We start from the raw sequence: 125,703 nt of genomic DNA, 5'->3' as shown, positions 1-125,703 counted from the left end.
CGAAGAGGAGATGGAGAATGAAAAAACAACTGAGGCTATGATAGCAGAAATGATGGAAAACCTCAGAAACGAAATCAGAAAATAATTCCAGGAGTTTAGAGTGGAAGTCTTGAAGAACCTCCAGGAAGCCAAGAAAGAAATGGAAGCAAAAATGGATACAGTGCAAACCTCCGTTAAAGAAGACCTTCACATCCTGAGAAGTGAAATGCATGAAAAAATAGATTTAAAATACAACTCTTTTTTTTTTTTTTTGGCCAGTCCTGGGCCTTGAACTCAGGGCCTGAGCACTGTCCCTGGCTTCCTTTTGCTCAAGGCTAGCACTCTGCCACTTGAGCCACAGCACCACTTCTGGCCGTTTTCTGTATACGTGGTGCTGGGGAATTGAACCCAGGGCCTCATGTATACGAGGCAAGCTCTCTTGCCACTAGGCCATATCCCCAGCCCTAAAATACAACTCTTTAAAAGAAGAAATTTCCACGATCAGAGCTGATCTGGCAACCATAAATAGCTCTCTGACATCCATAAACTCCACACTTGAATCCACAGCACAAAGAATTAACCATATTGAATCCAGAATCTCTCTCTTGGACAATGATGCAGCCAAAAAGGACCAGAAAATTACCACACTCCAAGAAATGGTAAAGCTCCAGGGCAGACTAATCCAGGAGCTAGTGGACAAAGACAAGAGATATAATCTGCGCATAATTGGAATAGAAGAAGGAGCCGAATACCAGAGCAGAGGGCTTCAACATATTTTCAATAAAGTGATTGCAGAAAACTTCCCCAATCTCACGAGGGACCTCACCCAGGTAACTGAGGCCTATCGGACACCTGTCAGACCAGACCCTAGAAAATCCTCGCCCAGGCACATAATAATCAAGACTTCAGATCTCTCGGGCTGAAGATATGGCCTAGTGGCAAGAGTGCTTGCCTTATATACATGAAGCCCTGGGTTCAATTCCCCAGCACCACATATACAGAAAACAGCCAGAAGTGGCGCTGTGGCTCAAGTGACAGAGTGCTAGCCTTGAGCAAAAGAAGCCAGGGACAGTGCTCAGGTCTGGTAAATAAATAAATAAATAAATAAATAAAAAATATTAAAAAAGAAAAGACTTCAGATCTCAAGAATAAAGAGCAAATTTTGAATGCAGCCAAAGTGAAGAAATAAATTTATTACAATGGGAAGAGGATCCGAATAACAGCAGACCTCTCCACACAAACCTACCACGCACGAAGAGAATGGAAGAACACCATCCAAATCCTACAGGCCCACAACTGCCAACCTAGAATAAAATATCCAGTGAAGCTAGAGTTCATATTCGAGGGGAAAACCAAATCTTTCCATAGCAAAGAGGATCTAAAGGAGTATGTGAATAAAAAACCAGCCCTACAGCGAATTCTAAGAGGGGAACCCCACCCAACAGAAATTGTACAGGACACACAAACAGAAACAGAAAGAAACTCCAATAGCCAGAGCCCAACAGAAAGAGCACCTCACTAAAGACAAGAAAAAGAGAGAGAGAGAGAGAGAGAGAGAGAGAGAGAGAGAGAGAGAGAGAGAGAGAAAAACAGCCTAACAGGAAAATGGAAGGGGAAAAAACACTCTTATCCTTGATCTCTTTGAATATAAATGGTATAAACTCTCCGATAAAGAGGAGCAGACTGGCAGAATGGATCCGCAAACAAAAAGTTGCCATCTGTTGTCTACGAGACCCATCTTACAGCAAGGGATAAAAACAGGCTCAGAATGAAAGGATGGAGCAAGATCTTCCAAGCAAACGCACCTACCAAAACAGCAGGAGTAGCCATCCTGATCTCAGACAAGCTGGACTTCTCATGAAAATCAACTCAAAAAGACAAAGAAGGACACTACATTTTAATACAAGGAAAACTCCAGAATCCAGACATCATGGTGATAAATGTATACTCACCGAACAAAAGAGGCCCTACATATGTCAGGCAAATTCTCACAGAACTACAGAACAAGATAGACCCAAACACAATCATAGTGGGTGACTTTAATACCCCACTCTCTCCAAGAGACAGATCCAACACCCAGAGGATTAGCAAGGGAACTGAGGACCTAAGTAACACCATAGCCCAAATGGATCTGACCTATCTATACAGAACCTTCCACCCTACAGAGACCCAATACACCTTCTTCTCAGCAGCCCATGGATCATACTCCAAAATAGACCATGTCATAGCCCACACAAAGAACCTCAGCAAATACAAAAGTATTGACGTCATCCCATGTATTATATCTGACCACAGTGGAATAAAGGTAACCCTCAATAACAACGGTTGCCACAAAGGCTATACACATTCTTGGAGGCTAAACCCCACACTGTTATCCAACACTTGGGCCACAGACCAAATTAAAGATGAAATTAACGAATTCACAAGCCACAATGACAATGAAAATACATCACAAAGAAACCTAGGACACAGCTAAGGCAGTACTGAGGGGCAAGACCATCGCCCTCAGCACTCACATTAAAAGAATGGAAACAGAGGAGGTGAATAACCTCACAATGAAACTAAAGCAACTGGAGAAACAGGAAATGATAGAATCTAAAATGACTAGTAGGAGAGAGATCACAAAGATTAAAGAAGAGATAAATCTGATTGAAAATAGAAAGACCATTCAACAAAGAAATAAGACTAAAAGCTGGTTCTTTGAGAAAATAAAATCGACAGACCCCTCACAAGACTTACAAAAAAAAAAGAAGAGAAGAGATTCATATAAGTAAAATCAGGGACTCCACCGGAAAAATTACAACAAATACACACAACATTCAAACAATCATAAGGAATTATTTCCAGAACCTCTACTCACTAAAAAACAATAATTTTACAGAAATGGATCAATTCTTAGAGAAGTATAAACTGCCCAAAATGAACCAAGAAGAAATAAATCAACTAAATAAACCAATAACTTACAGTGAGATACAGGGGGTAATCAAGAACCTCCCAACAAAGAGAAGCCCAGGCCCAGATGGATTCACCAACGAATTCTATAAAACCTTTAGTGAGGAGCTAATACCAATACTCCTCAAACTCTTCCGCGAAATAGAAACAGAGGGAGAAATCCCAAACTCATTCTATGAAACTAATATTATACTCATCCCCAAACCAGGCAAAAGACCCAACAAAAAAAGAGAACTACTGACCAATATCACCAATGAACACAGACACAAAGCTCCTCAATAAAATATTAGCTAACAGGATCCAGAAACTAATCAAGAAAATTATACATCATGACCAAGTAGGCTTCATCCCACAGTCACAAGGATGGTTCAACATCCGTAAATCAATCAATGTAATTCACCACATAAACAGAACTAAAATCAAGAATCACAGTGTTATCTCAGTGGTTGCCCAAAAAGCCTTTGACAAAATACAACATCCATACTTATTAAAAGCTCTGGAGAAAACAGGAATAGAAGGAACATTACTCAAAACAATAAAAGCCATATACAACAGACCAACTGCTAACATCGTATTAAATGGGGAGAAACTAAAATCATTCCCCCTAAACTCAGGAACAAGACAAGGATGCCCACTCTCCCCACTTCTTTTCAGTATAGTGCTGGAATCCCTAGCCATAGCAATAAGACAAGAGGAGGACATCAAAGGGATCAACATCGGCAAGGAAGAAATCAAGTTATCCCTATTCGCAGACGACATGATCTTATATCTGAAGAACCCAAAAAACTCAGTCCCCAAACTCATACACCTAATAAACCATTTTGGCAAAGTAGCAGGATACAAAATCAATCCACAAAAGTCAGCAGCTTTTCTGTACACCAGCAATGCACAAATAGAAAAGGAAATTATTGGGCTGGGGATATAGCCTAGTGGCAAGAGTGCCTGCCTCGGATACACGAGGCCCTAGGTTCGATTCCCCAGCACCACATATACAGAAAATGGCCAGAAGTGGCGCTGTGGCTCAAGTGGCGGAGTGGTAGCCTTGAGCAGGAAGAAGCCAGGGACAGTGTTCAGGCCCTGAGTCCAAGGCCCAGGACTGGCCAAAAAAAAAAAAAAAAAGAAAAGGAAATTATGGAAATAATTCCTTTTACAGTGGCCAAAAAAAGAATAAAGTACCTAGAGATCAACCTAACCAAAGACGTGACGGACCTATTTAATGAGAACTATAAAAATCTAAAAAGGGAAATCAAAGAAGACACAAGGAGATGGAAAGACCTCCCATGCTTATGGGTAGGCAGAATCAATATAGTGAAAATGGCCATATTGCCCAAATTGTTATACAAATTCAATGCACTCCCCATCAAAATCCCAGCTACATTCTTCACTGAAATAGAGAAAGCAACCCATAAATTCATACAGAACAGCAAAAGACCTAGAATAGCCAAAGCAATTCTAGGCAAAAAAGCAATGCAGGAAGTATCACAATACCAGACTTCATGCTCTAGTATAGAGCCATTATAATAAAAACAGCCTGGCATTGGTATCAAAACAGACCTGAAGACCAATGGAATAGAATTGAAGACCCAGAAATAAAACCACACTCTTACAATCAGCTGATATTCGACAAAGGAGCTAAGGTCATACAATGGAATAAACAGAGCCTCTTCAACTACTGGTACTGGGAGAACTGGGCAGCCATATGCAGAAAACTCAAAGTAGACCCAAGCCTATCACCATGCACCAAGATCAACTCAAAATGGATCAAGGACCTCAACATCAGACCTGAATCCTTGAAACTACTGAAGGACAGAGAAGGAAAGATGCTAGAACTTACAGGCACAGGAAGGAACTTCCTGAATAGAGTCCCAGGGGCACAACAAATAGGGGAGAGACTCAACAAATGGGACTACTAAGAAATAAAAAGTTTCTACACAGCTAAGGACATAGCCATCAAACTAGAAAGACAGCTAACCATATGGGAAAGGATCTTTACCAGCACAGCAACAGACAAAGGCCTAATATCTGTCATCTGCAGAGAACTCAAAAAACTAAGCCTCTCCAAGCCCAGTAAACTAATTAGGAAATGGGCAAAAGAGCTAAAGAGAGACTTCACAAAAGAAAAGATAAAAATGGCAAAGAAACATATGAGGAAATGTTCAACATCCCTGGCAGTAAAGGAAATGCAAATAAAAACAACCCTGAGATACCACCTCACTCGTTAGAATGGCCTATACTCTGAACTCAGGCAACAACAAATGCTGGCGGGGATGCGGGAAAAGAGGAACCGTTCTCCATTGTTGGTGGGAGTGCAAATTAGTACAACCACTTTGGAGAACAGTATAGAGGTTCCTCAAAAAGCTCAACATAGACCTACCTATGACCCAGCCATACCACTCCTAGGCATCTATTCTGAACAACAGGTCCCAAGATATCAAAAAGACATTTGCACTTCCATGTTTATTGCTGCACAATTCACAATAGCCAAAATATGGAAACAACCCAGATGCCCCTCCACAGATGAATGGATCCAAAAATATGGTACCTATACACAATGGAATATTACATAGCAATTAGAAATGGTGAAATATTGGTATTGGCAGAGAAATGGTCAGAACTTGAACAAATAATGTTGAGCGAGACAAGCCTAGAACACAGAAAACAAAGGGGCATGATCTCCTTGATATATGACTGTTAAGGAGGGGGGAGGGGGAGACAGTAGAGACCAGGTCTGCGAAACCAAAAACTTCTTGTCAAATGGTATTTCCCACAGGTGTAGGTCAGCGACCCTACATTATGTATCCAAAACCAAACAACTACTCAACATATAAAGGTCAAAAATAGACCTCTCAGTGGATCACAATAGCTCAAAATCTATGTATGTACGTTCATATAAGACTACTGTTGACATATTGTCGACTGTCGACATTACATTTAAAGCCCTAGGCAAATTTCCTTTGGCGTAGGCCACATGGCTACTGTATATGTTTTTGGTACACTGTGTATTGTAAGTATGTCTACCTGACCTAGGGAAGGGAAAGAAAAACAGGTGTAAGATATCACAAGAAATGTACACACTGCCCTACTATGTAACTGTACCTCTGTGCACAACACCTTGTCAAAACTTTTTGTTTAATTAATAAATAAATTACAAAAATAAAAAGAAAATGGGAATTTTTGTGAAAGCAAATGCTTTCCTGTTACATGTGCACAGACGGATAATATTTTCTCCTGGTTTGATGTAGTTTTGAATACTCCCGTAAAAATTGATGCAAGAGATGGGGCTAGGAATGTGGCCTAATGGTAAAGTGCTCGCCTTGTATACATTAAGCCCTGGGTTTGATTCCTCAGCACCACATATATAGAAAAAGCCAGAGTGACACTGTGGCTCAAGTAGTAGAGTGCTAGCCTTGAGCAAAAAGAAGCCAGGGACAGTGCTCAAGCCCTGAGTTCAAGACCTACAACTGGCAAAAAATTAAATTTAAATTTAAAAATTCCAGTCCCTCAAAGCATGCTCGGGCAGGAAAGTCCATAAGACTCATCTCAATTAATCACCAGAAAATCAACTGGAAGTGGTACTGTGGCTCAAAGTGGTAGAGCACTAACATTGAGTGAAAGAGCTCAGGGACAGCACCCAGACCCTGAGTTCAAGCCCCACATCTGAGAAAAAAAAAATTGAACTGAAAATAGTTTCAAGGAACAATTTTCAATTTTTTCTCTAAAGTGGTATTTGGTAAATTTTTTGCAGTTGAGCCAGGCACCAGTGCTTCACGCCTGTAACCCTAGCTACTCAGGAATCTCAGATCTGAGGATCACCGTTCAAAGCCAGCCCAAGCAGCACCTTCTGAGAGACTATCTCCAATTAACTAGCAAGAAGTCAGTGGAGGTGTGGCTCAAATAGAATACCAGCCTTGAACAAAAAGCCTAGCAAGAATGTGTGGCCCTGAGTTCAAGTTCCAGAACTGTTGCGTGTGTGTGCGCACACACACAACACACACGGCTGTGAGCACACCAGCCTCTCTAGAGGGCTGGCAGGTGCTGAGCCTGAACTGTCTGGAAGGATTTTTACCTTCTCTAGGAAGAGATCTTTGTAGGCTCTTCCTGTGCCTCCCACTTTGTGAGAAAAGGCACAGCTGGGCACGGCGGTACATGGGGTAGCCGCAGAGACCACACGGCTTCCCTGAAGTCTACCTTGACCAAAAATACCCTTGGTTTCCTGCCTTGGTGCTATTGCATGATTGTCATTTGCTTCCTGAACTTCAAGATCACAGTTGACAAAAGCCTATCATAACCATTAGTCATCCTTCTGGTTTTCTTCTCTAAAAGTAATTTTTATTCATTTTCCACCCTTTATTTTATTCTGCCATCTGACAGCTACTTTTAACTGTAAAAGTCGCTTTGTTTCACCACCATTATTTGCTTTTCCCTTTATTTCTGTGTCGGAACCCATTCGTTCTAAATTCTTAATGAGAAGTAACTCAGGAAAGTTCCTGGGTCCTGTGGCGGGCAGGGTGGGGGCGCAGGGCACTGAGTTGCTTGGCAAGTGAAGTAATTCCACTGTGTCTGGATTTAGAACTCATCTTTTTGTTTCTCAGGCTAATTTGAGTCATCTTGGCATCCCCAGTGGTGTGCTGTTTTAAGATGCTTTCTGTGTCTCTTGGGTCTGTGGACAGCCGCATTTGGAGCCACTCCCAGCCCACCAGCTCACTTCTGGAGGGACTGTCATCGGGTAGGCTAGGCCCTGCTCCCGTCCCAGGGGGACTTCCCAGGGCGCTGGAACCCCAAGGCTTCCTGTGGGATTCCAAGGCGCTCCTTTGCATTTCCTGGAGACGTGACTCATCCCGGGCCTCTTGGAGGGAACAGTGAGTCAGTGAAGCTGTAAAGCTTTGCATCCTTTCCTCTGGGCACAGCCCACATGCTTGCCCCCCAGGGAAAAGTGGGGCCCAGAAAGTGGAAATCCCACTAGCAAGGCCTACCCAGTGCAGAGGGAACTGTAAAGTGTGCGTGGAAACCCCATCATTCTGGCTCCAGAAACCATGCTCCTTTCATGATCCCAGAAAAATCAGGGTCTGGAAAGTTATACTGCCAGGAAATGAGGAGAAAAGTTCGTTTTGTATGTCATACTAGTCTGGGGAGGAAGTGGGGGTTTAACAATGTACTGTTCTGAAAAACTAATTTTAAAAAGGAGTTAAAACTATTTAAATAAAACACCTAAGAGGCAAATCACAGACTTCTATTCTGTGCTTTAAAAGTATCTATAAGTTATTAAGCATAGGCTTAAAATTCTTTTTTTTTTTTTTTTTTTTTTTGGCCAGTCCTGGGGCTTGAACTCAGGGCCTCAGCACTGTCCTTGAGCTCTTTTTGCTCAAGGCTAGCACTCTACCACTTGAGCCACAGGGCCACCTCTGTCTTTTCCTGTTTATGTGGTACTGAACCCAGGGCTTCATGCATGCTACACAAGCACACTACCACCAAGCCATATTCCCAGCCCCAAATTTTTTTTTTTAATGGCATTGAAACAGCAGATACAATTTACACAGAAATCAGTGGCCTAGGGGCTGGGAATATGGCCTAGTGGCAAGGTGCTTGCCTCATATACATGAAGCCTGGGGTTTGATTCCCCAGCACCATATATATAGAAAAGGCCAGAAGTGGCGCTGTAGCTCAAGTTGGCAGAGTGCTAGCCTTGAGCAAAAAGAAGCCAGGGATAGTGCTTAGGCCCTGAGTTCAGCCTCGGGACTGGCCAAAAAAAAAAAAAAAAAAAAAGAGAGAGAGAGAGAAAAGATATCAGTGGCCTAAAAATGTCTTCATATAGCATCTGGAATCATCCTGTGGGAAACCTCTGTTCTGTATTTTCAGGAGCACTCAGAAAATAGCTGCTTAGGAATTAAAGGAATGCATAAACAAAGTGTGCCCTCCCTAGCAGCTCTTGCAACTGGCTCTAGAGGAGCTGGGCCTCCTTCAACCGGATAGTTCAATGGTCACAAACTGAATTATGCCCGTGTTATTCCATCTTACAGGGTTTGGAAACCTGCCCAAAGTTAGTGTGACTTACTAAGGTCCCTGGAATCCCTGGGTGAGATGAAAGCAGTGTATTACTCACCCCTCCTTAGCTGCCCCTCTCCGTCCAACAATCTCCACCTCAGAGCACAGTCCTGCCCACCCACACATTCCACAGACTGACAGAAAGCAGATGGGAGGAAAACCTTTTCTATTTTTAAAGGGGGTGTTTCCAAGTCTGTGTTTCTCTGTTGCAGGTGGCTCTGGCGTTGCTATGCCCACTGCAGAGTTCTCATGGGCTGGACAGAACACAGCACAGTTTTTGCCCAGAGAATTCGTTTCCAAGAAAATGTATGAGGTAAGCTGGGCACCAGTGGCTCACTCCTGTAATCCTAGCTACTCGGGAGGCTGAGATCTGAGGATGATGGTTTGAAGCCAACCTGAGTAAGAAAGCCTATAAGACTGTTAGCTCCAATTAACCACCAGAAAACTGGAAGTGGAGTTGTGGCTCAAAATGGTAGAACACTAGCCTTAAGAAAAAAGCTCAGGGATAGTGCCTAGGCACTGAGTTCAAGTCCCACAACCAACAAAAAGAGAGAAGAGAGAGAGGGAGGGAGGGAGGGAGGGAAGGAGGGAGGGAGGGAGGAAAGGAGGGAGGGAGGGAAAGAGGAAAGAAAAAGAAATATCTGAAGTTTGCAAAATATTTACACATCCTGGTGTCGCTGAATCAACAATAAAGAACAAACCAAACCACTGCTTTGTGAATGTGTAAAGTATCAACTGACATTTATTTAAAACCAATTGTATACTGAGATTTGCCAGAACAAGATGTGGCTTGAAAACAACAAATGTGAACAGAAAACGTCTATCACTGGCTTTGAAGAGGACCCTGTCTCTTCTGGGGCTTCCTGCAGTCCCCATGGAATGATGTGGTACCACAGGAGTGGGCTTTCCCCCACCCTCCAGGCCCAGTGGTCCTCTGTGAAAGGGTGGGGCTACGCACACTGACCAGAATCTACTGCTGGACTCACTCTGGGCCTAGCTCCTCTCATACAACCGCCCATAGAGAGCTGCGGTAACCAGGCCAGAGGAGAGGCCAGTCTTCCTAAGGAAGTAGTGCTCATTCTCCCAGCCCAGCTGGTCAGGGGTCTCGAGGGTCATCCCTGAGGTTAAAAACAAAGGGAAGATATAGGAAGTGCTGAAGTTCCCCCACAGGTGAAAATCGAAGAGCCCTGTGGCCTCTGTGATCTCCTGGCCGCATGTGTCGAAGCCATGCCCCCCACACTTGACCAGGGCACAGACCTGAATGAAGTAGGTGCCATGCACAGTGTGGAGGCCGCTGAAGACCCCCAGGGCATACAGCTCTTGGGACAGGCCTGGCCGCTCATAGAGTAAGTAGCAGCAGAGGCTGTTTGAACACACTCGGAGATGGCCTTCCTTTCCCCCCACAGGGACCAGCGTGAAATTGTCATACATCATCTGTGAGTGAAATGAGGGAGGCCCATTCACATTCCACTTGGCAGCTTCCTCACAACGGACTTCCTGGGCATCCTTCTCACAATACGGGTCACCTGACACCATCTTTAAAAATTTACTGTGGGATGGATCGATTTTCTCTTTTGCCTTCTCTCTCCCAATGAAACATGATGGTTTTTTGGCTAGCTGGGAAATTATAAGCTGACCTTTGGGGCTTACCATGTTGTGGTACCAAAAGGACTTCAGAGGGGTATGTATGCCACTTCCTGTCATCCCCAGAGATGGGTGATGGATGTTAGCTGCCAGAACGTTGACGCCAAAGGCCACGGCAAAACCCTTCTGAATTTCTATGGCTGCCAAGAGTGGGAGCTGATTCATCCAGGCAGTTGGGTACACAACATGCTTCACCTCCAAGTCTCTGATGAGTCTGACGGCAGGGTCAAAGAACAAGATGTCAAAGCAAGTAAAGACGCCAAACTTGCCTGCAAAGGGGGTATTGAAGGTGATGTGATCCACTTGAAGAGGGGTATCGAAAGCTGCCTCAAAGTAGAGGTTGTGTTTGCGATAACGGTCAATAAGGGTGCCATTACTGCTGAACACCACATTCGTGTTAAACTGGTAGTGCCCATCATGGGGGCACCCTGGGTCACTGCTGAGACAGGGCTGTTTTGTCCCCAGATTGGCCACCAAGAACATCTCTCCTTTGATGGCCATGCAACTCAAGCGCTGGAGGACCTAGAGTGAAAGGAAACAAAATGAGTGAAAAGGTGTAAATGAGTGTATTTTTAAATCATGAATTTTTAAAATCCTGTCTTCTGTCTCATATTTTTTTGCAGAAAAATTCCCCATACTATGACTTTAATATAGAAAGCTAGGGGCTGGGGACATGGCCTAGTGGCAAGAGTGCTTGCCTCCCATACATGAAGCCCTGAGTTCAATTCCCCAGCACTGCATATGCAGAAAACGGCCAGAAGTGGCACTGTGGCTCAAGTGGCAGAGTGCTACCTTTGAGCAAAAAGAAGCCAGGGGCAGTGCTCAGGCCCTGAGTTCAAGCCCCAGGACTGGCAAAAAAAATTAAAAAAATATATATATATATAAGCTATCATAGTTTAGGGGCTGGGAATATGGCTTAGTGGTAGAGTGCTTACCTCGTAGGAAGTTATACATTAATAAGGTAAAAAAAAACACTAAGAATGTGCAAAAGATATGAAGAGGTGGTTCACAGAAGAACAAATACAAACAGCCAGTGAACATCTGAAGATGCTCAGCCTCATTAGAAACACATAAAAGCAAATTTATGAGACATCTTCATTAGAATGGCAAAAATTCAAATGATTATCTTGGATTGACAAAGGGTAGGAAAACAGGTACTCAGACTAATTGGAGATATATGAAATCCTTTAATATAAAAGTTTGGTAACCTTTAAAAATAACAAAACTTAGCCAGGCACTGGCAGCTCACACCTATAACCTAGCTACTCAGGAGGCTGAAATCTGAGGATCAAGGTACGAAGCCAGCCCAGGAAAGAAAGTTTGAGCAACTCTTATCTCCAATTAAATGCCACCAAAATGCCAGAGGTGGATCTGTGGCTTGAGTGTTAGAGCACTAACCTTGAGGACAAAAGCTCAGGGACAGCACTCAAGCCTTGAGTTCAAGTCCCAGGATTGGTGTGCACGCGTGTGTGCACGTGCACACACACACACATTGCTTGTGATACCAAGAATTAATAAGAACCAAGCATGCTAAAAAGGATATCAATAATGAACACAAAGAGCACAGAAAATGATACCGTTGGATGTACAGCACATGAGTAAGGGAAGTTTCTCTAGGGAAAGAAGGAAGAGGAGGGATGGTCAAGTTGAACGTCTAGATTTTTTTTTCCTTCTGTTTGGTTTGTGCAGTTTCTGTTCATATATTTCTTTCATAATTAATCAGTAGAAGATCCACAGAGGAATGAATGAACATTCTTTAATGGAATGGAGGGGTTAGGCTGGATTTTCCTGATTCTATGACGGGCTTGTCTCCTTTGGATCTCTGCGTGCTGTGGATTTGGGTGTTTAACATGGCTCTCTGTACACCCTCGGCCTCCTGAGCAGGAAGGCTGAGATCTTCACATACCTCGGTGTCAGCAAAACGGTGGGGCTCCAGGCACGGGTTCCATCTGACCAGCTGGGGTGATGGCATGAAGTCCAAAAATGGGTAAATAGATGTTCTTGTAAAGTTGAACCCATGAATGCCATCTTCTGGAAACACTATAATCTGCACACCCTGTAAAGCCAAACACCAATGCACAGTCCGTTATCAGAAAGGGGAAGCACCAAGAAGCTACCTTGTACTGGGAGCCGGACTACAGGCTCAGCTCTCAACAACTTCCTGCAGAGGTTGTCTGGCTCAGTCCGATCCCCAGGACACAATGACAGAGGTTCTCTAGGAACACCATTCCTTGTGCTGGGGGCAAGTCAGGGAAGACCAGAGTGAGCAGATGGGCGATGGGCGATGGGTGAAAAGTTCGGAGGGTTTTGGGTTCTTGGTAGTGCACTGGGAGATGGTGTTGGTTAGGTCCTCTAGAGAACCTGGATATGGCACCCCTTCACAGAGGCGGCATCTCTACTGTTTCTTCATTCTAGAAGCTGCTGAGAACAACACGGATGCTGGAGCCTGCATGAAGTCTCATTCAACTGGCTCAAGGGGTGGCAGAAAGAGGTTTCCCAGGTAACCGGGTAACCGTTTAAAGGGCCCCCAGGTGATTCTAATCCCCAGCCCTGATGGGGACTCACTGGAGGAGGAGGTAAAAGGCAAGGATGTGGTTTCCGCATGGAAATGAGGACTCACTTGAGCTCTCAACCCCACACTTGGGAGCAGGAGGCCCCCTTCACCCCAAAAGCCTTTTTCACACACCTGGGAATATCCTGGGCCTCTGTGACATTGACAGCAACAACAAACAACAGACAGGACACTGCTCAATGCCAGAGCCTCATTCTCTCGTTGAGCTGTATGTGTGCAGATTCGATGGCAAGTCTAGAACACGGCCCCAATGTTCAGGGTGGAGAAGCAGCAAGCAGAGGGTGTGAGAATCAGGGTGGAGTACACTGAAAATTCTTCTTTTTTTTTTCTGCTTACAAAAGCTAAGTTTTAACTGTAGGAAGTTTGGAACATTAAAAAAAAATGAATTCACAATCCTAAAATACAACTGTCCTTCCTGAGATATTAGCAATATTTTTTTCTTTCTATGCATGTGTGTATATATTGAGATAATAATATACATATGGCATTGCCCCTTGACTTTTCTCATTAAGAACTTCCAAGGGGCTGGGAATATGGCCTAGTGGTAGAGTGCTCACCTTGTATACATGAAGCCCTGGGTTCGATTCCTCAGCACAACATATATAGAAAAAAGCTGGAAGTGGTGCTGTGGCTCAAGTGACAGAGTGCTAGCCTTGAACAAAAAGAAGCCAGGGACAGTGCTCAGGCCCTGAGTTCAGCCCCAGGACTGGCAAAAAAAAAAAAAAAAAAAAAAAGAACTTTCAAGGATGTAACTCGCGGTCTGGGGCTACTTGCTAGGCTGAGATCAGGAAGATCAAAGTTTCAAGCCAGTACAGGACAAAACAAAACCCTCAACCAGTAGCTGGGTATGGTAGCAAATGCCTGTCATCTAGCTGCTGTGGAAAGCATAAACAGGAGGCTCACTATCTAGTTCAGGTATATGTCTGTGCAATGACACCTCATCTCAAAATAACCAGAGGAAAAATGGGTGAGGAGAAGGGACTAGAGGCATGGCTTAGTGGCACACTGCCCCCCTAGTAAGTATGATGCCCTGAGTTCAACTGCCACCCCAAGAAAGTAGTAATAACCTGATTATATTTAAGAAGATACCATAGTGTCTCTTCTATTATTGGACATTTGAATTGTTTACAACTTTTACAACTTTCTTTTTGTAATAAGAAAACAAACTGTGGGGACCATGTCTATATATTTCCACTAGGAACATTTATTGCATGAGCACTGTTCATGAGGCTTTGAATCCCTCACTTTGAGACCTTAATGAGATTAAGAGCTGCTTCTGAGGAATGAAGGTCGCTAACTAGAGTGACTGTAGCCTAATCATCTTCCCACTGAGCCTCCTTTCCTCCTATGAGTGCCTCTACCTAAAGAGGAATCTCCAACTACTCCCTTTACAGCAAGTCTTAGCCAAAAGTTGGGCACTTGCTTGGCAAAATCTGCCACACATAACCCCTATAGGGACTGGAGTTATCAGAGCTCCCAAATCCATCTTCCAACAGCACCCTCCCTGCTCTGCCATGAAGGAACGGTGCCCTGCATATGGCCAGGTTTCCTTTGATTCCTTTGGGAGTAGAGCACCAAAACTGCAAGCAGAAGAGTCTACGGTTGCCAGGCCTGGTTCTTCATGGCACTTGCCATATGGATTTGGGCTGCTAAAAATGCAAAAGGAGGTGCAGCAGCTGGTGCTAGGGCCAGCATCTCTGGTAACCTGCTCTCACCTGGGCCGGAGGCTGAGGCTCCACTGAGATGGTTTTCACACTGACTTGAGCACGGACAGAAGCCAGGTGTGCACAAAATGTGTGTAAGGTGTTTAGAAAACAGATATGCACATGCATAAATAGCCCAGGAGGAAAGATGAAATCCAAAATGCATGTCATAAACGTGAAGTCTTCCTCTCAGGTTAAATCCAATAGCTCTGGAAGAGCGGGTGTGTGTGTGTGTGTGTGTGTGTGTGTGTGTGTGTGTGTGTGTGTGTGTGTAAAGGGAATAGGGATAAAGGTGTCAGATGACAGTGGGTGCCTCACAAGTCCACTGTGAGTTGTCACTGCCACTGCATTGGGCTAGCCTAGCCCACAGGTGGGCAGCAAAGCAAATCTTCCCAGGACCTGTGGAAGGGACTGAGGATAACCACCTAGAGGATGAATGCTAGGGGCCATGGCAGCTGTCCTCAAGTGTGCAGGAGGTGACATGCTATTGTGAGGGACTCAGTCTATTTTCTTTAGCTTAATGGCAGAACTAGGGGTGGCTGATTGCTGTCCAGTGAAAGAAAGACTTCCAGAAGTTGCCACCACCAGGATGAGGGCACCTATGAAACAGTGCTGGGCTATGGAAGGTGTTCATAGAGAAACTGCAATGGGACATAAGAGTGTCATCCGTAAGAAGTGCTGGACCAAGTCTTCAAGCTCCTTTATATCAGCATCAATAACATAATTGATAATATAATATACATATATAATTATACAGATAGTTTTATTTATATATGTGTATATGTTTGTATATATGTATATCTACATCTATACCTATATAGATATATGTATATTACACAAACATATGATTGTGTGTGTAGTCTAGCCTGTAATGTTAAAATATGCCAAGAGGCCAGGTGGTGCCAGTGGCTCACACCTGTAATCTTTACTACTCGAGGCTGACATCTGAGGATTACAGTTCAAAGCCAGCCCAGCCAAGTCTGAGACTCTTACCTCCAATTAACCACCAAAAAGCCAAATGTAGAGCTGTGGTACAAGTGGTTGAGCACTAGCCTTCAGCAAAAAAAGCTCCAGGTCAGTGCCTAGGACCTGAGTTCAAACCCCAGGACCAAACACACACACACACACACACACACACACACACACACACACACACACACACACATAAAAAATAAATGGTAACTATGTCTTTCCTGGCCATCCTGGGCACCCCACTCCAAGACACTGCAGCACAAATGGTTTGTGCACCAAGGTAGGCAGGGCTTCGTTGGCAGCTGGGCTCGGCTGCCCTCACTGGGGTTAAAGCCCAAACTGCCCTTCAGTGAAGGATTCCCCAACAGGGTATGAGCACTGCCCTTCTGCCCCCGTGGACACCTCACTTCCATCCCTCCCTTTGCTGGTAGCAAGGGAAACACAGCCGAAGTGCCCTTCCCTCTGTGGCTGGGGTGGGCCCTGTTGGGCTCAGGGCTGGCACAGACCCCAGACAGCAATCAGCAGTTCTCTGGACACATATTATTTTTGTGAAGCTCTAAATGTCACATCGAGCATGAGTTCATGCTCAGTGGCTTTCAAGTTTTTTCTGCATATCCAACTTTCCCTGGGGAGCTCAGACTCCTGCCCATCTGGGCCAATTACAGCAGACTCCTGGGGCCCCGGTACCAACTTGTTTACCACCTGTGCAGTGACTGACCCACAGCCACATGAAGAACTGGTGACTGTGACATAGCCAGAGGTTCTCATGCTTAAAGAACAACAGCATGGCTTGGAGGGGCAAGGGATGCTGCTAAAATGCAGATCTGGTCAGTGGGTCTGAGGTAGGACTGACATTCTCCTCCTGGGCTCCTGGGTGTTGCTGGCCTGGAGTAGCAATACTGACTAAGCCAAGGCAGGCTTCCTAGCTGGACTGATTTTCAGGGTTGGGGGGGGGTCTGTAAGAAGTGGGGGCTCCCACCCCCTGCTCACAAGTCAAAGAGCAATGTGCTCCATTCTAGGCGCTAAACTCAGGTCTTCGGAGGAGCAAATCTTGCCTTCTGGGCTGCAGTCAGCACTTGCTGTTCATAGATGTCCAGGTTCTGGTTCATCAGCTCCAGGGCCTGCTGGCGGCTGGTGAGCTCCAGAGGGTCTGGGCTCAGGACGGCCCGGTGCTCGTACACAGCAGCCACATAGTACTGCTGATCAGCCTCACAGTCCTCACCGGCCAGGACTTCCAGAGCGGTGGCAGCAGCGCAACAGCCAAGGAGGAAAAGAGCAAGCCTGCTGCTGGCGCCAGGCATCGTGCAGACCACAAATCTGGAATGTAACGGCCAAAGGAAAAACAGCTGAATACAGAATTCTGGCAAGAAAGGAACTTTTGCAGCTGTGATTTATTAGTCCCAGCAATTAAACTCACACACTGCAACTCAAAGTTTGTTTCATGTTCCTAATAAAAAGAGTATGTGTTTCTCTCCAAACATGTAACGAGCTACATTGAAAATGGCTCACTGTGTTAATCTGCTTTTTAGAACATGTCCAAAACAGATTCGACCTTTGCCATGACTTTTCTTACCCAGTGTTCAGCAAGTCTACTTCTCTAGATGGTCACAGAAGATGTAAGCAATAGTGTCTGATTGTCTCACGCAGTTCTGCAGTGTGCTTTCACACTTCCACTCCTGTGCTCTGCACACGCACTCCATCCACCAACCATACGGCTAACAGAGGCTGTGAGGAATCACGCAGCTCTGCTTTCCTGGCCATAAAAAACACCACACATTAAAATTCTTCCCTTGACTCCTTGGTTAGCAATGAATACAATGGCTGACTCTCCCTGGAATCAGCACAGGAGGCTTTAGTTAGGGCGGAGACTGCGCTGACTACACTAGCAGTCAAGCAGAGAGACTCCATCACAGCCCAGCTTTGTCCTCTGTGACGGACACTTGCCAGCTGCGTCATTGCTAAATCAGCCTTTGTCTTGCCACTCCAAATCTCTTGCATAAAAGCACACTTTTGGGGAAATAAAATTCCTTTTTTTTTTTTTTTTTTTTTTTTTTTTGCCAGTCCTGGGGCTTGGACTCAGGGTCTGAGCACTGTCCTTGGCTTCTTTTTTGCTCAAGGCTAGCACTCTGCCACTTGGGCTACAGCGCCACTTCTGGCCATTTTCTATATATGTGGTGCTGTGGAATTGAACCCAGGGCTTCATGTATATGAGGCAAACACTCTTGCCACTAAACCATATTTCCAGCCCCTCTAGAAAGAAAATTCTTTTTGGAGTGACTAAATGGAATTTTCTAGCAAGGACAATTGTGTGTCATGCTGCTCCCATGCCCCAAGGACAGAAATGTTTCCTTCCAGTCACAGTGTGTCACTAAGCTTTAGAGAGAATAGTCCAGGTCTGACGAAAGCCCTTGGCACACAGACTGACCAGGAGGTATGCTCCTGCAAGGCTACCAGCCCTGTGGACAGGCGCTGAGCCTACCAAATGCCCAGCAATGCCACTGAAAGAGGAGATACCAAGGACAAATTCAAGAATCCGAGGGCTGTGCTTTAAGGAGAAAAAGCCACACACTTCCCAATCACTTGGGACTCCTGTGTTTGCATTTCAAAACAAACTACCCAGGCTACAAGCTTTTTTTTTTTTTCCTAGAAAAAGTTCCAGAAATAAACCATAATTATTTCAGCCATGGGATAGGACTAACATTGCTTCTTTCAACCATGGAATAGTCCTGGCAATGCTCGTTCAGAATCTTCTCTCTCTTCTCTGCCCTCCTCCATCTCAATCTGTGACTTCTTTCCCCAGGGCATAAATGTACCATCCCAGCCCCATATCTCAGGGGCTGTGTTATTCATCTGGGACACTGTAAACAATGTTTTACTATGCGCACAAGCTGCCTTTCAGTGAGCAGTCATGAGTTTCAAGGTAGAAACAAACATGTAATTGATAAGCTTTCTTATCTGAATTCTGTCTCTGGAGATAGGCAGGGAATAATTTAAAATGTTTCAAAAATCTCTTTTCCATCCCAGTCGGGTTTTCCACCATGCTGACAATGGGCAGCAGCTGTGGAGAGAACTTCCGGCTTCCCAGTTCCAGTGACAGTATTATTTGCTTTGGTTTGGTTCAGTACCAGTCCTGGGGCTTGAACTCAGAACCTGAGTGCTGTGTCTTAGGTCCTCCCACCCAAGGCTGGTGTTCTTCTACTTGAGTCACAGCCCCACTTCCTGCTTTTTGATGGTTCACTGGAGATAAGAGTTGCCCAGATTTTCCTGGCTGGGCTGACTTTGAATCTGGATCCTCAGATCTCAGCCTCCCCAGTGGCTTGTATTACAGGTGTAAGCCACGGGCACTAGCTCTAGTGACAGTATTTTGAAAGTGAGGATGGGTAGGGACATGTGAGACACACAGTGGCAAGTTAGGAGATCTTGGCTTTCACAGTAACCAACTCAAACACAACTAAGAGCTCTGCCACAGATTGGGCTTCCATGCTGGGGACCTAACTCTGGGCTCCACACAGGCCAGGCAAGGGCTCTGCAACTGAGTGCATTCCCAGTCCTGGGACACACAACACTCGAAGTCTAAGAAACTAAAAAACCACAGGATCAGCAAGCTACCACATGCCTTTCTACTTTGAGAAAATAAAATTTATATTATTTACAGAAGGAGCCTGGCAGGGAGCTGGCAGTGGCAGCCATTTGTGTGTGAACAGAGAAGAAGGATAATTGAAGGTTATGCAGATTCAACCAGGTATTCAAGCTTGAAAGATGCAAGCTTAATGAGGTAGGACAGAATGAGTAATTAGAATAAAAATAGGAACCACAGTTTGCCCTTCTCTAAGAGTGGTGAAGTGGGAGGGGGGCCTCACAAAGCACAGAGTTGGCTTTCCTGCCACACTTGCATCACAAGGTCTCAAAACAAAGCCAACAGGGCTGAGGCAGTGCCTTTGGAGGGCTCAGCAGGCAAAGGAGGGGTGCTGGGTATACAGTGGCAGGACTGGAGGACCCAGAACATTCTAGATGCTTGCCAATAGGTTCCCAGGGGCAGGCTAAGTCCACACAGATGCCCAAGTGTGGGACTCGGGAGTGGAGGGGTTCCTGAAAAACCCAACAAGTGATCCATCTTTAGAGCCAGTCAGGATAGATGGTAGACATCAGAGGTTATGTGTGCCTAGCCCCATGGGAAGACATCTGACACAGAGCCTGACCTGCAGCAGGCCCAGTAGAAATGCAAACCGAGGTGACCAGGTGCCTGTCCCTCTCAGGCATACTAAACTGCCAGGGAACAGCAGGACCAAGACAGTGCTCACTTCAGACATGCTTGCCAGATTGTATGAGGCCTGGCGGAGATGTTGGGGAAGCAGTAGAGAACAGGAGGACAGATGGGGAGACGGCATGATCAGATTAATACCTGTAGGTCAGATGGAGGCCATATGCACAAAAGAGAAATAAAGGCAGGGACAAGCAGGGAAGGCTGGAGGAGGAAGCAGTTCTCAACAGTGCAGGCAGGGAAGGCGGAAGGTGAGGTCTCACGAAGACACGAAAAAGGCAAGATTGGAAGGTGTGTGGCTCTCTGGAGGGGGACTGTCCCAGGCAGAGGGCCTGAGGTAGGCTCATGCCTCACAGGGCTCAAGACTGCAAGAGCAGGCTTGGGACTATGGAGCCAGTGGGAGCCAATGGGACCACATGCAGAGAAAGGGCTGGGCCAACAGTGGGCTCCTAACACCTCTACCTTGCCCTGGTCCTTCTCCACTCTTGAACTTCCAGTGACTCCCACTTCATGCAGAGGAAAACCAAAGTCCTTGCAGTACACAAGGAAGAGTCCAGCAGACAGAAGTGATCAGAGTGGGCAGAGCTGTTGGAATGGCGTCTTTACTGAGCAACTGATTTCGGAAAGGTTCCAGGACTCTGCTTCTCTTTCCTAAAGAAAAGTGGCCCCAACACTAATCCTGATCAGAATTCTTTTTTTTTCTTTCAGAATTCTTTTTAACTAATGAAGAAAAGGAATCAAGCTGTAATTACACAGAAATTTATTTTGTGAAATTTGGTAACATGTCAATCACTAGGTATTTTTATACCTATTATAACCCACCCTGCTGTTTGATTCATCCTAATAAATGGCTACATTTCCTCCCCAGCCACACTATTACAATACTGTCTTTGCAATAAAACAGAACGATCACTCTTTTATTTTGGTGGCACTGCAATTTTGAAATTCAGAGCCTCACATATGCTCAGCTTGCTTGGCTCACAACTGGTGCTCTGCTACTTAAGCCATGCCTCTTGCCCTGCTTTTTGCTGGTTATTTTATTTGTTTTGCCAGTCCTGGGGCTTGAACTCAGGACCTGGGCACTGTCCCTGAGCTTCTTTTGTCCAAGGGTAGCACTCTACCACTTGAGCCACAGCACCACTTCTGGCCTTTTCTGTGTATGTGGTACTGAGGAATGGAACCCAGGGCTTCATGCATGCTAGGTAAGCACTCTACCACCAAGCTATATCCCCAGCCCTAACTTTATTTTATTAAGTAGTTATACAAAGAGGTTATGATAAGAATCTGCTTTGTTCTCATGACTCCGTGTTGTTCCCCTCTCAGCCCATTCTTCCTATGTATCCAAAGATGGACTCTGAAGGATTGATGCTTACCCTATTGCCCCAGGTGTACACAGACACCAGGCAAAATCTCAGGTATACTGGAACCTGCTTTGATATGCAGGCAGGGCAATTCACCTAGGCCCAGATGTAAACAGTCCTTTGTGTGCCCAATGGAAAAGCCCCCAACTTCCTAGACCTAGTGGCTCTTTCATTAACCTCTGCCTCCTTGCTCAGACCCCTGGTCCCAAATTTACCCCCTTGCACAACCTCCAAACCCATGGAAGGTCTGTGCAATAAACAGTCCTTGCCTGTTGAGATGGAGTCCCATATATTCCTTTTCCATTCTCTTCCATTTTCCTAACAGGTTATAGTTCTATAGGTCATGTTATGAGTACACAGCTTCTTGGGCAATGTTACCCCTTCCTTTGTTCTTCCTCATTTTCTCCCTCCTTACCCTCAAGTTACATAGTTCAGTTTTTACATAACAAACACTGAATATAATGAGTACATTTGCTTACCTTTCCTCCTCCCTCTGTCCTGTGCTCCTCATCTTGCTAACCTCCCAAAACATGTTTCCACTTCTTGAGGTTCATTTTGATAAAGAGCAGATTAGGTGTTCAGAGGAGTGACACCTTTGAACTCTTCCTCTAAATACACTATCTTTTAGTTTGTGTGTAAATGCATAGAGTCTGTATATGTTGTTATACTTAGTTGTATTTAAGATCTAGCTGCCACATAGGGAGAAAACAAGCATGGTTTGTCTTTCTGAGCTTGGCTAATTTCTCTTAACATGATTTTTTTTTCTAGGTCCATCCATTTTCCTGCAAACAACATATTATTCTTTCCAATGAATGGGTAAAACTCTATTGTATATAAATACTATGTTTTCATGATCCACTCATCCAGGCTCAGGGCCTGGGTGCTGTCCGAGCTCTTTTTTGCTCAAGGCGAGCACTTTACCACTTTAAAACATAGCTCCACTTCCAGTTTCTGGTGATTAATTGAAGATAAAAGACCCACAGACTTTCCTGCCAGGCCTGGCTTTGAACCACAATCCTCAGATCTCAGCCTCCTACTCATCTAGGGTTACAAGTGTGAGCCACCAGTACCTGGCTTTGTCTATTGTTTTGAGGAACCTCCAAACTGCCTTCCAGAGTGGTGGTACAAGCTTACATTCCCACTACAGTGTAACATGGTTCCATTTCCCCCACATCCCTAGAAGCACTTGTTGTTGCTCAAGTTCTGGATGTTGGTCAATCTTAGTGGGGTGAGATTCAATGTTGTTTTGATTTGCATCATTTTATGACCAGGGAAGTTGAACATTTCTTCATGTGTTTACTGGCTATTCTTACTTCTTCTGAGAAGTATCTCTTTGGTTAGCTCCTTTGCCCATTTATTGATCAGGTTATTAATTTTAGGAGGCTGTAGTAAAAAGTCTTCTTAATAATTTCAGAGGCAGATGAATATATTTAAAATATGTGTAGATTTACTGATGGTATACAAATTGAACTTAGGACCTTGCATATGCTGGGCAGGCACTGCACAACTTGAATAACACTTGTGATTTTCTCAGCTAGATTTTTTTAATAGGATGTAGAAATGATGTCCATCATCATGTTGTTTACATAATCTGGATATAAAGGATAAAGAGAACTTTTCTTTCCCAGAAGTCTAAGGGCCTGTTGTTCTGCCATTCCCGCATGGGAGAAAGCAAGTCACGAGTGGGCCCAGGAGCACCCCCTGCAACACAATGCTCCACAAAATTGTACTATGCACAGCATTGCTGAAGCCCACCCCTAGTGAGACCTTTGACATCTCAGTGGAAAGGTCAAGTGTTAACACTTCAGCCAGTCGACAACATCAAAATTCAAGGATGAACTCACACAGAACAGTAGATGACCAAGTCCTCTGAATGAAAGGGGTACATTGTCATTTCACTTAAAAAAATTACAGCCAATATCTTCAAAAAGGAGAATGACAGGGGCTGGGAATATGGCCTAGTGGCAAGAGTGCTTGCCTCGTATACATGAAGCCCTGGGTTCGATTCCCCAGCACCACAAATATAGAAAAGGCCAGAAGTGGTGCTGTGGTTCAATTGGTAGAGTGCTAGCCTTGAGCAGAAAGAAGCCAGGGACAGTGCTTAGGCCCTGAGTCCAAACCCCAGGACTGGCCAAGAAAAAGAGAGAGAGAGAGAATGATATATAGAACTAACTCAGCAATGTGTCTTGGGATGAAGATCAATTTCTGCACCCCTGATTAGAATAATTGGTCCTAAAGTAAATGATGAACCAAAGGAACTTGACATGCTAACCTAAATCTTCACAATTTAAATTAAATAAAACTTCTCTGGGGGGGCTGGGAATATGGCCTAGTGGCAAGAGTGCTTGCCTCGTATACATGAGGCCCTGGGTTCGATTCCTCAGCACCACATATACAGAAAATGGCCAGAAGTGGCGCTGTGGCTCAATTGACAGAGTGCTAGCCTTGAGCAAAAATGAAGCCAGGGACAGTGCTCAGGCCCTGAGTTCATGGCCTAGGACTGGCCAAAAATAAATAAATAAAATAAAATAAAATAAAATAAAATAAAACTTCTCTGGGCTGCACAGTAGTTCAGTGGTAGAGCATTTGCCTAGTGTGAGGCCCTGGGTTTAATCCCCAGCACAGCAAACATCTTCCTGAATTGCCTTAGAATCTAATGTAAGAAGTGCCCCTCCTCCCCCCAATGGTATTTGGATAGAAATCAAGTCTGTCTGTTTTTCTTTCTTTCTTCCCCCCCACCCCCCCACCCAGTCCTGCAGCTTGAACTCAAGGCCTGGGCTCTCTCCCTGGGCCTCTCTGTGCTCAAGGCCAGTGCTGCTCCACCACTTGAGCCACAGCACCACTTCTGGCTTTTTCTAAACAGATACTAAGGAATCAAACCCAGGGTTTCATGTCACTAAGCCATATTCCCAACCCCCAAAATCTTCACATCTTTCCATTTCATTTTATGCAGAAAGAAGCCAAACCTAATTTTATAAGTTCCTGACTGCCACCATGTGGACCAACTGAGTATCACTACCTCAAGTGTGTATTTCATCTCAAGAATCACAAAACTACAGTGACTCAATTAATGGTTAACTGATGGCTTTTTCTCCATTCCTTCTCCTTTTTGTGTCTGATACTTCATCTGTCTCTACTACAGTGAAAAAAACTAGAAATCATTTGATTCCCCAAGATTTGGGTTCCTTGAAATAAAAGTTAGAAACATCATCTTTGTTTCCCAGATGCCTCTCCAACAAGGCTGATAGAATGTAGGTTTCAGTGTTTCTACCTGTTTAGTGGAAATGAACAGAAAAGGAAGTACTTAAAGACTAAACTAGAGGGGAAATCTTCCTGTAACTTGTTCCAGGTCTGTGGCCAAAAATCACTAGGCATACTAAAAATTGAAAACCAGACTTTGAAGATATATAGTTAACATCAGACCCATCATCAGATATGGCAAGGACACTGAATCACCTAGCAATTTAAAATAACTAGAGTGCTTGCCTAGAATGCATGAAACCCTGAGTTCGATTCCTTGATACCACATAAACAGAAAAAGCAGGAAGTGGAGCTGTGGCTCATGTGGTAGAGTGCTAGCCTTGAGCAAAAAGAAGCTCAGGGACAGTGCCTAGGTCTTGAGTCCAAGTCTCAGGACTGGCAAAAAAAAATTAAATAAATAAAAAAATAACTAGATAAATATGCTAAAGGATCTACTGGGAAAGAAGAAACAGACAAGCAAGAACAGACCAGTAAGTAAGCAGAAAGAGGGCAATTCTAATAAAGTGTTTTTTTTTTTTAAAAGAAATGCTTGAGGCTAAAAGCACTAGCAAAATGAAGAGTTGCTATGACAGGCTAATTATTATACTGGATATGGCGGAGGAAAGAATCTCTGAGATAGGATATGTGAACAAAAACTTCTAATAAAAGCAGAAATGTGAGTTTAAGGCCATTCTAAGTTACATAGTGAGACTCTGACAAAGAAAGAAAGAAGGTCAGAAGGAGGGAAGGAAGGAAGGAAGGAAAAGCAAGGGAGAAGCAAAGAAACAAAGAGAAAAGACAGAAAGAGAAAGGAGAGAGGCTTCAAAGAAAGAAAACATTTTTAAAAATAGTTTAGAACATCCAAGAACTATGTGATGACTAAAAAAAGAAGCAAATACTCAATAGGAGAGGAAAGAACAGAAGCAGTATTTAAAAGTGATAATCTCAGAATTTCCCCAGATTAATATCAGACACTAAACTACAGATGCAGGAAACCTAGAAAACACCAAGAAACAGGGGGCTTTCTGGGAGAAGATGACAGATTAGACGTTTCTGCTACATGCCTCTGTAGTCAGAAGAGCCAGGGAAACCGGCCAGAAACTATGTTCTGAGGAGAGGCACTGTAACACTTGGCAGCAAGAATGGGCATGGGAAGGTAACATGGATGGGAAACCAGAAAGGCTCTGCAGACAAGTAGCCCTCATTCCCGCCTCCAAAGCCTATGCCAGGAACTCAGGGCCACAGGCACAAGGTGACCCTGGGAGTGTAGGCAGCCTGCTGACAGCAGGCTGGCAGTCCTGGCTGGAGGCGAGACCCTGACACCCAGTGCTGGGATTTGGTGTGACTCATGAATGTAGAGCAGCCCTGGAGAAAAAATCACCACCACATCACTCCCATTATCAGGGAGTGTCCAGAGCCAGGTGCCTTGAGAGGGGTCCTATTGTTTGAGGCAGAGCTATTCTGGGGATCTGAAGACAAGGAACTATTGCAGTCTGGGGGCCTGGAGACTGGCTGCATTGTCTGGTGGGAGAGAGCAATAAGAGACAGTGATGGGGGCTGGGAATATGGCCTAGTGGCAAGAGTGCTTGCCTCGCACACAGGAAGCCCTGGGTTCAATTCCCCAGCACCGCATATATAGAAAACGGCCAGAAATGGCGCTGTAGCTCAAGTGGCAGAGTGCTAGCTTTGAGCAAAAAGAAGCCAGGGACGGTGCTCAGGCCCTGAGTTCAAGGCCCAGGACTGGCAAGAGAGGGGGGGGGGGGAAAGAGAGAGAGAGAGAGAGAGAGAGTTGGGAAGGAGGACTGGATGTGGACTGGATGAGAAGCAGGGCAAGCCCAGGTAGGGGAGGACTGTAGCCAGAGGCCTTGACCTCTATGTGAGGAGCAAGCTCCCTGTCTGTGGATTATATCAGAGATGGACAGCTCTGAGCCAGCGTCAGGGGGATTGCTCAGCCCACAGAGCTGCCTGTCAACCATGTGTGAGTTGCTGCCTGGCAAGCCTGAGGCTCTAGGCCCAGCTTTAATGGACCTTGATTTCCGCAAGTCTCCTCCCTTCCCGTAGCAGGATTTGCTGCAGGGTAGGTCTGAAAATGCTGAGCCACCCACACACTGAGCGGCTCCCCAAGCCCTCCTCCTGTGTCAGTTCAGCATTTCCTTTACTCCTCCTGCTTTCCAATGCATTTGGAGCATTTGGAGCCTCTCAGCTTGGACATTTGCCACACTCCTGGGTGCACAGTCGGAGGAGGGAGCAAGGGCAAAGGGTCTCCATACACGAAGAAGGGCACAAAAGTACATTCAGAACTACTTTCCTGTCACAGGTCAAAGAACATTCTTTGTTTAAAAATGAAAAATCTTTGTTTCATACAAAGAAGGGAAGTCTGAGGAGTAAATGTGGCCCTGTGGCTGATCGCACACTGTGACTGGTCCAGTTCAGATCTAACTCCACCCAGAACCACCTGCTATGGTGGGAACAGAGAGAAACTGCAGCTGACCCCAGCTGTGACCCATGAGCCTTGCCACATATCCAGCCAACTCCCAAGTCAGTGGACCTAGGGAGAAGCTTCTTCAGTTCTTTGTCTTTTCTTTAGAATTTCTTTTATTCAAAAACGTTTTTATTTAAAAATTGTGGGCTGGAAGCCAGGTGCTGGTGGCTCACACCTGTAATCCTAGCTACTGAGGAAGCTGAGATCTGAGGATCCCAGTTCAAAGCCAGCTCAAGCAGAAAAGTCCATGAGACTCTAATGTTCAATAAACCACTCAGAAAACCAGAAGTGGCACTGTGGCTCAACAGGTAGAGTGCTAGCTTTGAGCTGAAGAGCTCAGGGACAGAGCCCAGGCCCAGAGTTCAAGCTCCATGACCGACAAAAAAGAAAAAAATTGTGGGCTGAGAATGTGGCTTAGTGGTAGAGCACTTGCCTAGCATGCATGAAGTTCTGGGATTAAATCCTCAGTACCACATAAACAGAAATAAGTCGTAAGTGGTGCTGTGGATCAAGCGGTAAAATGCTAGCCTTAAGCAAAAGAAGCTGAGGAATAGTGCCTAGGCCCTGAGTTCAAGCCCCAGGACTGGCAAAAAAGAATTGTCATACACTATTATTACAATAAATATATAAATTATTGCTAGTCCTGGGGCTTGAACTCAGGGCCTGAACACTGTCTCTGATTTCTTTCCCCCCTCAGGCTAGTACTCTACCACTTGAGCCACATCTCTACTTTCAGCTTTTTGGTGGTTAACTGAAGATGAGACTTTCATAGACTTTCCTGCCTGAGCTGGCTTTGAACTACAATCCTCAGATCTCAGCCTCCTGAGTAAAGCATCACAAGTGTAAGTCACTGGCACCCAGCTAAAAACAATTTAAATCTTTTGTTACTCTTCTTCTTTGATAAAGTTTCTGAAATTCAAAGATAAAGTAAGAATTGTTTGAGAATCCAAATTTTAAAAATCAAAAGCATTTTGAGGGCAAAATAATCAAGCTATTTTCAGATTTTATCACAGTAACAGTAATGCCAGCAAAAGCCTATAGACTCTTTTCAGAAAATAAAATATGAACTGGAGATTTTAGACTATATTGAGATAGAGCTGACATATAAAAGTAACAGGTAATAGGTTTGAAAATTCAAGAACTTAGGGACTCTTCGTCTATTGGCCTTTATTGAAAAAAAACCTGTGTCAAGGATAAACTTCTGCCAAGCAAGAATAGAAAAACTACAGAAAGAGACTTGAATATCTAATGAAAATGAGGACTACTATAACACAACACGATGGGAATGTTATAAACTTAGACAATGTAGAAATTATAAAACTACCCAAAGGTGACAAGAGTAAGGGAAAAATCAGTACAAGTGCTAAAGAAAGCAGAAGTCAGGAAATAAAATTAAAGTGCAAATTAAGTTAGCAAAAAAAGGGGGGGGGGGTAGAACTAAGTCCAAGAGGACATTAGTCAAGATACATTGTACTTATAAAGTGATTGGTTGAATTGAAATCCCTTGTACAACTGTTTGAAGATAATTTTTTGTATGTGCACTAGTCCTGGGAGCTTGAACTCAGGGCCTGGGCGCTGTCCTGAGTTTCTTCTTTTGCTCAAAGCTAGTGTTCTACCACTTGAGCCAAGCTCCACTTCCAGCTTTTTGGTGCTTGACTGAAGATAAAAATCTTAGGAACTTTCCTGCCTGGGTTGGCTTCCAACTTCAATCCTCAGATTTCAGCCTTTTGAGTCGCTAGAATTACAGGTATGAGCCACTGGTGCCCAGCTAAAGATAATTTCTAGAAATAAAAAAATGAACTGTATAGGAGGAAGTGATCCTCCTCCCCCTCACCTGACGGTCCTGGAAAGTGAGGACCACATACATGTTTAAGCTCTGCACTGTAGCGGGGAGTTGGAGGAGGGAGCCCAGAGTTTGCCCACCCCTTAAGAGAATGTTAATGTGAAGCTGTACAAATTAGTGTTCATCCCACAACTGAGACTTTGGTTGACTTTGGCTGGATGTATTTGAGAACATGTGAATGGGAGGGAAATGGGGGGAAATTTGGAATTCTTTAACAGCCATCTTTACCTTTCTTCATTTTAACTTTGGGTATGAGGTGAGAGTTGGTCCTATTTGAGAGACTTTGGTTATTTTTAACAGCAAACTTTTAATGAATTTTAAAAAATGAACTATATAGGGCTGGGGATATTGCCTAGTGGCAAGAGTGCTTGCCTTGTATACATGAGGCCCTGGGTTCGATTCCCCAGCACCACATATACAGAAAATGGCCAGAAGTGGCGCTGTGGCTCAAGTGGCAGAGTGCTAGCCTTGAGCAAGAAGAAGCCAGGGACAGTGCTCAGGCCCTGAGTCCAAGCCCCAGGACTGGCCAAAAAAAAAAAAAAAAGAATTTTTTAATAAATGGTGCTTGGACTATTGAATATTATAATATCCTAACTACTACCAAAATGCCCAGCAATCATTCCTATGTCTCCATGTTTCCCTATCATGTAAATTTAATGCCTTAACTCAGAGTTTGAGCTCAGCCATATAACTTGTTATGGTTAATGGGATGTCACGAGATATAATACATAGAGGTTTTTATGTGAGTTTTATTCTCTTCTGCAACTGCTGACACTCCATGAGGGATACATGTCTCAGTGAAAAAAATATGCCAAATGGCCAGATGGACAACCTCCTAGGTAAGCAACATCCTGGGGCACAGCAATCTAGGTGATTGGCACCTGACCACAGGCCCATGACCAAGCCCAGCTGGGCCCAACCTCGTAGGAATGTAAGTTAAATAAATGGTAGTTGTTTTAAGTTCCTAAACTTTGAGGTAGTTACATGGTTATCTATGCTAACTGGCACAGATATTATAGAGGAAAAAGCCCCAAACACCTGGATTCCAATCTCCCACAATATAAGAAAACATTCCAGGCAAACTAGATATTTAAATATGAAAAATAAGCCAGAGCCAGGTGAGGCAACACAGTCCTGAAATTCCAGCATTAGAGAGATGTAGACAGAAGAATTGTGAATTTACCATAAGCCTGGGCTACATAAGCAAGACTTTGTCACAAAATAAAACAAATCACAACAAACAAAACAAAATATTTTTTAAAACTATGATACAGAAAAGACTTCATAACCTTAGATCAGGCAGATCACACACACACACACACACACACACACACACACACACACACACACACCCCATAATTGCAGCCCCAAACTACCAATAGGCCAGGCCCAGTAGCTCAAGTCTATGATTCTAGCTACTCAGGAGATGGAGATCAGGCCAGCCAATGCAAAAACTTCACAAGATCCCCATCTCAACCAATAAAACGCTGGATGTGGTGTTGAACATTCCCTCAACACTGCATATGAAACAGAAACAGGAGGATCTCAGTCTAGGCTAATTATTTTTAGACATCAGACCCTATTGGAAAACTAAAGCAAAAAAGGGCTAGGGCATGGTTCAAATGGTAGAGCACCTGCCTAGCAAGCTCAGGGCCCTGAGTTCAAGCTCCAGTAAAGCTAATTATAATAGTATAATAATAATAATAATAATAATTGTGGGGAAAGAAGAATTATGTGAGTATAAACTTGTACAATGACTTTAGAAACCACTTGGACAGTTTCTAGTGGAACTGCTGTTGCCTCCTCCTGTGAACAGAAGCACAAAATCTCTCAGCGATGGGACAACAAGAACATAGGAGAATATTCAGAGTCTCTCTCTCTCTCTCTCTCTCTCTCTCTCTCTCTCTCTCTCTGAACTCAGGACCTGGGTGCTGTCCCTGACCTCTTTTGCTCAAGGCTAGCTCTCTACCACTTTGAGCCACAGCACCACTTCCAGTTTTCTGGTGGTTAATTGGAGGTAAGAATCTCATGGGGGCTGGGAATATGGCCTAGTGGCAAGAGTGCTTGCCTCATATACATTCCCCTGCACCACATATATAGAAAACGGCCAGAAGTGGCGCTGTGGCTCAAGTGGTAGAGTGCTAGCCTTGAGCAAAGAGAAGCCTGGGACAGTGCTCAGGCCCTGAGTCCAAACCCCAACACTGGCAAAAAAAAAAAAAAAAAAAAAAAGAATCTCATGGACTTTCCTGCTCAGGCTGGCTTTAAACCCTGATCTCAGGTCTCAGCCTCCAGAGTAGCTAGGATTATAGGCGTGAGCCACTAGCTTCCAGCTTCAGAGCATACTTCTGATACACTGAAAAGCCAAAAAGAAACTAAATGTCTTTTATGGACTGAGTATGTTTACTAAACTTCTTGTGTTGGTACCCTATTTCCTCAGTGTGGCCACCTTGGAAGTTGGGGCTTAGTGGGGAGTATCTGGCCGTGGAACAGAGCCTTCATAACTGAATGAGTCATTTCTCTCAAGAGTGTTAATTTTTTCCAGCATGCCCCTTCTCTCTTTCTCCTGACTGCTCACCTGTCTGCCAGGAGGCCCTCACCAGAAACCAAGTAGATGCCAGAACCAGGCTCTTGTTTTCCCAGCCTCTAGAACAGTGAGCCCAGATAAACCTCTTTATAAATTACCTAGGCTTGGAAGTAGAGGTATGGCTCAAATGGTAGCGTTCCATTCAACAAACCTATTGCTCCTCTGTTGACCTATTTCCTGTAGCACATTTCCTGCCTGCCTTGTAACTCTAAGGGTTCATTTTAAAAACCTGTGTTGTTTAGATTTCCTTTTTCTTGTTGTTTTGTTTTTGCTTGGCCTTTTGTTTGTTTTTCAAGATACTTTCCTTTACTTGTTCATCTACAGGTAGTTGCTGGTCCTGGCATCATGTCAGGCACAGGCAGAATAAGGCAGACCCTGTCTCAGGGATTTCGCAGTCCAGGGTTCCTAAGATCCAGAACTCTGAGCTGCTGCCCCACGGCCACCTCTTACACCTCCTTAACCTAGCCCTGGCCTGAGATCCTGCCACTGTCCCTACCAAAAACCTTGAGGGCTGAATTCAAGGTCACAGGAACCATATCTTTACCCACAGTGCCCTTGGTCATGCTTATTGAGAATCTACTATGAGCTAGGCCCCCTCACAGAGCCATCCAGGCAAAGCTGCCCAAGGGTCAAGAAAAAAAAAAGTGGTACTGTACAGAAGTATACACATTTTCTGTTACAATTTTCTGTCTGTTTTATTTTATTGAGACAAGGTTTTGCTATACAACCCAGGTGGCCTAGAACTCCCTATCTTCCTGCCTTAGCTTCCCAAATGCTGGGGTTAGGGTAAGCCCCAGCACTCCATTTCCTATTGCTTTCAGCCACTTTTGTGGCCATTCTCTAATGTATCACAAATAGATGTAATTAATTTCTTCATTTGATATCCAAACACTTGACACTTTGCTAAGACACATTTATGAGAATATTTCTCCTTCCAGGTTCAGCTAGTGTTCTGATTTAAAATAATTACAAAGTCCCCTAGCATCTCTGTGGTTTTACCGAAATTAAAATGTACTATTAAAACTCTGGGATCGGGGCTGGGGATATGGCCTAGTGGCAAGAGAGCTTGCCTCCCATACATGAAGCCCTAGGTTCGATTCCCCAGCACCACGTATACAGAAAACGGCCAGAAGGGGCACTGTGGCTCAAGTGGCAGAGTGCTAGCCTTGAGCAAAAAGAAGCCAGGGACAGTGCTCAGGCCCTGAGTCCAAGCCCCAGGACTGGCAAAAAATAAAATAAAATAAAACTCTGGGATCTAAGGAGTTAGGACCCTGTAGAAGCTGCTGCCATTTTCTGAGAGTATTTTCCCCATGCACTGTATTTGTAATCCTTCTAAGATTTTCTGTCATCTGGATATTCTCTTCATCCAGATGGAAAAGTTGCCAAATAGCTCCTAATAATCTAAAGTCTAGAACCATGGAACAATCAAATGCAGACTCTGAAGACTGGCTCTGTCCTTTGAAGAATATGTCATCAATACTTTAGGTTTTTCTTTCCAAAACAGTTACATTTATTCCTCCCTTAAGGAACAGGTAAGGAACAAACCTTCCAAAAGTAAATAAAACAAAACACATTTCAGTAAAATAGCCAACAAATAAAATTCCATGCCTATAGCCAACAAAATAATGAAGAATGAAGCGAATGCTTATACACACACACAAAAGACTTTGGATAAATGACAGATTCTGGGCTGTCTAATTTTAAGGACCTCATGCTTGGAGGGCCTCTGCCACTTGAACCATACCGTGGGATCTTTTCATTACAGCCAGATTGCAAAGGAGTTGCTCAACAGGGAACAAGACTCTAATTACTTGTGATGAATCATCAGAGGCAAATGAAGAGCTGAATGCTGAATTCTGAATCTTGGACTGAAAGGTGTAAAGGTGAAAGCAAGAACAGTTTCAGTGCCTATTCTCCTAGCTGAAATAGCAGAATCTAGCCAGTTGAGTATTTATCCTTTTGCAGAATCACTTAATCTTAGTTCCAGGACTGGGAGAGAGTGAGGGAAGGGGTGACATTGTCCAAAAAGAAATGTACTCATTATCTGACTTATGTAACTGTAACCCCTCTGTACATCATGTTTATAATAACAATAACACACACACAATCTTAATTACAGGGATTTGTTCCAATTTACAACTGAATTTCTACTGCATTTTCTACTGAGTGGTTCTTTCAGTAATTGTTTGACTGGGAAGTAGACTAAAGGTCTCACAAACTATTGCCCATATAAACTTGTGCTAACAATATCAAATGGATTCAGTCTTGAATTTGTAGGTCTAAATTAAATTAGACAAGTTATTACTTTTGTAATAGTTAGGTAACCACACATTTAATTATTAACTCATGCCTCCGGCATGAGTACAAAGGTTTGGTTCCCAATTCAGGATATCAAGGAGAGCAGCATTAAGAAATAATGCATAGCTTAACTTGTCCTGAAATGCTGGTACAGAATGATTCTGATGCAATGGGGTAGAGATTGTCATTTAAATACCTAAATAAATAATAATTCCACATGAAGGAGGAGAATGGAGCTCCTTCTCAAACGTAGATGGGAAGCACAATGTCAAAGACTACCAGAAACACACAAAGAACAATCTGCATCCTTCTGGAACTGCCAACTTGTTTACTTCCCAGTAAAGAGTTTAAAATGAAGTATAAAGAACACTGTATTTTTAATTCAGGTGACAGTTACATAGGTGTTCACAATATTCCAAACATGACATTTTTATTATTCCCCAATAAATGTCATAGTTATAATATGGATACTCTCTTAAGTACAATATAAAAATTTCATTTCCTTCTTAGATGAACTGTGAAAATTCAAACAAGCCTCTCAGCTGAGGGCCTGTGATCCTATCTACTCAGGATGCTGTGATTTGAGGATAGTGGTTCAAAGCCACCCCCAATAGGAAAGTCCATGAGACTCTTGTCTCCAAAATCATCAAAAAGCAAGAAATGGGGTGAGATCAAGTGATAGAGTGCTAGCCTTGTGCAAAAAAGGTTAGTAGTGAGTGTCCAGGCCCTGAGTTCAAGCCTCAGGACTGGCACACACAAAAAAAGAAAGAGAGAAGGGAGAGAAAGGGAGGGAATGGAAGAAAGTAAGAAAGGAAGGAGGGAGGGAAGGAGCGAAGGGAAGGGAAGGGAAGGACTCTCTTGGATGGCCCCATATTCAGGAAGGTAATCACTTTCTTCTTTGACAGAGATATTGAAATAAAGTGGATACCATTTGGAAGGGCCCAGGATTATAGCTTGAAAAGCTATGGGTTCAGAAATCCTTTCACTTACAATTGCTTCATATTTATTTCACTATATCCATGCCCATTCTTGACCTTGTCTCTGTGGTCTACCTAACATATTCTTTTTGCTTAATATGCCAGTTCCTCAAAAAAAATTAAAATTTCCATCCTGAATTACATTTATTATGAAGCTTTTGTGTGTGTGTGCCAGTCCTGGGGCTTGAACTCTTGGGGCCTGGGGGCTGTCTTTGAGCAGTTTTTGCTCAAGTCTAGCAATCTACTATTTTGAGCCACATGACCATTTCCAGTTTTCTAGTGATAAATTGGAAGTAAGGGTCTCTTGGACTTTCCTGCCTAGACTTGCTTTGAACCCTATCCTCAGATCTCAGTCTCCTGAGCAGCTAAGATTACAGGGATGAGCCACTGGTGCCCAGCTTATTATGAAACTTTTAAAGCAGGTTTTCTATTTAAATTTTTTACAATTACCTTGACTAAGATGATCTACTGGCTGAAGCATAGCCTTGGAAATTGCACAATATAAACAACACTTTTTTCCCCCCTGTGTCAGTTAAGGATTGACTCCTGCCTTATTCCCCTAGGTCAAGCAAGACACCAGGTGCACACAAACAAGCTTGACCATGTGCCTGTCTGCAGGCAGGTTATTCCCATCTAGGCCTAGCCAAGGATACTTCCCTTGGCCCCCAGGAGACCATAGCCCCTCACCCAGGTGGAGCATTCTACTCTGGGCCTGGCCAGGGGAACTTCCCTGGGCCCCCAAGAGACTATAGCTCATTTTTTTAATTTTCTGCTTTCTTGTTAAGACCTATATAAGCTCACCCCCAAATCTAATCCCTCACACAACCTCCAAATCTGTGTGAAGGTCTGTGCCCCTTACTGACAATAAACAGTCCTGGTCAAGTCTGGCCTATTCATTTTTTGTTCTCCATTTTCCTAACATATGATGCCAAAAACCCAGGAGAGGAAAAGCACCAAGAATAACTGGGTCCCTCCACTTGCCTCCTGGCCAAGCCTTTTACCTTCTCTTCCCAAGGCCTTTCTCCATCAGGAGCACAGAGCCCTCCAAGCTTACTTAGGGCTAAACAGCCTTGTGAAATGACCTTGCTTACTGAAATTTGGTCTTAGTAAACAATGGCCACAGTTGGCCTGAATTTGGAACCATGGTTTTAGTCTCACTGATTTAAATAATTCTCCAACGAAATGGCAAGGGGTCCAATGTCCCCTACACCCAAGTCATTCTCTCCCTCCTTTCCAGAGTCCTTCCTCTGCTTGTCCTGTTCTGCCCATCAGGTTCTTCTCTGATCCCTGCTCCAGGGGTCCCCCTCCACCACTCTCCTGCCCCATTCACCAAGTCCTTCTCTGCCATGAGCCTCCTGGCTTTCTCCTCTAGAAAGGGAACTTTTCCTTGTCTTGTAGAAAGTTCCATCTCTCCCCCTTTCTCTCTCTCTGTTTGTCTCTGATTCTCTGTCTCTCTGACAACTTCCAGACCAGAGATCATTGACCATTACATCACCCCCATTCCCACTGAGAGGCCTTAGACTGGTGCCCTGGAGAGTGAGATGCAGACAGGGTCCCAGGGACCCCCTTTTGTTTCCCTCTTATAAAGGCTAGCCATCCTGGATCAGTGGTTCCATAAGCCCACGTCTTTCCCCCATCCTTGCTCTTTTTTTTTTTTTTTCAAATTTTTATTATCAAACTGATGTACAGAGAGGTTACAGTTTCATACGTTAGGCATTGGATACATTTCTTGTACTGTTTGTTACCTTGTCCCTCTTGCCCCCACCCCCCATCCTTGCTCTTGTAACTACATTCCTCCTCTCTGCAGCTGGTCTGGATTCTCTAAGTGAAAACTGTCTTTCTGCTCCAAGCATGGGAGCAGTTAGACAGATAGCATTCCCAAAACAAACCTATCCTTTGCGCCTTTGGGATTCCATTCCTTTTCTCTTTCCTGAGCCTACTCACTTCAACAATACGGATTCTTACTTTCTCCCTTAAGGCAAAACTCCTCAATGAGGTTTTTATAGGCCCCTGGAGGAACCCCTCCCTCCCCCAAGTCTCTGCAGGCCCTGGAGATTGACACTCATCTAAGAGACAAAGGCCACGTGGTGGGAGTTAGCTTCTACTCTTCCTTTACCAAAATTGTCTCAAAGGTTTTTCTGTTTTGGTTATTTTGTTTGGTATTGCCTGTTTTCTAGCATTGACCACATGGTTCTATCATGCAGTAGGCAAAGATGTCTTTTGCTATTTTGCCATTGGACTTACAAAACACTATTGTTTTCATTTTTTTAAACCTGTGCACAAATCTGTGTGAACATGTTCAAAGCAATCTTCATTGTAATACATAAAAACTATCATCATGGTGTAAAAATTATTTGCTTTTTGACTGCAATGTAAACCTTGCGTTAAATTGCCTTGAGGCAACTCTGAGATAACCTGGTTCCACAAGCCAAAGAAAACAAGCAGGCAAAGAAGCTCACCAGAGTTGGGTGCAAATAAATGTGTCTAAGAGTAATTACATTACATTAAAAATGTTTTTTAAGTTCACAAGTTTTGTTTAAGAGTTAATCCAAAATGCAAATTTAAAAAATGGTTTCCTGTTTTTGTTTTTTTTTGCCAGTCCTGGGCCTTGAACTCAGGGCCTGAGCACTGTCCCTGGCTTCTTTTTGCTCAAGGCTAGCACTCTGCTACTTGAGCCACAGCACCACTTCTGGCCATTTTCTGTATGTGTGGTGCTGAGGAATTGAACCCACGGCTTCATGTACACGAGACAAGCACTCTTGCCATGAGGCCATATTCCCAGTCCCTATAAAAAATTTTTTTAAGAAGTAAAGAATTGTCTTACTCCAAAAGGTTTGAGTATGTAGCAGATGGTATGAATGTCTTAAAAGATAGAATTTATGAGAAAAAGTTGGTACATAATTAAGTTGGTTGTGATTTACACTGAAAACTAGCATCTCATTCTTTCTATCCATCTATGAAAGTAAGTATTCACCAAAGTTCACTTAAGTGTTTATGTCAAGGTCCTTCAAACGAACACCTTTTAACTCAAATGCCATTTTTCTCTATTTAATACAGAGCAAAAAGGACACCAACTCCTGCATTCTTCCTTGTAATCACCTGCAATATCTTAACCTCAATTAGTATCCTAAAGTGTTGTATGCAATTAAGAATAACTATATGTCTATTGGATCTCCTTAATTGGGAGTAAGAGGCGATCTGTGGATCCCTGTTCAAAGCCAGTCTGGACAGACTCTATCACCCAATTAACCAGAAAAGAGCCAGGCTGGAAGCATGGTTCAAGAGACTTTCGACCCTAAATATTAACCAGCAAAAATCTGGAAGTGGTGCATAAAACTTTGAGGGCTTGTGCCCAGGGTGTGTTTTTCTGTGTCATCCATAAGTGGCCCTGCCACCTTGTCAGCCTTTTGCCAGATCTCTCTTTTTCACAAGTTTCTCTTTAACAGCATAACATCCCTCACTCAGGACACTACCTGGGAGCAAGCCAAGGCCATCCTAATCCTGCAGGAAACCATAGGCTTTGCTTATACTTCACTTACTTCACTGTTCTGTCCAGCACAGACCTGGACTCTGAAGACCCCAGCCCCAGTAACTCCTGATGCCTCCATGTCAGCAGGAAGTAGGCAGAAAAGACCATGAGGTCCCTTAACTTTTTATACTCCTTCAGAGTTTCAAATGATCTGCTTTATTCTCCTAACTCCATGTTGCTCCCCTCTCAGCCCAATCATTTTATGTATCCATATAAAGGACTATATAAAGGACTTGACTCTCCTTTTTCAGCCTAATTTTTTATGTATGGAATGTGAAAGACTGACTCATGCCTTATTCCCCCAAGTCAAGCAAGATACCAGGTACACACAAACAGGCTTGACCACATGCCTGTCTGCAGGCAGGTTATTCCAATCTATGCCTGGTCAAGGATACTGCCCTAGGCCCCCAGAAAACCATAGCACCTCACCCCAAGTGGAGCATTCTACTCTGCGCCTGGCCAAGGACACCAAGAGACCATAGCCCATTTAAAAAATTTTCTGCTTCCTTGTTAAGACCTATATAAGCCCACCCCAAAATCCAGTCCCTCGGGGCTGGGAATGTGTCCCAGTGGTAGAGTGCTTGTCTAGCATACATGAAGCCCTGGGTTGGATTCCTCAGCACCACATACACAGAAAAGGCCAGAAGTGGCACTGTGGCTCAAGTAGTAGCGTGCTAGCCTTGAGCAAAAAGAAGCCCAGGCCCTGAGTTCAAGACCTATGACTGGCAACAAATAAAATAAAATCCAGTCCCTCGTACAACCTCCAAACCTGTGTGAAAGTCTGTGCCCCCTGCTGGCAATAAACAGTCCCAGCCTGTTGACAATGGAGTCTGGCCTATTACTTTTCTGTTCTCTTCCATTTTCCTAACACCAGTAGTGGGACTTGAACTTGGTGAGGCCTGCCCCTCTCCCCCCATTAGGCTATCGCTTTGCCATCATGGGCACAACTCCACTTCTGGCTTTTTACTAGCTAAGTGGAGATAAGAGTCTCTCAGATTTGTTCCCAGGTGGGCTTTGAACCGGAACCCTCAGACCTCAGCCTCCTGAGTAGCTAAGATTAAAGGCATTACGCTACTGGTGCCTGACTTTATAAAGACGTTTTAAAAGGCTGTTTGGTTCAGGGGTTGGTTACAAGTAGATTCTGAGTAGAATGCCTTTTACATTTTCTTTTACTTTGGTGATAGTGAGTTTGAATTCTGCTTTCTCCGCTCTACAATTTAAGCCCCGAACCAGCCCTTGAATCTAAGAATTCTGAGAAGCTGCATGCCATGACTTTGGAGAGCAGTGACTCAGGGGGCATCGTGGATCGTGGCACAGGCAGGGTTAATAGAGAGGGCCAAAGGATGGGAGAGCAGCTAAGGGACAGCAGGAATTTGAAGGGTGGTCTGGGCAGAGGCTGGAAGCTGGGTGTCCTTCTTTCTACTCTCGGGCCAACATGATTAGAACACAGAGCCACCAGGCTGTGAAAACACAGGGCATAAAGACGACTGTCACACTCAGCACCCAGCAGACCGGATCCTCTCCCAGCGGCCCCGGTGCAGCCCACCTTTCGGCTTGCTAGCAGCCCGGGCGAGGGCGGGCCCACACTCCGGGCCACGCCTTCTCCTCACTAGGTAGGCCTCCAGCCCCGAGGTGCGCGCGCACCACAGCGATACGCGCATGCGCGACACTCCATTCGGCCCGCTAGCAGCCCGGGCGAGGGCGGGTCCACACTCCGGGCCACGCCTCCTCCTCACCTGGTGGGTCCCCCCAGCCCCGAAGTGCGCGCGCGCGCACCACCCCGACAGGTGCTGAAAGCAGCTACCGGGCCTCCGTGGAGAGGGAGATCTGGGCGAAAGGCCTCTGCCGTGCGGCTTCTCACCTGCTTGGTGTCGGCCGCGGCCTTCAGCTAGTCCCACCTCCCGTCGACACTGTGGGCTGCCAATGGAGGAGGCGGGAAGGGGCCACGTGCGATGCCGTCTGGAGAAAGGGCGTGTCTGTGTTTGCTCCTCACGCGGAACGGGTGGGCCTCGGCTCCGCCCCTTCCTTCGCGGACTTTAAGGCTTGTTTGGCGGCGCCGTCCCTTCTGGCAAGTTTGTTTTACTCGGAGACTGTGTGAGGGCTGTGGCGGCGGAGCTTTCGCCTTCGGGAGGGCCTTGAAGTTGTAGGTTGAAGATGCCGGGAAGTCACCTCGCTGAGCCGAGAAACGAGAAGGTGTCGGGGGCTCAAGTCATCGCCCGGGCTCTGCTGGCGCAAGTACGCGGGAGCCCACCGGGTCCTGCGACGGAGGCCGGCGCGGACCCGGCGTTGTCCTGGAAACGGGCGGGGGCGGGGCGGGTGGGCGGCGGCGCCGGACGCGGGAGGGAGGTACTCGCTTTAGGCGCCTGGGGCTGGGGCCCCTTGGGGAGGGGCCCGGCGTTGAATCCCCTGTTCTTTGGCTCTTAGGATGTGAAGTACATGTTTGGCATCGTGGGCATCCCGGTGACAGAGATCGCCCTTGCGGCCCAGGAATTGGGCATCAGGTACATCGGGATGCGGAATGAGCAAGCGGTGAGTGTGGACGTGGGTGGCCTAGGGCATTCGTGGGTATGACGCCCAACTGGCAGCTTTTATTGCAAACAGCATTGACCCCTATTCTGGTGCATTGCACTAGGCAGTCACTGTTGAGTATCTTGACGGTGGTTAATACTAGTTAATAGATTACAAGAGGGAGGCTCAGAGTGGTGAGTTGGAACTTGCCTGAGGTGTAGTTGGCAGTGCTAGGCTGATCAAACCCAGATAGTCTGGGTCCAACTCCTGTGCTAAATTATGCACTGCCACATCTGAATGTCAGAATTGGGATAATTGGAGCGAAGTCCATATTCCAAGTGGGCAGAGATGTTGCTTTTTCACAACACATCTGTATTACCAGTGCCTGGTGTGATGCCTGTGCTTGACCAGTGCTCAAAGAGCACCTGTGGGATGAATGAGTAAAGGCCAAGCCTCATGTTGTGTAATAAGTATGGAGGCAAAGTGAAAGCAATCAGTGAAGCCATGATTGAAATTCTGAAGTCTCAAATCCTGATGTTCCTTTTTCCAACAGAATGTTTTCACTTTCTTAGAGGCTTCTCTAGAAAGGGAAGTATGACATTTGACAGCCCATTTTCAGTGCTCTCTCTGCTAACGCAGCCCTGCCTTTTTCTCAGCAATGCTAGCAAAAAAAAAAAAAATAAAAAAGATCAAGATTCACTTTTGTTCATAGTCCAGCTGAGGCTGCCTATTCCTGCTTTCCATTTTCATTATTGTCCTCATACTGAGGCTCATGCTTTCTCTTGCTCTGACAATTGCCTTCACCTGCTGCAGTGAGGCCCTTCCTCTGTCATCAGAACATGAGCAAGTAGAGAACAGAAATTGTGGCTCATTTCTTATCACATTCCCACAATGCTTGGCTTGTTTGGGGCTTTTACACGATGTAGATGATTAGCACATTATTTGTTGATATTCCTTATCTACAAAGTTTGAGATTTCTAGTTTTATACTTAAAAAAATTTTAAAAAACTAGCAAGTCCTGAGTTTGAGTTTGTGCTGTTTTCCTACTTTTTTCTTTTTTTGTTCTTTTTTTGGGGTAGGGAGAATTTTACAGGGATAGGGGTCAAACTCAGGCCATGGTGCATGGTAGGCAAATGCTTTAATACTGAGCTACACTTTTAGCCCTGTGTTTTATTATTCTTAGTTTTGGTATGAGAAAGTAAAATAATTGAGCTATTAATGAGCCCTACATTTTATTGCTGTTCTGGAGGTGGTATATCTGCTGTCTTTCTTTATACAGTAGACATTTATTGAATACATATTATATGCTGTATATAGGCAGCATAGGTAATGAAAGAGAGGGTTATAAAGGAATAATACAGTCTTGAAAAGTGAGGGCAAAAACATACAAAAAAAACTTACCTCATGTAGTAACTGTCAACAGTAGATGAACATGTAAAGAAAAGTAGAAGCACAGGTGCATGATTGGTTCTCTTAGGTGGAACAGACAAGGTTGCCCATAAGTGCAATATGTATTTATGTTGTAGTCCAGGTAGTTCAAAGGCCAAAGGGAGGTTGTAGAGTACTTTTTTAATTGAAAAAGGAGCAGAACAAAAAGTTCTGATACAATAAAAAGTTCTAATACAATAAAAGAGTTTTCTAGGGTTGGGAATGTGGCTTAGCAGTAGAATGCTTGCCTAGTATGCATGAAGCCCTGGGTTTGATTCCTCAGCACCACATAAACAGAAAAAGCTGAAGTGGCTCTGTGGCTCAAGTGGTAGAATGCTAGCCTTAAGCAAAAGGAAGCCAGGGACAGTGGTCAGACCCTGAGTTCAAGCCCCAGGACTGGAAAAAAAGGGGGGGAGTTCTAAACAGGTAGGAAACACAATTTCAATTTGGCTTTAGAAAAATTATGTTTATGGTAGCATAAAGTGTGAACCAACAGAGTGAGAGCCAGAAGACTGACAGATTCCATCTTGAAGTTGTGCTTCAGTTCTTATTTGAGAGCTCTTTAGGTGCAAGATGCCATGTTGGGCTCTAGTTAAAGAGATGAACGGTAAGTCCTTCTGTGAGGGACTTGTAGCTGTAGAGTCAGACACAGACAATTTTATTATAATCTAATATAAAAGATGAGTGCTGTAATTGAGATATATTCAGGATGTTGTGAAATGTACTCAGCTCAGCTTAAAACTTCAGGGAAAGCTTCCCACAAGTGATGACATCTAAACCTTGAAGGAACTGTAGGCATTACCCAGAAGGAGAAGCAACATCTTCTGTGGATGATTTCTGGGTTTAAGGCCTTTATGACTATGTGGATCGGTTTCACTTACTGAAGCTTAGGGAGAGAAGAGCCAATTTGGAATGGAAAGCTCGTCAGTTCAACTTTGAACATCTGAGTTAAAGATGCCTGTGGAATATCCCTACTGTGTATCCTTAGACAATCTGAGTTTGGTTGTAGTTAAAAGAAGACTTGGTGGTGGTGGATGATTCAAAGGGAACATGTGAACGAGCTCAGAAGGATTGAAGAGCATGTTTGTGCCAAAAAGAAAGATATAATTGAGTAGGATTTGATTGTTTTTTCTTCTGATCTTTAAAGTAATCAAGACTTAGATTCATTAGTTGGACAGCAGGTAGGCATAGTTAGGAAGTTTTTGTTGAGAACTTATTTTGTGCAGGCACACATCGACAAACCATTTATCATTGTTATAGCAGTTCTCTGAGCCACTGTGCAAAGTAATTTGCTAAAATTACACAGTAGAATATAGAGGAACTAGGGTCTAAATCAGAAATGTTTATCTTTTTTGCTCCTGGTCCTGGGGCTTGAACTCAGGGCCTGTGCCCTGTCCCTGAGCCTCTCTGTGCTCAAAGCTAGTGCTGTACCACTTGTGACACAGCACCATTTTCAGCTTTTTCTGCCTATGTGGCACTGAGGAATCAACCCAGGGCTTCATGCATGCTAGGCAAGCATTCTACTTCTAAGCCACATTCTCAGCCAGAAATGTTTATCTTTAGAATCTACTGTCTTAAGGCCTGTGTATAAAACTAATCCTGTCTGTAAAGTGGAGGTAATTTGGTAGGGAAACATATTTACATATACCCATATATATATATATGTATATATAGGCATATATGTATATACACACATCACTTATGTATATATACACATGCATATCTGTATATATACATATATGCATACATACATGTACACATGAGAGTGTGTGTGTGTGTGTGTGTGTGTCTATGTCTATCATGGGGCTTATACTCAAGGCCTGAGCACGGTCCCTGAGCTTTTTTTGCTCAAAGCTAGTGCTTTATCACTTTGAGTCACAGCACCACTTCTTGTTTCCTGGTGCTTAATGGCCTTTCTTTTCTACCCAGGCTGGCTTCTAATAGAGATCCTCAGATCTCAGCCTTCTGAGTAGCTAGGATTACATTACAGGCATGAGCCACTGGCACCCAGCCCATAATATATATATATATAGATAGATAGATAGATAGATAGATAGATAGATAGATATGTTTATTTATTTATTTATTTTGCCACTCCTGGGGCTTGAACTCAGGGCCTGGGCTCTGCCCCTGAGTCTCTCTGTGCTTAATGCTAGCACTCTACCACTTGAGCCACAGCACCATCTCTGGCCTTTTCTGTTTATGTGGTGCTGAGGAATCGAACCCGGTCTTCTTGCATGCTAGACAAGCATTCTACCACTAAGCCACTTTCCCAGCCCAGATATATTTTTTTAATGATTGTGAAACCAGTTACCTTTCAACTTTTGACGTATGTCAGGATATACTTTCTGTTCTGTGTTTTTTGTATATTTGTATTGTGTAACAACATTCTCAGCCTGCTGTAATAAATAGGCAGTGATTCTTATTGTGTAAATAAGTATTCTTTTTTGTTCTTGTTGGTTGTGGGGCTTGAACCCAGGGTCTGGGCACTGTCCCAGAGCTCTTGCTCAAGGCTAGCACTCTACCACTTTGAGCCATAGTGCCACTTCTGGTTTTCTGGTGGTTAATTGGAGATAAGAGTCTCATAGACTTTCCTGCCTGAGCTGGCTTTGAACTGCAATCCTCAGATCTCAGCCTCTTGCATAGCTAGGATTACAGGTGTGAGCCACAAGTGCCTGGCTTTAAATAAAGTTTTTTTTTTTTGTTGCAACAAGTATTTTATGCACCAGCATTTCTTAGAAGTTGTCTTATTACTTCCCTTTGTAAATGTGGCCTTTTGTCAAATAAAAGGAGAGGGTGAACAGAGAATGGTCACACCGAAGAGCAAAGCCTAGATGTAGTTGCTTTGGGGCTATGGTAGTAATATCAGTCCATGCTGGTCTGCACTACATTCAAGACTCTTTTAAAAAACAAATGCAAAAAGAGATAAGGACATGGCTCAATTGGTAAAGCACCTGCCTACCAAGCAAATAGCCCTGAGTTCAACCCTCAGTACCACCAAGAAAAATAAAATAAAATAAAAAGAAACTTAATGATAGTACATTTCTTATTAAAATTGAGTATGTTTCAGTTCCCCCTTTAACATTTAAATTCCAGACTCTTACTAATAAGTTATTCTCATACTAAAATAATCTAAATGCACTTATTTCCAATATTATTTCTTTGTAGGCTTGTTATGCTGCCTCTGCAATTGGATATCTGACTGGCAGGTAAACTCGTCTGCTTTATTTCAGCTAGTTTGAAATTTTGGAGTAGAATTACTATATCATTCACCTGATTAGTTGATTTGAAAAGATTATGGAAGATGTTGTTAAACATCTTTGGATGTTCCAAATAACTTTGGAACTCTCTGAGAGTCAGATTAGTAGGAGGAAAATACCAGAAAAGTGTTTTAGAGTGGAACTTGTTATTTTACTAAGTGGTTCACAGGCAATCCTCAGTTAATGGGTCTTGCCTGGAATGTCTCAGCTACCTTAGCCCATCTCATACAAGAAGCTTGCTCCACTTGTTCAGTTTTTTAAATGTGCATTATATTACATGTATATGTTACTAACTGCTTACCCTTCTTTACTTACTAAAAGTTTATATCTCTAAAGAAATGCCCATTTTAGAAAACTTAGAAAATACAGAAATTCACAAGGAAGAAAACTAAAATTATCTATAATCCCACAACTGTTAGGAATTTGTTATATTTTCTTCCTGTTTTTTTTTTCTACATTCATATGTACTTTTTCTGCAGATTTGGGCCCTTACTACTATCTGTACCATACTTTTTCATCTATGTTTTAATAAATTTTATGTCAGGCACCAGTGGCTCATACCAATAATCCTAATTACTCAGGAGGCTGAGATCTGATCATCAAGGTTTCTAAGCCAACCTGGGCAGAAAAGTCTATGAGATTCTTATCTCCAGTTAACTAGCAAAAATACAGAACTAGGGGCATGTTTCAAATGGTAGAGTACCAGCCGTGAGTGAAAAAGTGGGAAGTCAAGAGTTCAAGTCCCACCCAATACCAGCACAAATACATAAATAAATGAAAATAAATTAATATTTTGTTTCAGTATATAAAGTTAGTAATTCAATTGCTAAGAAATATTTTAAAAGCCGGAAGTGGAACTGTGGCTCAAGTGGTAGAACACTAGCCTTGAGCACAAAAGCTCAGGGACAGCACCCCGGCCTTGAGTTCCAGCCCCAGGACCGGCACATTCTTTTTTTTTAATTATAATTTTATTGTTACTATTAAGATGTTTTACTATTATTATCTTATTTTTGTGTGTGTGCCGGTCCTGGGGCTGGAATTCAGGGCCTGAGCACTGTCCCTAGCTTCTTTTTGCTCAAGGCTAGCACTCTACCTCTCGAGCCAAAGTGCCACTTCTGGCTTATTAAGATGTTTTACAGAGGAGTTTTTGTGTTGCTCCTGGGGCTTGAACCCAGGGCTCAAGGCCATATACTTTTAGCTTTTTCACTCATAGCTGATGTTCTACCACTTGAGCCACACTTTCAGTTAGCATTTTGCTGGTTAATTGGAGGTAGACCCTTTCAGACTTTTCACCAGGCTGGCTTTGAATCATGATCTTCAGATCTCAGACCATGAGTGGCTAGGATTACAGGTATGGCTAACCATCACCTGGCAGAAAAATTTTACTCAACTGCCAAAAACTTGACTCTACAATTGGGGGTCTGATTCAAGTGGTAGAGCACTTGCTAGCAAGTACAAAACCCTATTTCAATCACCAATACTGAGAAAACAGAGTGGCTTCTGTATGTAGCCAAGTTGTGTTAAATGTAATAAAAGCAAACTACGAAGAGGTTAGTGAAATACAATGTGCAGATAATATGTAACTTCTTTCTTGTTTTGGGTTTTGTTTTTTGTTTGTTTGTTTGTTTTTTGCCAGTCCTGGGCCTTGAACTCAGGGCCTGAACACTGTCCCTGGCTGCCTTTGGCTCAAGGCTAGCACTCTGCCACTTGAGCCACAGCGCCACTTCTGGCCATTTTCTATATATGTGGTACTGGGGAATCGAACCCAGGGCTTCATGTATACAAGGCAAGCTCTCTTGCCACTATGCCATATTCCCAGCCCTGTAACTTCTTTCTTATAAGAAGACTGGTGTATTCTTCTCTCTTGTTAAAAAATATTCTAGCCAGATGTCACCTTTCTTATATTGTGATTTTTTTCCAATTATACTAAGGGTGTATATGTTCTTGTTTTGAAGTTCAACAAGGTTTCTGAGTTTCATTCTAAAGTGATCACTTGCTGACATGAACTTAGTCTGCTTGTGTGTGCTCTTCTTGCTGTGTTAAACTTGATCTGGTTTTAATTAATTTTTTGTTTTTGCTTCTAGGCCAGGAGTGTGCCTTGTTGTTTCTGGTCCAGGTCTCATCCATGCCTTTGGTGGGATGGCAAATGCAAACATGAACTGTTGGTAATCAAATTATTATTACTGAAAATATTTTCTTAAAATGCCCTTGCATGATCTTTTCTTTTTTTTCTTTCTTTCTTTCTTTTTCTTTTTTTTTTTTTTTTTTTTTGCCAGTTCTGGAGCTTGAACTCAGGGCCTGAGCACTGTCCCTGGCTTCTTTTTGCTCATGGTTAGCACTCTGCCACTTGAGCCCCAGCGCCACTTCTGGCCCTTTTCTGTATATGTGGTGCTGGGGAATCGAACCCAGGGCTTCATGTATTCGAGGCAAGCACTCTTGCCACTAGGCCATATTCCCGGCCCCTACATGATCTTGCTGTATAAAACTGACCTAGAGGGGCTGGAGATATGGCCTAGTGGCAAGAGTGCTTGCCTTGTATACATGAGGCCCTGGGTTCAATTCCCCAGCACCACATATACAGAAAATGGCCAGAAGTGGCGCTGTGGCTCAAGTGGCAGAGTGCTAGCTTTGAGCAAAACAGAAGCCAGGGACAGTGCTCGGGACCTGAGTCCAAGGCCCAGGACTGGCAAAAAACAAAACAAAACAAAAAACTGACCTAGAGTGTACAGCGAGGCAAAAAACAAAAACAAAAACCTTTAGGTGGTTAACAAGAAGGGAAGGAGGATGGGAAGAAGATTGGAGAGATGGAGCCCCCAGGATACAAAGTTATGGAGGATGAGTAAACCTAGATAACTGCATGAAGACAGTAGTTAATAATACTGTACCATATGCTGGAAATTTGCTTGTTTTAAGAACTTTTATTACACAAATTACCAAGGTGAGATAATGTATATATTAATTTGTTTGACCATAGCAATCATCTCACTATGTATGTGCATATCAAAGTAACATGTTATATGCTTCAAATATATATAATAAAGAGAGAAACACTATGCATTCTTTTACTTAGAGACAAACACTTAAAAGTTTCAGGGTTTCCACATATATATATATATGAATATGTATGTATGTATATGAGTGTACATATTATTATAAAGAAGATCCCAGCATAGGAAAGGAAATGTACTTATTACTTGACATATGTAAAGATAATCCCACTGTATATCACCTCTAAAACAACAGTAAAATAAATTAGGAAAAAAAAATCTCAGTATGTAAAATCTTAAGTCTGATTTCAAATGATTAACAACATTTTACCAGTAACACCAGGTTGTAGGGGATTATGCTCTAGTCGATTCATAACATATATTTAATCTTTTTAGTGAGGACATTTCTTTCTCTTGTGCTGTGTTTCTCTCTCCTTTCTTTCTCTCTTTCATAGTACTGGGGTTTTTAATTCAGTGCCTTGCTCTACTACTTGAGCCATTCTCCCCCTGATTATTTTTGAGAGCGTCTCATATTTTCTGCTTGGTCATCCTACTTGTATTTCCAAAATAGCTAACGTCACCATGCCCAGATTTTTTCACTTAAGATTGGAACTGCCATCCATCTACCTTTTAGTGGCTTGGGCCACTGCACTCAATTTACATTATATTTCTTATAGTTCTGGTTTTCTTCTTCTTCTCTGCCTTCTCCCTTTCTCTTTTGTTCTTCCTGTTGTTGGTTTTTTTTTGTGGTTTTTTTTTTTTTTTTTTAATTTTGTAAGCTGAGAATATGGCCTAGTGATAGAGTGCTTGCCTCGTATACATGAAGCCCTGGCTTCCATTCCTCAGCACCACATATATAGAAAAAGCCAGAAGTGGCGCTGTGGCTCAAGTGGTAGAGTGCTAGCCTTGAGCAAAAGGAAGCCAGGGACACTGCTCAGGCCCTGAGTTCAAGTCCCAGGACTGGCAAAAAAAAATTGTACCAATACTTAGGCTTGAACTCAGGGCCTGGGTGCTATCCCTTAGCTTTTATCACTCAAGACTGACTTTCTATCACTTGAGCCATAACTCTTCTTCAGGGTGTGTGTGTGTGTTGAGATTTGAATCTCACACTTTTCTACTGAGGCTGGCTTTGAACCTCATTCCTCAGATTTCAGGCTCCTGAGTAGCTGGGATCACAGGTATAAGCCACTGGTACCTAGCTCAGTTTCTTTCCTTTTATTCCTTGTCTTTTTCATCCTTACTCAACTTTAGGGCTTGATTTTTTAAAAAGTATCGTTATATTTGCTACATGATTGGGGGAGGGGAGAGGGAGTCTGTCATGGGGCTTGAATTCGGGGCCTGAACGCTCTCCTCTTTTGCTCAAAGTTAGCACTCTACCACTTGGGCCTGAGCGCTCTCCTCTTTTGCTCAAAGTTAGCACTCTACCACTTTGAGCCACAGTGCCACTTCTGGTTTCCTGGTGGTTAATTGGAGATAAGAGTCTCCTGGACTTCCCTGCCTGGGCTGGCTTTGAACTGTAGTTTTCAGATCTCAGCCTCCCGAGTAGATAGGATTACAGGAGTGAGCTACCAGTGCCTGGCCACATGATTTTTTTTTTTTTTTTTTTTTTTTACTTTGAAGGATCAAAGTTTTATTATAAGAATATCACTCATCTTGCCATTCCAAATAGAATATACTTAGAAAAGTGTAAAATATTTCTTTCCTGTATCCTAAGAATAACATACTGTGTAAAAATTTATTTTATGTCACATTCACACAATGTATCTGAAAGTCCTAACATTAGCATCCAGAAAGGATGAGGTAAGAATAAGGAAAAAACATTAAGTATACATTTGCCACTTTTCTGTGAGAAAAGGATCTCACATTAGGTTGCATCCTAAGTTTTAAGGGACTTTTTGGGTTTTTTCCCCCTTTAGAAAGACTGCTCTAGAAGTCATTATGTGGTTTGGGCTAACCTCAAATGTATAATCAATTCTGAGTTCTGGGTTTATAGGTATATAGCACCACACAAAGCAGTATTTTTTAATTTACAGACTTTCAGGAAGGATGAAGTTTGCTCTTTGTGTATTTCTTTATCTCTGTCTCTAATATTTATGGAGTTGTTGTACATTGGAGCACTGAGTGTTTTGCATAAACTCATGTATAATTATCTTTTTAAAAATTACTATTCAGGCCTTTGATTGTGATTGGTGGTTCCTCTGAAAGAAATCAAGAAGCAATGGGAGCCTTTCAGGAATTTCCTCAGGTATCCACTTCTAATATTCTAATAATATAGTTACATACTGATACGAGTTATAGACAAGCCTTAGAAAGTCCTGTCTGCAAAATTAAAAACATAAGTTAGAGGTTCATATTTAAAGGTGATTTTCCCAAATAAGATAAACTGATGGTGGATTATTAAAAAAGAGTTCAGGCTGGGTACTGGTGGCTCATACCTGTAATTCTAGCTATTGAGGCTGAGATCTAGAAGATTATAGTCCAAAGCCAGCCTGGACAGAAAAATCTGAGAGAGTCCTCCAAAAATCTCCAAAAGAATCGGTAAAAAGCCATGCTGGAGGCATGTTTAAAGTGATAGAGCATCAATTGAGCAAGAAAGCAAAGCATGAGGTCCTGAGTTTAAACTGACACAAAGGCAACACGGTTCAGTCCTTGCTTAGGAAACTTTCAAGAAATATTCCAAATCAACAGGGTTTTAAATTGAAAATAAGGAGTCAAGGCCAGGAGGAATGGCTCATGCCTGTAAATCCTAAATAATCAGAAGCCTGAGATTCGAAGGACAAAAAATTCAAGGCCAGCCTAGGTAAAAAGTTTGCAAGACCCCATTGTAAACCCTTTCTCAAAAATAATCAGGCTAAAAGGGGTCTGAGACATGCATGGCTCAAATAGAACGCCTGCCTACCAAGGGGGAAGCCCTTCAAAAAAAAAAAATCAAGAAGAATGTAGAAATTAAAATGTATTTGGACTCCCAGACTTTTCAGAGATCAAGAGTTAAGAGGGAAAATCCTACTATCATACTCTGAACAAGTCTATTTTATTTATTTGTTTATTGCCAGTCCTGGGGCTTGAACTTGAGCACTGTCCCTGGCTTCTTTTCTCTCAAGGCTAGCACTCTGCCAACTTGAGCCACAGCGCCACTGCTGGCCTTTTCTATATATGTGATGCTGAGGAATCGAAGCCAGGGCTTCATGTACACGAGGGAAGCACTCTTGCCACTAGGTCATATTCCCAGCCTCTATTTTTATTTTTGAAGGAGCAAAAAGAGTATTTCAAAAGTAAAAGGAACTTGAAAAAAATTGCTAGCAAAAAATTGCAGTTTTCAGAATAGCTGCAGATGTTGAGGGCTAATTAACAATGGTATAAATATCAGAAAAATTTAAGAACGAAGAGTTAAACCAGTAGACAAAATCTATTGTTAAATCAAGAACCAGTGTGAGAGTTGGTGCCAGTGACTCAGGCCTATAATCCTAGCTACTCAGAAGGCTGAGAAGTGAGGATGGTGGTCTTAAGCCAGCTGGGGTAGGAAAGTCCATGAGATTCTTTATCTCCAGTAAATTACCAAAAAGCCAGAAGTAGAATGTAGCTTAAATGGTAGAGTTCTAGCCTTGAGCAAAAGAGACGGTGCCCAGGCTCTGAGTTCAAGCTCCAGGATTGGCAAAATAAGAAGTAACAGATAAACTTATATATTCATTGCTCTGGGTAGCTTATTTAAATTTTTTTGAAATATCGTCAGTTTCCCTCTATATATACTTGTCCAACCAGTAGTTTCTGAGAGTGCCTGGTTTTCTATGTATGGCAAATGTTGTTTGTTACCAAACTTACTCAGTTTTGCTGGTAAGAGAAATTAAAATAGTGACTTGTTTTGATTAGCTTCCTGAAACTTACTAAGTCAGAAATTTGTGATTTGAGTAGGCTTTTAAGAAGCAATCTTAACCTGCATTTTCTCCATCTTGCTTCTAAATGTAATAGAAAATAGTAATATTTTACCTTCCTTTAGGAAAGTAATATGATTATGAGCTGAATTTTACATGGTTTTCATTTTCTATACAGGTTGAAGCTTGTAGATTATATAGCAAGTTCTCAGCTCGGCCAACCAGCATAGAAACGATTCCCTTTGTTATTGAAAAGGTACAGTATTTAATAAGATGAACCCAAGACCTCCTTCTTGCTAAACACATAGCCTACCACTGAGCTACACCTTCATCATTGTTATTTTTATTCTCAATAGATGAGTGACAATTAACACTAGATTAAGTGAAAGTGACATTGCTAAAAAGATTTCTACAGGAGCCAGATATGGCAGAACATACTTGAAATTCCAGCTACTTCTGAGGTGGAAACAAGAGGATCATGGTAAAAAGACCCTATTTCAAGAAGAAGCCAATTATGATAGTGCATGCCTTTAATCTCAGCCATAGAGATAAGAAGATTGTACTCTAAAGCCAGTCTGGGTAAACAGCTCCAGACTCTGCTGAAAAACAAAAAGTCTTGTTTAGCCTTAGCTTAGTTCAAGTGATTAGAGTACTTGTCTAGCAAGCACAAGACTTGCAAGGCTTTTTTTTTTAACTGAATAAAACCCCAAAACCTGATTATGTTTTAATGTTCACTGTCATTTAATTGTAGAAACAGAAGTAATTTTTGCACAAAATTTCTGTGCATTAGTTTTTTTTGTTTTGTTTTGTTTTAAAACTGGGGCTTAAATTCAGGGACTAGGGACTGTCCTTTAGCTTTATCACTCAAGTCCAGTACCTCTCCCCTTTCAAACAAATCTCTTTTAAAATGTATAAGCTTTTTTAAAATTTAATTTTATTATCAAGGGGATGTATAGAGGGTTTACAGTTATATATGTAAGGCAGTAAGTAAAATGTATAAACTTTAACGAAGGATATTTTTTGTTTTCTTCTAGGATGACTAGAAAAAATTAAATACTGTTCGTTTCACAGTTGTAAGTTATCTTCAAGTGGAATATGATACTAAGAATTGAGGTTTGTAAAAATCTTTTCTTCTGTTTGGAATGAATGTAGGCAGTGAGAAGCAGTATCTATGGTCGTCCAGGTGCTTGTTATGTTGACATACCTGCAGATTTTGTGACCCTCGAGGTGGATGTGACTTCTATAAAGTAAGTAACAGTTATTTAAAATTCTTTAGGCAGTTAATATTGTTATAATGATCGTTACCTTTTTGAAAGTTGTTTACAAATTTATAAATTAATTCATGTTTGTTTTAACCTTTGATCATTTAATAATTAAACTGAATCTTTTTAATTTTTTATATGTGCCAGTGCTGAGGTTTGGACTCAGGACTTTGTGAGCTTTTGTGTTCAAAGGCGAGTGCTCTACCACTTGAGCCACAGCTCCACCTCCAACTTTTTTTAGTGCTTAATTGGAGATGAGAATCTTACAGACTTTCATTCCCAGGTTGGCTTTGAATGATGATTCTCAGATCTCTGCCACCTGAGTAGGATTACAGGGGTGAGCTACTGACACCTAGCACTAAACTGAATCTTGGCTGAATTCTATTTATTAAAATGATAATTATTTAGTAACTATATGACTTCTTACTAAATCAAATACTTGAAGCTCCCTGATTTCCTCATTTGAAATTCCTCCTCCAGTAAGCACAGGTGTGTATCGTTGCTAATGTAGAATGGATTGTTGACAGTTGTCCAAGTGTAAGCCAAGAGATTGATGTTGAAAAATTCCTAGGACTCAGTATATAAAGTCTTTGTGTAGCTATCTCTGTTATTTTTAAATGTTCTAACAAAGGTGTTTCTATGATTTGTCCCATCCCTTTATTTATGTATTTATTTTGCCAGTTCTGGGGCTTGTACTCAGAACCTATGCACTGTCCCTAGGTTTCTTTTGCTCAAGGCTAGCACTCTACCACTTGAGCCACAGCACCATTTCTGGCTTTTTCTGCTTATGTGGTACTGAGGAATCGAACCCAAGGCTTCATGCATGCTAGGCAAGCACTCTATCTCTAAGCCACATTCCCACCCCCACTCCCAGCTATTTATTTCTTATCATTGAGTGAAAAGAAGTGCAGAAGTCATTTTTTCACTCTTGATAAGGATCAGTAGTACTAGGCCAGTACATCAGCCTGGTGTTTTTTTTTTTTGTTTTGTTTTTTTGTTTTTGTTGCCAGTCCTGGGGCTTGAACTCAGGGCCTGAGCACTGTCCCTGGCTTCTTTTTGCTCAAGGCTAGCACTCTACCACTTGAACCACAGCACCACTTCTGGCCTTTTCTATATATGTGGTGCTGAGGAATTGAACCCAGGGCTTCATGTATGTTACAAGGCAAGCACTCAGCCCCCTGGTGTTTTTTTGGTTTGTTTTTCTTTGGTCATGGGGCTTGAACTCAGGCCTGGGCTTTGTTTCTTAGCCTCTCTGGTGTGCTACTACTTGAGCCACATTGCAACTTCCAGCTTTTTCTGTGTAGTTTATAGGAGATAAGAGTCTCCTGGGCTGGCTTTGAACCATGACGGACCTCAGCCTCCTAAGTAGCTAGGATTACTGGCATGGGCCCCATGTGCCCAGCTAGATTAACATTTAGTGCTTTCCTGTTTCTTTTTCTTGCATATCTTACTTATGTATTTATTTATTTATGTATTTACTTATTTATTATTTTTTTGCCAGGATTGGGCCTTAGACTCAGGGCCTGAGCACTGTCCCTGGCTTCTTTTTGCTCAAGGCTAGCACTCTACCACTTGAGCCACAGCGCCACTTCTGGCCATTTTCTGTATATGTGGTGCTGGGGAATTGAACCCAGGGCCTCATGTATACGAGGCAATCACTCTTGCCACTAGGCCATATCCCCAGCCCCTATGTATTTATTTTTATTTTTTGTTTTTGTGCAAGTTCTGGGCCTTGAACTCAGGACCTGGGTGCTGTCCCTGAGCTTCTCTGCTCAAGGCTAGTGTTCTACCTTGAGTAACAGCTCCACTTCCAGCTTTTGGGGGGATAGTTTAATGGAGATAAGAGTCTAATGGACTTTCCTATCCTGGCTGGCTTCTAATCACAATCCTCAGATCTAAGCCTCTCCTGAGTAGCTAGGATAACAGGCATGAGCCACTGGCACCTGGCTGCATATGTTATTTACCTATTTATCTTGTTGTTTTTGAGACAGGGTCTATAGTCCAGGCTGACCTTCAATTCAATATTCTCCTACCTCAGAATGTTGTGATTATATGTGTGTAATCATGTATATTTAACATACTGAGTTTGGACTATAGTTGATAGTCTGCTGTATTAATTTAATATCAATTTAACATGTTTTTCATTGTTTAAAGTTATTTCTTAGTAATTTTTGAGGATTTTGCTGTTGTGTAAATGGTTCGATAATAACTACCAATAATGGGCAATTTCTGTTTGGGAGAGTCAGAAAAACTGATGTTTATTCTTTGTAATAGCTGAACATAATCAAATAATTATTGAGAGGTAGACACCAGTGGCTCATGCCTGAAATCCTAGCTATGAATGAGACTGAGATTGGGAGGATTTGGGTTCAAAGCCAACCCATCCAGAAAGGTCTGCAAGATTCATCTCCAAAGTACCAGCAAAAAGCAGAACTGGAAGCATGGTTCAACTGATAGAGTGCCAGCTTAGCAAGCACAAAGCTCTGAGTCCAAACTCCAGGACTGTCAAAATAAAGGCATAGATTTTGGAGACAGATGGCCTGGTTCTGTGAAGTCTTTGATAAATGCCATCTGGAAACTTAGAGAAAGTTACTCTTTTTTCCTCAGTGGTGAAACTGAGACAATGGCAATGCTTAACCTCATAATCAAATGAGGATAAATGGCTCAAAGTAAGTATTAGAAACAGCTTCTAGTATGTTTTTTACTATTACTACCACTACTACACATAACAAAACCATTTCCGGACAGGAATTAACCCATTTGACTAGTTATTAGGTGATATTAGGGAAGAATGTCTAATTTATTAAGTGTGATAGGGATATTGTAGTTGTATAAGAGAAAGCCCTTACCTGTTGGAGCTGCATTATGAAGTTTTAAAGATGGATGTCTTGATGCCTCTAATGATCTAAATGATTTGTGGGAAGATGCCTATGTATGTATGTGTAAAGCAAATGTAGTTAAATGAGTCTAGTTGTTGGATCTATATGGCAGATATATGGAATTCATTGTACTCTTTTTTTTCCTACCTTTATATATATTTGAAGTTTACAAAATAAGGACTTTTAGAGTTGACCTCTTTTTTTTTTTTTTTTTTTTTTTTTTTGGCCAGTCCTGGGGCTTGAACTCAGGGCCTGAGCACTGTCCCTGGCTTCTGTTTGCTCAAGGCTAGCACTCTGCCACTTGAGCCTCAGCGCCACTTCTGGCCATTTTCTGTATATGTGGTGCTGGGGAATCAAACCCAGGGCTTTATGTATATGAGGCAAGCACTCTTGCCACTAGGCCATATCCTCATCCCTTAGAGTTGACCTCTTTTAATTAACAGAATTCCTTTATTTCCAGGTTCAAAGAATGCTGTCTGCCACCTCCTATTAGCATGGCAGATGCCTCATCTGTGAATATGGCAGCATCTGTTATTAGGAATGCCAAACAACCCCTTCTTATCATTGGGAAAGGTAACATTAAATAGAACTCTTGACTCTTGCTAGCCTGTTAAGAATACTGGTTCTTTTTAGAATTTGTCTCCATTATTTGTTAGTATCTGCCCTAATGTTTGAAATTAGAATAGGAGTTCCTTCATCATAGAATTATCCTTGTATGCCCAGAGATCTCAGTGTTAGAAGAAAATATCTCCCATTATACTTCTTGGAACTTAAGTAAAATTTTTCTCTTTTTGATGCTGGTACTTGGGCTTGAACTCAGGGCCTGGGTGCTTTCCCTTAGTTTTATTCAAGGCTGGTGCTCTACCACACGAGCCACAATTCTACTTCTGGCTTTTTGGTGATTATTTAGAGGTAAGAGACACAGACTTTGTTGCCCAGGCTGGCTTGTAACCATGATCCTCATATCCTCAGCCTCTTTTGTAGCTAGGATTACAGATGTAAGTCACCTAACTTTTTTTTCTTTTCTTCTGTTGTAAAACATTTAGAAAAATTTAGATGCATAGAAGAAATCTCTTCATCCAAGGAAACTTTTTTTTTTATGGTACTGGGGTTTGAAGTTTGAACTTGGTGCTTCATGCTTGCTTTGCTTTCTCATGGCTAGTGCTCTACCATTTAGAGTAAATAAACAATGTTTGTTTATAGTAGCTGTGACAAACATGTTATTAAGATATTAAGATTTTTCTATATTTAGGATTTAAGATATAGTCATCAAAAAGAAAACTAAATTGCAAGGTGATTTTATTTTTATTTATTTATTTTTTGCCAGTCCTGGGACTTGAACTTTGGGCCTGGGCGCTGTCCCTGAGCTTCTTTTTGCTCAAGGCTAGTGCTCTACCAGTTGAGCCACAGCACCACTTTTGGCTTTTTCTGAGTAGTTTATTGGAGATAATAGTCTCACGGTGGGAGGAGGTGGTGGCTGGGAATGTGGCTTAGCAGTAGAGTGTTTGCCTAGAATGCATAAAGCCCTAGGTTTGATTCCTCAGCACCACATAACCAGAAAAGGCTGGAAGTGGCTCTGTGGCTCAAGTGCTAGCCTTGAGCAGAAAGAAGCCAGGGACAGTGCTCAGGCCCTGAGTTCAAGCCCCAGGACTGGCAAAAAAAAAAAGTCTCATGGACTTCCTGTTTGTACTGGCTTCAAACTGCAATCTTCAGATCTCACCTTCTTGAGTAGCTAGGATTACAGGTGTGAGGCACCAGCACCTGGCAAGATGTGACTGTTTTTAAGGTTTCTGAACTAATGTCAGGTTGATTTATCCTTATATGTTGTGTCAAACAATTTATACATTTAATAGCAATTTATTGTTATTTTTTACTTTTGCTCAAACTCATGATTCTTCTACTTCAGCCTCTTGGAATTAAAATTAATGTACTATTATGCCAGCTAGCAAATTTATTATTATATCCATTTTCTGGTCTAGAACTGATACTACTGGGATTGTCTATGGCAATGCTAATCAGTTATCAACTACTTAGGAACATAGAAACTAAAGATATTTTTAAAGGAAATAGTGAACAAAAGAAAGGAATTTAGTGGAAAATCCTCCCATGCTCCTGGATTGGGAGGATTAATATAATCAAAATGGCAATATTGCCAAAGGCTGTCTACAAATTCAATGCAATACCCATTAATATCCCAACACCATTTTTTAATGAAATAGAGGAAGCAATCCAGAAATTCATATGGAACAATAAAAGACCTAGAATAGCAAAAACAATCCTAAGCAGAAAGAACAGTGCTGGAGGAATTACAATACCCAACTTCAAGCTGTATTATAAAGCTGTAGTAATAAAAACAGCTTGGTATTGGCACCGGAACAGGCCTGAAGACCAATGGAACAGAATTGAAGACCCAGAAATGAACCCACAGAACTATGCCTACTTAATCTTTGATAAAGGAGCTAAAACAATTGTTTGGAAGAAAGATAGCCTCTTTAACAAATGGTGCTGGCAAAGCTGGTTCAACACATGCAACAAACTAAAACTAGATCCTTATATATCACCCTGCACCAAAATCAATTCCAAATGGATTAAAGACCTCGAAATCAAAACAGACACCCTGGAAACACTAAAGGAAGGAATAGGAGAAACACTTGGGCTCCTTGGCGCAGGACGGAACTTATGTAACAATGACCCAGAAAGGCTACAAATCAAAGAAAGGTTGGATAAATGGGACTGCATCAAACTGCAGAGCTTCTGCACGGCAAAGGACATAGTTCGCAAGATAAACAGAAAGCCCACACACTGGGAGAAGATCTTTACTGGCCATTCAACGGACAAAGGCCTCATATCTAAAATATATGCAGAACTAAAAAAATTACCTTCTTCCAAAACAAAACCGCAAAGAACCAATAGCCCCCTCAGCAAGTGGGCTAAAGACTTACAAAGAGACTTCTCTGATGAGGAAATGAGAATGGCCAAGAGACATATGAGAAAGCGCTCTACATCACTGGCCATAAAAGAAATGCAAATCAAAACAACATTGAGATTCCATCTCACCCCAGTAAGGTGGTGTGAAAAGATCATCTGGAAAAATTGGCACATGGCAGTACCTTGAGAAGTAACAGTTCACCAGGAGGATAAAGAAACAAAAGCAGTCTAGGTAGATGCACTGGGGTAGAAGAAGAATAAGAAAACTTTCTGGATGAAATAAAGGAAACTGTTTTACATCATACACACATAGGAAAGGATTCTGAGATTGTCATGTAATTGGGACAGCTATTGAATCTGAAAGCACAATATGCTGTTTCCTAGGATTCCATCAAGAAGTATAAGTTCCAGTCTGGGAATGTGGCTAGTGGTAGCATGTTTGCTTAGCATGCATGAAGCCCCAGGTTCAATCCTCAGTACAACATAAACAGAAAAGGCCAGAAGTGGCACTGTGGCTCAAGTGGTAGTGTACTAGCCTTGAGCAAAAGAAGCTTAGGGATAGTGCCCAGGCCTTGAGTTCAAGCCCAGGACTGGCAAAAAAAAAAAAAAAGAAGAAGTATGTTCCAAAAATGGATAATATTCTAGTCCTGTGTAATAGCCCTAGCATACTACTAGCTCTAGTATAACTTTAAATAGCCAAAAAGTAATAGTGACCTTGATGATAATGGAAATGAACTCATTCCTATATGTTCCTATGTTGCATAGGAAATCCTGTACCACTGAAACAAACAGTAAGTTGTTTTCAATATCATCAAGGATGTGCTATTCTGCAGGTGTACATTGTAAAAACAAATGGGTATGTGTCCCCTTTAACACAAGATTGTAGAACTATAGAAAGATCTGCAGAGCTTTAGAAACTCATATACCCTAGAAATAGCAGATTTGCAAAACAAGTTTTGCTGGTGGTAGAGAGCAATGCGTAGGGAGCCTTCTCTTTCATATCAATGGTCTTCCTTGCCCAGTAAAGATAGCATGTTCAGGGAATTGTGGAACCATATAGCATAGAACAGGTAAATGAGAACAGCAAGAGATGCAAGGGGAAAACTTTTGTTTAGGGTATATTTCTTCAAAATAATTTAGATTACTGGAATTAAACTAGAAACTACTGCTTTAAAATACCAAAGATAGAAACCGTAAACAGGAGAGTAATTGAGATCTCAAAAGCAACTTCATTTGAAATAATTTGAGGGTCCCATCCAGTGGCATCCCTAACCAACCATCCCATGCATTTTTCTTGTAGGTGCTGCTTATGCTCATGCAGAGGGGAGTATCCAGAAATTGGTGGAACAATGTAACTTGCCATTTTTGCCCACACCTATGGGGAAGGGGGTGGTTCCTGACAACCATCCAAACTGTGTGGGTGCAGCCAGATCCAGGTATGTGACACTCCTGATTGTAAATGTAGTAGCTTGGCAGATCTTAGGCTAATTTAAATTATTTTGTGATATTAATGAGTCTCGAGACAAGTTCTGAAAGAATTTTATAATTTTAATAATTTTTATGATCTATTTCTTTTTTAACTCTTCAGCACTATAAATTTTATTGATTCTCTTCTGACCTCATGGTTTTAAATGTAGTCATTTGAATCATTGTTTTTCCACACATAGTTTTTTGTTTTTCTTTGGGTACTTTCAAACTTTATCTTTGGTTTTAAGCAGTTTTCTTAAGATGTCTCTGGACATCGTTTTTCCCTTCATTTATCCTGTTTGGAGTTCTCAAACCATTTGTAATCATAAACCTATGTCTTTCTCTCCTAATTTGGAAAGTTTAACTTTTTTTTCCTTAGCGATCTCTTTCTCCTACTAGAATCCAATGTTATCTCACATTTTCATTTTTAACTCATAGGTCCCTAAATGGCCTTGATAATATTCATTTCTTGTCGGTTTCTTTGTATTTTATTTTATTTTTGCCTGTCCTGGGGCTTGAACTCAGGGTCTGGGTATGTAGTGCTGAAGAATTGAACCCAGGGCTTTATGTGTGCGAGACAAGCACTCTACCACCAGTCCCGTATTTTAAGTTTTTTATTTGTCTGATAAGAACTTCTGTCTATTTATTTCAAGAATATTTTTTCTTCTTGGAGCATAGTTAATAGCAGCTTTAAAGTCTACTTAGTAACTCTTGGACATCTAGATTAGCACCCATTTATTGTCTTTATTTTTGAGAATTGGTTTTCAGAATTTTTCTGAGTTGTATCTTGGATTTTTGCATCTTATGTTGTGAGTCTCTGGACCATGATAAACTCTTCTCCACTCCTAAGTGTTAAGTGGTTTTGTTCTACTAAGAAATAAACAGATTGTCTTAGGTTAGATAGGGTTTAGGCTATTGGTTCTCTCTTTTTGTGGGCAGCAGTCTCAGAGCCAACTGTGTCTCAGAGACTTTGCTTAGCTACTGTATGTCTGCACATACTCAGCCTAGGAATGACACCCAGAATCAAGGATTTCTTTTCTTTATGGCTCCTTCTTCACTCTCTGATTCCCAAAGTCCAAATGGCTTTTGCTGCCACGCCTAGTCAGGCAGAAGAGAATTTTTTTTTTTAAAGTATGGAAACTTCCCCATATGTTTTAGATAATAGGGGATTGGGAATCTTTTTCAAGCTCCTTTGCCACATAGCTAGCATTTCTCTTATAATGCTGGCTGCTTAGGAGCCCCCACAATGCAACTCTACAATAAGCCACCCTCAGAACAGGGCTGGGGAAAGGAGGAAGTAAGGAAAGAAAGATGTGACCTTCCTCCCACATCGTCTCCAGCTTGGAATGGGGTCCTTTTTTCTGATCTTTTCCAAGTTTTTCAACTAGAGCTGTTCATGAATCAAAGCCAGGAGACAAAAGATGGGAGAGAAAACGGTGTGGATCACTTCTTCAAACTTAAAAAAAACAACCCTCCCCCTAATTCACTTGATGTTTACTTTTCAGAACTTGCTTTTCCTATCTTGTCCAGAGTTTTCCATTGTAATTGTTGGGAAAGCCAGGCTGTAGTGGATTTATGCCCAAGCTTGACTAGCACTGGAAACCTCCTTCTCCTTTTTTTTTTAATGAGGTCTTTTATTTTATTGCTGACATACTATGGAGCAAAACAAAATTGGCACCATACAAAATAACTTTATAGAATATTGTTCACATCATATTTTATCAGATTTACAGCATCTGTACATATTAGGGATTATGTATAAGGAAGTGAAAAAAACACTATGCCAAACTTTCAGTATTAGTTTATGTATACACAGTAAGATATAGTCCAAGTAACTGTTAGGGTTTCCTATAAGTTTATTGCAAAAATAGTACAAACTATTTAACCTAGTGAACCATCAAAACCATCAAAAAAAGTTGAAAAGGTCCCAGGTAAGCTTAAACATGACAATAGATGCTCAGTGTCTGAGCATTGAGCTTTCTTCACCAGTTGTCTTGTCTGGGCACAGCATCCCCATCAGGTCAGCATGGTAAGTGCTGCCACCTGAGGCCCCAAGGTCAGGTTGGGGGGGCTGCTGCACAAAAGTGGTACCTTTAGGGTCATATAAAAGACTCTTTTAAGTGTGCCTTTTGAGACATACCTTTTGATACATAAGTTCCTTAATTTTATTTTTCAGCTTCATGGTTTTTTCCATTACAATACACACATATATACATGCTAACATTAATGTATATCAAAGATAGATATATATATATATACTTTCATCTTTATTTTCTATTTCAAATTAAATATTTTATAAATTATAGTTTCTGATTATTTCTGTATTATTTAGCTCCACTGCTGAACTCTTATGTATATTGATTATTGTGTGTGGACTCTGTGAGACATATAGTACGGAACATGATTATTTTTTTTTTTTTAATTTTTTTTATTATTAATTAAGCAAAAAAATTTTTTTTACAAGGTGTTGTGCAACGAGGGTACAGTTACATAGTAGGGCAGTGTGTACATTTCTTGTGATATCTTACAACCTGTTTTTCCATCCCTTGTCTAGGTCAGGTAGACCCATATGCAATTTACAATGTATCAAGCACATATACAGTGTTCACAGACTTGGTCTCTACTGTCTCTCCATCTCCCTTTGTTAACAGTCATATATCAGGGAGATCATGCCCCTTTGTTTTCTGTGTTCTAGGCTTGACGGAACATGATTATTATCCAAAGTAAAGGAAACTTTGTAGGTTGCTTTTCTTTGAAGACCTTTATTGGCTCATTTTCTCTGCAATAATAAGTACCTTATGCTGAATATTACATAAAAATATTTGTATACCCTCTACCACTTGAGCCATCACTCTACTTCCAGCTTTTTGGTAGGGATAAGAATATCATAGATTTTTCTGGCTTCAAACTGTGATGCTCAGCTCTCAGCCTCCTTAGTAGCTAGGATTAAGATATGAGCCACCAACTCCCAGCATACACTCAACATGCTAATGGAGATATTTGCTATAGAAGGACAAAGAAATCAGAGATGTAAGGATATAGTATGATCTGAATGTGTTCCTCCAAAATGCATGTAGAAACAATCCTAATTGTGGCGCCATCAATAAATAGAGCCTTTGGAAAAACAATTTGAGTTAGTAGGGCAACCCTCATGAGTGAGATTAGCACCTTATGAAAGAAATCAAAGGAAACTCCTTGTTGCTTTGTGAAGACAGCAACAAGTCTTCTCCACAGTAGAGGAACTGGGGCTCACCAGACACTGAATCTGATGGGGTCTTTTTCTCACTATGACTGTAGCTCAGGCTGAACACTTCTGGTAGCACTACACAACTTTATCATATTGATTTAGGCTTTCTTTTCATTTTTCGGAGACAGAATCTGAATATGTAGCCCAAGCTGGCTTTGTACTCACTATGTAGCTCAAGATGGCCTTGAACTCTTAATCATCCTGTCTCAGCCTTCCAAGTACTGGGATTTACAGATGTGTGCTGCCATCACTATACTAGGCAAAGGTTTTTGTGTGTTCATGTTTGTTTGTTTTTAGTATTCTGTGTATATTTCTCTATCCTGTTGTCATCTTCCTTCTCTGTAGTTCACCACCATCATGCAATTGATGTCTTTGTACTCTCATGTGAGATAGAATTAATTTTGAGCCTTTAAAAATGTCTTTGTTTATTGCTTAATTATTGCTTATTTAATACTGTCTTATGAGATCTTGCTTTTAGTATACTTGGTAAAATAGCCAAATTAACTTTTACACTACCAAGTTTTAAAAATAATTTAATTTTTATTAAAGTTTATCTTCATTCTAGCCAAATTTTAAGGTGATAGATAATATTAATGGCATTACAGTATAAGATTTGCTTGCAAAGAACTATAAATAATTGGATCAATAATTTAAAGGACTTGAGAGTATCTATAACCTAATCTATCCTACTTAAGAGTTTTTATCAATTAAGTTTAGTCTCTTAGAATTGGTACAGCATATGCGAATACTCCTCAAGTATATGCTTAAAATGATGATAGAATTCCTGTGGGAGAAAAATGCATTTATTGCTGAGGAAGACAAAAGCAAAAAAAAAAAAAAATCTCAAAATATATGGGGGAAAAAGCAGCCCAAAAGCAAAACAACGAAAAGTGAAACCAGGGCCTGGGAATATGGCCTAGTGGCAAGAGTGCTTGCCTCGAATACATGAAGCCCTGAGTTCCGTTCCTCAGCACCACATATATATAGGAAACAGCCAGAAGTGGCACTGTGGCTCAAGTGGTAGAATGCTAGCCTTGAGCAAAAAGAAGCCAGGGACAGTGCTCAGGCCCTGAGTTCAAGGCCTAGGACTGGCAAAAAAAAAAAAAAAGTGAAACCAATCAAAATTGCCAGCAATTATGATGAACTCTCTTGGAAAAAGGTAAAAATATTCCAGTTGGATTAATAATAGTAGCAGCTGTGTGTGTTATAATATCTGAAACATATCTGAAACAACATAATACAGCTTAAAAAGAAGACTAAAACAAAATGTACAAGGTAAACAAAGAAAGCATGGTGTCTATACTAATGTCAGTGTGATATCAAAGAAAGAATCATTTAAGATTAGAATATATATTAGAGTAACTTAATGGTCAGGAAATAACACAGATTGGAAACATAAGACATACAAAATAAAACTATTAGACATACACTTGGTATAGTTTTTTAGTTATTCGGTATAAGTTTATTGGGCTTTATATATATGTGTGTGTGTATATGTGTATATATATATATATGTATACATATATACCGATAAGTAAAACAGATAAACTTCTTGTTCTAATATAGCTTTGCTTTCCAGTGTGGTGGGAGTATATTAATACAGTAAGCAGTCAACAGCAACATTAAAGATAAAATATAATCCACATAATTATATTAAAAAGTTATTCATAAAGAATGTTAGGAGATATTAAGTACAATTGAATAAAAGGAATAGAATAAAGCAGGGTAACCAGGCACCTGTGGCTTATACCTGTAATCCTAGCTACTTAGGTGGGTGAGATCTGAGGGTTGAGGTTTGAAGCTAGTCCAGTTGGGCAAGTCTATGATATTGTTATCTCTAGTTAGTCAGCAGGAAACTGGAAGTAGAGCTGTGACTCAAGAGGTTGAGGGCTATCCTTGAGCAAAAAAGCTACAGGACAGTGCCCAGTTCAAGTCCCAGTACCAGCACAAACACATCACACATACAAATAGTGAAAAAGTAAGGTAGTGAGTACTGAGAGTTGATGTATACCCATGTGTTTCATTAAGGCAAAGGAGTTCTTTGGACTCTTAGCCAGTTCCCTTTCTCTACTTGTAAAAAAAGTTCTTATTGAAATTCACACCCAGGGACTGGGAATATGGCCTAGTAGCAAGAGTGCTTGCCTTGTATACGTGAAGCCCTCGGTTTGATTCCTCAGCACCACATACATAGAAAAGGCCAGAAGTGGCGCTGTGGCTCAAGTTGGCAGAGTGCTAGCCTTGAGCACAGAAAAAAGAAAAAAAGAACTCACACCCAATATAATACCACTGTCTGCTAACTATAAGTAAACTAAGAGCACCATATGTAGGCTTCTTGGAATTTTTCACTGTGCAAAGGACCCAAGTTAAAATGATCAGGTTACTGGAAACTAATTAGTGATGCCTGGTCCTTTAGGCCAGGTGTGGTAGTAGTGCATGCCTGTGATCACAGAACTGTGAGGCTGAGATAGGAAGATTGTGAGAGTAAGTCTAGCCTGGTCTAAGAACAAGACCCTGTCTCAAAAACCAAAACAACAACAACAAAAAAGTATTTAGTATGAAAGATCAAATTTATTCTGAAAGCTGATTTGCAAATCTAATATAAGCTCCAAAATTACTTAGACTTTAGACATACTTTACAAATTATAGAATAAGTCAAGTAAAGATACCAATATAGTTTTTAATCTTATGTCAGATTTTTTTTTAAATAGGGCTTTGCAGTATGCTGATGTGATTGTGTTACTTGGTGCGAGACTAAACTGGATTTTACATTTTGGACTGCCTCCGAGATATCAGCCACATGTGAAGTTTATTCAGGTACTCAGAAAAGGTTTCACACCAGAGCTATTTGTGGTTCATTGTTCATATTCTCAGCTATTTTCACCTCTGCTCTGTTTTTGGCTTTTGTAAAGAACCTTTTTACTTTTACAAAAGTGAATTTTATAAGCTGTCTGACATAATTACAGGTACCAGAGTAAGCTGGCTTTTCAAGCCAACAAAACATAGCCTGCCACTTTACTTCTTACCAGAAACCTTTCAAAATTAAGTTCCAAATAGTTTGAAAAGCATAATTTTCCTTTTTCGAAATTTGAATATATTTAAAGATAGAGAAAAGAGGTTTAATAGAGTGGTAAATTTAGGATGAAGCATTTACCATTGTTAAGGTATGTATGTATATATATATATATATTTTTTTTTTTTGCCAGTCCCAGTGTCCCTGGCTTCTTTTTGCTCAAGGCTAGCACTCTGCCAACTTGAGCTACAACACCACTTCTGGCCTTTTCTATATATGTGGTGCTGAGGAATCTAACCTAGGGCTTCATGCATATGAGGCAAGCACTCTTGCCACTAGGCCATATTCCCAGCCCAAGGTATGTATCTTTTTTCCTATCTTTCTTTTTTTTATACTGGTCCTAGGGCTTGAACTCAGGACCTTGGTGCTGTCCCTCACCTATTGTGCTCAAGGTTATTACTCTACCATTGAGCCACAGCTCCACTTCTGGCTTTATGTGATTAATTGGAGATAAGTGTCTCCTGTATTTTCCTGCCCAGGCTGGTTTCAAGCCGTGATCCTCATATCTCAGCCTCCCAAATGGTTGGGATTACAGGTATGGGCCACTGGCACTCAGCCTATTTTTCTTTTGCATGTAAAACCTTTTTCACCCTATGGTTGGAAATCTATATACTACTCTGTTTTCACCTGGGAAACTATCCCAGACCTGCCGAAATCAGAAACTCTTAAGGAGGCCTCCTGCAATCTGTGGTTTAAGCCCTCTTATATATGATCTGTGTTTGAATTTGCAAACTTCTGCTCTAGGTATCTATTCCAAATATATAGATATATTTGTTGAACCTTATTACTGGCTAGATTCAAAGTATAATTCAACAGATCAGTGCATTCCTGTGAGTGTAATGGGCCATATCAAAGTTCCATAGAGTGTACTTTATGTACTTTATTACCTTAAATTAGTTATATATAGTGGGATGTTTCACTGTTACATTTCCCTTGAGTAGATTTTATTTTTTTTAAATGCTATTTTTTATTTCCCTTTTTTAAGTAGTTGTACAGAGGAGTTGCCTTTTTTTTTTTTTAATTTGTTTTGTTTTTGTTGCCAGTCCTGGAGCAAGGCTAGCACTCTGCCACTTGAGCCACAGCACCACTTCTGGCTGTTTTCTATATATGTGGTGCTGATGAATCAAACCCAGGACTTCATGTATACGAGGCAAGCACTCTTGCCACTAGGCCATATTCCCAGCCCCCATTGAGTAAATTTTAAAGTGAAAGAAGATGATTAAAGTTCTTTTTACTAGCTGTAATACTCAATATAATTCTATGGACTTTTACAAAGGAACTTCTTTAATATCAAATGTTCTTTTCATATGTTATATATACTCAGTCCACTTATTCAGCTTTTAACTGACTTCAAGAGATTTAAGAATGCTAAGTGAATGAACTCCATTTTATGGAAACAAGTGTTATATCATTGTTGTAATTATTTTCAGCATGCCATGTGAAGCTTGTAGCTTTTTTTTTTGTTTCTCTTGTATTCCCTTCCTGTGGTTTACCCCCGCTATCACTTTATCTCATCTGAGTACCCTGTATACTGTATATACGTGTATTAGAACTAGGGAAGGGAAAGGGAATATCAAAATTGAGAGACAAAGGATAAAAAGACAAATGATTCTAAAAGCAGTACTTACAAAACCATTTTGTGTAAACCAACTGTACAACTCATTGGGGGGAGAGGGAAAGGGTGAAGGGAGAGGCAGGAGAAAAATGTGGGAGGATGCAACAAGTTGAATAAGAAATGTACTCACTGCCTTACGTATGAAACTAACCACTCTGTACATCACTTTGACAATAAATAAGAAAATATTAAAAAAAACTTTTTCAAGATTTAAGAATATATAGTTTCCCTAATAGGGAATAACTAGTACATGTCTAGAATACTCCTAGCAGAAGATCACAATAGCTCAAGAGGTATGCCCATATGAGCATATAAGATGATGCTAAGAGAAATGAATTTCAGGTTATGAAACAAGTGGTATATCACTATTGTAGTTATATTTGCTTCCCATGGTTTACCCCTGATATTAATGTAACTGATTTTAGTACCCTGGATATTGTATACACGTGTACTGGAACTAGGAAAGGGAAAGGGAATATCAAAATCGAGAGCAAACGGCTAAAAAGACAAGCTAACGCAACAGCAATACTTTCAAAACTATATGGTGTAAAACAACTGTACAGCTCATAGGGGGAGAGGGAGAAGCAGGGGGAAAAATGAGGGAGGTGGTAACAAGTTGGATAAGAAATGTACTCACTGCCTTGCATATGAAACTGTAACCCCTCTGTACTTCACTTTGACAATCAAGAAAAATATATATTAAAATAAAAAATAAAAAAAAGATTTAAGAATAAACATCACTAGGCACTGGTAGCTCACACTTGTAATCCTAGCTACTCAGAAGACGAAGATTAAAAGATTGAAGTTCAGAGCCAGCCCAGACAGAAAAGTCTGAGAGACTATCTCCAGTTAGCCAACAAAAAGCCAGACTGAAGATAAAAGAGTCAAATGGTAGAACATCAGCTGTGAGCAAGCAAGCCAAGCAAGAGCACAAGGCCCTGCATTCAAGCAGAGTGCTAGCCTTGAGCAAAAAGAAAGCCAGGGACAGTGCTCAGGCCCTGAGTCCAAGGCCCAGGACTGGCCAAAAAAAATTAAATTAATAAATAAATAAATAACATGACTGGTCATGATTGGTACACACCTGTATCCCAGAAAGTACATGGGAGGCAAAGATAGGAGGATTGAAGGTTGGAGGCTAGCCTGGGCTGCATAGTTAGACCCTGTCTCAAAAAGACTTTTTTACAAAAGAACAGATAGGGGTCTGGGAATATGGCCTAGTGGTAGAGTGCTTGCCTCATATACATGAAGCCCTGGGTTCGATTCATCAGCACCACATATACAGAAAAAGCCAGAAGTGGTGCTGTGACTCAAGTGGTAGAGTGCTAGCTTTGAGCAAAAAGAAGCCAGGGACAGTGCTCAGGCCCTGATTTCAAGCCCCAGGACTGGCAAAAAAAGAAATAAAAATAAAAAAGAACAGATAGGCCTATCCTTCTGCCTTTTCTTTTTTAGGTTGATATCTGTGCAGAAGAATTGGGGAATAATGTAAGGCCTGCGGTGACTTTGCTAGGCGACATAAATGCTGTTACTAAGCAGGTAAGAACTTTTACCAGGGATTTAGCTTATGTGGATATGTTACAATGTTGATTTGTTTGGTGACAGAAAACACCTAATCATCCAACTTTGAACTTGGTAAATCCAACTTCTTATACAGAGCTCATATTTATGTAAGTTAAGTAATTTTGGATGACACTTAAGAATTTAAATTCATCCATTAGGCAAACTTTCTGAAAAATTATAATACAACTTTTCAGCCAAGAAATGATGTATACACTGAAAACAAAGTTGTGGGGCACACTGACTGGCCCCGCCTGTCCATGCCCCAGAAGTGTGTGGTTGTTGCGCCTTGGGAGTGAGGCCCTGAAGAGCCCCGCCTGCCTCAGTCCCTGGGGTGGTGCTTGCTTGTACCGCCTCCCGGAAGAGGGATCCTGGTTAGCCCCGCCTGCCTTCTGGGTGCGGAACTGGAAAGGCGGCTCTAGCTGGCCACGCCTCCCAGCCTTAAGACCATGTGCAGCAAGATGGCTGCCGGCAGTAATCTGGGGGCGGTCCTGCTAGTACTTAGGCCGCCCCTTAGGGAGGTCCCATGGCCTTCTGCCCTTGACTGACAGCTTGGACCACCAATCATTGCCCCTGGCTAGGTATGTTACACCCTCCTCTTCCTGCTGCCATTGCCCATACTTAAGATCGGGTCCGCCCCGCTAAAACTGAGAGCAGTCTTGAACCTCTCCCGAGTCGTCTGATTGTCCAACTGCCGGCGAAAGGTTGGGTTGGGCTGGGTGCGGGCGACTCGTGGCTCGTTACCTATTCTGGGTTCACACTCAGCAGGGTGCGCTTCCTTGCCTCTCCCGCTGGTTGGGAGAGCACCCGGGGTGCAGGGACCCCTGCACAAAGTAGCATTTTTTTAGACAATAAAGAGCTTTTTACTTTTCAGACTGTACAATCGGTGACTTCTCTGGGTTCTTTTTTTTTTTTTTTTTTGCCAGTCCTGGGCCTTGGACTCAGGGCCTGAGCACTGTCCCTGGCTTCTTTTTGCTCAAGGCTAGCACTCTGCCACTTGAGCCTCAGCGCCACTTCTGGCCATTTTCTGTATATGTGGTGCTGGGGAATCAAACCCAGGGCTTTATGTATACGAGGCAAGCACTCTTGCCACTAGGTCATATTCCCAGCCTGTTCTGTGAGTTCTTGTTACTTTTACACAATTTCTGTATTTCAGTGTGACTAATTTGTGACTTGATCTTCAGGTGATACTTGTAGTGATAACTACATAATATTAAGATGCATCCCCATTCATATATGAAATCACTCTGGAGCATCTGGTCTATCATAGGACTCTTTAGATATTTTTTTAGCCTTCCTGTAAGGGTTCTGTTGAGGGGTGGTTCTTGTAGTGTCAGATACTGAGGAAGGCTTAAGAGCCCCTGCCCTTGAGATGTGAAGGAGGTAGCACTTCCCTCTGTCCTATAGGAATCCCAATATCTGACAGAAGTCCATATTAACCCAGACAAAAGCGTACCATGTTTTCTGTTTGTCTTCCATCAGTTGTTTTGATGCACACAGGAAAAACAGTATGGACAATGTGAAGGGCAGAATAGTATAACATTATAACTTTAAGAAGAGATTTTTCAGCTATTTTGGAGACTGAGATCTGGAGAATTGTAGTTCAAGACCAGCCTGGGCAAAAAGTTCACAAGACCTTATCTAAACAAACAAGTGATTATAGTACGTGCCTGTGATCCCAGCTTCATGGGTAGCAGGATTGAAGTCAGGCTGGCCCTGTGTAAAGTGCTAGGGGTGGGGCACAGTTAAGGCCCTGAACTCAAATCCCATATTGCCAAGAAAGAAAAAAAAGGTTTTTTTTTTTTGAGGTATTAGGGTTTGAACTCAGGCCTCTTAATTGCTATGCTAGCATTCTACCTCTTTTTTCTTTCTTTTTTCCTTTCTTTCTTTTTTTTTTTTTTTTTTATCCCATCATAAGGCTTGAACTCTGGGTTTGGGCACTGTCCCTCAGCTCTTGTTCCAGGCTAGTGCTCTTTCACTTTGAGCCATAGCTCCACTTCCAATTTTCTGGTGGTTAATTGTAGATGAGTTTCTCAGAGTTTCCTGCCTCAGCTGGCTTTGAACCTCGATCTTTAGATTTCAGCTTCCACATTAGCTAGGATTACAGGTGTGAGCCACTAGTGCCCAGTTGCATTCTACTTCTTGAGCCATGCCTCCTGCCCTAGTTTTGCTGGTTATTTTGGATATAGACTCTAACAGTTGCTTTTTTTTTTTTTTTTTTGCTGGTCCTGGGGCTTGAACTCAGGGCTTAGGCAATGTCCCTGAGCTTTTGCTCAAGGCTGGCACACTACTACTTGAGCCAAAGGGCCACTTCTTGCTTTTTGTGTTTATGTAGTACTGAGGAATTTAACCCAGGGCTTCATGCATGCTAGCTGGGCAAGCACTCTACCACTAAGCCACATTCCCAGCCCTCTAGCAGGTTTTTTGTTTTGGGGGGATTTTTTTGTGCTTTGTTTTGTTTTGTTTTGGTATGTGTGTTTCATTACCTTGGCTGGTTTTAAACCACACTTCTCCACAGCTCAGTTTCCTGAGGATAACAGGAATGAGCCACTGGTGATTGGCACACAGAGACATTTTTTTTAAAGTTATTAATGCAATATAAGTCTAGTGTAGAAAAGGAAATTTTAAAAATTGTGAGTATTTTGTTTTTGTTAACAGCTTTTAGAACACTTTGATAAAACACCATGGCAGCATCCTACAGAGAGCGAATGGTGGAAGACTCTGAGGGAAAAAATGGAGAACAATGAAGCTATATCCAAGGTAACATGAGACCCACTGAAATGCAGAAACTCTTGGGCTGATGAGTCACTTAGCTTTGCTGTAATATGACGTATGTATTCCTAGGAATCATCATCACATGATAAAATCATAAGGCTCAAAAAGGAGTGGTACAGCCTGATGGGATGTTGCTATTAAAATCCCAGGTGGCTTTTATCTCAGCACTAGAAGGCAGAGCACTGTACAGAGGCATGTACCTTGCTGGTTTTTACTCCATTCAAGAACTCTACAATTACATAGCATATCTCCCTTACTGTCCAGTTTGTGGAAGAACTGAATTTTGAGATTGTATTCTATAATCCTAACATTTTCATTTTAAATTTAAGACCATAATATTTTAGATGAAAATACTCTGAAATAAAATTTTCAGTTTTTTTTTTTTTTTTTTTTTTTGCCAGTCCTGGGCCTTGGACTCAGGGCCTGAGCACTGTCCCTGGCTTCTTTTTGCTCAAGGCTAGCACTCTGCCACTTGAGCTGTAGCGCCACTTCTGGCCATTTTCTATATATGTGGTGCTGGGGAATTGAACCGAGGGCTTCATGTATAAGAGGCAAGCGCTCTTGCCACTAGGCCATATCCCCAGCCCCGTAAAATTTTCAGTTTTTTTGACGTAGAGTTTTCCTAAGAGTGTTCAAAATGATTTATTTTTGTTTTACCCAATGTTTCTCAGTTATGGGACTTAAGGAATTTCCAGAGTCTTTATATGTTACTGTTTATCATGGATCTCTAGGACAAGTGATATTCCCCAGCTTATTTAATGTGTCTCAAACTGGAATCTGGAACACATTCTTCTTTTTCTTTTTTCTCCTCCTCTTCTTCTTCTTCTTCTTCTTCTTCTTCTTCTTCTTCTTCTTCTTCTTCTTCTTCTTCTTCTTCTTCTTTTTTCTTCTTTCTTCTTTCTTCTTCTTCCTTTTTGTCAGTCCTGGGGCTTGAACTCTGCCTGAGCACTCTCCCTGGCTTCTCTTTTTTTTTTCCTCAAGGCTAGCACTCTACCACCTGAGCTACAACACCACTTCTGGCTTTTTCTGTATATGTGGTGCTTGAGGAATCAAACCCAGGGCTTCATGTATGCAGGGCAAGCACTTACCACTAGGCCATATTCCCAGCCCACACATTTTTCTTTTATGTCCCCATACATACTGATCACAGGCCAAAGTGTAGCTGTTGTATAGCCATTTGGATATCTTATAGTTGTTGCTTAACTATTTCCAAATAAGTTTGATAGTAACTTACTGGCATTGTCCTCATCTAATTTAGAACATATTCCTCTCTACTGTTTTAGGAGTTAGCCTCCAGAAAGTCACTACCTATGAATTATTACACAGTATTCTACTACATTCAAGAACAGCTGCCCAGAGATTGTTATATAGTAAGTGAAGGAGCAAATACTATGGACATTGGACGCACTGTACTTCAAAACTATTTTCCTCGTCACAGGTAAGATTTCCAAGAAAGAGCCTGGCACCAGTAGCTACTACTCCTACTCCTATTACTAGCTCCTAATCAGGAGGCTGAGATCTGAGAATAGCAGTTTGAAGCCCACCTCAACAGATTTGGGACTTTTTTTTTTTGGTGGTTCTTGGGGGCTTGAACTCAGCCTGGGCGCTGCTCTTTAGCTCTTTTGCTCAAAGCTAGTGATCTACCACTTTGAGCCACAGCTTCACTACTGGTTTTTAAATGGTTAATAGGAGATAAGAGTCTCATGGGGACTTTTCTGCCCAGGCTGACTTCAAACAGCAATTCTCAGATCTCAACCTCCTGAGCTAGGATTACAGGCATGAGCCATTGGCACCTAGTCTCTAAAAGACTCTTTATCTCCAGTAAACCTGAAAAAAAAAACAAACCCAAAAAACTCAAGACTGGAGGTATAGCTCAAATAGTAGAGCTCCAGCTATGGGCAGAAAAAGTTGAGTGAGAGTGTGAGGCCCTCCCTCAGCTGAAACCCTAGCACTAGCCAAAAATAAGACTTCCAAGAAAGAAACTAATTAATTATAATATATTTAATTTGAAAATACAGCAATGCAGATTAAGAAAACATTTGAGGACTACATATGTTCAGATTATAGGTATTTTTACATGAAGATTTATATGCTTAGTATAGCATTTGATAGTTTATATACTTAATATTCTTCAAACAGACATGAGTTACTGTTTCTTCTCACGTTGCTTGTCTTTGGCAACTTAGTTCCCTGTACTCTAAATATTTTATTCAGAAGAAAAAGAGCTTCTTTCATTTTTTGTTTTTTCTTGAACCATGTAAACATAGCTAGAAAGTTTATGCCAACCCTGTGACATGCTCCAGAGTTTTATTTTAGCTTTGTTCCCTAACAGGCTTGATGCTGGTACTTTTGGAACAATGGGTGTTGGTTTGGGGTTTGCTATTGCAGCTGCTCTAGTGGCTAAAGATAGAAACCCCAAGCAACGGGTCATCTGTGTGGAAGGAGACAGTGCCTTTGGGTTTTCCGGTATGGAGGTGGAAACTATCTGCAGGTAAAACAGAATCCAGAACCAGAGCATTTCATTCTTGTAAATGTGAAAAACTGCACACGAGACGCACTTGCCTGACATTGTTGCCAAGTGTTCATCATGTGCCAGTTAAGTGACCCAGGATTTTTCTCTCCCAAAACAGTATGGTCATACTAAGAATCTGCACAGCTGTGGGAAGTAGTTTTGAGATCACTGAAGAAAAGATGTTTGGGCCTAAGAGACACTTGTTTTTTTCTCCAAGGAGATTGAGAGTATTGCCTCTGGGACAAGTGATCCATATTTAAACACTGGTTCCACCATGTCAGAGCCAAGCGGCACTTAACCAACTACCTCATCTCTAAAACAAGGATAGGAATACTTTCTGCCTTGCAGGTGGTTGTGAGGACCAAACAAGATCATTAAGTTAAAATGTATGCAATTCGGTAAATGTGTGCCATTCATAATCTTGTAGTTGTGAGCATTCATGGAGAAACTCGTGCCTGTGGCTCCTACTATACAAGTATGAGAGCTTTATCCCCCAGCTTTATCTATAGTAAAAACATTCTAAGTCAGGGATCTTAGAGGTCTTTCGATCTTTGATATATCAAAGCTTTGAAAGATGTTTTGGATCTTTCAAAGCTTTGATACACAAAACTGTCAAGGTGAAGGGGGAAGATTGCCTGTTAGAATGCCTGTGTTGACAACCAAGTGATATATACCAAAAAGATAATTTATGGGAAGTCAACATTCTAGAGAATAATTACTCTTTTTTAGCATAAAGGACAAATAGTTACCACATTTCTTCTTCTTTTTTTTTTTTTTGCTAGTCCTGCACCTTCGACTCAGTGCCTGAGCACTGTCCCTGGCTTCTTATTGCTCAAGGCAAGCACTCTGCCGCTTGAGCCACAGCGCCACTTCTGGCCATTTTCTGTATATTTGGTGCTGGGGAATTGAACCCAGGACCTCATGTATATGAGGCGAGCACTCTTGTCACTAGGCCATACCCCCAGCCCCCCACATTCTTTTATTAATGAAGTTTAATCAGTCTTTTTTTTTTGTCTTTGCTATAGTATATAGGATATTGTTAGATGCTTTTTTTCACACCATGTCATGTGTTTCTGATTTCAAGTGCAGTGTTTTGAGTGCACATTGAAAATGTTCATCACTGTGTCTCATGTCACCTAGCAAAGGCTGCTTGTCTGTGAGGGGCTCAATTAAAAGAAATGGTACTTCTCCCTAGGAACCATGTAGGGGTATTAATTAGGAAAGATGTTTCTCTTTTTCTTTTTGGCATTTCAGACAAAATATATGCTTTTTATTGGCGTGTATTGTACATAGAGTATATTAAAAACTCAGAAAATGAAACACCAAAATAACCAAAAATCCAATTAATAAGTGGATGAATGACCTGAAAAGACATTTTTCAAATAAAGAAGTACAAACAGCTAATAGGTAAATGAAAAACTACTTGAAAAACTGGTCAACATCTTCACCATCAGGGAAGATATTTTTTTCTATTAGCATCTGGATCTTCAAAAATTCAGCCTAAAGTAAACCAATTTCTTTAAATTAAAAAAATAATTTTCTCCATATTTTGCTTTCACTTATAGGTACAATTTGCCAATCATACTCATAGTAGTGAACAATAATGGAATTTACCAAGGTATTAATATAGATACTTGGAAAGAAATGTTAAAATTTCAAGATGCAACTACAGGGTGAGTATTTACTTTGTCTCACATATTTTAATCTGTGTTTTAAAAGTTTATTGTTTTAGGGTGGCATGTGTCTATAATCCCATTTACTTGGTAGGCAGCGACAGGAGGATAGAGGTTCAAGGTCTATCAAGGCCCTACTGATGAATATTGAATTGAGTATAGACAGCATTTATGCCCATATATAAAAACAACTAAAAAATTAAACACTACAATCACAATCCTATCAAGAAATAGGAGATGAGTATTGTTTGTTTTGATTGTTGGTCCTTAATAAGCCAACCCTGTATTCCTGGTTCCTTTTTGCACAATGATCTATGATTAGGTGCTTCATAAATAATTTATAATTAGGTAGCCACTGAAGATTCACACCAGTAAATGTAATGTCTGTGCCTTGTTAATGACAAAACTTATTGCAAAAGACCCCCCCAGACCTATTATTCCTACACCGGGAGGAAATATGTATGTCTACACATTGTACATGATCCAGAGGTCATTCTTCCTGTTATCACATGGCTAAATCTTGGTCATCTGATGGCAGTCAAGCTAAGATAGTGTTATAGCTGGCTATGGAGGACAGGACAGATGTGAACGTATGGGCCTGGGGGTGGTACAGGGTACCAACATGGTTTCTGCTGCCCTGACTTCAAGTGTTGTATCATTGCTATTTTTCAGTAACTGCTTTTTTTCTTTTGGATTCATAATAGTTGAACGTGTAAGCAGTATAGGATCATGTTGCAGCATAAGTTTAATTAACATTAAGTGAAATTAAAAGCTCATCTGTTCAGTTTAATTGTATTTCAGTCACTCATACAATAGGTGGCCAGTGGCTACCATATTGGCTTTAAAACACTTCCATCATCGCAGAAAGTTCAATTGGACTCAATTAAAAATATTGAAAGCTGGATGTAGTAGTATACCCTCATAGCCCCAGCTACTCAGAAAAATATAAAAAATGTTGTTGTGTTAGACTTTTCATTATTGTGACAAATACCTTTTAGAAGTAGTTTATGGGAGGAAATATTTATTTTGGCACAGTTTCAGAGATTTCAGTTCATGGTAGACTGGTTCTGTTGCTTTTGACCTGAGTCAAGGTTGCACATCATGGTAGAATATAGGTTGAATAATCAGGAAACATAGCAAAGTAGAAGCAGGAAGGGGCCAGGGCAAGTTATAGCTCCCAAGGACTCATCTCCAATGATTTGCTTTCTTCAATCAGGCTCTACCTACCACAGTTACCTCCCAATGGTATGTCCAGATTTTGAATCCATCAGTAGATTAATCAAGTTACTTCCCAGAACCCCTAACTCTGAACACTGCTTGCAGCAAGGACTTAGCGTTTAATATTCTAGCCTTTTAGGGGGATGCTTTATAGCCAAGCCACAGTAGTTTTCTGACATCTCAGTTTAAGTGTTAGAGGCTAGAGTATGCCTTTCAGCTCAACTTAGAGTTTGTCACAAACTATTTCAGAGAATGATTTTTTTTGTGTGTCCTAAAGCTTTACATTTCACTGATTCATGATTTTCTTTTTAGGGTTCTTCCAATGTGTCTCTTGCCAAATGCACATTATGAGCAGGTCATGACTGCATTTGGAGGCAAAGGGTATTTTGTACAGACACCAGAAGATCTCCAAAAATCCCTGAGGCAGACCCTGGCCAACACAACTCAACCCTCTCTTATCAACATCATGATTGAGCCACAAAGCACACGGAAGGCCCAGGTAAATGTATTTGCTATGAAGCAAGCAAAAATACAGTTGCTCTCTCCCTGTTCTTCTCTAGAAAGGAACACTCTCCACAGTTCTTTCTGAACCATTTCCAAGTTTAGTAATTTCATTACTTAATTCACTGACTATTAAGATACTGGCAGGTGTTCTGTGTCAGAGAGCATGTGCCAAGCAAAACTAGGCTTACAGTTCAGTGAGGGAGTGGACAGTCCAGTGACCTCATGACTGAATATTGCATGACCGTGCAAGATAACTGCCTAGAAAGAGCCAGTTCTAAGCAAACATAAAACTAAAGAATCTAATTTTTGTTGGGGTTAAGTATAGCTTCAATTGTAAATTATTTTTCTTAGGTACCTGATAACTTTTAGTCATTTTGTTGTTGCAAAGTTATTACCTAAGCATGGAGACATTACAGTGATCCCTCACCTAACGCAGGAGTTAGATTCCAGAGGCCCCTGCAGTAGGTGAGAATCCACAGAGTAGCAGTTTTAGGTACTCATCCATCAGCATAATGCAGTTTACTTACTGCTATTTTGTGGATTTTCACCTATCATGGGTTTCTCTGAACGTGACTACTGTGATATGTGAGGGATCACGACTTCCATGTTTTTTTTAAAAAAACCTTGTAATACAGTGAAGCTGCAAGAAGTGAATTACTGCAGTATAGTGAAGGATGACTGTGGTTCTAGAATTATTTAACAGTAAGTAGTCACACAGGTAACTATTCCTTGTGACTCTTACAAGCATTCTTTTAACAAAAAGAGTTGCTGTACAGTCATTCTTAGTGCTTGGGGTGCATTATTTATTTGGAACAAGGTCAGAGCAACTACAGTTTAATACATTTGTTCTTTCTGACTGAATGTTGTCTTTCTTTTTGTAGGATTTCCACTGGCTCACTCGCTCTAATATGTAAATAAAGATATCAATTGATGGTCTTTGAGTTTTTTCTTTTCTACAAAGTGGAATTTTATTTTCTGTGGCACAAGTACAATAATGTTAAAATTGTACAAAAAACAACAACTTTAAAGTATATTCTATAGTAAAGGAATGGATTAAAAACTGAAAATCGTCAAAGATTCATATGCTTTTAAAAAAGGCTTGATACCAGCCTGTGGCACTGTTAGTGATGATGGAGCAATCTGGAAAGAGGTTGTTGGAGGTGTGCCAGTGAAGGCAATATTGGTATCCTGCCCTCTTAAAGTCTTCTTCCTGGCTACCATGAAGTGAACGGCTTCCTATGCCACATATTTCCTGCTGTGATATACTACCCTGCAATAGGCTCAAAGGCAGGAGGACCAAGCAACCATGGGCTGAAACTTCTGGAACTATTAAAGTAAATCCTTCCTGATTTTAAGTTGATTTTTGAACTATTTCCTCACAGTCATGGAGAACTGACTAATAGTCAGAAATTAACTATTTAAGGGGGGTTGAGGGTTGAAACCTGAAGGTTTGGCTCAAGCAGTAGAACATCTGTCTTGTAAACATGAGGCCCTGAGGTCAAATCTCAGTACCACCAAAAAAAGTTACCTAATAGAGAGATAGAGTCAGTAAGTTGGGTTGTGTAGGCTAAGTTCTTTTTCATATTTTGTCTTGATCACTTAATAACTTAGTGCATATTGAAACTTGTCCTATACTTATGAATTGTGTGCTTTTCTTTTTTTCCTTGCCAATCCTGGGCCTTGGACTCAGGGCCTGAGCATTGCCTGGCTTCTTTTTGCTCAAGGCTAGCACTCTATCTCTTGAGCCACAGCACCACTTCCAGCTTTCTCTGTTTATGTGGTACTGAGGAATTGAACCCAGGGCTTCATACATGCTAGGCAAGCACTGTACCACTAAGCCACATTGCCAGCCCAAGTACTTTTCTTATAAAGTTTATTCAGCCAAAGAAGAAATCATACCACATTCAAACTTAGACTTGCAAAGTATATTTACAGTAGCAAACCCTAATTTTTTCATGCCACTTTGAAATCAGTAGAGTTAGCTTTAATATAATCATGTGCCACCCAATGGCATTTTGGTCAATAAATGGCCAAGTATGGCCAAAAATATGACAGTGGTCTCATATGATTATAATGGAGTTGAATAGTTCCTATCATTTAGTGATAACTTAGCCATTATAGCCAACAGTACAACATACTGCTCCTTTGTTTATGGTGATGCTAGTATAAACCTACTGTACTTCCAAGCATCTATAACACATGCATAATTATGTACTATGTAATACCATGCCAATGAAAAAAATGACTTGCTAGTTTATATATTCACTGAACATACTTTTTTTTTTTTTTGCCAGTCCTGGGGCTTGGACTCAGGGCCTGAGCACTGTGCCTGGCTTTTTGTTTTTCTTTTCAAGGCTAGCACTCTACCTCTTGAGCCACAGTGCCACTTCTGGCTTTTTCTATATATGTGTTGCTGAGGAATTGAACCCAGGGCTTTATGTATGCGAGGCAAGCACTCTACCACTAGGCCACATTCCCAGCCCGCTGAATATACTTTTAAATCAGTATTTTAGACTGTTCCTTGTGCTTATTTTTTTTTTAAGTTTGCTGTAGTATACAGTATGCCATTCTACTTGTATCATCCTCATATATCTCATCTTTAGCATGTCTCCTGACGGCATTATTTTTCTTGTGCTTCATTTAATCTTGTTTTGTTCATCATGGCCATGGAACAATATGTTGTGCGCACACACACACACACACATCTCATATAGCTTAGGTGTGTAGTAGGCTATGCCATCTAGATTCATGTGAAATATACCCTATGTCAATTTTATAGACAAAATCATGCATGAATGGGTTTCTCAGAAAATATCATTATTAAATGATGCATGACTGCATAAAGAACTCATAGAAAAAAATTGATGTATCAGTACAAATTATACTTCATGATGGCTACTTCACAGAAAAAAATGTAAATACATAATAAAAGTGAGCATGAAAAAAATAATTAAAGGAATCCTGTGTTTTCCAATACAGGCAAGAATAAAACCTACTAGATTAGTAGAATAGCAAAACAGAAACTGAAAAATGTGAGTATGAAAGAAAATGACAGAACATAGGGCATACCTTTCAATAGTACCATTTATGTTAATGGTCCTAACTCACCAATTAGATATAGAATAGCAACCTGGATTAAAAAGTTAGATCCAGGGGCTGGGGATATGGCCTAGTGGCAAGAGTGCTTGCCTCGTATTCATGAGGCCCTGGGTTCAATTCCCCAGCACCACATATACAGAAAATGGCCAGAAGGGGCGCTGTGGCTCAAGTGGCAGAGTGCTAGCCTTGAGCAAGAAGAAGCCAGGGACAGTGTTCAGGCCCTGAGTCCAAGCCCCAGGACTGGCCAAAAAAAAAAAAAAAAGTTAGATCCAACCTGGTATCTACAAGAAAGACATCCACTGACAAAGACCAATAAAAGCTTAGGAAGAAAGAATGGAGAAAGATCTTCCAAGCAAATGGACTCTGAAAGCAGCCAGGAGTTGCCATACTTATATCTGGCAAAATAGATTTCAAGTTCAATTAGAAGGGACAGAGATGTTCACTTTATACTAATAAAGGGAACAAACCTTGAGGAAGTGATTATGGTTAACATATGTGGTGTGCCCAAATTCATTAAACATTTCTAGATTTATAAGTACTGGTAGACCACAGCTAATAATAATGGAAGACTTAATACTAACCCAGTCTCACCAGTAGATAGATCATCCAAACAAAAAAGTCAAGCCAGACACCAGTGGCTTACACCACTCATGTGGCTGAAATCAGTATTACAGTTTGAAACCAGGACCGACAGAAAAGTCTGAGACTCATCTCTAACCACCAAAGGGCCAGAAGTAGAGCTGTGGCTTAAGAGGTAGAATTCCAGCTTTGAGTGAAAAAGCTAAGGCACAATACTCAGGCTCTGAGCTCAAGCCCCAGTACTTGCATACATGCACACGTACACTTAAGACCAAAAAGTCAACCAAGAAGTCTCTCACAATGAGATGACTATTTCATCCAACAGTAGGACAAAGTATATTGTTCTCAGGTGCCCACAGAATTTTCTTTAAAATAGATCATATACTAGGATATAGACCAAGTTTTATCAACTACAGGAGAATAACACCTTGCACAGTATCAGACCATTGTAAAATTAACTCAATGGAAAAGGATACTACAGAAAAATTCAAACACCTCAAGACTGAACAACACACTGTTGAATGACTGAAGAGATAAGGCTACTGAAGAAATGGAAAATAAAAATTTTCTTAGAGGGCTGGAAATGTGGCCTAGTGGTAGAGTGCTTGCCTAGCATGCATGAAGCCCTGGGTTTGAATCCTCACCACCACATAAACAGAAAAGGCCAGTAGTGGCACTCTGGCTCAAGAGGTAGAGTGCCTATCTTGAGCAAAAAGAAGCCAGGGTCAGTGCTCAGGCCCTGAGTCCAAGCCCCAGGACTGGCAAAAAAAACCCCAAAACAAACGGTTCCTAGAGTCTAATGAAATTGACAATACCACCTACCAAAATGTATGGTATATACCACAAAGAGGAAAATATATAGCCATAGTGACTGCATCAAAAGAACAGAGCTCTCGGATGCCTAATGATACACCACAAACTTTCAGAAAAACAGGAACAAACTAAATTCAATATTAATAGAAATAGTAAAGATTATGGCAGACTAGGGTGACTAAAGATTATACAAGGGGGGATGGAGGGGAGGGAAGGTGGGAGAAAACTGAGGGAGGGGGTAACAAGTATGACAAGCAATGTACTATCTTACATATATAATTAACCCCTCTGTATATCACCTTGACAAAGTTAAAGTAAGGTTATGCAGAGAATCAGTGGAACAAATTGGTTCTTTGAAAAAATATTGATTGAAAAACCTTTAGCTAATTTGATCCTCTTCTCCCCCCAAAAGAAGAGACTCCATAAAATTTGAAGTGGAAAGGAACGGCACAATACCAATAAAATGCAAGCAATTGTGAGGGAATACTTTGAAATCCTATACTTAAACTGGAAAATCTAGGGGGGAAAGGGGATAGATTTCTAATACAGTTTTCTTCCAAAATTGAACCAAGAGAATATAAACCACCTATGTAGATAATAAGCAGTGACTGGATGGTTTCACTGCAGAATTAGACCTTTAAAGAAGACATAGCTGGGCATGGGAATTTATCTTACTTGCCTAGCAAGTGCAAGGCCCAAGGTTCTAAGTTCATTCCTCAGCTCTGCAAAAAAAGAAAAAAACGAAAAGAGCACCTAAGGAAGAGCTAACATTATTACTGTTCAAATTCTTCTGTGAAAGAGAATGCTACCAAACCCATTCTCTAAAGTCAGTATTACACCCATTCCAAACTAGACAAAGACACAACAGAAAGAATTTTAAATAAATTATTCTCATGCAGAAATTCTCAATGAAATTCTTGCAAATCAAATTTAACAACATAAAGATTTTACAACATGACCAAGTTGGTTTAATCCCAGGCATACAAGCATGGTTCAGCATACACAAGTCAATAAATATATACATTGCATAAACAAGACAAAAAAGTTACACAATCATCTTGATGCAGAAAAAGCCATTGAAAAAACTCAGCAACCTTTAAATGATAAAAACTCTGGAGAAACTAGGAATAGAAGGAACGTACATGAAATTAATAACTTAATAAACCTATAAGGCTGGCACTGGTGGCTCACCTGTAATTCTAGCTACTCAGGAGGCTGAGAGCTGCGGATCATGGTTCAAAGCCAGCCCAGAAAGAAAAGTCCATGAGACTTATCTCCAGTAAATAACCCAGAAAAACCTGGGAGTGGTGTGGCTCAAGTGGTAGAACACTAGCCTTGAGCACAAAGAGGCTCTGGGACAGAGTCCAGGCCCCAAATTTAAGCCCTGGGGGTGGGGGGTGGGGAAATGTATGTCCAACAATACTTTAAATGGGGAAAAAACTGAAATTAGTTCCCCTAAAATCAAGAATGACACAAAGATGGCCATCCCCCCACTCTTATTGAGTGTGGCATTAGAATTCCTAGTGAGAACAATTAGGCAGGAGAAAGAAAAGAGATTCCCATAGGGAAGGTAGAAACAAGATTATCTCTATTGCAGATGATATGATCATACACTTAACAGACTCTACAGACACCAACAATAATTTTTTAGAACTAATAAATACTTTTGGTTGTGATATGGAGGTCAGATCTGGCCAGTGTCATCATTGGCTGTTGAGGGGTGTCAGATTGACTCCATCTCAGTTAAGGAGAGCAGAAGTTGACTCCATCTTCACTAAGCTCTCCCCTGCCCCTGAGCCCCTGAGTTGGGAGTGTGTCCTGTCTGCTCAGGATCCAGGGAAGTTCCCCTTCACTTTGATGAGATTGTATAAACTGCTTGACCACCTGAGTTGTGGAAGGCTCAAGGAACATTCAAGGTTAAACCTGTGCTCTCCCATGAGTAGGCATAGCCACCTACATCATGTGAGCCCCACCAAATCCATGCACCAATTCTAACTAGAATGATAGGTTGGTTCAAACAGATACTATGAGACAGACTGTAACTCCATTGGCCCCCAGCATGTGACCTGGCATGCTCTCTAATTGTTGCAACCTCATTGGCTACCTGCGTGTGGCAGGTTTGACTGTGATGTTTGCCTTTATAACCCTGGCCGCTCATGGTTGCAGTTTCAGCTCCTGAGTCTGGGCTGAGACCCTGGCCAGTCGGTTTGCTTTTAACTTCCCCAATAAATCCATCCTTTTATCATCTTTTTGCTGGGGACTGAGTGGTAGACTCTTGGAGGAACCAGGAATCCCCTCCCTTGGGGGGGCCTCCATTACGTTGGAAGCATACTAAATCAGTATATGAAAATCAATGGACGGAAGATGGCACCGAAACAATAGGGAGGTACCCCAACTCGCTTCAACCAAATAGTGAGCTGGGAGCCCACTGCTCCATCAAGAGACCAGCAAAATCAACAACTAGAACAAACAGATCCACAGGAAATGAAAAGGAACAAAGGAAAAAAAAGCCCATAAACTGCACAAAGTCAGAAAATCTCCAGAGTACCCCCCCACACCCCGACTCGAACAGGGCCAGGCTGGGCAAGTGGCCCCAGCGCTGGGGGCCACAGGTCTCCATCGAGCGCTGACGCTGCAGCAAAAAAGTGCAGAGACCAGACAGCAGGAGCTCCATGGGACCCAGACCACATGCACAGAACGCAGAGCAGGGAGCTGGGAACCATAGCCGCCCCCACACACAACCCTGGAGGGATCCCACAGCACCCTGGGACACATACAGACTCCAGGACCAGTACTGCCTCCCCGCCTCCACACCCCCAGAACTTGACTTGGGAACAAACCAGAGCTCCCCTCTGCCCAAAGGGAAAAAAGGATCCCCATACCTGGTGGCACTAGGACCCTACATTTCCTGAGAGAACATAGGAGCTAGCAGTGGGCAGAGCAATTCCCAACAAAGTCACCTGGGGGGACACAGTTGGCCAGTGTCCACCAGCACCCCCAGTGGGGACCCTGGGGCTGGAGGGCATTCGACCTCCAGCTGAGGCACTTGGCTTTGCAAGGACTATCTGAATGGCAGACTCACTCATGCTCCTGTGCAATACCAGCCCAGCAGGGTCACCTGGGCACAAGCACATGCACCCCTCACAACAGAGGCAAGGAGGCCGTGGGCACCAACTCGCCCCCACCTCAGACACTTGAACCCACTTGAAGTCATGCATACTGCCCCCCAGCAGAGGCGCGAGAGGACACAAGCACCCCCCCAACAGCCTGGAACCATGTGCTCCCAGCAGAGGCATGTGAGCTCCCATGCATGCACCCACCCAGAAGGCCCACGAGGGTTATCCTCCTAGACCTCTAACTGGAGGGCCCCAGCATCCACTCCCCTGCAGGGGCACACAGGGGAGCATGCCACCCCTCAGCAACTCTCGCTCTGATAGGTACACTCTGGAGCTACAGCAACTAGTGACAAAAGAAACAAAAAAAGAGAAAAGTCTCCATGCCACGCCAAATCAATGACCCACGACCCCCCCCCCCCGCCACGGTTCACAAGAGTCAGCACATCACGGTGGCAGAGCACTGACACGCAGAGAAAGCCCCAGAACCTACCCACCCTTATCTACAGAGAGGGTGACCACATTGGCAACAACCGAGGCGGGCACACTCACGCATAGGGCAGTAAGGTACAATAGAAGAACTCAAACCAAGAGCCAGGATACAAACAAGTCCCAGCTGGCGGACCACCAGGAACCAGCACAAGGCCAAGCCAAAGCTGCCACCTACAGGCCATCAAAAAGAAGTGCAGGTGGGAATAAAGAATCCATAACTCCTTCCCAGATGCGTACATCACAAAGAAATATTACAAATTTTATGAAAGGTCAAGCCAACTCACTACCTCCAAAAACCAGTGAGACCAAAGAGGAGATGGAGAATTAAAAAAACACTTCAGGCTATGATAGCAGAAATGACCCAAAACATCAGGAATGAATTCCAAAAACAATTTCAGGAATACAGAAAGGAATTCTTGAGGAAACTTCACGAAGTGAAGAAAGAAATGGAAGTAAAAATAGATACAGTCCACTCCTCATTTAAAGATCTTAACATCCTGAGAACCAAAATGCATGAAAAAATAGATTCAAAATTCAACTCATTAAAAGAAAAAACTATCACATTGAGAGCTGATCTAGCAACTATAAACAACTCATTTGCCTCAATGCAAACTACACTGGAAGCTATGTCTCAAAGGATTGATCCATGTAGAATCCAGAGTGTCATTTTTGGAAGACAACTCAGCTGATAAAGATCAGAAGATTATCACACTCCAAGGAACTGCCAATCTTCATGACAGACTAATCCAGGAGATAGTGGACAAGGAGAAGAGATATAATCTATGTATGGAATAGATGAAGGAGAGGAGTACCAGAGCAGAGGTATACAACAAATATTCAATAGAATTGTTACAGAGAATTTCCCCAATATCAAAAGAGAAAACCTTGCCCAAATAACAGAAGCATATAGAATACCTAGCAGACCAGACTCTAGAAGAAACACCCCCAGATACGTCATAGTCAAGGCTTCAGATTCTAACAACAAGGAACATATCCTGAATGCAGTCAAAACAAAGAAATAACTATACTACAATGGAAAAAAGATCAGAATCATGGCAGACCTCTCCACACAAACTTTCAATGCACAAAGAGCCTGGAAGAACACCATCCAAGTCCTGAAGCCCAACAATTGCCAATCCAGACTTAGATACCCAGCAAAATTAGAATCTACCTTCGATGGAGAAACAAAAACCTTGCACAATAAAGAAAAACTAAAGCAATATGTGAACAAAAAGCCAGCCCTACAGAGAATTCTAAGAGAACGTCACCCAACAGATAACAGCCAGGAACAAGGATCCCCAATAGTCAGAACCCCATAAGAAAGCATCTTAATAAACACAAGGAAGAAAGGAAAGAAGCAAAACACAGGTTAATAGGAAAATGGAAGGGAAAAAAACCCACACCTATCCATAGTAACTATAAACATCAATGGACTTAACTCTCTGATCAAAAGAAAGAGGATGACAGAGTGGATCTGGAAACAAGACCCATCCATCTCTTGTCTTCAAGAGACCCATTTCACAGCAAAGGACAAAAACAGGCTCCAAGTGAAAGGATGGAGTAAGATCTTCCAAGCAAATGCACCTACCATAATGGCAGGGTTAGCCATCCTGATTTCAGACAAGCGAAACCTCTCATTAAAATCAGTTCAAAAAGACAAAGATAGGGCTGGGGGTATGGCCTAGTGGCAAGAGTGCTTGCCCCGTATACATGAGGCCCTGGGTTCAATTCCCCAGCACCACATATATAGAAAATGGCCAGAAGTGGCGCTGTGACTCAAGTGGCAGAGTGCTAGCCTTGAGCAAAAAGAAGCCAGGGACAGTGCTCAGGCCCTGAGTCCAAGCCCCAGGACTGACCAAAAAAAAAAAAGACAAAGATAGTCACTACATATTAATACACGGAAAAATCCAGGGAGAAGATATCCCGCTGATAAGCATGTACTCACCATACAAAAGCAGCCCTAAATATGTCAAACAAAGCCTTTCAGAACTACAGAACAAGATAGACCCAAATACAATAATAGTGGGAGACTTTAATACTCCACTCTCTCCAAAAGACAGATGCAACACACAGAGGATTAGCAAGGGAGCCAAAGACCTAAATAACACCATATCCCATGTGGATCTGATGACAGATCTGTACAGAGTATTTCACCCTACAGAGATTCAATATACATTCTTCTCAGCAGCCCATGGAACATACTCCGAAATAGATCATATCATAGCCCATACAAAGATCCTCAGCAAATGCAAGAGTACTAACATTATCCCATGTGTTCTATCTGATCACAGTGGAATCCAGCCAGCCCTTAATAACAAGGGATGCTGCAGAAACTACACAAACACCTGGAAGCTAAACTCCTCACTACTAGCTAACATTTGGGTCACAGAGCAAATTAAGGATGAAATTAATGAGTTTATAAATCACAATGACAATGAAAATACATCACAAAGAAATGTATGGGATGCAGCAAAGGCAGTGCTGAGGGGCAAGATCATTGCCCTCAGCTCACACATAAAAAGAATGGAATCAAATCCGGTGAATAAGCTTATGATACAGTTAAAACAGCTGGAGAAACAAGAAAAATTGAATGTAAAACGACTAGGAGGAGAGAGATTACAATGATCAAAGCAGAGATAAATGAAATTAAGAATAGAAAGGCCATCCAACAAATAAATAAAACTAAAAGCTGGTTCTTTGAGAAAATAAGTAAAATTGACAGACCCTTTGCAAGACTTACAAAAAAAAAAAAAAAGAGGAGAGACTCATATCCATAAGATCAGGGATTCCACTTGAAAAATAACAAGTACACAGGATATTCAATCAATCATAAGGCACTATTTCCAGAACCTTTACTCATTAAAGAATGAAAATTTTAGAGATGGATCAATTCTTAGAGAAGTATAAACTGCCCAAACTGAGCCAAGAAAAAATAAACCAATTAAACAAGCCAATAACCACAAGATACAGGAAGTAATCAAGAGCCTTCTAACAAAGAAAAGCCCAGGCCAGGATGGATTCACCAATGAATTCTATAAAACCTTTAGGGAGAAGTTAATACCAATACTCCTCACACTCTTCCGCAAAATAGAAACAGGGAGAAATCCCAAACTCATTCTACGAAGCTAATATCATACTCATCCCCAAACCAGGCAAAGATCCAACAAAAAAAGAGAATTACAGGCCAATATCACTTATGAACACAGATGCAAAGCTCCTCAACAAAATATTAGCTAACAGAATACAGAAACTGATAAAGAAAATTACACACCACGATCAAGTAGGCTTCAACCCACAGATGCAAGGCTGGTTTAACATTTGCAAATCAATAAATGTAATTCACCACATTAACAGAGCTAAGATCAAGAATCACATCATCTCAGTCGATGCCCAAAAAGCCTTCGACAAAATACAACACCCATACATGTTAAAAGCCCTGGAGAGAATAGGAATAAAAGGAAAATTTCTTTAAAACAATAAAAGCCATATACAACAGACCAACTACTAATATCATACTAAATGGTGAGAAACTAAAAGCATTTCCCGGGCTGGGGATATGGCCTAGTGGCAAGAGTGCTTGCCTCGTATACTTGAGGCCCTGGGTTCAATTCCCCAGCACCACATATACAGAAAACGGCCAGAAGTGGTGCTGTGGCTCAAGTGGCAGAGTGCTAGCCTTGAGCAAAAAGAAGCCAGGGACAATGCTCAGGCCCTGAGTCCAAGCCCCAGGACTGGCCAACAAACAAACCAACAAACAAAAATAAATTAAAAAAAAAAAAGCATTTCCCCTAAAATCAGGAACAAGACAAGGATGTCCACTCTCCCTGCTTCTATTCAACATTGTGCTGGAATCCCTAGCCATAGCAATAAGGCAAGAAGAGGGCATTAAAGGGATCCACATTGGAAAAGAAGAAATCAAACTATTCCTATTCACAGATGACATGATCTTATATCTGAAGGACCCAAAAAACTCAGCCCCAAAACTCCTACAACTAATAAACCATTTTTGGCAAAGTAGCAAGTTACAAAATTAATCCACAAAGATCAGGAGCTTTTCTGTACACCAGCAATGTACAAGCAGAAAAGGAAACTATGGAAATAATACCATTTGCAATAGCTAAAAAAAAGAAAATACCTATGATTAACCTAACCAAAGATGTGAATGACCTATTTAATGAGACCTATAAAAATCTAAAAAGAGAAATCAAAGAGGACACCAGGAGATGGAAAGACCTCCCATGCTCATGGGTAGGCAGAATCAATATAGTGAAAATGACCATATTGCCCAAAATGTTATACAAATTCAATGCAATTCCCATTAAAGTCCCAGCTACATTCTTCACTGAAATAGAGAAAACAACTCATATATTCATATGGAAAAACAAAAGACGTAGAATAACCAAAGCAATTCTAGGCCAAAGAAGCAGTGCAGGAGGTATCACAATACCAGACTTCAAGCTCTATTATGCATTTGTCATAACAAAAACAGCCTGGTACTGGCATAAAAACAGACCTGAGGATCAATGGAATAGGATAGAAAACCCAGAAATAAATCCACATACTTACAGTCAGCTGATATTTGACAAGGAAGCCAAAGGCATACATGGAAAAAATCATAGCCTCTTCAACTACTAGTGCTGAGAAAACTGGGCAGCCACATGTAGAAAATTCAAAGTGGACCTTAACCTATCACAAGGCACCAAGATCAACTCAAAATGGTTTAAAGACCTCAACATAAGACCTGAAACTACTGAAGGACAGAGTAGGAGAGACACTAGAACTTATAGGCACAGGCAGGAACTTCCTGAACAGAGTCCCAGGGCACAACAGATAGGGGAGAGGCTCGACAAATGGGACTACTACAAAATAAAAAGTTTACACAGCTAAAGACATAGCCACTAAACTAGAAAGACAACCAACCATATGGGAAAGGATCTTCACCAGCACAGCAACAGACAAAGGCCTAATACCTGTCATCTACAGATAACTCAAGAAATTAACCCCCTTCAAACCCAGCAAACCAATTATTAAATGGGCAAAGGAGCTAAAGAGAGACTTCACAGGAGAAGAAATAAAAATGGCAAAGAAACATATGAGGAAATGTTCAACATCCCTGGCAGTAAAGGAAATGCAAATAAAAACAACTCAGATACCACCTCACTCCAGTTAGAATGGCCTATACTCTGAACTCAGGCAACAACAAATGCTGGAAGGGATGTGGAGAAAGAGGAACCCTTCTCTACTGTTGGTAGGAGTGTAAACTAGTACAACGACTCTGGAGAACAGTATGGAGGACTCAGTATAGACATACCCTATGACCCAGCCATACAACTCCTAGGCATCTATCCTGAACAACAGGATCCAGGATACCAGGACGACACCTGCACATCCATGTTTATCGTTGCACAATTCACAATAGCCAAAATATGGGAACAACCCAGATGCCCCACTAAAGATGAATGGATCAAAAAAAATGTGGTACCTGTACACAATGGAATACTACATAGCGATTAGAAATGATAAAATAATGGCATTTGCAGGGAAATGGTCAGATCTTGAACAAATAATGTTGAGCAAGACAAGCCTTGAACACAGAGAACAAAGGTGCGTGGTCTCTCCATATATGATTCTTAGGGGGGAGGGGGTGGCAGTAGAGATCATGTCTGTAAAATAGCAAACTTCTTTTCAAAAAGTATTTCCATATGTTTGGGTTAGCAACTTTACATTATGTATCTTGTAGGGGCTCTCAGCTCACGTGCTTCCCCTGACCTGCGGGAGAGGCGCGGGAGCGTGCCCCGCGGGGTAGAACCAAGAAAAGGTGTGAGCTGTGATAACGCCCACCCCAGCCCCCCTTACATTTAAGGCAGGACACACAGGCCATTCGGGGAGAAGTCAGGCAAACATCCAACGTATTTAATCTGGGATCGGACTTATATAGCAGTAATGACAGGCAGGAAGGGGAGGGATTTGGAGCCACTAGCTAGGTATGGCGATAGGCTGGTTAGGCTATCCTTCACAGGTGACATCATGGGACTTCCCCTAAGGGAGGAAGTCACGGCCCCCAGGACCACCTCTGGGTTCATCACCCGCAGCCATCTTGGCACACACGGGGTCTGAGGCGGGAGGCGGGGCTGGTTAGAGCCTCCTTTCTCCGGCCTGGAGAAGGCAGGCGGGGCTAGCAGCCACATGCCCCAGGGCTGGAGAAGAGGCAGACCGCCTCTTAAAGCTGCAAGACAGTGCCCCACATATCTAAAACTAAACAATTACTGAATAAACATAAAAAGGTCTAGGAGAGGCCTATCAGAGGATCACAATAGCTCAACAGCTATGTACATATGATTATGTAAGATGAGGCTAAGCAAAATGAACTCCAAGAGAAGGAAACAGGAGGATTTTATTGTTGTCATTATGTTTAATGTACTAAGTGAATTTCCTTTGGCGTACCCCCTGTGGTCACTGTATATGATTTTGGTATACTGGATATTGTATATATGCTTATCTGAACTAAGGAAGGGAAAAAAAATGAGGGAGGGTGTAATAAATATGACAAGAAATGTACTTACTACCTTATTATGTAACTGTACCCCCTCTGTACATTACCTTGTCAATAAAATTTAATAAAAAATACGTGAAAATCAGCAACCTTAAGGGGTGACATTGTCCAAAGAGAAATGTACTCTTTACCTGACTCATGTAACTGAAACTTCTGTACATCACCTTTTTAAAAATAAAAAATTAAAATTCAGCAGCCTTTCTATATGCCAACAATGAACATCTTGAGAATAAAATTCAGAAAATAATCTCATTTCAGAAAATAATTCCTGAAAAACAATAAAAAATACCTACATATTAACCAAGGAAGTTAAAGACCTCTACAAGGAAAATTAAAAACACTGGAGAAAATAAAGAAGACAACAAAAGATGGATAGATATGCTCATGGATCAGTAGTAGAATTAATATTGTAAAAATGGTTATACTGCCAAAAGTAACCTACAAATCACAATGTAATACTACAGATACAGTGTAATCAAAAAGAAAAAAAAACCCACAGTTACAGCTAGCTAATGCTTGACAAAGGATCCCAAAACATCCAGGAGAAATGATAGTCTCTTTAACAAATGGTGCTGGGAAAAGTGGGTATCCACTTGAAATGATCTCACCCTGTACAAAACTCCAAATAGATCAAAGAACCCTACGTAAGACTGGATACTTTAAACCTACTACATACAAGAAAAGGTAGGAAAACCCTGAAAGTTACAAGTACAGGTAAATACTTTCTGAATAGGGCTCCAGTTGCCCAGATTAAACATCTCTGCACAGCAAAAGAAACCATCACCAGAACCAAAAGGAAGCCTGTGCAATGGGAGAGAATAGTTGATAGCTATGTAGCAGATAAAGGGGCAATATACAAAATATGCAAAGAACTCAGAAAAACTAATCAGCAAGAGGAGAACTGATCCAGTCAGTAAATCAACAAGCAAACTGAACAGACAGCTCTTATAAGAAGATCTACAAATAGCAATAGATTCACAAAACCATGTCTAACACCTTTAGACATAAAGAAAATGCAATTCAGAACCACAGTAAGATTCCATCTCACTTCAGTCAGAATGGCAGCCATCAAGAAAACAATATAATGTTGGCAAGGATATAAGGGGAAAAGGATCCCTTATACACCCACTATTGAAAGGAATATGGGGTCCCTCAAAAGAATAAATATTGACCTTTCTTTTTCTTTTGTCAGTCCTGGAGCTTGAACTCAGGGCTTGGGCACTGTCCCTGAACTTCTTTTGCTCATGACTAGCATTCTACTACTTGAGCCATCACTTCCAGCTTTTTCTGTGTATGTGGTACTGAGGAATTGAACCCAGGGCTTCATGCATGCTAGGCAAGCTCTCTACCACTAAGCCACATTCTTTCAGTCTTCAACCTTTCTTATGATCCTGCCATACCACTAATTGGTCATGTATCTAAAGAAAAGTAAATCAACATGTCAGAAAGACATTTGCATATCTATGTTTACTAAAACAGTATTCATAATAGTCAAATGATGGAATCAACTGAGATGCCCAAAAAGATATGGATAAAGAAAATCTCTCTCTCTCTCTCTTTCTCTCACTCTCTATCTCTCTGTCACACACACACACACACACACACACACACACACACACTATTGCACAGCCGTAAATAAAAATGACACCAGTCATTTGCAGGAAAATGGGTGGAATTGGAGATCATATTGAGGAAGACAAAACAAGCTCAAAATACTGTTAAGTTTTTATTCATATATGGAAACTAGACTTGAAAGGCATATTTGTGGACATGAAAATATGTGTATATAACCATATAAATAATTATGTATTTAAGTTAATACAGAACAAGAATCTGACTAGGGCTACTTAGAAGAAGAAGGAAAAAAGAAAGAAGATGAATAATTTTGAACTACATTGTAACTATATATGAACCTCAATAAAGAACCTCAATGAAAGCTGTTGATCAATAGAGGACTGGTGGCAGGGAGAAACAGGCTTTGTTGGGCTAACAAGGAGAATGAAAGGATGAATATAATCAAAGTAGATTGCTTGCAGCTATGAAAATAGAACAATGAGACCTGTTGAAATTTGTTTGGGGAAAGGGGTAAAGGAGGGGTAAAGGAGGGTGAGATAGGTTAGAATATATTTTAACTGTATAATGTAGCAGTGATAATCTATCCCTCCACTATATAACTAATGTAAGCTAAGATTTTTTAAAGGAAAAAGTTTGAATGGGTACAAGTATTCTGAAAATTGTTTTCTGGTCCATCCCCTTAGTAGAACACTTTATATTAGTCTCAGTGCAGCTAAAGTTGGAATTAAACGAACTATGCTGCCGGTGGAAGATGAAATTAGTATATTTCCATTCGCAATTCTAGCAGTGCTTTAAAATAGTCCAATAGTTAAATTTTTTAAAAGGACACTTGGCACAGTTAATTAGTTGGATTTCAGTGTTTAATAGTAGGGCCCTACTTATATAAATTATGATGTTTCCATACATAATTTTAAGTGTATTAAATACTATTTATGGAGAAATAATGTAATATAAGAAAAGGACAAACTACAAAATGGGATGGCTGGATGCTGTGATATAGCTCAGTGCCTACCATGCTCAAAGCTCTGGGTTCAATCCCCAGCACCAAAAAAAAAAAAAAAAAAGAGAGAGAGAGAGAGAGACCAAGAAAGGAAAATACCCATCCTTGTGCATACAGAGAAAAGAGAAATGCATAGAATTTTCAGTAAAACCTAGGATTTCAAAATTTCAGCTTGCATTTCAAAATTTTGATACAACTTGGTGATGGCACTACAGATAATGTTTTTATTTCTCTTTTTTTTTGTTGTTGTTGTTAATGTTCCAGTAGTGGGCTTGCACTCAGGGCTTCACACTTGCTACACAGTCACACTGCCTGGATCAATTCATGCCCCAGATGGTTATGCACTTTTAGTGAACAATAGAAAGCCTGGACTACAAAGGGGCTTTCAAACTGACTATCTCCCACTAATGTCCTTTGCCTAGGAAAGCTCTAGAGCTAACTGCAATACAACAGTTTACCACAAGGTGGTGGAGAAGGGTTAATGAACATTTGTGAATTGGCCTTTGCAAATCTTTTCCCAACTACTAATTCTTTTCCAGCTATATTAATGGGATATCAAGAAAAGGTCATTCTGGAGGGAAAAACTTGAAGAGAGCAAAGAAAGGTGTGACAATGTCCAAAAGGAAATGTACTTATTACCTGACTTATGAAACCATAACCTCTCTGTACATCATCTTACTAAAAAAATGTTTAAAAAAGAAAGGAAAGATCATTTTGAATGTATGAAGATCAGATAAGTCCAAGAGCACTTTAACTGAGGGTTGTTTTGTAAATATGATCTAGTAATTAGTCATAGGAGTTAATAGAAGGATAAGATATAGATATAATTCAAGCCCTGAGGAGGCTGAGGCAGGAAGATTATGAGTTTGAGGCCAGCCTGGGCTACAATAATTAGACATTATCTAAAAAAAAAAACAAGCAAAAACCAAGTACAGTGATTCCAACTGTAATCCTAGCTATTCAGCAGGATCACAAGACCTATTTCAAACAGAAAAGGTTGGGAATGGTGGTGTATACCTGTCACCCAAGCTATGGTAAAAAGTCTAACTAGGAGGATCACTATCTGAGGTGACTTGGGCACAAAAAGAGACTCTTATCTCAAACATAAGCAGGGCAAAAAGGGCTGAAGACATAGCATAACTGGCTACCAGTTGCAAAGTTCAAACCCCAGTAGTGCCCCCAAAGGGGGTCCCTCTAATGTGAAGCTATGTTAATAGTAAAATATCTACTTTAATAAAACATCTTGTATCTTCTAGTTTAGTCATGTACACTAGTAGGTAATCATAAAAACTGAATCTTGAAAGATTACGGTATTTTTCCTAGCTTAGGAGAACTGAGGTCATGGTTAAAGAGGTCAGCAGGAAATGACTTCTTTTGTTTCATATTTTATGAGGTTATTTGGGGATTCAAAAAAACTGGATCTGGGTGCCAGTGACTCACACCGGTAGCTACTTGGGAGGAGGCTGAGATCTGAGGATCACAGTTGGAAGCTAGCACAGGTAAAAGTCTGTGAACCAGTGAACCATCACACTTATCTTGAGATAAAAATTTGTGAACTTTTTTTTTTTTTGCCAGTCCTGGGCCTTGGACTCAGGGCCTGAGCACTGTCCCTGGCTTCTTCCCGCTCAAGGCTAGCACTCTGCCACTTGAGCCACAGCGCCGCTTCTGGCCGTTTTTCTGTATATGTGGTGCTGGGGAATCGAACCTAGGGCCTCGTGTATCCGAGGCAGGCACTCTTGCCACTAGGCTATATCCCCAGCCTGTGAACTTTTTATCTACGTTGAATTTGAGCCATATTCTCAGAACCAAACTGTTCTCAGTTTCTTGAATAGTTAGCATTATAGACATGAGCCACTATCCACAAATCCCCCCCTTCCCCCACCCCCAACCCCGGGTTGCCTAGTCTGGTGTGAAACTTGCTATTGCAAGCCAGGTTGGCCTCAAACTCACATCTTTCTGGCATCACCTCCTAAATGCTGTGCCCTTTGCTATATTTTTAAGAGACTTAGCTGGACGGTGAAGAAACTGCAATCCAGTGAAGAAGTGACTCTGAAATAAATGCAAACTTAGATGACTACAATGGGATAGCATATAAACATATTAGGAAAGTTGGAAACCAGTTCCATTCCAGAGGATAACTATGACCGAGTAACCCTGATAAAACTGATTACTGACTACTGTGGAAGGCGAGATGCATCTGAATCATCTGGTTTCATTTACCTGCTAATCTGAATAAATTGACTAATGTGGAAAGAAGAAATTGATGGTTCTGTAAGTTCTTTCTTTAGAAGAGAGATAAAACTATGCCTTGGATGCATTCATATTCATACCCAATAGGAAGGGTTAGTTTTCACTGGATAATCTTGCATCTTCTTTCCTCTTCAAGGTGTTCTTGTCCAGGAGAAGTGATAGTTAGTCTCAATGAGCCCCCAGGAAATAGAGATTGCAACCAGGCACCAGTGACTCATGCCTGTAATCCTAGTTAATCAGGAGGCTGAGATCTGAGAATCACTGTTCAAAGCCAACCCTGACTAGAAAGTCTGTGAGACTGTTATCTCCAATTAACCACCAAAAAGCCAGAAGTAGAGCTGTGGCTCAACTGGTAAAACACCGACCATCATCAGAAAAGGCTTAGGGACAGCATCTAGGTCTGAGTTTAAGCCCCAGGATTGAGAACAAATTCAAATTGTATGGCCAACCTGTGATTAGGAAAAGTCCTGGAAAGTCCTGGCTCTCTAGTTTCAAAGCTTGAAGGATCTGCTTGCAGTTTTTGAGGAAATAAAAATAGCTACAGAGGGGCTGGGGATATGGCCTAGTGGCAAGAGTGCTTGCCGCGTATACCTGAAGCCCTGGGTTCAATTCCCCCTGCACCACATATACAGAAAAGGCAGGAAGTGGCACTGTGGCTCAAGTGGCAGAGTGCTAGCCTTGAGCAAAAAAAGACAAAGCCAGGGACAGTGCTCAGGCCCTGAGTCCAAGCCCCAGGAAGGGAAGGAAGGAAGGAAGGAAGAAAGAAAGGAAGGAAGGAAGAAAGAAAGAAAGAAAGAAAGAAAGAAAGAAAGAAAGAAAGAAAGAAAGAGCCATAGTGATTGCAAGATCCACCATTTTTTTCCTTCCATCCTATGGCCATTGGGACCAGCTCCATAGAGCAGTGCATGAACAGCTGACTGGGTAACTCTTGAGGCTCGTTCCCCTTGTTCCTGAACCACTGCCAGGAATTGTCTCCCCACTCCGAGTCAAAGTGGACCCAGGAAGTTGTATTCCATTTTCCCTTAGCCCTCGGTTTGCTCCTGCTATTCCAGCTGTGATGCTGTAGGTGCGCCCCACCCATTCTTCCCATGTGTGGGGCTCAGGAGCTCCTCAATCTCATCTTCATGAAGCTTTCCCTTCAAGTGTTCCTTCTATGTCCAGTGTGCACCTCTGTCACTCGGTTGTGGGGAAGACCACCAGGAAAGACCACACAGACATAGAGGACAGCCAATAGAAAGTCTTTATTACCAGCCAGGACTACACTGGGCGGATGGGTGCCCCAAAGTGCACTCCTGAGTTTCCTTGCAGGGCTGCTTTCAAGAAAAGATGTACATCTTTGTGCTCAGGGGTGGAAAGTCCCTAAGCGTTCTTTCCTGCAGGTGCAAGCCAAGCATAAAGTTACAGAAGCTTGGACAATGCTGTATGCAAGCACTGAGTGAGGGCGGCATAACCTGTTCCTATGATTCATCTCTATGATTCATTACCTAGGAATATAAATGAAACAGTGGACAATGGATACATATATCCTTAAGTGTCAAACCATGAGGAACTAGTCTCACGGGTGGGGGAGCAGTCCTTTCTTTAAGACTGAGTCACAAAAGAAAAATGGAGTTATAGAAGCTAAGAATAAACTCTAAGATGGTGAGGTTTGGCAAGCCCTATTACACTAGGATGTTCATAGCAGGCTTGCGTTACCATCTTCTCCCATTTGTCTGTGAACCTACATAACTCAGGTTTACCTCCCTTGTCTTTCAGGCCCATATCATTTTGCTCCTGTTTGGCCAGCTCCTTGGTGATTTTCCCCCCTGAAGGGCTTGCTTACACCTAGCATGCAGCAATGTAGTATGAGAAATTTCCCTGGAGAGGAGGTGACCCAGGAGGGTTTATATCACTAAAACCACAGCAGGCAACTTTAAGCAAGGATGGCAGAGTGTATAGATGAACTATTAAGAATTAGAAGGCCACAATGATGCATGGGAATTAAGTTAACTCAACAATGCTTAGAGCAGAACTGGATATGAGAGGTTGAGGGCTTGAGGGCCTAAAGAAAATTTAGTTTCCATCATGGCAAAGTAGAGGTTGAAATTAAAATTAGGTCCAATTACTGAAAGCATTTCTTTCACACTTTAGTGTAATAGGCTTAAATCTATACCCACTGCATTTATAAGACCCTTTCATAGCCCTTGTGCCATTCCTGCCACTCCACTCTCTCCACCCATCACATGTCTATCCTCTCACCCTACTATGCTTTGTTATTCTTTTTCACAGTTTTCATGATTATCTTTAGTTATTTTTCCATATTAACCATGATGGCTAATTTTGATTGTCAACTTGATTGGACTGAGAGATGCTTAGAGGCTGGTAAAGAACACTCCTGGGTGAGTCTGTGAGGATTGCTAAGGGAAGAAGACCCTCTCTAGCTGGGACCTAGTGACTCATGACTGTAATTTTAGCTTCTCATGAGGCTGAGTTCTAAGGATCACAGTTCAAAGCCAGTCCAGGCAGGAAAGTTAGTGAGACTCTCATCTCCAACTAACCACCAGAAAACTGGAAGTGGAACTGTGTCTCAAAGTGGTAGACTCCTAGCCTTGAGCAAAAGAGCTCCAGGATACTCTCAGGCCCTGAGTTTAAGCCCCATAACTAACTTAAACAACAACACCTAGACCCTCTCTAAATGATGGAGGCACCACTGCAGAGGGCCATTTCTTTAGGCCCTCTGAAAGACAGATGATATTTTAACAGAAATGTCTGAGTTTGTCAGAGATACCTGAAAAGGAGAATGAAAGGGCTGAGAGAGCCATGGATAGTGATGTGAGTCAGACCCAATGTGTGTAAGGAGGGGAGAGGGGCGAGGGACTCAAGCCAGGCTATGCACAGTCTAGGAAGGTTTAGCAAGGCATCTACCAGAGGAGTCTCATGTCAGCCAGGAATGGGCCCAACTTCATATCCTGACTGGACTGATTGCATGGTGGGTGAGGGACAGAATGTGTGGGATATGTGGCCTCAGCACAAATGCAGGTGACATCTCAGAGAGCAGAGTTGGGGCTATTGGTCGTCACAGCTTAGGGTAGGAAACAGATTCTCATGGTTGCCACAGTCACTTTCTGGAAATCTCTTTGGTGCTGCCTTTAGACAGAGCTGAAAAATATGGAGACAAAGTTCATTCACCAGGAGTCAGTCCCCTAGTCTGTCTGCAGCTGTCTTTCTTGGACAGACAAATGGTATTGCAAAAAAATTAAAATGCTTTAGGCTGGGCACTGGTAGCTCGGACCTGCTATCCTAGCTACTCAGGAGGCTGAGATCTGAGGATCATGGCTTGAAGCCAGCCCAAGCAAGAAAGTCTTTGAGGCTCTTATGTCCATTTAAGCACCCCAAACTCCAGAAGTGGTGGAGCACTAGCCTTGAGCACAAAAGCTCAGAGATAGCACCCAGGTCCTGAGTTCAAGACCCAGGACTGGCACACGTGCGTGCGCGTGTGCGCGCACACACACACACACACACACAAATGCTTTAGGGATGAAAAGCCCAAGTGTCCATCTGTCTGCTTTGATGTATACAGCCTCTCTGAAAATCAGTTTCCTCATAGTAATAGCCTAACTTGTAGAGTTATGTGGAACCTAAACTGTTAACTGGCATATATAGTTTCTCAGTAACTGTTAGTGCCTCTGCTCCCTGTCATCCCTTAAGCTTCCAGCCCTCACAGCAAAACATCAAGAGAAAGTTAAGCGTGGCCCCATTTGGAGCACTTGGATAAGGGAAGTCCCCTCTTCTGCACAGTGACTTTGTGCCTCTGACAGTTTGGGGAACTGCTCACAGTCAACATTGAATTTGGTCACCTTCCTTCCCCACTTCAGCCCAGGGCTGGTCATGGTGCTGGCTCAGGAAAGGAGCATTCATTTGGACCAAATTGAATTAGTCAGGGCCAGTCAGCAGCCAGGAAGTCACATGGTGCACTCCCCAAACAACTAGAAATTAGTTTTAGATTATTCGTTGGTATTATCCAAGCCACAGCTCCCTTCTATTAGGACACACTGGAGAAAATTGGCTGTGGTCAGTAAGGATGTTTAACAAGCCATTTGCCAGAGCCAGGCCTCTGTGTTTTCATTTGTGAGGAGTGAGCAAGGGAAACCAGCCAAGGGGCCATGACCCAGTAGCACCTTGAAATCACCAGGATTGCTGCACATAAGCTGCACTTTTTTTATTTTAGTTTTATTTTGAAATTTTTACTAGTTGTACAAAAGGGTTTTAATTCAACAAATAGGATTGTGAGTAATACATCTTTTTTTTTTTTTTGCCAGTCCTGGGGCTTGAACTCAGGGCCTGAGCACTGTCCCTGGCTTCTTTTGCTCAAGGCTAGCATTCTACCACTTGAGCCACAGCGCCACTTCTGGCTTTTTCTGTGTATGTGGTGCTGAGGAATCGAATCCAGGGCTTCATGCATGCTAGGCAAGCATTCTACCACTAGGCCACATTCCCAGCCCGAGTAATACATCTTGATCAATGTCATTCCTCCCAATATTCTCTCACACTGAGTAATTTCAGAAGCACACATTTAAGTAAAGACTAAATAAAACAATTTAAATTTAGTTTTATTGTTATTATTAAGGTGTTGTACAGAAGGGTTACTACTATTTCATAAGTCAGGTAATGAATACATTTTTTCTTAACAATGTCACCTTTGCTTTCCTCTAGTTTCTCCCTCCCATCCCTGCCCACAAGTTACATAGGTCAGTTTCCACATAGTGAAAAATAATAATTTTGACTAATCAATTATGGCCCTAAGTTGTTACACTACTTATTTGATTAATATAGGAATTGTAAGTACGAACTCTGAAGCAATTCTGTGACTTATAGTCTCTCTGCTCTCAGCCATGTTTCTTCTTAGTGTCTTGTCACTCATTGTTTAGACTCATAATGAATACTATTGTCTGCATAAAAATTTGTTTATGCATGTATCATAATGTCTCATTTTCACTTACCTGTTTGTGGCAGGTATACATTTCACAGAATTGGTCAACTTCATTACTTAGTGATAAAAATGAGCTCCTGACCCCCTTTTGCACTTGGCATTTACATGTTGAGCTCCATAATTTTTACACAGTGCTGTGTCCATGGAGCCACTGCGTTTGTAGGATGAAGATGCATAATGTTTCCAGCAACCTAGAGTCCCTTATGTCCTCTACTGTTAACCACTCCTCTACACACAACAAGGCAACAATTCCTCTGACTCCTAGAAGTAACAAACATTAAACTCAGTCTCTAAGTAAGTGCTTAGTCTAGCTTAGCTTTATTTTTTTCTCCCCTGGTTTCTTCTTTGGGATGATTTCATTTGGAGGAAGCATATCCTACTCTCAGGAGAGAAGTCTGCATCAGACACGGCTAGTTCAATGCTTCGTTTATATATAATGAACAATCCCCAAATGCAGTGTCTGAGTACAAAGCATCATCATCTCTTTTATTTGTGAGGGTCAATGGGACTCAGGGATTCTTCTGCTTATCTGACAGCAGCAGAAACTGGGCCCCCTTCAAGAATCAACACTGGATTAGAAGGCCAGGCTAAAAATGTTTTTTTTTTTTTTTAAATTGCCCAGCCATCCATCCGACTGAAGTGAGATAAGGATAGAGCCAGATGCAAAGTGATCAGCAAGAACATTTTCTTTCTACAGACATTGTATCAGTTAGCTTTGTCATCTCTGTGACCAAAATACCTGGAGAGCAACTTAAAGGAAGAAGGCTTATTTCGGCTCATACTTTTTGAGAGTTTGTTGTGTGGTTCCTTGGCCCCATGTTTGGCAGAACATCATGGTGGTGGGACCATGTGGCAAAGTAGGTCCTTCACTTTATGGTGAACAGCAAGTAAAGAAGGCAGCACAGATCTACCTCTTCCAGCTGGGCCCTACCTCTTAGTTTCCACAATCTCCCCAAATAGCACTACCAGCTGGGGAGGAAGCATTCAACAGATAAGCCTGTAGGGGACATCTTATATTAAACCACCTCAGGCACTGCGGTTGTAAGTGGTACAACTACTTTTCTTATTTATTGGAGATCTTTGTTTTCTAAAATAAGATTAAGAGTCAGGAGCTGATGGCTTATGCCTATAATCCTAGCTACTCAAGAGGCTGTGATCTGAGGATCACAGTTCAAAGCCAGCCTAAGCAGGAAGCTCTGTGAGACTCTTATCTTCAATTAACCAACAAAAGGCAGAAAGTGGAGGTGTGGCTAAAGTAGTAGAACATTAACCTTGAGCAAAAAAGCTCAGAAACAGTGCACAGGCCCTGAATTCAAGCACCAGGACTGGTATAAGTACACACACACAAATAAAAATAAATCCCCAGATTAAGCCTGCCATAATGGTGTACACTGTAAGCACAGCACTCCAGTAATGAGAGACTAAGGTAGGAAATTCAAGAGTTTAAGGCCAGACTAGGCTACAAAGCAAGACTCTTTATTAATAAATGAGTAAAATGAATGAATGAATGAAATGATAGATTGTCAAAATCTTTTATCATTGAGCATGACATACCATGCTTTTGCTTGGAGAAGCCAAGTCACTTTTTTCAGAGAAACAGCCTCTATCTGTAACTCAGATGCAAAAGATTTCTGGACACAATATTTTGCACGGATGATACACTCCCTAGTACCCAAGGAGATAAGACCCTGAGGTCCCCTCCACAGTCTAGATTGGATGTAGAACAACCTTTATACAGCACTTAGCTTTAAACCAATTGACATCCAAATTCACTACTCAATATCACTGACCTGTATACTCTGAAATTATTTTCTTGGTTTGTGAACTTATAGTATGTGGCATGTGGCTTTTCAGTTTTAAAGAATGATTGACAAAGGATGGCTTGGAATGTGGCAGTTGGCATTGAATTTGTTGGCAAGATCAGCCAAGTGTGGTATTGTCTTATTTCTGTTATCGGGCTTTTAGTCTCCTAATGGGCCTCTCTTGCTGCAGTTTGAATCTAGACTAGGTGCTTACATTTCCTCATTCTTTTTCACACCCTCACATCCTCCATCTCCCATCCTTTGTCAAACCTACTATCTGTGTGTGTGTGTGTGTGTGTGTGTGTGTGTGTGTGTGTGTGTGTTATTGGGGTTTGAACATAAAGTCTCATACAAGATTGGCTTACTTGCTTGGCTGGCATTCTACCACTTGTGTTATACCTCCAGCCTTGCTTTTTGCATGTTATTTTGGAGGTGGAATCTTTCAAACTTTCTTCCTGCATTGGGTTCACACTGTGGTCTCAGCCTCCTGAGATTACAGGTGAGAGTCACTAGCTCTTTTTTTTTTTTTTATTTCTTTGTCATAGGGCTTGAACTCAGGGTCTGGTAGCTGTCCCTGAGCTTTTTCGCTCAAGGCTAGCACTCTACTACTTTGTGCCACAGCTCCACTTCCATATTGTGGTGGTTAATTGGGAATAAGAGTGTCACAAACTTTCCTGCCCGGGCTAGCAGGATCCTCAGATCTCAGCCTCCTGAGGACCTAGGATTACAGGCATGAGCCATCAATGCCTGGCTGTTTCTAAAGATGAGATCCCAGGCTAGTTTCAAACTTTGGGGCTCAAATGGTCCTGTTCACAGCCTACTAAGGAGTTGGGACCTGGGAATGTAGACAGTGCCATCGTCAACCTTCTTGAACCCCTGTCATCTACTCAGTCCACAGGTGCGGTCCAAATGCTTTGTATGTAACTCATTAAGATAATCTCTAAACTTTTTGTTTTATTTGCTTACTTACTCTGTGTGTGTGTGTGTGTGTGTGTGTGTGTGTGTGTGTAGTACTAGAGCTTGCACTCAGTGTCAGGATACTGTTCCTGAGCTTTTTTTGCTCAAGGTTAAGGGGTTTGAGGGAGGGGATTCCACGTCCCTCCAAGAGTCCACCACTCAGAGACAGTCTCAAGCAAAAAGATGGATTTATTGGGGAAGCAAAAAGTGAACTGCCCGGCCAGGAACACAGCACAGATTTGGGAGCTGAAACCACTTGAGCTACAGCTCTACTTCTGACTTTTATATTTTAGTAGCTAATTGGAGATGAGAGTCTCATGGATTTCCCTGCCTGTTTTGAACAGTGATCCTCAAATCTCAGCCTCCTGTATAGCTAGGATTACAGGCATGAGCCACCAGCACCCAGTTTAAATTTTATTTAATTTTTTATAATTTATTTATTAATTAAACAAAAATTTTTGACAAGGTGTTGTGCAAAAGGGGTACAGTTACATAGTAGGGCAGTGTGTACATTTCTTGTCATATCTTACACCTGTTTTTCTTTCCCTTCCCTAGGTCAGGTAGACATATATACAATACACAGTGTACCAAAGACATATACAGTAGCCACGTGACCTACGCCAAAGGAAATTCACCTAGGGCTTTAAATGTAATGTCCACAATAGGGTTTGCTTATCCTTGTTTTATATGAACGTACATACATAGCGTTTGAGTTATTGTGATACACTGAGAGGTCTATTTTTGACCTTTATATGTTGAGTAATTGTTTGGTTTTAGTTACATAATGTAGGGTTGCTGACCCAAACCTGTGGGAAATACTATTTGACAAGAAGTTTTTGGTTTCACAGACCTGGTCTCTACTGTCTCCCCCTCCCCCCTCCTTAATAGTCATATATCAAGGAGATCATGCCCCTTTGTTTTCTGTGTTCTAGGCTTGTGTCACTCAACATTATTTGTTCAAGTTCTGACCATTGCCTGCAAATACCAATATTTCACCATTTGTAATCGCTCTTTCTGTTGGACTCTGGCTATTGTAGTTTCTTTCTTTTTCTGTCTGTGTGTCCTGTACAATTTCTGTTGGGTGGGGTTCCCCTCTTAGAATTTGCTGTAGGGCTGGTTTTTTATTCACATACTCCTTTAGGTCCTCTTTGCTATGGAAAGATCTGTTTTTTTCCTCAAATGTAAATTCTAATTTCGCTGGATATCTAATTCTGGGTTGGCAATTGTTGGCCTGTAGAACTTGGATTGTGTTCTTCTACGCTGTTTGTGCATAGTAGGTTTGTGTAGAGAGGTATGCTGTGATTTGGATCCTTTTCCCATTGTAATAAATTTCTTTCTTCGCTTTGGCTGCATTCAAAATTTGCTCTTTATTCTTGAGATTTGAAGTCTTGATTATTATGTGCCTGGGCAAGGATTTTCTAGGGTCTGGTCTGACAGGCATCCTATAGGCTTCAGTTACCTGGGTGAGGTCCCTTGTGAGATTGAGATTGGGGAAGTTTTCTTCAACAACTCTATTGAAAATATGTTGAAGCCCTCTGCTCTGGTATTTGGCTCCTTCTTCTATTGCAATTATGTGCAGATTATATCTCTTGTCTTTGTCCACTAGCTCCTGGATTAGTCTGCCCTGGAGTTTTACCATTTCTTGGAGTGTGGTAATTTTCTGGTCCTTATCGGCTACATTGTCGTCCAAAAGAGAGATTCGGGATTCAATATGATCAATTCTTTGTGATGTGGTTTCAAGTGTGGAGTTTATGGATGTCAGGGAGCTATTTATAGTTGCCAGATTAGCTCTGATCGTGGAAATTTCTTCCTTTAAAGAGTTGTATTTTAAATCTATTTTTTCATGCATTTCACTTCTCAGGATGTTAAGGTTTTCTTTAACGAAGGTTTGCACTGTATCGATTTTTGCTTCCATTTCTTTCTTGACTTCCTGAAGGTCCTTCGAGACTTCCATTCCAAACTCCTGGAATTGTTTTCTGATTTCGTTCCTGAGGCTTTCCATCATTTCTGCTGTCATAGCCTCAGTTGTTTTTTTATTCTCCATCTCCTCTTCAGTCGCACTGCTTTTTGGAGCTGGCGAGTTGGCTTGCCCTGTCATGAAATTTGTAATATTTCTTTGTGATTTGCGCATCTGGAGATCTGTAGGTGGTTTTCTTGGGTTGGCTTTGTGCTGGTTCCAGCTGGTCCATCAATGGGAGACTTGTTTGTGTCCTGTCTCTGGGTTTGAGTTTGGCTGTTGAATCTTACTGCCCAATGGGTGAGCGTGACCATCTCGGTTGGTGCCGGGGTAGTCACCCTCACTGCACTTGGGGGTGGGTAGGTTCTGTGTCTTTCTCTGCAGGACTGTGTCCTGCTGCTGTGTTGTGCTGACCCTAGTGTGCCCCTGATGGGGGTTTGTGGGTCCCTGATTCAGCGTGGCATGGAGACTTTTCTCTTCTTTGATTCTTTTTCCCACTTGGTACCGTGGTCAGAGGAGTTCACCTCTCAGATTGAGATTTGCTGCTGAGAGGCAGCTTGCCCACCTGTTTGGATTGCTCCTGTGGGAGCAGGTGTTGCTGTTGAGGGGTGGCCCACCAACCTGTGCTGGGTGCTTCTATCAGAGCGGGCCCTGCGCTGGGTGTGGGGGATGGCTATTCCTTTAAGACCTGGGGTGGCTCTAGCCACTCCCACCCCCTTCCGGTTTCTAAACCGGAAGAGAAGCCATGGCGAGCATGTGTGTCAGGTGGCGCCAGTTGAGCCAGAGGCGGAACCAAGAAGTCTCTGCCTCTGCAGGATGTTCCGTGACATCACCGTGATGGACACGCTCATTTGCCTATTGTTGGCTCCTGGCCAGTCCCTCTCCTTCGTGTGTCATTACTGGTATAAGACTGTTAGCCCCTCCCTTATTAAACTCAGAACACCCCTTGAGGGTTCTCTGGGACCCCATGCGCCCGTGTCTTCCTTGGGATGGGAAGGGGGCAGGGCATCCCACGACCACATGCTAACCAAGGCTGTACATGGCCTTCGCTCCCGCAGTTAATCCCTACTGGCCAGGGGATGTGTTGAGGGTGGTAGAGGACCACACAGAAGAGGCAGAGAAGCCCAGGACCTCCACGCAGATGGAGGTAGAGCAAAGCCCTGCAGCTGGGGGGCTCTGCCCACCTGTGCGGAGTGCACCTATCAGAGCAGGCGCTGTTGCTGAGGGGCTCTGCCCACCTGTGCGGAGTGCGCCTATCAGAGCGGGCGCTGTTGCTGAGGGGCTCTGCCCACCTGTGTGGAGTGCACCTATCAGAGCAGGCGCAGCCGCTGGGGTGCCTTGCCCACCTGTGCGGAGTGTGCCTATCAGAGCGGGTGTTATAGTTTGCCCGCTTGTGTGCTCCTGCGGAGGGTTGGGCAGGGGATCCTCCTGCTGGAGGGCTAGCACGCTGGCCCACGCTGGCCCTCCAGGGGGGGGAGGGGGGCACATGTGTGTGTACTCTAGTGCTTCCTTTGGGGACATGCTGCCCCAAGTTGTTGGAGGGTGCTTGTGCCCTCTCGCAAGTTTGCTGTGGGGGGCGGTATGTGTAGACCCCAGCAGGTTCAAGTGTCTGGGTGCGGGTTGGTGCCCACAGACTCTCTGCACCTCCACTGTGAGGGGGCCGTGTGTTCAGGCCCAGGTGTCCCTGCTGGCCTGGTATTGCTCACCAGCAAGCCTGTGACTGTTGTTCAAAAAGTCCGCGAGGACCAGGTGCCTCAGGTGGGGCTTCCAATGCCTACCAGTCCCCGGGCCCCTGCTGGGGAGGTGGTGGGTCCAGTGTGGCCAGGTTCAGGCTCCTCTGCTGGGGCTTTGGGGGATGCCTATGCTAGCTTCCGTGTCCTCCCAGAGGCTGTAGGGTCCTAGAGCCACCAGATATGGGGCTCCTTTGTTCCCTCGGGGTAGGGAGGGGGAGGGAGTGAGTTCTAGCTTCTTTGTAGGGTTTGGGTCTCTGCTAGAGCTGGTCTCCCATGGGGGGGTAATGGGGGACTTACTGGTCCTGGATTGTGTGTGTGTCCCGCGCTGCTGTGGGCTTTTCAGGGCTGGGGTGCTGGGGTTTGGCGATCAGTCGTTTGGTGGTGGCGGTCCTGGCTCTCCCTGTCCTGCTCTCCCCATCTGCGCCGCCCAGTTCCCCTGCTGTTTATGTCTGTTCCCGGCTGTTCGGTCTGGACCGTGGAGCTCCTGCTGTCTGGACTCTGCACTCCTGGTGTGACTTTTCAGCTGTTGCTTCTCTGGTCACTGAAGGTCTACGGCCCCGTTTGCCGGCGCCGGGTCCCCTTTCCCAGCCTGGCCCTGTTCGGGCCAGGGTCGGCGGAGGTGGGGGATGGTAGGGTACCCCGGAGATTTTCTGGCTCCGTGCAGGTTATAGGTTCTTCTTTTTTTGTTCTTTTTCATTTCCTGTGTTTCTCTGTTGCTTCTGGTTGTTGGGTTTGCTGGATTCTTGATGGGGTGTTGGGTGCTGGAGTGCCCAGCTCACTCTTCGGTTGGAGGGAGTTGGGGTGCCTCCCTATTGCGATGGCGCCATCTTCCCTTGTAAAGTTTATTTTTTAATGACCCACGTATAATTGTTTAGATCTTCGTATCATTTTACACTGGGTTTTCTGATGACCTTGATTTATAAGACAAAGTATGGTGGTACATGCATGCAATTCTAGCTACTCATGAAGTAGAAGTCAGGAGGATCAGGTTTCAAGGCTAACCCAGATAAAAATTTAGTGAGACCCTCTATCTCACTTCTGTAACCCTAGCTATACAGGCAATATAGGTAGGAGCATAGCTGGGCCAGGCAAAAAGCATGAAACTATCGGAAAAAGAATGAAAGCAAAAAGGACTGGAGCTGGTATAACCAGCACAAGGCCCTGAGTCTGCCGGGGTTTTTAGCCCCCATGCTCCCCCAACCTGCAGGAGAGATGGGAAAGGTATGCCCCAACCCGACGAGCCAAGAAAGGAAAGGGCCGACAGACTGCCCGCAGCCAGCACCCCCTCACCAAAGGACAATCAGATGCATCTGGGAGTCAAGTTGGTGCAAGATCTCGTTTATTGAGGAAGTACATACAGCTAAATAGGGCACAGGAGCCAATCAGGTCAAAGATCAGCAGGAAGGGGCTGGGGATATAGCCTAGTGGCAAGAGTGCCTGCCTCGGATACACAAGGCCCTAGGTTCGATTCCCCAGCACCACATATACAGAAAACGGCCAGAAGCGGCGCTGTGGCTCAAGTGGCAGAGTGCTAGCCTTGAGCGGGAAGAAGCCAGGGACAGTGCTCAGGCCCTGAGTCCAAGGCCCAGGACTGGCCAAAAAAAAAAGATTGGCAGGAAGGGGCGGGGTGGAAGGGTGGAAGGGGGGGGGCGTCACAGCCCACCGAACTGCCTCCGGGTTCATTGTTAGGAGCCATCTTAGCCACACATGGCCCCAGGACTGAGAAACAGGCGGGGCCATCTGGTTGACTTCTGGGCGTGTCCCACATGAGTCCAAACCCTAGTAGCATCCCCCCCTCCAAAAAAAAAAAAAAGCTTGCTTCATTTTTTAAATTTTACCTTCATCTACCTTTCTCCAAATTCTTCAAATTCTGTAGTAACTCTACCTTTGCTTGAGGAACATCCACAGTTCCCTGGGGGTGCAGTCTGCTTCATTGCAATGTCTGTGTCAGATTCCAGGTTCATTCCCGACTTTTACTAGTAGTAGGCTAGGTCAACTGTGGCAGCTCAGTGCTCCTGCACTGGTCTCTCCACACCTGTACATGAGAGATTGTAATTGTTGTCCTTTACCAAGTAGGATATTTCTCTGGCAGGGGACATGCCCTGTGCACAAAGCCACTGACTTCAGTGAGTACAACAGTCCAAAGATTTTCCTTAAGACTTAAGCCTGGAACTGGCACACTGTCGTAATTTCTGCTGCATTTTTTGCTTGTAGTAAGTGACAAGGTCAATACAGATTTGGTGTGAAGGGGACTACTATTGAAATGATAATATGGTTTATTTCTTTTCATTCTATTGATACGTTGTATCACATTTACTGATTTGTGTATGTTGACTCATCCTTGAATCCCTGCTTATGGTGAATACTACCTGATCTGGCTGGTATGATCTTTTTGATGTGCTATTAAATTTGGTTTGCTAGTATTTTATTGAGGATTTTTACATCTGTGTTCACCAGGGAAATGGTTCTGTAGTTTGTTTTTGAGTAACTTAGGAATAATTTACATGGGGTGCTGGTGGCTTATGCCTGTAATCATAGCTACATAGAAGGCTAAGATCTGAGGCTCATGGTTTGAAGCCAGCCCAGGTAGAAGAGTCCCCATGAGACTGTCTCCAATTAGCCATTTAAATAGCCTTGAGCAAAAGCAGCTCAGGGATAGCTCCCATTCCCTGTGTTCCAGCCCCACTATGGAAGAAGAAGAAGAAGAAGAAGGAGGAGGAGGAGGAGGAGGAGGAGGAGGAGGAGGAGGAGGAGGAGGAGGAGGATTTAAATTGGTTCTGCTTTAAATGTTTTCTTGAATGTAGCAGTTAATCCAGGAGACATGGATACTTTTTAGATGAGAGATTTTAAATTTTTAATTAATAATATTGATGTTATCAATATCAATACTGATATTTCAATATTATTATTACAGAGTTGTTTAAATTTTTATTTTCTGTGTGTGTGTGTGTGTGTGTGTGTGTGTGTGTGTGTGTATAAGGGCTTGAACCCAGCATCTTGCATTCTTGCTCACCTTTTTTTTTTGTTTATGGGTGGTGCTTTACCACTTGAACCTCATCTCCGGTCTATTCTCTGTGTGTGCATGCGTGCATGCGTGTGTGTGCACAGGCACTGTATTAGGGCCTGAACTCAGCCTTGGCACTGTCCCTTAGCTCAAGGTTGACACTCTACCACTTGAGCCACAGCTTCACTTTTGGCAAAAAGGTGGCTAATTGGAGATCAGTCTCACAATCTTTCTTGCCCAGGCTGGTTTTGAAATGTGATCCTTAGATCTCAGGCTCCTCAGTAGCTAGGATTACAGGTGTGAGCCATCAGTATCTGGCTGTAAAATTTCTATTTTTGATTCAATTTCAAAAGGTTGTGTATGTTCAGGAAATTATGCATTTCTTGTAGGCGCTTAACTGGTTCTCTTCCATCTGAGCAATGCCTCCGGCCCAAGGGTTTTTTTTTTCATTTTTAGTTACAAATGTGTTTGTGCTCTTGGTTTGCTCTGGTTTTCTTGGTTTGTTGAGACACAGTTTCACCATGTATCTAGCCTGGCTCTATCTGTGTCTTTCTTCCTGAGTGGTATGAGAGTTCACAGTGTGTGCCACCATGCACAGCTATTTCTGCTCTTCTCTTTATTTTTTTTCTATTACTGATTTGAGATTTAGTTTGTTATTGCTTTTCCAAGAGTGTGAATGCACTGTTAATTTGATTATGTGATATCTTCTTGATTTTTTTGAGGTAGCTCTATAAATTTCCCTTTCAATACTGCTCTTGCTATATCCCACAGACTTTGAGGTTGTGTTGTCACATATAACTTAATTGGGAAAATGAAAATGAGCACTGAGAGAAAGGAATGATAGAAACAAATGATATGAAAATACATGTGTCTATGTATATACTGTGAATAAGATGGTATTAGAAATCTCACTGATAGTTGTTAGACAAGAAGTTGGGCTGGACACTGGTGGCGTATGCCTGTAATGCTAGCTATTCAGGAGGCTGAGATCTGAGGATGGCAGTTCAAAGCCAGTTCAGGCAGAAAAGTCCGTAAGGCTCTTACCTCCAATTAACCACCACAAAACTAGACGTGGAATTGTGTCTCAAAACGGTAGAACTCTAGCATTGTGCAAAAGAGCTCAGAAACAGCACTCAGACCTTGAGTTCAAGCCCCATGACTGACCAAAAAAGAAAGAAAGTTGGAAGACAGGGAAAAGCGAGCACCAGAAGGGATTATTCTGATTCAGATATATGTGTATGTGAACTACTATGGTGCAATTAAAATACATTAAAAATTGAATGATAGTAGAGTGAAAATAATCTCTTCTCTTCTTGCCTGTATAGTTTTTGCTGATAAAACTGCATATGTCTAATGGGAATTGTCTTATATGTTAGTGATACTTTTGCTGTTGTTAGGATTTGTTCTTTGTTTTGTATTTTCTTTCTTTCTTTGCAGTATTGGAAATTGTATCTAGGGCCTCATGCATGGTAGGTGAGCACTCTTTCACCAAGAATAGCACTCTGTCCCCAATCTTAACTTGTGCTTCAGGCATTTTGACTGTAATATGCCTTGTTATATGACTGGAATATACCTGGTTGACACTAGTTGGGAATCTTTGAGCTTCTTGAATCTGGGTATCCATAGCTCTTAGAAGATTTGGAAACTTTTAGGGTATTATTTAATGAAATAAGTTTTCAATGCCTTTCCCTTTTTCTTAACCTTAAATTCTCATAATAGGAATATTTGTTCACTTAAATGACATTCCATAAGTCTTTTTTAATTCCTTAAATTCTTTATTTTTCTGGATTAGTTTTATGACTTTTTTCTGTAAATATGTTTAAAATTGTATATTAGAACTAATACTTTACAATTATTAGGATGAATGTAAATCATCTTGGCTTTCTTAACAGTGTGACTCAGCTGGGGCAAATAGAGTTGACAACAATCCAAGAAAAGTAAAACGAATTGGTTATAGAGCCAAAATACTAATATAAGCTTTTAGCATATGTTCTTTCCAGGAATCTCCTAGACTGACTGAAATAGGGCAGCATAAAAATGGAAAATTACTTTAGGAGGAGATTTGCATGTTAGATTGCTGCCACTTATCAGTTGTCTTGGGTATGTAGAGTTTCTAATTCAAGCACTGTTCAAATTCAACCAGTGGGGAATTATAAAGGAAATAAAAGCACATAAGGGGCAAAAAGGTGATGTAATGTGTTTTTAAGTTGGCCTCAATTAAAAATGTGCTTTGGAATTTGTAAAGCACAGAACTCCTCTAATGTGTTTAAATTCTGAGAAGTTATGCATTGAAAAGTGAGATATAACTATAAACAAAAGCTGTTAAAAACAATCAAACATACTTTTGAAATATAATTGTAAACAAACATCCTTTAAAACAGGGTCAAAGGGGATGGGGATATAGCCTAGTGGCAAGAGTGCTTGCCTCGTATACATGAAGCCCTGGGTTCAATTCCCCAGCACCACATATATAGAAAACGGCCAGAAGTGGCGCTGTGGCTCAAGTGGCAGAGTGCTATCCTTGAGCAAAAGGAAGCCAGGGACAGTGCTCAGGCCCTGAGTCCAAGGCCCAGGACTGGCCAAAAAAAAAAAAAAAACCAGGGTCAAATATACTTTTAAGATAGGTTATATGTTTAAAAGGAGGGAAAGAACATGGGGAAAGATAAGAGAACATGACCAATAAGAGAATTTCCTAGGGACGTTATAATTTACCAGATAAGATATAGTTTCTCTAAATTTTCCTGCTGAAAATGGTCTTCAGGTAAGGGATGCCCCAATAACTGAATCAATGACAGTACATTTTTTCTTACTTAATCTCTAGACCAGTAGTTTAAAATATAGACCCATGAACCAGCAGCAGCAGGAACATTACTTGGAAATATATAAGAAATGGAATCCCATCCAACTTTTGTTAGACCTGGATAACTGCAACCGTAGTCAGGACATGAGGGATGCAGAGGTGAGTGGACCAATGCACACTTTATTTCAGGAGGGCCAGGGTTTATATAGGGTTAGAAATCAATTCACAACTTCAAGGGTAAAAATTAATACAGCATGATATCCATTTCAAAGACAAAAGTTGAGGATGCTTGGGGCTGGGGATATAGCCTAGTGGCAAGAGTGCCTGCCTCGGATACACGAGGCCCTAGGTTCGATTCCCCAGCACCACATATACAGAAAACGGCCAGAAGCGGTGCTGTGGCTCAAGTGGCAGAGTGCTAGCCTTGAGCGGGAAGAAGCCAGGGACAGTGCTCAGGCCCTGAGTCCAAGGCCCAGGACTGGCCAAAAAAAAAAAAAAAAGTTGAGGATGTTACTACTGGGAGGAAGGAAACTAATACAAAAGTTTTCGCTACTACAAAGAGTGGCTGCTTCAAAGAGTGGCTACTACAAAGATTGTTGATATCAAAATAGAGGAATAGACCAGTCAAGGTAGAACTTTATCACCTAGCTACTATTTCCTCAAGACTTTGACCAAGACTTCTCTATTAACTGTGAAGAGACTTCCCTATATACTGTGAAGAGTCTTCCCTATTTACAGTGAAGAGCTTTCACTAAAGGCAGCTGGTCAAGCAAGTCTCCCCAGGGAAGCTCTGTTTGGGGGTGGGGGGTGGGGAAATCTCATGACAAGGGTGGCTTCCTTTGGCCATCAAACACAGGAGACCCTTAATGGAGATTTTTCCCCAAGACCTATTAGTGTGCTAATGAGGCATCAGAGTAACTGTGCAGAGGCTAAGTTTTCCACTGATCAGAGAAGTTATTCTCCCACAAACTTTCAAAACTTTCTGAGTCAGAAACTCAGAAATTTGTTTTAACAAGCCTTCTGGATAATTTTATAAGATTAGACTTATCTGCTTATCCACATATTCATGTGTTCATAGTATTAAGTGTGTGTGTGTGTGTGCACACGTGTGCACGCTATAATGGGGCCTCAAACTCTCATTTGGCTTTTTTGCTCAAGTCTGGTGCTCTACCAATTGAACCACATCTTCCCCTCTGGATTTTTGCTAGTTAATTGGAGGTGAATGTCTCATAGACTTTACTGCCTAGATTGACTTTGAATTGTGATCCTCAGATCTCAGTATCCTGAATTGCCAGGACTATAGGCATGACCCACCAGTTTCCAGAGAGCTTTAAGTATCTGAGAAAGCAATCTTTCTACTTTCAAGTATACCTGAAGCACAGGAAATCTGAAGGCTAGAGAAGTAAGTTTCATAGTGACACCACATTCAGAGGAAAGTGTGCTGAGCTCAAGACATGGACCAGGTTGTATGACCCTACAGTATGGAGGGCTGGCAGAAAGAATGTTGGGGGCAAGAGCTTGTGAGAAGTAAGTCTCTGAAGGGAAGCAACAGATTTACTGCTGATTTCTATCAGATTCTAATGAATAACTAACAACAGTGTCCTCAAACTATCCCAGGAATGCAGTGCTATCCCTATTCTAAAACCAGATAATACCACAACAAAAAAGAAAATTGTAATCAATTTCTTTGATAAGCACAGATGCAAAAATTCTCAATCAAATTTAATAACAACTTAAAATGATAATACATCATGATCAAATTGGTTTTATTCCAGTGATGCAAAGATGACTAAATATATGCAAATCAAGAAACATATGACACAGTATAAACAGAATATAGGACAAAAATAAACAGTCACTTCAATAGATGAAGAAAAACCCTTTGAAAAAATTTAACATCCCTTAATAATAAAAACCCTAATAAAATTGGGGATAGAAGGAAGCATACTAAAGGTTGCATGTGATAAACATATAGCTAACATCATACTAGTCAGGGGAAAACAAGCCATTTTCTCTAAAGTTCGGAACAAGACAAGGGTATCCACTTTCTTTATTCTTAATAATTTAGTTCTTGAATTCTTAGCTAGAGCAATAAGTCAAGAGAGAAAAATAAAAGGAATACAAATAGGAAAGGAAGAAGTCAAATTGCTTCTTTTTTGCAGATTATATGACCTTGTCCAAGGCCTCCAGCAGGCTTTCTATCTTAGAACAAGACCCAAATCCCTGCCACAACCTACAGATTCCACATGATCTGGCCACAGCAACTTCTTGGGCTCCATTTCATTCTTTGTCCCTTCTACCCAATCTGCTCTAGCCAGAGGGTCTCCTTTCTGTTTCTAGAACATACCAAGCATGCAAGTCCCCAGAACCTTTGTTCCTGATGTTCTTTGTACCTTTGTCTTTGAGTGCTTTCTTTCCAGAGTTCTTCATGACTCAATCTCAGCTCTCTGGAAATTCAGTAAGTAGTTGCTGAAAGAGTAAGTAATGAGTGAAGCTTCTGCCCTCTTTCTCACCTTCCTGAATCATTGATTTTCTGTTTCTGTCTTTCCTAGTTTAGCCTTATCCATCTACTTCCTGAGAATACATGTTTTTAAATTTTTCACAGTTATATTTGTAACTCTGAAAGTAAGGAAACAGATGATCACAGACACTGTGATAACTGAATGGAAAAAATTTCATCTCTCTAAGTACTTAAAACAATAACCCACTCTTGGGCTGGGAATATGGCCTAGTGGTAACGTGCTCATCTGGTATACATGAAGCCCTGGATTTGATTCCTCAGTACCACATACATAGAAAAAGCCAGAAGTGGAGCTGTGGCTCAAGTGGTAGAGTGCTAGCCTTGAGCAAAAAGAAGCCAGGGCCAGTCCTCAGGCCCTGAGTTCAAGCTCCAGGACTGGCAAAAAACAAAACAAAACAATAACCCACTCTTATCCCATTATACACGAGCATAAACAGTTTGGCTTTGGACATAAGCCTGCCCTGTTGCTGAGTGTTTTTGAATCTTCAAGGTCTTAAGGAATAGATAAAATACTGGCCATGTTGAGGCCTCAGGTTCAAAGAATTTGTTGCATCACAGTCTACAGAATGGGACTTCTTCCTTGTCTTAGTGATTATAGAGGCTCCCAGTGTTTATGAGCCTCCATGCTTATGTGTGCTCTTCTCCATCTCTTCTGTGATTGCTTCCTAAACAGCATTGACCAAACTACCTCTCTTCACAGGATTGGGAGCTAATGCACAGTTGTACCTGGCAAGGGCAGGATCCTTTCTTACCCTTTGCTTTACAGTCTTGATCCAACATTAGCTAAACAGTGTGCTGGGAACAGGTGGGTTTCTTTTTTTTTTTTTTTTTTTTTTTGCCAGTCCTGGGGCTTCAACTCAGGGCCTGAACACTATGTCTGGCTTCTTTTTGCTCAAGGCTAGCACTCTACCACTTGAGCCACAGTGCCACTTCCGGCTTTTTCTATATATGTGGTGCTGAGAATCGACCCAGGGCTTCATGTATACGAGGTGAGCACTTTACCACTAGGCCATATTCCCAGCCCAACAAGTGGGTTTCTAAGGCCTTACTAAACACAGCTACTTGCCCTTGATTTACACTTTTACTGTGCAGAGATTGGATCCAAGCATTGAACATTGCCTTGAGTCAAATCAAGTTGTTTCATGGGCCTCTTCATACCCCATCCAATCCCTTCAAATACAAGAGGACCCATTTCTCCAATAAGGGTACAGCTGGAAATGATGGATTGGGAGGGATGAAATGGAGGACATAGGATGGACAAGCGCCATCAGTTCTTTGAGTCTCCTTTGAACCATTGAAGATCTCCTTTAAGGTCTGGACTTTCTCTGTCTTCTTTCCATAAAAGCTATGAGTTTCTGGGCTCTTTATCAAGAATGTAGTTTCCATTTTCTGGCTGAAATATTCTTAGACTTGCAGCATTTCTGAGTTCGGTTTTAGGTACAGGTTGCCTGATGTTCCATGGTGAGATGTCTACCCCTCAAGTTCCCAAAGTAGTGGTAGTTTGGTTTGTCATCAGGCCACTTGTAGAGCCCAGTCTCTTCAGTCATTTCAGCCTATTAGTCAAGAACTTGGCTCTGCTGCCATCCTTGAACATTGCGCAATCCTCAATTTTCTCGTTTGTAAAGTGAGACTCATAATTCTAGTTCATTGCTTTATATTTCAAATGGAATAAAAAGTGATATGATCTTATAAAAGAAAACAGAGAATTATTTACCTACCATACCCATATCATGTCCTTAGTGTAGGCAGCACAGATGACTTTATTTTTTAAAAGTGCGGGATAACTAACAGGAATTCAGTAAATATAGTTTCTTCACTGTAGGCCTCTAGGTGGCTTTGCTTTGCTAATACTCATTGCCGGCCTTTGATTTAAGCTGTAACTGCTAGGGGACAGGGAGATTTGGGCTACCACTCTCCTCAGATTTTCAGCTGTCCTGTCTTGTTTCCTGCCTGCTGATGCTGCTGCCAGCAGAAGGTGACTAGGGCCTCTGTGTAACTGAATCACCATTAATTCTGGGCCAGACAAGCCTCAGAGCTCTGTGTCTCTGCCAGGGCCTATCAATAATTCTGTCTGCTCCTGTAGCCTGTGAGGTAAAGACTTGGGATGTGCAAGTGAGACAACTTTTCTTTACTTCTTCTTTACTCCTAAAGTTGCTAGAATTTTTTTTGAAATCTTACATTTTTAATTATAAATTTAAGTAGCATATACTAAAACTTTCATATAAACATATGCAAGGTTAGAAAGTAAACTCTCCCTCTGTGGGTGAAGCATGATTCTAGCTCTTTCTCTTCATACATATAAATATTTGATGATCAGATCTGCTTGGCTGTTCAGAAGTTGAGTGAATGGACATAGAAATGTGGTACATTTCCAATATGAAGCAGATGTTGCACTACGTTTCTTCTCAAGTGCTTATGTGGGAACTATCTTTTTTGTTTGTTCTTTGGTTTTTAAAGTTTTGTTATACAGCTCAGGCTGACCTGGAACTTCTAAGATACTGGAATTGCAAATATATGTTATCATTCCTGGATTTTCTTATTCTTACTTTTTGAAATCAAGTTTATTGAGGATAGCTCACTTTTAAATTTTTCTAATTTTATTATTATTATTATAAAGATGATATACAGAGGGATTACAGTTATATAAGTCAGGAAAAAAACCCACCCTTTTAAAGAGTACTGTTATATGAATTTGATGAGATATATAATCACACCAACCAAGATAACAAACATTTTGAGCACCATTGAAACTTGTTAGTGGGGATGAGAAGGGGCTTTAAGCAATTCTATTCTCACAGCCCTAACCCCTGGAAACCTCTTATCTGTTCTCTATCCCTGGGTTTGCCTTTTCTAGAATGTCATGTAAGTGGAATTATACAGCATATAGCTGGTTGTCTCTGGTGTCTTTCACTCAGCATAGTTTATTTCAGAGTTTTCTGCTACTTTCTTCAGTTGTGCATTTAATTTTATTTCTGAGTTGCTTTAAGTTATATATACATATACAATTTCATTAAACATCATCAACTGGTTGCCATTTTGATTGTTTCTTATTTTAGCTATTACAAATATAATGGTTGTGACATGTCATGTAACAATCTTTGTGTGGATGTGTTTAATTTATCTAGGATCATTGTTGGAAAATAGGAATATTGCATTGTGCACTAACTATTTAACTTTTAAAAAGTGCCAGAGCTCAGTAAAGGAAATGCAAATAAAAACAACCCTGAGATACCACCTTACCATAGTCAAAATGGCTTATACTCAGAACTCAGGCAACAACAAATGCTGGAGGGGATGCAGAGAAAGAGGAACCTTACTGTACTGCTGGTGGGAATGTAAACTAGTACAACCACTCTGGAAAGCAGTCTGGAGGTTCCTCAAAAGACTAAACATAGATATATCCTGTGACCCAGCCATACCACTCGTAGGCATCTACCCTGAGCAACAGGATCCAGAATACAACAATACAACACCTGCACTTCCATGTTCATTACTGCACTGTTCACAATAGCCAAGATATGGAAACAACCCAGATATCCTACTACAGATGAATGGATCCAAAAAATGTGGTACCTATATACAATGGAATTTGAAAAAATGTGAGGAAGGCACAGAATGAGTGGAAAACGGGAGGAAAAATACAGTAGAGGGGCCCAACAGCTTCAGTGGACATTGATGAAAGCGAACTAAGCAACTTAAGGGCAGTGGGGGAGGGAAGACATGAGAGAAAAAGTAGGAACAGATTATACTAAGCAAAAGAAAAGAAATGTATATATCACTTGACCTGGAAAAATGTTTTATTGTTAATGTTCGTAGAGTTCATAAGGATTATAGATTAGAATGACGCTATCCATCATTGGGAAATAAAAAAAATGATGAAAGCAGGGGGAATGGGGGGAGGGAAGGTGGGAGAAAAATGAGGAAGGGGGTAACAAGTATGACAAGAAATGTACTCACTACCTTAAGTATGTAACTGTAACCCATCTTGTACATCATCTTGACAATAAAAAAAAAAGAAAAGGAAAAAAGTGCCAGAGCTCAGTATGGTAGTGTGCACCTGTAATCCTAGCACTTAGGAAGAAAATCAAAAGTTCAAGTCCAAGCCAGGCACTGGTGGCTCACACCTGTAATCCTAGCTACTTAGGAGGCTAAGGTCTGAGGTTTGAAGCCAGCCGAGGTAAGAAAGGCCATGAGACTCTTATCTCCAATTAACCACCAGAATACTGGAAGTAGAGCTGTGGTAGAACATTGTCCTTGAGCAAAAATGCTCAGGGACAGTACCCATGCTCTGTGTTCAAGCCCCACTACTGACCAAAAAAAAAAAAAGTTCAAGTCCAATAAGACTTCATCATAGGCTGGCAGAGTGGTGTAAGCAGAAGAATGCTGCCTAGCAAACCTGAGATCCTGAATTCAATAAGACTTTATCATTAAAAGAAAAGAGAAAGAAAGAAAAGAATGACAGACAAGGAAGGAAGAAAGGGAGGGAGGGAAGGAAGAATGGAGGGAGGGAGGAAGGGAGAGAGGGAGGGAGGAGAAGAGGGAGGGAGGGAGGATAAGAGAAAGAAAATCAAGAGCCAGCTGAATCTCTTCATGAATCCCTGGATGACAATCATCAAGATAACAAATGCTGGGAAAGATGTGGGGATGGAAAAGTAATCCTTATACACCATTGATGATGGGAATGTATACTACTAGTACAACCACTATGGAAATCATTATTGAGGCTCCTCAAAAAACTGAAAATAGACCATCTTATGATCCCACCATACTACTGTTGGTCGTATAAAGAATGTATATCAAGTCCGGCGGTGACGACCTCCTCCCGAGAACATGCCTCTCCCAAAGGATCTTCTCCATCCCTCTCCTGAAGAGGAGAAGAGGAAACACAAGAAGAAGCGCCTGGTGCAGAGCCCCAACTCCTACTTCATGGATGTGAAATGCCCAGGATGCTATAAAATCACCACGGTCTTATATCACTTTTTCCCATAACGTGGAGTTCATTTCACTTAGCATCATCTTATGTGTTCCTAAGGGTATAACTATTGGGCCTTGTGATGCTCTGCTATGGCTTGCCTAAACCTGTACTAATTATTCCCAATAAGGGAGGCCATAGAGTCCATGTTTCTTTGGGTCTGGCTCACTTCACTTAGTATAACTTTTTCCAAGTCCTTCCATTTCCTTACAAATGGAACAATCTCATTCTTTCTGATAGAGGCATAAAATTCCATTGTGTAAATGTACCACATTTTCCTGATCCATTCATCTATGGAGGGGCATCTGGGTTGGTTCCAGCTTCTCGCTATGACAAATTGTGCTGCGATGAACATTGTTGTGCTGGTGGCATTACTGTGATTTTGTTTGTGGGCTTTTGGATAGATACCCAACAGTGGGGCTGCTGGGTCATAGGGGAGTTCTATATTGAGCCTTCTGAGGAATCTCCTATGTGTATGTGTAGTTTCTATTATTGATGATGTTCTTGTATCACCTTCCTATGGTTGTACCTACACTATCTCTGTAATCTTATCTGAGTATATTGGAAACCGTGTTTACTGGTATTGGAAGTAGGAAATTCAAAGGAATACCAAATTTGAGAGACACAGGGTAAAAAAAGAGAAATAACTACAAAAGCAATACTTGCAAAACTGTTTGGTGTAAGTGAACTGAACACCTGGGGGGGAGGGAAAGGGGGGGAGGGAGGGGGGCATGAGGGACAAGGCAACAAACAGTACAAGAAATGTATCCAATGCCCAACGTATGATACTGTAACCTCTCTGTACATCAGTTTGATAATAAAAATTTGAGAAAAAAAAAAAAGAAAAGCAGTAGCTTAATAAATTAAGTACTTCCTGGAAAAAAAAAAGTATGGGGTGGGGGTGGAAACAAGAGAGAAAAGCTGGGAGAGAGCAAGGGAAGGGTGACACTGTCCACAAAGGTACTCATTACCTGATTTATGTAGCTGTAACTCTACTGTATATCACCTTTACCATAACAATTAGAAAATAATATGCCTTATATAAAGATATATGTATTCTGGAAAAGGTTTCTAAACCATTTAATGAAAGATAATACAAATATTTTTATTTTCTAAATTATTAAATATATTTTCATCAGAAAAAAAAAATCACCACGGTCTTTAGCCATGCACAGACAGTAGTTTTGTGTGTTGGTTGCTCCACTGTCCTCTGCCAGCCTACAGGAGGGAAAGCAAGGCTTACAGAAGGATGTTCCTTCAGAAGGAAGCAGCACTCTAAGAACCGAGAACCAAGATGAGTGGAAAACCATCCCAATAAACACATTTTGGATAAAAAAAAGAATGTATATCAATATACGTATCCCTGTTTATAGTACTTTTCACAATAGCCCATTTGTGCAGTCTACGGAGGTGCTCAACAACAGATGAGTGGATAAAGAAACTATACTACAGTACAGTAGGAATGCATAAATTATGATCTATTCATGCTCATGTGCCTAAAATTTTGATAAAATATTTTAAAAGGTATTAAAAAGTTAAAGATGAAAAAAAGAAACTATACTACATGAATAATGAAAGAAGTGTTATCACTCAAGATGCATTACACTTATAAATGGTTCACTGAATGGTAACCTCTTTGCACAACTCTTATAGATAAAAATATAATTAATACATTATGGAATGTTGCTTAGCCATAAAGAAAAATGAAATCACTATCATTTACAGAAAAGTAGATGGAACTGGAGATCATTACATTGAGCAACATAACCAAATTCAAAGCCAAATATTGCATGTTTTCACTTATTTGAAGAATTTAGACTTTAAACACACACACACATACACAATGATTATAACTATAGAACTGAGGGGACAAAGGAGAGAGCAAGAGAATGATGTGGGGTGAATAATACTAAAATACATTTTTCTATATATGAATATGGCATAAGAAATCTCACTGAAAGCTGTTAAACAATAGTGTGGTAATGGTTATATAATCCATTGCATGAATTCTCCATGATTTATTCCACCAATGTCATAGACAGTTATGCCATTTCAAGTGTGAAAAGTCATACTTATCCCTTTATCTATACCATGGCATAGCTGAAGGGATATTTCTGTGGAATTTGTAGGTCAAATAGTGTGTACATTTTAAGTTTAATGGGATGAGGAATTGTTCTTCAGTATATACTTCCCCCCCCCCCCCCCCCCCCGCAGAGGAGAGAAAGCTCTGGCTTTTATTGGCTTTATTGGTGTGAGCCTTTCTCAAATATCAGATAATTTCCTTCTGGACAAATCTAATAGCCTTTATTATTAGATTCC

The 125,703-nt window shown here is 41.8% G+C and overlaps 2 protein-coding genes and 3 long non-coding RNA genes across 9 annotated transcripts; 2 read left to right on the top strand and 3 right to left on the bottom strand.

Moving 5' to 3' along the window:
- Window positions 1-6,978: 6,978 nt before the first annotated feature.
- On the bottom strand, window positions 6,979-40,422 carry Btd (biotinidase). Of its 4 annotated transcripts, none has more exons than XM_048355907.1 (6): window positions 40,301-40,422; window positions 17,438-17,617; window positions 16,920-17,181; window positions 12,524-12,673; window positions 10,624-11,139; window positions 6,979-7,777 (listed from the first exon to the last, which is right to left on the bottom strand). In XM_048355907.1, the coding sequence occupies exons 3-6, from the start codon at window positions 17,163-17,165 to the stop codon at window positions 7,565-7,567; spliced, it is 1,125 nt and encodes a 374-aa protein (XP_048211864.1). In that variant the 5' UTR covers window positions 17,166-17,181; window positions 17,438-17,617; window positions 40,301-40,422; the 3' UTR covers window positions 6,979-7,564. The 4 variants fall into 4 exon arrangements, with proteins under 4 accessions (XP_048211864.1, XP_048211863.1, XP_048211861.1 ...); XM_048355906.1 differs by lacking the exons at window positions 6,979-7,777; window positions 17,438-17,617; window positions 40,301-40,422 and adding exons at window positions 37,841-37,846; window positions 40,095-40,107; window positions 40,229-40,280 and having other exon boundaries at window positions 9,698-11,139; XM_048355904.1 differs by lacking the exon at window positions 6,979-7,777 and having other exon boundaries at window positions 9,698-11,139.
- Window positions 40,423-40,434: 12 nt separating this feature from the next.
- On the top strand, window positions 40,435-80,131 carry Hacl1 (2-hydroxyacyl-CoA lyase 1). The gene is made up of 17 exons (XM_048355903.1): window positions 40,435-40,674; window positions 40,864-40,968; window positions 45,544-45,584; window positions 47,720-47,800; window positions 50,795-50,867; window positions 52,670-52,747; window positions 53,644-53,738; window positions 57,093-57,205; window positions 60,861-60,996; window positions 66,983-67,088; window positions 70,409-70,492; window positions 73,172-73,273; window positions 74,572-74,726; window positions 75,621-75,779; window positions 77,366-77,473; window positions 79,004-79,190; window positions 80,077-80,131. The coding sequence occupies exons 1-17, from the start codon at window positions 40,594-40,596 to the stop codon at window positions 80,107-80,109; spliced, it is 1,737 nt and encodes a 578-aa protein (XP_048211860.1). The 5' UTR covers window positions 40,435-40,593; the 3' UTR covers window positions 80,110-80,131.
- LOC125358628 lies at window positions 44,128-66,976 on the bottom strand. The gene is made up of 3 exons (XR_007212343.1): window positions 66,573-66,976; window positions 65,795-66,383; window positions 44,128-44,164 (listed from the first exon to the last, which is right to left on the bottom strand). It is a non-coding gene; the product is annotated as an uncharacterized LOC125358628 (long non-coding RNA).
- A 646-nt stretch (window positions 80,132-80,777) lies between the features above and the next one.
- On the bottom strand, window positions 80,778-81,505 carry LOC125358630. Its single transcript, XR_007212346.1, has 2 exons — window positions 81,471-81,505; window positions 80,778-80,858 (listed from the first exon to the last, which is right to left on the bottom strand). It is a non-coding gene; the product is annotated as an uncharacterized LOC125358630 (long non-coding RNA).
- Window positions 81,506-102,187: 20,682 nt separating this feature from the next.
- Window positions 102,188-123,368, top strand: LOC125358629. 2 transcript variants are annotated; one of them, XR_007212344.1, is made up of 5 exons: window positions 108,441-108,451; window positions 110,296-110,308; window positions 111,435-111,437; window positions 121,538-121,544; window positions 123,214-123,368. It is a non-coding gene; the product is annotated as an uncharacterized LOC125358629 (long non-coding RNA). The 2 variants fall into 2 exon arrangements; XR_007212345.1 differs by lacking the exons at window positions 108,441-108,451; window positions 110,296-110,308; window positions 111,435-111,437; window positions 121,538-121,544 and adding exons at window positions 102,188-102,198; window positions 104,352-104,355.
- The last annotated feature ends 2,335 nt before the right edge of the window (window positions 123,369-125,703 follow it).

This window comes from Perognathus longimembris, chromosome 10, assembly GCF_023159225.1.
Source record: "Perognathus longimembris pacificus isolate PPM17 chromosome 10, ASM2315922v1, whole genome shotgun sequence".
Taxonomy (NCBI): Eukaryota; Metazoa; Chordata; class Mammalia; order Rodentia; family Heteromyidae; genus Perognathus; species Perognathus longimembris.
This window is presented reverse-complemented; position numbering and strand designations above follow the sequence as displayed.

Excerpts from the sequence above, each read along its gene's own strand:
- Btd (XM_048355904.1), bottom strand. The coding sequence starts at position 17,165 with ATGCCTGGCGCCAGCAGCAGGCTTGCTCTTTTCCTCCTTGGCTGTTGC. Across the intron at positions 12,674-16,919 it reads TGCTGACTGCAGCCCAGAAG|GGTGTGCAGATTATAGTGTT; the intron begins GCAAGATTTGCT and ends TTGGCTTTACAG. Across the intron at positions 11,140-12,523 it reads ACCGTTTTGCTGACACCGAG|GTCCTCCAGCGCTTGAGTTG; the intron begins GTATGTGAAGAT and ends CTTTCACTCTAG.
- Hacl1 (XM_048355903.1), top strand. The coding sequence starts at position 40,594 with ATGCCGGGAAGTCACCTCGCTGAGCCGAGAAACGAGAAGGTGTCGGGG. Across the intron at positions 50,868-52,669 it reads CCTTTCAGGAATTTCCTCAG|GTTGAAGCTTGTAGATTATA; the intron begins GTATCCACTTCT and ends TTTTCTATACAG. Across the intron at positions 53,739-57,092 it reads GTGGATGTGACTTCTATAAA|GTTCAAAGAATGCTGTCTGC; the intron begins GTAAGTAACAGT and ends CTTTATTTCCAG.